General features: G+C 37.3%; 1 pseudogene across 1 annotated transcript; it reads left to right on the top strand.

Moving 5' to 3' along the window:
* The first annotated feature begins 11,518 nt into the window (after nucleotides 1-11,518).
* LOC111152857 lies at nucleotides 11,519-13,950 on the top strand (annotated as a pseudogene). Its single transcript, XR_002640959.1, has 3 exons — nucleotides 11,519-11,557; nucleotides 12,451-12,720; nucleotides 13,436-13,950. The product of XR_002640959.1 is annotated as a 60S ribosomal protein L7a pseudogene (transcript).
* Nucleotides 13,951-144,179: the final 130,229 nt, after the last annotated feature.

The raw sequence follows: 144,179 nt of genomic DNA, 5'->3' as shown, positions 1-144,179 counted from the left end.
CAAAAACTGTGGATTTTATTTCCTTTGGAGATCGGAAATCTTTGTGTGGCTTTCACACTTTTATAAGAATCACCTTACTAGTAATGTTTGAGTATCCCTCTAACAATTCGCTAATATTTATTCTTGGTTATATTCCTATAGTTTCTTCTTATAAAAGGTTTCTTTATGGACTGCCTTCATTCATCCAAAATGCATTTATTGAGAGTCTTCCCTGGACCAAACACAGTTCTGGGTAAAGGGGATATAGCTTTAAATAAAACATAGAAAAAATTCTGCATCATGAATGAGTATAATTTATAGGTCTGTTCTCCTTTAATGATTCATTTGAATTACTAATATTTAACTAACTTTATACTAAGTATTTTGACTTTTTGCTTTTAATATACTTAGTTTTCTCCAAACTTTATGAAATACAACTCCCCAAAGTTTTGGGAACTTATTTATGTTTTCTATCTTGTCTTCTTCCATCCCTTTCAGTAGCACCTTATCTAAAAAATTCCAAAGAAATGATCACTCATTTGTTGAAATCTCAAGAGTGAAGAATAACTAACAATCAATGGCTGTTATGCTACTTTCTGAGAACAGAATGTTGACTAGGAGAGCACATTTTAGAATCAAAGACTAATAAGTTGAAAAGAAAAGGTAGATAAATATTTTACCATGAAACATTAGCCATAAGAGTAATGGAGTGACTACATTAATATAAAACAAGACTTCAAAACAAGAAATATGATAGGATGAAAGAAATCTATTTCATAATAATAGAAAGGGCAATATATCAGGAAGGAATAGCCATTATAAGTGTATGATTATATGAAAACAGATCTCTAAAATATATGATGTAAGAAATGACAAATTAAAAGGGGAAATGTATAATTCAACTTTACAACTGGAAATTTAATATTCTGTTGTCAAGAAATGGCATAACAACTAGACAGAAAATCAGTAAGGATATAGAACCCTTGAACAGTATTATCAACCCACTTGACCAAATTCTTATATATAGAATATATATGGAACATTCTACCCTACAGAAAACAGAACACATTTGTTTTGTGCACATAGAACATTCTCTATTATAGACAATATGTGAAGACACAAAATAAGCTTAAATACATTTGAAAGTCTGAAATCATACAACGTAGGTTCTCTGACCACAACTGAATCAAATTAGAAGTTGGCAACAGAAAGAAAATTGGAAATACATAAAATATGTAGAAATTAAACAACCCTTCTAAATAGTTTCTAGGCTGTGCTCGCTTCGGCAACACATATACTAAATAGCTTCTAGGCTAAAGAAGAAATCAAAAAGAAAGAGAAAGTAAAATATAACAACTGAAAATAAAAGATAAAAATGTATTGGATATTAACTGTTCCTTGGTAATTCTGAGCTTTTATTTAGTGACTTAATGTTTTTCACTACTTTTGGAGAACAGATGAACATTACCTATTCACCATGAATAGCTCTACACTGTGGTCATGAATTGTGTATACTTTCATAACACTGTATATTTCCTGTCAACAAGTGTATCTCTTAGGATACACTTCTAAACACCTTCAGGTGGTTTTCAGATTAAATAAAGTCTTATGTTATGGCAACGAACTACATTTTCAGAACCTAAGTAGAAACCATGTAATTTCTCAAACGTGAATCAACAGTTTGCCCACACATAGTTTGTTGGTCTTAATGTAAAACCTTGGCTGGAAATAAAGTGCATACTGATTGATTTACAAAAAAAAAAAATGTATTGGATGAAGCTATAGCAGTGATTAGATGGAAAACGATAGCTTTGAATGTTTACATGAGAAAGGAAGATCTAAAATCCATAATCCTGGTTCCATTCTAAGAACCCAAGAAAAGAATAAATCTAACCCAAAGTAGCAGAAAGGAAATAAATAAATATCAGACCAGAAAGGAATGAAACAGAAAATGTAAAAGCTAGGGAAAAGTAAAAAATAAAACCAAAAGCTAATGTTTTTAAAAAATCTACAAAATTGATAAACTGCAGATGGGAATATAAATTAGTATATTCGCCCACCATTCATGGCTCACCACCCATCTAATCTTGATTGCCTTCCAAAGGCCCCACCTCTTAATACTATCATGTTGAGGAGTAGGATTTCAGTGTATTAAGTTTGGGAGGACACACACATCCCACATATAGCGTGTACCAAGCTGAACACAAACATACACTACAATTCAACAATTATACTCCTACATATATGTTCAACAATAATAAGTAGTTGTGTCAAAAAATATAGAAATATATTCATAACAATTTTGTTTATAACTAAAAACTGGAAAAACCTATCCACAGTAAGTTGGAGAAATATAAATAAACATTCTGGAGAATGTAAATAAACACACACACACACACTCAGACTACTACCCAGCAATGAAAAAGAATAAATAGGTATCACACAATAGCTTAAATGAATCTAAAAGACATAAAGTTGAACAAAAGAAGCCATGCACAAGACAGTATATAACGTATGATTTATTTTTTTATTTTTTTATGTAAGTTTTATTTTATTTTATTTTTTATAAACATATAATATATTTTTATCCCCAGGGGTACAGGTCTGTGAATCGCCAGGTTTACACACTTCACAGCACTCACCATAGCACATACCCTCCCCAATGTCCATAATCCCACCCCCCCCAACCCCACTCCCCCCATCAACCCTCAGTTTCTTTTGTGAGATTAAGAGTCACTTATGGTTTGTCTCCCTCCCAATCCCATCTTGTTTCATTTACTCTTCTCCTACCGCCTTAGCCCCCCATGTTGCATCTCCTCTCCCTCATATCAGGGAGATCATATGATAGTTGTCTTTCTCTGATTGACTTATTTCGATAAGCATGATACCCTCTAGTTCCATCCACGTCGTCGCAAATGGCAAGATTTCATTTCTTTTGATGGCTGCATAGTATTCCATTGTGTATATATACCACATCTTCTTTATCCATTCGTCTGTTGATGGACATCTAGGTTCTTTCCATAGTTTGGCTATTGTAGACATTGCTGCTATAAACATTCGGGTGCACGTGCCCCTTCGGATCACTACGTTTGTATCTTTAGGGTAAATACCCAGCAGTACAATTGCTGGGTCATAGGGTAGTTCTATTTTCAACATTTTGAGGAACCTCCATGCTGTTTTCCAGAGTGGTTGCACCAGCTTGCATTCCCACCAACAGTGTAGGAGGGTTCCCCTTTCTCCGCATCCTCGCCAGCATCTGTCATTTCCTGACTTGTTAATTTTAGCCATTCTGACTGGTGTGAGGTGATATCTCATTGTGGTTTTGATTTGTATTTCCCTGATGCCGAGTGATATGGAGCACTTTTTCATGTGTCTGTTGGCCATCTGGATGTCTTCTTTGCAGAAATGTCTGTTCATGTCCTCTGCCCATTTCTTGATTGGATTATTTGTTCTTTGGGTGTTGAGTTTGCTAAGTTCTTTATAGATTTTGGACACTAGCCCTTTATCTGATATGTCGTTTGCAAATATCTTCTCCCATTCTGTCAGTTGTCTTTTGGTTTTGTTAACTGTTTCCTTTGCTGTGCAAAAGCTTTTGATCTTGATAAAATCCCAATAGTTCATTTTTGCCCTTGCTTCCCTTGCCTTTGGCGATGTTCCTAGGAAGATGTTGCTGCGGCTGAGGTCGAAGAGGTTGCTGCCTGTGTTCTCCTCAAGGATTTTGATGGATTCCTTTCTCACATTGAGGTCCTTCATCCATTTTGAGTCTATTTTCGTGTGTGGTGTAAGGAAATGATCCAATTTCATTTTTCTGCATGTGGCTGTCCAATTTTCCCAACACCATTTATTGAAGAGGCTGTCATCTGTCCATTGGACATTCTTTCCTGCTTTGTCGAAGATTAGTTGACCATAGAGTTGAGGGTCTATTTCTGGGCTCTCTATTCTGTTCCATTGATCTATGTGTCTGTTTTTGTGCCAGTACCATGCTGTCTTGATGATGACAGCTTTGTCATAGAGCTTAAAGTCCGGAATTGTGATGCCACCAACTTTGGCTTTCTTTTTCAATATTCCTTTGGCTATTCGAGGTCTTTTCTGGTTCCATATAAATTTTAGGATTATTTGTTCCATTTCTTTGAAAAAAATGGATGGTACTTTGATAGGAATTGCATTAAATGTGTAGACTGCTTTAGGTAGCATAGACATTTTCACAATATTTATTCTTCCAATCCAGGAGCATGGAACATTTTTCCATTTCTTTGTGTCTTCCTCAATTTCTTTCATGAGTACTTTATGGTATTCTGGGTATAGATTCTTAGTCTCTTTGGTTAGGTTTATTCCTAGGTATCTTATAGTTTTGGGTGCAATTGTAAATGGGATTGACTCCTTAATTTCTCTTTCTTCTGTCTTGTTGTTGGTGTAGAGAAATGCAACTGATTTCTGTGCATTGATTTTATATCCTGACACTTTACTGAATTCCTGTACAAGTTCTAGCAGTTTTGGAGTGGAGTCTTTTGGGTTTTCCACATATAGTATCATATCATCTGCAAAGAGTGATAGTTTGACTTCTTCTTTGCTGATTTGGATGCCTTTAATTTCCTTTTGTTGCCTGATTGCTGAGGCTAGGACTTCTAGTACTATGTTGAATAGCAGTGGTGATAACGGACATCCCTGCCGTGTTCCTGACCTTAGCGGAAAAGCTTTCAGTTTTTCTCCATTGAGAATGATATTTGCGGTGGGTTTTTCATAGATGGCTTTGATAATATTGAGGTATGTGCCCTCTATCCCTACACTTTGAAGAGTTTTGATCAGGAAGGGATGCTGTACTTTGTCAAGTGCTTTTTCAGCATCTATGGAGAGTATCATATGGTTCTTGTTCTTTCTTTTATTAATGTGTTGTATCACATTGATTGATTTGCGGATGTTGAACCAACCTTGCAGCCCTGGAATAAATCCCACTTGGTCGTGGTGAATAATCCTTTTAATGTACTGTTGAATCCTATTGGCTAGTATTTTGGTGAGAATTTTTGCATCTGTGTTCATCAAGGATATTGGTCTGTAGTTCTCTTTTTTGATGGGATCCTTGTCTGGTTTTGGGATCAAGGTGATGCTGGCCTCATAAAATGAGTTTGGAAGTTTTCCTTCCATTTCTATTTTTTGGAACAGTTTCAGGAGAATAGGAATTAGTTCTTCTTTAAATGTTTGGTAGAATTCCCCCGGGAAGCCATCTGGCCCTGGGCTTTTGTTTGTTTGGAGATTTTTGATGACTGTTTCAATCTCCTTACTGGTTATGGGTCTGTTCAGGCTTTCTATTTCTTCCTGGTTCAGTTGTGGTAGTTTATATGTCTCTAGGAATGCATCCATTTCTTCCAGATTGTCCAATTTGTTGGCGTAGAGTTGCTCATAGTATGTTCTTATAATTGTCTGTATTTCTTTGGTGTTCGTTGTGATCTCTCCTCTTTCATTCATGATTGTATTTATTTGGGTCCTTTCTCTTTTCTTTTTGATAAGTCTGGCCAGGGGTTTATCGATCTTATTAATTCTCTCAAAGAACCAGCTCCTAGTTTCGTTGATTTGTTCTATTGTTTTTTGGTTTCTATTTCATTGATTTCTGCTCTGATCTTTATGATTTCTCTTCTCCTGCTGGGTTTAGGGTTTCTTTCTTGTTCTTTCTCTAGCTCTTTTAGGTGTAGGGTTAGGTTGTGTACCTGAGACCTTTCTTGTTTCTTGAGAAAGGCTTGTACCGCTATATATTTTCCTCTCAGGACTGCCTTTGCTGTGTCCCACAGATTTTGAACCGTTGTGTTTTCATTATCATTTGTTTCCATGAATTTTTCAATTCTTCTTTCATTTCCTAGTTGACCCATTCATTCTTTAGAAGGATGCTGTTTAGTCTCCATGTATTTGGGTTCTTTCCAAATTTCCTCTTGTGATTGAGTTCTAGCTTCAGAGCATTGTGGTCTGAAAATATGCAGGGAATGATTCCTATCTTTTGATAATGGTTGAGACCTGATTTAGGACCCAGGATGTGACCTATTCTGGAGAATGTTCCATGTGCACTAGAGAAGAATGTGTATTCTGTTGCTTTGGGATGAAATGTTCTGAATATATCTGTGATGTCCATCTGGTCCAGTGTGTCACTTAAGGCCTTTATTTCCTTGTTGATCTTTTGCTTGGATGATCTGTCCATTTCAGTGAGGGGAGTGTTAAAGTCCCCTACGATTATTGTATTATTGTCAATGTGTTTCTTTGATTTTGTTATTAATTGTTTTATATAGTTGGCTGCTCCCACGTTAGGGGCATAGATATTTAAAATTGTTAGATCTTCTTGTTGGACAGACCCTTTGAGTATGATATAGTGTCCTTCCTCATCTCTTATTATAGTCTTTGGCTTAAAATCTAATTGATCTGATATAAGGATTGCCCCTCCTGCTTTCTTCTGATGTCCATTAGCATGGTAAATTCTTTTCCACCCCCTCACTTTAAATCTGGAGGTGGCTTCGGGTTTAAGATGAGTTTCTTGTAGGCAACATATAGATGGGTTTTGTTTTTTTATCCATTCTGATACCCTGTGTCTTTTGATTGGGGCATTTAGCCCATTAACATTCAGGGTAAGTATTGAGAGATATGAATTTAGTACCATTGTATTGCCTGTAAGGTGACTGTTATTGTATATTGTCTCTGTTTCTTTCTGATCTACTACTTTTAGGGTCTCTCTTTGCTTAGAGGACCCCTTTCAATATTTCCTGTAGAGCTGGTTTGGTATTTGCAAATTCTTTCAGTTTTTGTTTGTCCTGGAAGCTTTTAATCTATCTCTCCTTCTATTTTCAATGATAGCCTAGCTGGATATAGTATTCTTGGCTGCATGTTTTTCTCGTTTAGTGCTCTGAATATATCATGCCAGCTCTTTCTGGCCTGCCAGGTCTCTGTGGATAAGTCTGTTGCCAATCTAATATTTTTACCATTGTACCTTACAGACTTCTATTCCCGGGCTGCTTTCAGGATCTTCTCTTTGTCACTAAGACTTGTAAATTTGACTATTAGGTGACGGGGTGTGGACCTATTCTTATTGATTTTGAGGGGGGTTCTCTGAACCTCCTGGATTTTGATGCTTGTTCCCTTTGCCATAGTGGGGAAATTCTCCCTAATAATTCTCTCCAATATACCTTCTGCTCCCCTCTCTGTTTCCTCTTCTTCTGGAATCCCAATTATTCTAATGTTGTTTTGTCTTATGGTGTCACTTATCTCTCGAATTCTCCCCTCGTGGTCCAGTAGCTGTTTGTCCCTCTTTTGCTCAGCTTCTTTATTCTCTGTCATTTGGTCTTCTATATCACTAATTCTTTCTTCTGCCTCATTTATCCTAGCAGTGAGAGCCTCCATTTTTGATTGCACCTCATTAATAGCTTTTTTGATTTCAACTTGGTTAGATTTTAGTTCTTTTATTTCCCCAGAAAGGGCTTTTATATCTCCCGAGAGGGTTTCTCTAATATCTTCTATGTCTTTTTCGAGCCAGCTAGAACCTTGAGAATCGTCATTCTGAACTCTAGATCTGACATATTACCAATGTCTGTATTGATTAGGTCCCTAGCCTTTGGTACTGCCTCTTGTTCTTTTTTTTTGTGGTGAATTTTTCCGCCTTGTCATTTTGTCCAGATAAGAGTATATGAAGGAGCAAGTAAAATACTAAAAGGGTGGCAACAACCCCAGGAAAATATGCTTTAGCCAAATCAGAAGAGATCCCAAATCGTGAGGGGGGAGAAAGTGGATAAAAAGAGGTTCAGAAGGAAAAAAAAAAAAAAAGAAAAAGAAACAATAAAAAAGAAAACCAATAAAGAAAAAATATAAAAAGGAAAAAATATATATATATATATATTAGATAAACTAGTTAAAAAAACGTTAAAAAAGAAAAGGGTAAAAGTTAAAAAAAATTTAGCAGAAGAAGAAAAAAAAATTGAAAAAGAAAAAAAAAATTAAATTAACTGCAAAGCTAAAGAATCATGGGGAGAAAGCCAGGAGTTCCATGCTTTGCTTTCTCCTCCTCTGGAATTCCGCTGCTCTCCTTGGTATTGAAACTGCACTCCTGGTAGGTGAACTTGGTCCTGGCTGGGTTTCTTGTTGATCTTCTGGGGGAGGGGCCTGTTGTAGTGATTCTCAAGTGTCTTTGCCCCAGGCGGAGTTGCACCGCCCTTACCCGGGCCGGTCTGAGTAATCCGCTCGGGTTTGCTTTTGGGAGCTTTTGTTCCCTGAGCACTTTCCGTAGAGTTCTGGAGGACTGGAATGAAGATGGCGGCCTCCCGGTCCCCGGCCCAGAGGAGCCGAGAGCCCGGGGCCCCACTCCTCAGTGCGCCCTCAGAGAACAGGGCCCAATTACTCCCGTCACCCTGCCTCCGGCCGCGCTCCGAGCTGACTGAGCTTGCGACCGGTTCGAGGTAACCCTGAGCTTAGAGCTCACTCCTTGGCTCTGTCTCTGTAGCCGGCTTCCCTGTTCTAATACCTGTAAGCTCTGCAACACTCAGACACCCCCGATCCTTCTGTGACCCTGCGGGACCTGAGGCCACGCTGACCCTGCGTGGGCTTCACCCCAGTTAAGCCTCTTGAGGGATGTCCCTCAGCGGAACAGACTTTTAAAAGTCCTGATTTTGTGCTCCGTTGCTCTGCCGCTTGCCGGGAGCCGGCCCCTCCCCCCGCGGTCTATCTTCCCGTCGCTTTGGATTCACTTCTCCGCCAGTCCTACCTTGCAGAAAGTGGTTGATTTTCTGTTTCTAGAGTTGCTGTTCTTCTTCTCTTCGATCTCCCATTGGATTTGTAATCTTTAGATAAGCTATCTAGTTTGCAATCTTTAGATAAGCTATCTAGCTGATCTCCCGCTACCTGAAGTAGTCTCAGCCTGCTACTTCTCCGCCATCTTGACTCCCTTATGATTTATTTAACCTGAAGTTTTCAAACAGAAAAATCTAATCTATGGGTACAGTAGTCAGAATAATATTTAACTTTCCACGGAGAGATTGTCTGAGAAGAGGTAAGAGGAAAACATGCATTCTGAAAACTTGCTGTTTTCTGTATTTTAACTGGGAAATGATCACACAGGTGTATACATTTCACATACCCATGTTTATCATTTACTGAAAATTCATTCACCATCATAGTTAAAATTTGGCACTTTACTGTATGCAATTATATGCCCATAATTAACAAAAATTATATCTCTTAGATTATAGTAAAGAATAAGTCTGAATAAAAAAGAAGACAAAAATAGCAGACATTGATTAAAAATTAAATTACTAATACAACATTAAATTCAGTGAAAATTGTAGCTAAGATATGATCTCAAAATAAGTAATGCATGAATATAATATATAATATAATAAATAAACATGTGAGATTTATAAATATAATAATACTTAGTGAAAAATTAAGGACTTCAAACAGCTAATATTTAAATATTTCTGCCAGACCATTTTATTTTTTTTTATTTTTTTAAAGATTTTATTTATTTGACAGAGAGAGAGAAATCACAAATAGGCAGAGCGGCAGGCAGAGAGGCAGGCAGAGAGAGAGAGAGCAAGCAGGCTCCCCGCAGAGCAGAGAGCCCGACGCAGGGCTGGAAACCAGGACCCTGGAATCATGACCCGAGCCAAAGGCAGAGGCTTTAACCCACTGAGCCACCTGGGCACCCCTCCACCAGACCATTTTAGAGGGAAATTGATGAACTCAATAAAACTTAGCTGCCCCCCTCCCCTTCAGAAGGGTAAACAGTGTATACAACAGAATTAGAAAAATAAATCCAGGGGCGCCTGGGTGGCTCAGTGGGTTAAAGCCTCTGCCTTTGGCTCAGGTCATAATCCCAGGTCCTGGGATTGAGCCCGGGCTTTCTGCTCAGCAGGGAGCCTGCTTCCTCCTGTCTCACTGCCTGCTTCTCTGCCTACTTGTGATCTCTGTCTGTCAAATAAAAATAAAATCTTTAAAAAAGAGAGAGAGAAAGAAATCCATAACATTTGTCTGAAGAGCAATTCAGCTCATTGTGAACCCAAACCTATGAATATGCTTACAATAATACAATAAATTCAAATGGAAAATTTTATTGTAAAATATGTCCAAGTTTTTCACTACTACATGACATATATTATCATCCAAACTGTGACTAAGACTAAAATGTTTTAAGCTCTCTCTCTTTTTTTTTTTTTTAAAGATTTCATTTATTTATTTATTTGTCAGCAAGAGAGAATGCAAGCGCACAAGCAGCGGAGTGGCAGGCAGAGGCAGAGAGAGAAGCAGGCTCCCTGTCGAGGAAGGAGCCAGATGCGGGACTCATTCCCAGGACTGGGATCATGACCTGAGCCAAATGCAGTGGCTTAACTGACAGAGCCACCCAGGCGTCCCAAGCTCTTTCTTAATTTAACCAAACTGAGTAACAAAGGAAAAAGTAAATGAAACTTATTCCAAATTGGTTTGAGTTCACAATACATTAAAGTCCCATTAAGGGAGCTATAAATGGATGGTAATTTATTCAGTATTTGATCCATTTGACATAATTACCCACTTATGATTTTTCACATTATCCTTCCTGTGAAAGCAGGACTATCACAATTTTAAAGTCTTAAGCAAATATAAAACGGATTTTTAGGATAAAATTGTAATGATACATAGGTAAGACTTATTAAACATTATGCAACCTCAGCATTACATGCCTATTATTTCATAGGCATTGTTATTTTATTATTATTTCATATCATATTCATCACAAGTCTATAAGATAGTATTCTTATTATCCCCATTTAAAAGATGAGAAAACTGAGGCATAGAAAGGTTAAGTTGCCCAAGGTCATCAGCTAGAAGTGATAAAGAATTGAATTGTCTAATCTCAAATGAAATTTTATAACATAGCGTGGCCTAGAATTCAGTAATATACCAAGAGAAACACAGTGTATTCTAAATTAAAACGTGAAATAAATACAACATATGATTTAGTGGTGGCCTCACATTGCCAATTCTGTGGTAAGCCCCCCAAACAAAGCCACATATGTCCTTGTGATACCACAAACAAGCTGATTTAAGAATGATAAACTATTTACCTACCTTGTGCTCCATTTTGCTAGTGTTTCTTCTGGGAGCTAGTTGCCTGATTCAGAAAAAAAATGGGGGACAGGGGGACTTTAGATAAAATGGACCAGATAAAATGGTCATTACTAAATCTATTGCAAGTTACCCAAGGATTTTCTAAGCCTTAATATAATAAATTCAACATACATTATACAAATCTCAGGCACCCAATGGCAGGGCAGTAGTGCTTAGGCTTGCCACCATTTATTAATCCAATTCAGTTTTTCCTGGTGAATAAATGAAATGAGTTTTAAGACTGAACTCCAGTTTGATATAATGAAGTGAGCATGCACCTTGGAATTACAAAAGCTAAGTTTACATGTTTGCTCTGATAAATACTGTGTCATCTTGTATAATTCATCTTTTTGGGCCCAAGTTCCTCATTTACAACTGTAAACCTATATCTACCTAATAGGGTTGACAGAGTTGAAATGAGAGAGCCATCATGATGCTTAGCAGAGAGCCTGGCATAGCAGGTTTCGCAGTAAGTACTATCTAGGAGTCTTATTAATCACATTACTTCCAAAGAGCAGATTGAAATGCATATATTTATGTTTTTATAAATTTTATATTTTAACTTATTTTTCTGAAAAAGTTCTACACGCACAGAGTTTTACAATGACAAATAATTATAGGGTATACAGTGAAAAATAAGGCATTCTTTATTCCTTTTCCTTTGCCTGAAATTTCCCCTCAGGAGCATCAACAGTATAAACTTTCAGAGATATCAAATGAATATAAAAGAATATATGCAAATCTTCCTGTTCAGTACAAATGATACCTACTGCTCTACACCTTATTTTTTCACTTAATTTTATATCTTGAGGATCACCGATTATCAATGCTTTTGGGTTTTGACACAATCTAATAAAGAGCATGACACTTAATCACCAGACTTCTGAACCAATTGTGTTGGGACAAAAATTACCAGATGGAGAATACAAGAACCAGTTTTAAACTAATGAAGAACAAGAGGACTTAGCTTAATGTGAGAACCAAAAGGGCTTGCTAATAACCTCTTCCCCAGTAGAAACCGTGGAACACTTGACCTGAGAGAACGTTGAGCTCTAAGAGGAGACACAGCCCCCAGAGTCCCCCTCCCATTCTGAGTAGAGGTAAAAGAACTAAACCAGTTGCCTTTTCTTTTTTCCTTCTCGCTTAGGTTAGTCTATTTTATTTCCTTCTGTTGACAAGGCTGTAATGAATATCTTTGATCGTAGATACATTCTTAAAAATGAAAATAAAGTATTTGCTTGTTAAATTCTCGTAGGTATTACCAAGTCACTCAGTATGAGAAAAGTATTAAAATGCATGTATTAAAAAGACACTCATTTCATCTTCATTAAGTCACTAAAATGTGGCGCTTGTGCCCTGCAGGTCACAGGATGGGATTGGAAACCATTCACCTCTACTATCAATTCAGTACTTCCTATTCCTTATGGAAAAGTGCTTTCAGCTCAAGAAAGTGGCGGTACTCTTTGGCACTTCCAAGTTGGTAGCCAAAGGGACATCATAAGTCTTCTGAGATTTAAGTTCCCAGGCCTGTCGACTTTCAGGCAACTCAGTAACCCAGCACCCAAAAATCTTTTGTGTAAGAGCAGCATCTCGCATATAGACCCAAACAGCAGGATCCTAAATCTGGCAGATGTAACCAGAAGGAGAATGAAGGCTTTAAGAACAGCAATAAGTAAAACACACTAATTATTCCTCTGCAGCAACAATTGTAGAAATTCTGTTTGGTGAAAGTTTGATGAGTCTTTGGTTTCTTTTCAAAATACAAAGCATATTTTTAAGTAAAAATTCAAAAGGAAAAACGTTCGAATGAGTTTGTCAAACACGTGAAGCATGAGGTATATTAGTTTTGGCTTGGAAAATAATGGTTCTCATAACATTACCAAAAAGGTGGTATTTGGGAATAGAATGAATATAGGAAATATGGTAGATTATTTTGTATAAATGAAATGTACTGTAAAAATGAAATGTACTATAAAGTGCATACCTTTCTAGTCCTAAGCTATTTCTTGAAAATGTAACTATCAGACATCATAATCAATGATACTAACTTTTCTTTAATACTACAAATTCTACATACAAGTAAACTAGAAACAAAACAAAAGCAAACAATATTTGGAAAACAGAGGCAGTTATAATATGAAAAAAATGAGTTTGAATGTTTAAATGGGACTTCAGTAAGAAAATGGTTCATTCTGGAATTCCCACTTACACTGGGGAGATCTGGAATTAAAGTTTCTCTAATTACTATTTCTTACCATTGATTCCTAGGTTTAGACAATACTACAGCACTCTGTTATTCTTGCATTTCATTTTCTATTAAGTAGATCTAACCACATAATCTAACCAGAAGAAAGCTGCTGGCAAAGGGGATGTCCCCACCAAGAGGCACCCGGTGCTGCCAGCCGGGGTGAACACAGTCACCACGCTGGTGGAGAACAAGAAGGCCCAGCTGGTCATGATCGCGCACGACGTGGACCCCATTGAGCTGGTGGTGTTCCTGCCCTCCCTGTGTCGCAAGATGGGGGTTCCTACTGCATCATCAAGGGGAAGGCCAGGCTGGGGCGTCTGGTCCACAGGAAGACCTGAACCACGGTAGCCTTCACGCAGGTCAACTCGGAAGACAAAGGGGCTCTGGCGAAGCTGGTGGAAGCCATCAGGACCAATTACAAAGACAGATACAACGAGATCTGCCGCCACTGGGGAGTCAACGTCCTGGGTCCAAAGTCAGTGGCTCGCATCGCCAAGCTGGAAAAGGCAAAGGCTAAAGAACTGGCCACCAAACGGGGCTGAGCGGACTCGGCTTGATTTTCTGTACATAAAAGTAATAAAGTTGTCTTTCGGCCACTAAAAAAAAAAAAAAAAAAAAATTTGGAATTACAAATTCTATTTGTTCATTCAATTGTATATTCATACACTCATGAAATATATATCCCTGGGGCTCCAACTAAGTACAAGGAAAGTACTAAGTTTTAGGGATGAAACGAAGAGCTTGACTAGCCACAGCCCCTTCAGTTATGGAGGTTACCATCTACTAGAAGAGAGACATGTGCTAGAAGTCACAGAAGTAAATGCATAAATGTAATCTTCATTTAAACTATGAAGAAAAATTATGAAAGGATAAGAAAAGATGTAACATTGTGGCCTATTAGGAAGTTTCATTTGAGCCAGAACCTGAAAGACAAGTGAATTTTAACCTGATGAAGAATGTCCAAGGCCAAAGGAATGGCACTGAGACCCAGAAGATCATCAAGGCTGAGCACAGAGAGCAGGAGGGGAGATAAGTGTGGAATAACACCAGAGTGGTCATGGAGGGCAGACTAATAGCCTTGTATGCTATATCATGGGTTTTGTTCTTCATAACAGCAAAGGAAAATTTTAAGAGGATTGTGAGCAGGGAGATGACATGATTGCACTTTAAAACCTTGGGTAGAGAATTCTGAAGTGGGAATTTGAGTGAGGCAAAGGAGACTGTTGGGACCAGATTGTCACATGTCACAGTAACTCAGGAGAGTTATACCAGTAGTTTGAAAAGGAGGGCTGCAAGTACAGATGGAAAGAACGGCACATACCTGAGAGATATTTTGAGATAAAATTGATAGGACTTGTTTAGTGACTAACTGTGTGGGGTAGGAGAGAATGTCAAGGCTGCCTGGGTGTAAAATTGGATGGATGGTACCTAGAAGACATAGCCAAAGGATAGGTTTAGAGTTTTGATATCGTGCTTGTCACCTTTGAAGTGCTCTTTAGACATTTCTCTGATGTGTATGATTTACTAATTACTAGTAATTCCTTTAAAGTTAAGATGTTAAGAGCTTCTAGATCCATCACGTAATTTTTCAGTACTCGAGCCTGGCTGTACACCACAGAACATCAAGAGCCCATGTGAAAAGAAGACTCTGAGGTCAAATATCTATAGACTCATGGCAACAGCAGCAGTGGTGGGACTCCTCCGCTGATAAGACCTGGTAGTTTGAGAGAAAAGAGACAGATGGAGCTGAATAAGAAATGAAACAAGAGAAAGAGTTGGCCTAAATTATATGTGTAGATCACAATGTAACACCTTGGTCAAATGTACATTTTGATCCAAATTTTCCATAAAGTTATGCCTGTGTTACCACAAATTTTGCGTTAGCATAGGAACATTTTGAAAATAAGACTGTTTCTGTTCTGCTTTTACTCTGAATGACTTTGTGTTCGAAAACATTGAAATAGATATACAAAGACTTTTATAACATAGCTTTAGAAGCCATCAGCACTTTAATAATCTAATACCTTCAATTAATGCATAAAGACTTTTAGAAACTTCCTTGCTATGAACAAGTTAAACAGATCAATGATATAATAGGAGAATGCAATTTGTATTCTATTGGAAATGCATTTTATTCTAAGAGCCCAAAATGTAAAAATATTTTCTCTTGTCCTCCTTTTTCAATGCAAAAATTGACTACTCTTAAGAGAAAAAAAAAAAAAGAATACCTCATATAAATTAAAAGATCATGCAGTTAAAATAAAAAGTAAACTTTCAGTAAATTTTCCAAGGGCAACTTTAATGAAAAGGTTGCTAATTATAATTTGAATAGGAATTTAAACTGCAGAATGGTATATTCAAAAATTAAAAATAGCTGACACTGTAGAAAAGCACCAAAATCTCATGGCAAAATAAACTAAAGTCTTAATTCTTGCTCCTGCAAAGTCCATGACAGGCCAGGCAACCCTCTTCAATATAAATCCAATGTCACATAGAGTATGCAGTCTCCCGGTTCTCACGGTGTGGGAGATAGAGGTAGAGGCAGCTCACCAACTCATAAATGCCTTGGCTCAGAAGAGATTTGCATCATTGCACTTCCATTTCATTTTCCAGAATTAGTTAAATAAACCTAACATAATCGAAAGGGGGACTGAGAAATGTAGGAAATTTGTAGGTATTTGGTAAGTACTAGTCATCTGATCTTTGACATGGTTATTTTCCCTGGTATATTCAAGTGTCTTCAGCTTTCTGTCTGGAGTAGTTTTTGTTTTACAATCATTGCACCTACAGAATCATTTTATATAGTATAGCAAAATATTTATGGTTCTCCACCCCGAATCTGTTTATTGGAAGTGATAGCTTGGCTAAGATACCATCAGCTTTCAGTCGTATCCATGATGGTGACTATAGGAACCTGGAATTGATAGGTTTACCACAGTATCTGACAAAAAAATATTTGTCAAGAAGTTAGGGAGCACCTGGTTGACTCAGTCAATAGAACCTCAACTCTTGATATCAGGGTTGTGAAATTAAGTCCTACACTGGGTGTTGAGATTACTTAAAAATAAAATCTTAAAAAACAAGACAATTAGGTAATTGTTAAGCTCTTCCCAAAACATTTGTTCTGGGGACAGACCTCTCTTCTTTCTAAAGAAAATGTAATTTTTTTCTGGGATATCAATTCTATGCATTCCACCTCTAATAATGGCCAAATTAGCTCTTGCTAGACTGATCCTCCTCAGACAACAACTAAACATGCTGGAATACTTATAAAAACAACTATGGAAGTTCTTTGGAAAGCAAAGAACAGGAGCAAGAAGGAGAGGGGAAGGAAGGAGAAGGCTGCAGCAAATTTTAGAGGGGAATTACAACTAGGAGGAAGGAAGCAGCATTGGGTGTATTTTCCATTTTTGTTTTAGGGCTTCTACTCTGAAGGGCCCTCACAATCTGTGCCAGGAAACATGGTTAAAAATGTAATGGAAAATCCAGGGGCACCTGGATAATTCAAGTTGGTTAAGTGTCCACCTTCGGCTCAGGTCATGATCTCGGAGTCCTGGGATTGAGCTCTGCATTGGGCTCCCTTCTGAGTGAGGAGCCTGCCTCTCGCTCTGCTCCCTACCCCTCTTGTACTCTCTCTCTCTAGCTCTTTCTGTCTCTCAAATAAATAAATAATCTTAAAAAAAAAAAAAGGAAGAAAATCCACTATATTTCTTGGCTGAAGAACCAGAAGACAAGATTTGGGCAACCACAATCACTAGATAATGAGAGGCAAATCCCCAAAAGAAGACAGGCAGAGTGGGGCGGCTGGGTGGCTAAGTCAATTCAGCATTCTACTCTAGATTTCAGCTCAGGTCATGATCTCAGGGTCATGAGATCTAGCCCCTGTCTGGTTCCATGCTGTGTGTGGAGTCCGCTTAATATTTTCTCTCCCTCTCCCTTTGCATCTCCCCCACCACTCATGTGCTCTCCCTTTCTCTCTTAAAAAAAAAAGAAGAAGAAGAAATCTACTATATTTCTTGGTTAAAGAACCAGAAGACAAGACTTGGGGCAGCCAGAATCACTGGAAAATGAAGGCAAATCTCCCGAAAGAAGACAGGCAGAGAGAGGGAGCCTCAAAGTCTATATTGAAACTCTGCCTAAGTCCCTAGCTGATACCTACACCATGTATGTGTCAGTGTCCAATCACTATGGTCAAGGCTAGAAGAAGTGCACAAAGATGTATGCTGCTGCCCAGGAGTGAGTTCGTTATTTGAAACAGACCAAATGAATTGCTTAAACAAACAACAAAAAACTACACTGATTTGGAGAGATATAACAGAATCCAATATCGTCACATATAGCATTTACGGTTCAAGTTAATCAACCTATCAAGTGTAGGAAAACACAATTCATCCTCAAGGGAAAAAAAAAATTAACAGACACTGATCCCAGGCCATCCAAATGTTATTATGAGGAGACAGGGGGTTAAAGGCAGATATTAAAACTGTGCCCAAGGATGTAAAATAAATTATGTCTCCAAAGAACTAAAGATTAGAAATCCAAACAGAAAAATAGGAAACCTAAAGAAACTAATAAAATTGATAGAACTGAAAAATATAATGCCAAAAATAAAATTATTCAAATAATGAATCTAATAGCAGAATGGAGATGACAGAGGAAAGACTATGTAAACCTGAAAATCTATCAATAGAAATTATGCAATCTGATAGAGAAAAATATTTTAAAAATAAGGAGATGCTCAATAATTGGTAGGACAATATCAACATGTCTAACATAAGTACAATTGGAGTCTCCATAGGGAAGTGGTGAAAGAACAAAGCAAAAGATACCATTGAAGAAATAATAGCTCAAAATTCCCCAAATTTGGTGAATAAGAATTTTCATATTTGAAAATTTCAGTAAATGTCAATACAAAGAATAACATTCCTAGTTACATGACAAACTTTTGAAAAGCAATGATAAAGAGAACATCTTGAAATCTATGAGAGAAAAATCACATGTTAAATATAGAGGAACAATTATTATTCAGATGGCTGAAGAATTCTCATGAAAACAATAGAGAACAAAGAGAACAGAAGAACATCTTTAAAGTGATGAAAGTGAAGTTATCAACCCAGAGCTCTATACCTTAATGACAATAGCCTTTAAAAATGAAGAAGGAAAAAAGTTTCTGTTAAAAGAAAACATTTTTTTTCTTCAGCACATAGTTACTCTATGAAATAAAATAGATATATTGAAAAATGGATGGGAAAAATTATACCATAAAAACAATAAGATTAAGGAGGTCAGAGTATGTATATTAAAATCAGATAAAGTGAAAAATATCAAGACAAAGATAATTATCATAGATAAAGAGAAATAATTCATAATAGTAAGAGTTCATTAATAAGAAAAACATAATTTCAAATGGGTTTATACCTAACAAAAGAAATGAAAAGTTCATGAAGTTAAAATTGATGGAAATTAAAGAGAAAAATAAATAAAACTATATTAATGATTATAGATTTTAGTAGCCCTCTCAAAAATTGGTGAAGGAACTATGCCAAAAAGAAATCAGTAAAGGCATAGAAGATCTGAACAGTGTCGATGTTGTTGATAAATTGATATTTATTGAACTCTATACCAAGTAACAACAGAATGCTCATTCTTTACAAGTACTTATGGTATTTTCATTAAGACAGACCACATGTTGGATGGAACTAGAGGGTATTATGCTTAGCGAAATAAGTCAATCTGAGAAAGACAACTATCATATGATCTCCCTGATATGAGGAAGTGGAGATGCAACGTGGGGGATTTGGGGGGTAGGAAAAGAATAAATGAAACAAGATGGGATCGGGAGGGAGACAAACCATAAGAGACTCTTAGTGTCAGAAAACAAACTGAGGGTGGCTGGGGGGAGGGGGGGAGGGAGAGGGTGGTGGGGTTATGGACATTAGGGAGGGTATGTGCTATGGTGAATGCTGTGAAGTGTGTAAACCTGGCAATTCACAGACCTGTACCCCTGGGGCTAATAATATATGTTTATTAAAAAATTAAAAAGTTAAAAAAAAAAAGATAAACCACATGTTAGGCTAAAGAAAAGTCTCCATAGACTAAAAGAGGATGAAAATCCTGCACAATATGTTCATTGGTCATAGTGGAATAAAATTAGAATCAATAAAATTAAAATCTCTAGAAAACTTCAAATATTTGTAAATTAAGCTTCTACATAATTCATGGGAAAAAATCATAAGAGATGTTTAAAATTTTTTAAGCAAATGAAAATGAAAATACAACATATCAAAAAATTTTCCTCTTGATAAAGTAGAACTCAGAGAGAAATCTGCAGCTTTAAATTATTAGGAAAAAGGACTAAGGTATATTAATGACCAATGTAAATGGAAGGAAATAATAAAATGTAGAAATTAGTCAAATAGAAAATAAACAATAAACAAATTAACAGAATTGATTATCTTAAAAGATCAATCAATTTAGTCAACTTTTAACTGGATGGATTAAGAAAAAAGAAAGAATAAACACGAATTATCAATATCAGAAAAGAAAATAGAGTCATCACTCAAATCCTCTCTCTATATTAAAAGACATTTAAGAAAATATCATGGACAACTTTAAGCTACCAATTTTGATAACTTAGATAAAATGTACAAATTCCTAGAAAAATATAGTTAACCAAAATTGACACAAAATAAATAAGAAAATCTGAATAACTTTACTACCATTAAAGATAATTAATTTATTCTTATCACAAATCTTCCCACAAAGAAAGCATCAGGCCCATTTAGTTCTATTGGTGATTTCCATCAAATGTTTATGAAGGAGGGGCACCTGGGTGGCTCAGTGGGTTAAATAAAGCCTCTGCCTTCTGCTCAGGTCATGATCCCAGGGTCCTGGGATCGAGCCCCGCATTGGGCTTTCTGCTCTGCGGGGAGCCTGCTTCCTCCTCTCTCTCTGCCTGCCTCTCTGCCTACTTGTGATCTCTGTCTGTCAAATAAATAAATAAAATCTTTAAAAAAAATGTTTATGAAGGAAATCTCACCCTTCATACTCCTTCAGAAAATGAAGGAGGTAAGAACTCTCATCTCATTTTATGAATCCTGCATAACCTTACCACCAAAACTTGATAAAGAAAGTAATTATTAATATAGTAATTCTCATGAAAATAGGTGCAAAAATCCATAACAGAATATTAGGAAATTAAATCCAGAATTTATAGAACATAAAAATTATTACTAATATCTGTGGCCTCTGCAGTTTATTTATTTATTCACCAAGTATTTACTAAAAATGGGAATTGAAACAAGAAGCTTGCCATAGAGCACCTGGGTGGCTCAGTCAGTTAAGTGCCTGCATTTGGCTCAGGTCATGATCCCAGGATGAGCCCCACATCAGGATCCCTGCTCAGCAGTGAGCCTGCTTCTCCCTCTCCCTTTGCTTCTCTTTCTCTCCCTCTGCTGCTCTCTCTCTGTCAAATAAATAAATAAAATCTTAAAAGAAGAAGCAGCAGCAGCAGCTTGCTATACAGAGGAATACCTGGAGTTCAAGTTCGTTCAGTTACAGGTCTGAAATGTCATAAGCACCATTTCTTCCTTGACCTGACTCATTTGCATATAAAAACAACAGCATTTTTTTTTAAGATTTTATTTATTTATTTGACAGAGAGAGATCACAAGTAGACAGAGAGGCAGGCAGAGAGAAGGAGGGAAGCAGGCTCCCTGCCAAGCAGAGAGCCCGATGCGGGACTCGATCCCAGGACCCTGAGATCATGACCTGAGCCGAAGGCAGCGGCTTAACCCACTGAGCCACCCAGGCGCCCCACAACAGCATTTTTTAACTGTATGTTGTGATCTGGCAGAAACTTCCATTTTCTTCTTCTGCCCCAATCCACAAGCACTTTGGTTGTAACCAGGACTTCATTTTGAGGGTAGGCTTCCTTCTTTAGGAAGAGAATAAATAATCTTGTGACATGTGCCACCAACAGGGATTTTTAGAGGTAAATTCAAAGTTTTGTTATGCTCAAGGACTTGAAAATTGAGCCTCTTCTGACAGAAATATTTTACGCCATCTGATGTGTTTTCAGGATAGACTAATTAAAGATACACTCACCCGTACTTCATGTGCTAACTGGCAAATACCTTGCCATACAAAATGAATGAGTAACTTTTGTCTTCTATCATATGTATAAATTGAATTAAAAACTAGATGATAAATAGCTCCAAAATACTTCCTCTTTATTAATATTTTCCTATATAAAATCCAGGCTAATGTAAACAAAAACAGATAATCATAATTATAATGGAAAGCAAAGTTGTATTTTTTTTTTCCCAACTCAGAACTGCTGTTGATGAAGTATTCCAAAGGTGATGATAATTGTGCCCTACATTATTGGACCAGTCCGCCCCATGATGCTCTATAATTCTTTTAAATAAAAACCATACCTGAATGACATAATTTATGTTAAACTATTATATTTTCAAATTTGCTTCTTTCCTGCTTTTTATTTTGCCTTGTTCTATTAAAGATGTGCATATTACTTTGTTCCCAGAAAGGCAGCTTTCATCAAAGTGGGAAGTGACCTGAAAGGAAAAATCCCCAGTCTCCTTCCTAGATATTTGAAAACTGTCCATTACTCATGGACCTCAGATTAATAAAATCTGATCCAAAAAGTTCTGACTTGAGACAGGGACTGTATCTAAATTAAGTGATGGGGGGCGCCTGGGTGGCTCAGTGGGTTAAGGCCTCTGCCTTCGGCTCGGGTCATGATCCCAGGGTCCTGGGATCGAGCCCCGCATCGGGCTCTCTGCTCTCTGCAGGGAGCCTGCTTCCTCCTCTCTCTCTCTCTGCCTGCCTCTCTGTCTGCTTGTGATCTCTGTCTGCCAAAAAAATGGATGAAATCTTTAAAAAAAAAAATAAATAAATAAATTAATTAATTAATTAATTAAGTGATGGTCCAGTAACTCAAAAGAGATGTAACTGATCCAGTGAAAGGAGTTTGGGAGTCTGAGAGCTGAACTTTCCAGAAGTTGTACAAGTCTTCAACATATTTCTTCACGGTTGTATTCTGGCATCCTTCTCAGTATAGTAGGTATGATAGTTAGCATAGGACATAAAAACGTTTCCTGTCTATTTTGCCTCAATGCCCAGTTAAACCAGAAGAGTTATATTTCCTTTGGCCTACCTCTAGGATTCAACCCCAGGACTTCTGCCCTTAGAGATCCTCATTTTTATCTCCCCTGCCTTTACCCATCTATCAACAAGTCCCATCTCTGGTCATATACATATTCTCTTCCTTGTCCACTGAAAATTTCTCTACTTGTTCCTTTCTTTGATTCCTAAATATTGGAGGTAGATTCCTAGGCAATTAATAATCATAAGGCTGTACCCATGATGATGATATCCTACCTGAGGGATGTCAGCTTTATACTGTGTTATCCAGCCCTGTGTAACAACACTTCAGACAACACTATTCAGCACATGTGAACTTAGCTTTATTAGATGGAAGGAGGAAAAAAAAAAAAAGCAACTCTCCCTGTAAAGAAATAGTGGCATCTGAAGACTTGTTTAGCAGGGCTGTCTATTGCAAAGCATTATCAATGGCTAGGCATTCCTATTCATAAAGATAAGATTTGCAGTGCTCTTTTTGAAATCATTTCTCTCTGTGTTGAGTGTGGTCATTAGTCACACTTGAGAAGGCAAGTGCTCTCTTTATCTAGCTGTGGCAGTAGACCTTCTGTCTGACCCAACCTCTCAGTTTCATTAAACTACAGATTTCACTCAACCTATTTAAGATTGAATTTTTAAGTTGAAAAAGAAATACAAAGTGGTAGAAAGTGAAGACCATGTTTAAACAAAATGATGATAGTACAAACAAAGCACAATAAATTCTGGTATGAACTCTGGGAATAACCTTTTAGAGAGTCACAGATGATGTTCACTTTAAATGCAGTTTGAAATTGAGGAAGAATTTTCTTGCACAACTGAACTAAAATTCTGCACAATTTAAACACGCTCCATGCCTGGAGAGTAAGCAGAAAAACACATTGCATTTCAAATATAAATTTACTGAATGTTTACTTTGTGAGCATCAACAAAATTGAATTAAGTCATTGGGTGCACACCATGGCATTAAGCATTTGACAAGGATAATTCATCAACAAAACTTCCCTTCTCCCGGGGGAACTTAGATTCATTCCACTATGAACAATGCTGAATTGATGTGCATGCTTAAAAATCTTTAGTCTTTATTTTTTTATTTGGAAAAGGCAACAAAACCCATAATACTCCTTCCATTTATTCTAGCATTTACATCTGGATGGATGGAAAACAATATGACCTCCACCATATTTTACTACTTTGAAACTGTTTAGTCTAACACAGACATTTTATCATGGCACGCCTCTGCTTCTTCCTCTCCAAGTAAGCCCACTGGCATGTTTCCAAGCCCCTTGGTGTCAGAATCAGTTTCTCATAATCTGTCCTTGCCTCACCTCTCTAAGCAAGAATTGCACTTGACCTTCTCACCCCTACAATGCAACCAAAGAAAATGTTTTATACCCCTGTGTTCCTTGCAGTTTCCTGCCACTTGGGATCTACCCATGTTGCTTCTTCTGCCAAGACTGCTTCTCCTCTCACTATTTCTTCCCAACCAGTACAGCCTCATAATGCAAAACTGAACACAGCTGAAGCATTTCCTTGTACTTCCTTTCAGGTGAGATGTGCTCCTTTGGGTTGGTCTGTGTATTCAATATATATGCTCATTATTACGTTAGTAATACTTATTTTTTAATTTGTATTTGCATTTGTTTAAAATCCTGTTGCCCTTGTTAGAATGTTAGCACATTGTATGCCAGATATATATCAGCTGTTAATAAATTTTTCATGAATTCAACAGCCATCTTGGAGCTGGGGAAGTTAGAGATGAATCATTAATTTTGTCAACAAAAAGGCATTTTAAAAGCTTAACTTGTGTTTTTAAAAGTATTTATTGAATATCTTGTATGCATGCAAAAAGAGCTTAGAATTTTAATTAGGGAAGTGACATAATCAGTTTTATATTTTTCAAGGGCAATCACATTTCCCATCCTAATTATCTCCCAGACACTATACCAGTTGCTAGGGATAGAAAGGTGACTGAGATGTGATGTGCTCTATTAAAGCATGGTGATGATAGTACAATAGGGGTTTTAGACCTCTAAGCAGTTAATTAAAATATAATATGATGTGGAATAAATAAGTCACAGGAATACAAGGTATAGCAAATATAGTCAGTGTTATTGTAATAGTATTGTGCGGTGACAGAGAGTAGCTACACTTGTGATAATCATAGCATAACATAAAACTTGTTGAATCACAACATTGCATATCTGAAACTAATGTAATGTTTTATGTCAACTATACCTTGATTAAAAAGAGAAATATAATATGATAAATGCCTTAGACAAGGTGTGCATCACTTAGCTTATTCTGTGTAAAAACTACCCCAAAATCTAGTGTTTCAAATGATCTTTTATTACCTCATGATTCTATAGATTGCCTGGGTGGTTCCAACTTATCTCCTCAGAAGTGTCCCATGTGTTAGGAAGATAACTGACCATGACACAGTATTTCAATAGAACCTCACGCCAAGGTGTAGTGATTGGTGGGGACATGTAGAGTGACAAGGGTGAGTATGCCAAGTTTCACTAATTAAATAGGCTGGCTACACTTCCTTACACAGAGGAAGCAGAGATCCAAGATTAGGACAAGGAAGGGCCCCATTACTCTTAAGAGTACTTGTTTAGATCAAGTTTGCTAATGTTACATCCACTAATGGAAGTCACATGACAAGCCCCAAAGCAATGTGAGAGGACACTATCAAGAGGCACTGGGAGTATAATAGAAATTTAACCTGCCATTTTGTAAGCAATCTCTTTTCCATGACTCTTAGCTCTTGGCTCTTGGTTCCTCTGAGATATTCTCCTTTTCTGTAAAAAGTAAATGTTCCGGGTTGGCAGTTGAGTAGTTTTCTAAGACTGCTTCCAATAGAAATTTGAGAGTCCAGAGGACTCTTTTTTATTTGAAGTGACTTAGTTTCTGTCTAAGAAATCTTAAATGGATACAACTTCCTTCAAAAATGTGTGTGCTTTTTATACATCTTTTAACAAAAGTCATTTCCACAGTTATTTTCAAATACAGGCCTTTTTTTACTTTGGGCTGTTTATAAGGCAATGTTATTTAGAACCTTTGAAGTGCTTTTGTCTAACTGAGAAAGTCCACTAGATATTACCATAAGTGTTTTTTAGAGTCCTAACAATGATTTTACAGTCATATCTTTGATTTGATCTTGATACAGAAGCCACGTTTTACTGCAAGTGTTCTGAATTTTCAAAACACCCTTAGGTTTTAATTTACACTGGGACTCTTACTGGGTGGAGAGACTGCAAATGAGAAATAGTTAATCTAGTGCATCCTGGGTCCCCCATGTTTTACATAAATTCTTCCTGCAAGCTGATCAGTTCTTTCTTTAGCTCATCGTTCTTTTCTTATGAATTATCACAGACAACTAAAAGAAGCCAATAGAAATGTTAAAGTCCTTCTGAAAATTATCTTGCCAATGCCCACATTTTTTATCTTCCAGATTACGCCGGGCAATAGTTTTGTGAGTTGTTTCATAAGATCATCTCATACATGTCACAATCTTTCCATTCTCCACTAGCAGTTTGCTTGCCAATCTTCCAGACTTCACAAAATGTCTTATGGCTTCTGGCACAGAATGGTCTCCAAAGCCACTGTCTCATGTTTATTGTTGTTGTTGTTGTTATGGAAACATCCCAAGTCTAAATATCATTTTCTTTATCAGTTAATGTTTGCTGGAAAAAAAAAAATCGCTCCAAACATAGTCACTTGAAACAGCAACCATTTCTTTAGTTCACTATTTTGTAGTTTGTAGGTCATTCTAGTGGTTCTTTGATCTGGGCTGGCAATCTGTGACACCCTGAAAATAAGCTGATCTCTACTGAGTTCTCTAAGCATTGCATTCAGCTGGCATGGTGGCTGGGGGGTGTATTACCAAAGATGGCCTTTCACACTGGCATTTAACTGGAGCATAGTTTTCCACACATAACAGAGTTCCAAGAGCAGGAAGAGGGTGAGCTCCAGTGTGCGAGTACTTCCAATGTAATCTCTTTCAAGTTAGCTTACTCCTTTACTCAACAGGTTACATAGACAAGCTCAGAGTCAGTGTGGAAAGACACTGGCAAAGGGTATCGACATAGGATAATAAATTATGGTAGCTATTTTTATAAAAATCTACCATAAACCATAAGAAGACTGTAAATGAAGAGAAAGGAGAAATTGACTAGCTATTAGAGTAAGACCAAATCCAAGCCACATAGGGTTTCAGAGCACAAATTCTAAAATTTAAATTTAGCAAAACAGCGAGCTAGCACAATAGTCTGGAGTCAACATGGTTTTAAAAACACTCAATCTAACTGGCCATGAACCATAACTCTCATGGACAATGTGAGACGGAGACACACCTAGTCAGATAGCAACTCCCTATACAGTCTAACTTCAGTCTGACACATCCCAAGTCCTATCATTAATTCACCCTAGATATAGCAGAGTTCATTCCCATGGGTCACCTTTCTCAGAGGTATTTTATTGGTTAGCCATTCTTAAAGTCCTAAACACCTCTGATTTCCTGGGTTTCTTCCACTCATGAAGTCTCTAAATGCAGGATTTCTCCCTTCTCTTCTATGGGATTCTTCTGAAGAGACTGACACCCTTATACTATCAAGTCTTTGGTTACCTTTCAAGATTTAGCCTTGATGTCAAAAGTGCTTTGGTCTGGTTTAAGGAGAATCCCTCCATTCCTCCATGAAAATTTCAGTCAGAACAATTATAAACACCAACCTAGGATCTACTACTACCTTTACCTGTATTCAGCCAACAAGAACCAGTTTTGAAGATGTTTACACAAGTATGTATTCACACATTACCCACTATATGAGAGGTAGAGAATTGGGCTCAATAACAAGTTTGGTGATAAGGTTTGGAAGGAATGGGTTTGGAGAACACTGGAAAGTAGTCTGGCTGAGAAGAGAAATTGACTTGTGAATGAAATAATTGTTAAACATTTAAACACAAGAGCCTAATATGCTCAAGTGGTGTAGTTATTTTCAAAATCATAAGGGAAGCAGCAACTCTCCAAGATATCAATTTGATCGAGTCTTAATTTTCATTGAATAAATAATGAAAATAAATCAAAATGACAATTATTTTATTATATCCAGCTCAAGAGAAAAGACCCAGAGGCAAGAGCCAGAAGGAATGTGCAAGAAACTACTAAAAAAGAGTAAAACAGTAAAGAAAATAAAGAAAAAGAAGATATATTCACTATCATTCAGCATTTTTTTATAGATCTTGGTATGTAGTAAGGGATAGTAATGACTTCCTTTTTTTAAGATTTATTTATTTATTATGAGAGAGAGAGAATGAACATTAGTGAAGGGAGGGGCAGAGGCAAAGAATCTTTCAAGCAGACTTTCCGCTAAGCCAGGGCTCCATCCCAAAACCTCGAAGATGATGACCTAAGCCAAAACCAAGAGTTGGACACTCAACTGAATGAGCCACCCAGGTGTCCCCACAGTAATGACTTCTTAATTAAATATTCAATTTAGGATTTAGGGGTCATTTAGCTCCCATGGCACATGTTGTTGTCCACTACACTGGATTCTGAAGTCCTCCACCCTATTTGTCTCCCAGTTTACATGGCAAAAAATAAATCAGGAAACCAGGACTATGCCATGGCTACCCTCTGCTCCACCCAGAGAAATAAAGTCTACTCCAACTATTGCAGTTTTGTGGACAGTGTGAGCCAGGAGAAGCTGTAGTCCAGATTGGTACAGCTCTCCTTGGGAAGTGTTTATGAAGTCATTTTAACAATATAGCCTGAGCATATCAAACCCTGGCACTGTAGACATCAACCTAATATATCTAGTGTGACGGCTTAGTATACATAGTGATTTCAATGTCAATGCCACCTTATGTCTCTGTTAGAAATTAGATGGCTTCTCCTGGGTAAACTAAGAGTTCAGGTCTTAGAAAAAATAAGGTAAAAATAGCATTTAGTATCTTCCTTATGTGTATTTGGTGGGGAGAGCAGAAAGTGTTGCAGAATATTTATTTTTTTATGTATTAAAAGATTATACTTGTGTTAATATTATTTGTCTTTTTTATTAACATATGATGTATTATTTGTTTCAGGATTACAGGTCTATGAATATCTGAATGTAATAATTATTTTTGGTTTGCATCATCTACCATGCCTCTGACACTGTTTCAGATTCTGGACTTACAAAGACAAATAATCTGTCTTCACATAGTTTATGTTCCAAGAGGGGGAGACATGTACCTAAGCCAATACTCATATCACAAGTAATGGTTTCTAGAATAAAGAATGAACTGAGTGGTGCAAGAGAATTGAGGAAGAAATGATCTACTCTACCTACATTGGGGAGTTAGGGGAAGTTTCATAGATGAGATGAAATTTCAGATGATTCTTAAAATTGTGAATGTGTTATTTAGCTGTGGTCAGCAGTGAAAAAATTACATGCAAAAATAAATGATATTAGCAAAATAAAATTTAAAAACTGAGGTGAAAGAGGAGATGCTGGGCAGTATGGCTAAGGTCAATATAAATTTCAAGGATCAGTTAGCCTAAGTATTTTTTAAATTACTTTTATTACTTTACTTTTTTAATTGTTTTTAATTTTAATTCCAGTATTGTTAATATATAGTATGATATTAATTTCAGGTGTATAATATACAATTCAACAATTCCATACATCACCTGGTCCTCATCAAGATGAGTGTGCTCTTTAATCGCCTTCACTTATTTCACCTATCCCCACAGCCCCTTTCCTCCGGTAGCCATCAGTTTTTTCTCTATAGTTAAGAGTCTGTCTCTTTATTTGTCTCTCTCTTTTTTACCCCTTGCTCATTTGTTTTGTTTTTTAAATTCCACATAAGAGTGAAATCATATGATATTTGCCTTTCTCTGGTTGCCTTATGTTGCTTATCATTATATACTCTAGCTCCATCCATGTTATTGCAAAAGGAGAAATTTCATTCTTTTTTATGGCTAAATAATATTCCATTGTGTGTGTGTGTGGGACACACACACACACATTTTTTTATCCATTTATTTATTAATGGAAACTTAGGTTGCTTCCATAATTTGGCTATTGTAAATAAAGCTGCAGTAAAAATAGGAGTGCATGTATATCCCTGAATTAGTATTTTTGTATTTTAGGGGTAAATAAAATACTAAGCACTGTGATTACTGGATTATAGGGTAGCTCTATTTTTAACTTTTTGAGGAAATTCCATACTGTTTTCCACAGTGGCTGCACCAATTTTCATTCCCCCCAACAGTGTACAAGGAAACAAAAGTTAACGTGATTAGTAAACTTCTTTGGATGATAATTTGTGTGGCTTTGTCTTGCCATCTCCTTGCAAAGTTTAATTATTAATAAATCATTATTATTTGTAATCACAAGACCTTTTTAAAGACTTTTTTGATAACACAATATATGGTATTTTCTTCTAATTGTTAGGATTTTGTTTGTTCTAACTTAACAAATCTCTACTGGAAATGCATCTGAACTTTTCTTATCTGAGGTATAGCAGAGCTAAGAAAAAAAAGGGAAAAAATGCATTTGCACTAAAATTACTTCCAAAAAATTAGCAAGCATAGAAAATAAATAAAAATCTTGCTCTTTGGAATTTCCACTTTGCGTATTAAAACATACAGAGTTCCCAATCCTCATTGAAGATGGCACAGTACTTAATGTGCTGTCAAATGGATTAAAATGTAAATCTTAGCTGAAAAAGTCTAAGAATGGTGCTGCAATCAACATAGATAATGATGAGCTGGGTTGTTTTGGTTGTTTTTTTTGTTTGTTTGTTTTTTGTTTTTTTAGTTTATAATTGAAAACATTATAAGTACACTGTGAGCTCTTTGATTCAGAATCTCCAATATTCTTAAGATATAATCATCAATGTTGAACTAAAGCATACAAATAAATAACTGAATAGTAAGTGTTTCTGAGGTATCTTTTATAATAAATACCTTGAATGGAGAGGCTTCAGAAAGGACCAATATGACAGTAATAAAATCTAGGCAAGATGAATGTGCTCTTTAATCCCCTTCACTGATTTCACCTATCCCCTGTGCTTAGAGGTGAGAGGACAAGGATAAGTGCTGGTGTGTTTCTTTGCAGAAATATCTATAATTTTTAATCAACTTTTTCACTCAGAACACACATCTGATTACTTATTTTAGTTTCTTTAAGATTTATTTTTCTATTGCTTAATTTATTTTTTATTATTTTTATTAACATATGTAATGTGTTATTTGCCCCAGGGGTACAGGTCTGTGAATCATCAGGCTTACACATTTCACAGCACTCACCATATCACATACCCTCCCCAAAGTCCATAATCCAACCACCGTCTCCATAGCCCCCTCCCCCCAGCAACCCTCAGTTTGTTTTGTGAGATTAAGAGTCTCACAAAATTATTGGGAGGGTTTGTCTCACTCCCAATCCCATCTGGTTTCATTTTTTCCTTCCCTACCACCAAAACCCCCACACTGCCTCTCAAATTCCTCATATCAAGGAGATCATATGATAATCATCTTTCTCTGATTGACTCATTTCGCTCAGCATAATACGTTCTAGTTCTATCCACGTTGTTGCAAATGGCAAGATTTCATTTCTTTTGGTGGCTGCATAGTATTCCATTGTATATATACACCACTTCTTCTTTATCTATTCACCCATTGGTGGACATCTGGGTTCGTTCCATAGTTTGGCTTTGTGGACATTGCTGCTTTAAACATTTGGGTGCACATGACCCTTCAGATCACTACATTTGTATCTTTAGGGTATACACCCAGTAGAACAATTGCTGGGTTGTAGGGTAGTTCTATTTTCAACATATTGAGGAAACTCCATGCTGTTTTCCAGAGTGGTTGCACCAGCTTGCATTCCCACCAAAGGTGTAGGAGGGTTCCCCTTTCTCTGCATCCTCACCAACATCTGTCGTTTCCTGACTGGTTAATTTCAGTCATTTCTGACTAATGTGTGGTGGTATCTCATTGTGGTTTTGATTTGTATTTCCCTGATGCTGAGTGACATGGAGCACTTTTTCATGTGTCTGTTGGCCATCTGGATGTCTTCTTTGCAGAAATGTCTGTTCATGTCTTCTGCGCATATCTTGATTGGATTATTTGTTCTTTGGGTGTTGAGTTTGCTAAGTTCTTTATAGATTTGGACACTAGCCCTTTATCTGATATGTTGTTTGCAAATATCTTCTCTCATTCTGTCAGTTGTCTTTTGGTTTTGTTAACTCTTTCCTTTGCTGTGCAAAAGCTTTTGATCTTGATGAAGTCCCAATAATTCATTTTTGCCCTTGCTTCCCTTACCTTTGGTGATGTTTCTAGGAAGAAGTTGCTGCAGCTGAGGTCAAAGAGGTTGCTGCCTGTGTTCTCCTCAAGGATTTTAATGGATTCCTGTCTCACATTGAGGTCTTTCATCCATTTTGAGTCTATTTTTGTGTGTGGTGTAAGGAAATGGTCCAGTTTAATTCTTCTACACGTGGCTGTTCAATTTTCCCAACACCATTGGTTGAAGAGACTTTTTTCCACTGGACATTCCTTCCTGCTTTGGCAAAGATTGGTTGACCGTAGAGTTCAGGGACTATTTCTGGGCTCTCTATTCTGTTCCATTGATCATGTGGGTTTTTTTTTTGTGTATGTGTGTGCCAGTACCATACTGTCTTGAGGATGACAGTTTTGTAATAGAGCTTCAAGTCTGAAATTGTGATGCCACCAAGTTTGGCTTTCTTTTTCAACATTCCTCTGATTATTTGGGGTCTTTTCTGGTTCCATATAAATTTTAGGATTATTTGTTCCATTTCTTTGAAAAAAATTGATGGGATTTTGATAGGGATTGCACTAAACATGAAGATTTCTTTAGGTAGCATAGACATTTTCACAATATTTGTTCTTCTAATCCATGAGCATGGAACATTTCTCCATTTCTTTGTGTCTTCCTCAATTTCTTTCATGTGTACTTTATAGTTTTCTGAGCACATACTCTTTGCCTCTTTGATTAGGTCTATTCCTAGGTATCTTATGGTTTTGGGTGCAATTGTAACTGGGATGGACTCCTTAATTTCTCTTTCTTCTGTCTTGCTGCTGGTGTATAGAAATCCAACTGATTTCTGTGCTTTGATTTTATATCCTGACACTTTTCTGAAGTCTTCTATGAGTTCTAGCAGTTTTGGAGTGGAGTATGTTGGGTTTTCCACATAAAGTATCATATCATCTGCAAAGAGTGAGAGTTTGACTTTTTCATCCCCCATTCAAATGCATTTTATTTCTTTTTGTTGTCTAATTGTTGAGGCTAGGATTTCTAATACTATGTTGAATAGCAGTGGTGATAGTGGACATCACTGCCGTGTTCCTGACCTTAGGGGAAAAGCTCTCAGTTTTTCCCCATTGAGAATGATATTCTCTGTGGGTTTCTTATAGATGGCTTTGATGATATTGAGGTATGTACTCTCTATCCTACACTTTGAAGAGTTTTGATCAAAAAAGGATGCTGTACTTTTTCAAATGCTTTTTCAGCATCTATTGAGAGTATCATGTGGTTCTTGTTCTTTCTTTTATTAATGTGTTGTATCACAATGATTGATTTGCAGATGTTAAACCAACCTTGCAGCCCAGAAATAAATCCCACTTGGTCGTGGTGAATAATCCTTTTAATGTACTATTGGATCCTATTGGCTAGTGTTTTGGTGAGAAATTTTGCATCTGTTATCATCAAGGATATTGGTCTGTAATTATTCTTTTTGATGGGGTCTTTGTCTGGTTTTGGAATCAAGGTAATGCTGGCCTCATAAAATGAGTTTGGAAGTTATTACAGGCATATAGGAAAGAATTATTCTTTAAATGCTTGGTAAAATTCCCCTGGGATGCCGTCTAGCCCTGGGCTCTTGTTTGTTGGAAGATTTTTTTTTTTAAAGATTTTTATTTATTTGGCAGACAGATCACAAGTAGGCAGAGAGGCAGGCAGAGAGAGAGAGAGGAGGAGGAGGCAGGCTCCCTGCTGAGCAGAGAGCCCGATGTGAGGCTCGATCCCAGGACCCTGGGATCATGACCTGAGCCGAAGGCAGAGGCTTTAACCACTGAGCCACCCAGGCGCCCCTGTTGGAAGATTTTTGATGACCACTTCAATCCCCTTACTGGTTATGGGTCTGCTCAGGTTTTCTATTTCTACCTGGTTCAGTTGTGGTAGTTTATATGTCTCTAGGAATACATCTATTTCTTTCAGATTGTCAAATTTGCTGGCATATAGTTGCTCATAATATGTTCTTATAACTGTTTGTATTTCTTTGGTGTTGGTTATGATCTTTCCTCTTACATTCATGATTTTATTAATTTGGGTCCTTTCTCTTTTCTTTTTGATAAGTCTGGCCAGGGGTTTATCAATCTTATTAATTCTTTCAAAGAACCAGCTCCTAGTTTCGTTGATTTGTTCTATTCTTTTGGTTTCTAGTTCATTGTTTTCTGCTCTGATCTTTATTATTTCTTTTCTCCTAGTGGGTTTAGGCTTTCTTTGTTGTTCTTTCTCTAGCTCCTTTAGGTGTAGGATTAGGTTGTGTATTTGAGACCTTTCTTGTTTCTTGAGAAAGGCTTGTACTGCTATATATTTTCCTCTCAGGACTGTCTTTGCTGTGTCTCACAGATTTTGAACCATTGTGTTTTCATTATCATTTGTTTTCATGAAATTTTTTCAATTCTTCTTTAATTTCCTGGTTAACCCATTCATTCTTTAGAAGGATGCTCTTTAGCCTCTATGTACTTGGGTTCTTTCCAACTTTCCTCTTGTGATTGAGTTCTAGCTTCAGAGCATTGTGGTTTGAAAATATGCATGGAATGATCCCAATATTTTGGTACTGATTGAGACCTGATTTATGACCCAGGATGTGATCTATTCTGGAGAATGATCCATGTGCACTAGAGAAGAATGTGCATTCTATTGCTTTGGGATGGTATGTTCCGAATATATCTGTGATGTCCATCTGGTCCAGTGTGTCATTTAAGGCCTTTATTTTCTTGTTGATCTTTTGCTTAGATAATCTGTCCATTTCAGTGAGGGGCATGTTAAGGTCCCCTACTATTATTGAATTATTGTCAATGTGTTTTTTTTTTAATTTTGTTATTCATTAGTTTATATAGTTGCCTGCTCCCATGTTAGGGGCATAGATATTCAAAATTGTTATATCTTCTTGTTGGACAGACCCTTTGAGTATGCTATAGTGTCCTTCCTAATCTCTTATTATAGTGTTTGGCTTACAATCTAATTTATCTTGTATAAGGATTGCCACTCCAGCTTTCTTTCTCCCCCCTGCCCAGCTTTCTTTTGATGTCCATTAGCATGGTACATTGTTTTCCATCCCCTCACTTTAAATCTGGAGGTGTCTTTGGGTCTAAAATTAGTTTCTTTTAGACAGCATATTGATGGGTTTTGTTTTTTTATCCATTCTTATACCCTTTGTCTTTTGATTGGGGCGTTTAGCCCATTTACATTCAGGATAACTATTGAAATATATGAATTATTGTTATTGTATTGCCTGTAAGGACTGTTACTGTATATTGTCTCTGTTCCTTTCTGGTCTAATACGTTTAGGCTCTCTCTTTGCTTAGAAGACCCCTTTCAATATTTCCTGTAGGACAGGTTTGGTGTTTGCAAATTCTTTTAATTTTTGCTTGTCCTGGAAACTTTTTGTCTCTCCTTCTATTTTCAATGATAGCCTAGCTGGATATAGTATTCTTGGCTGCATGTTTTTCTCATTTAGTGCTCTGAATATATCATACCAGTTCTTTCTGGCCTGCCAGGTCTCTGTGGATAAGTCTGCTACCAATCTAATATTTCTACCATTGTATGTTACAGACTTCTTGTCCCCACCTGGTTTCAGGATTTTCTCTTTGTCACTAAGACTTGTAACTTTTACTATTAGATGATGGGGTGTGGACCTATTTTTACTGATTTTGAGGGGGGTTCTCTGCATCTCCTTGATTTTGATGCTTGTTCCTTTTGCCATATTAGGGAAATTCTCTACTATAATTTGTTCCACTATACCTTCTGCCCCCCTCTCTCTTCTTTTTCTGGAATCCTAATTATTCTAATATTGTTTTATCTTATGGTATAGGTCATCTCTTGAATTCTCTGCTCATGGTCCAGTAATTGTTTGTCTCTGTTTTGCTCAGTTTCTTTATTCTCCATTATTTGCTCTTCTATATCACTAATTCTCTCTTCTGCCTCATTTATCCTAGCAGTAAGAGCCTCCATATTTGATTGCACCTCATTTAAAGCTTTTTTAATTTCAACTTGTTTAGATTTTAGTCCTTTTATTTCTCCAGAAAGGGATTTTATTACTCCAGAAAGAGTTTCTCTAATCTCTTCCATGCCTTTTTTTAGCCCAGGAAGCACTTTGAGAATCGTCATTCTGAACTCTAGTTCTGACGTATTACCAATGTCCATATTGATTAGGTCCCTAGTTGTTGTTACTGCCTTTTGTTCTTTTTTTTTTTTGTGTGTGGTGAGTTTTTCCATCTTTTCATTTTATCCAGATAAGAATATATGAATGAGAGAATAAAATACTAAAAGGCTGGCAAAGACCCCAGAAAAATGTACACTAACTAAATCAGAAGACACCCCAAACTGGAAGGAAAAGAGTGGGGATAAAAAGAAATTTTAAAGAAATCATATATATATATATATATATATATATATATATATATATATATATATATTAAAGAAATTTAAAAAAAAATTTAAAATTTTTAAATTTCTTTTACCCCCAAATACATACATATATATATATGTGTGTGTGTGTGTGTGTTTGTGTATTAGACTGGTGAATAGAACAGAGCAACCCACTTGATTTTGGATGTATTCTGGTCTCTTAGAAGAAACTACCTCCCAAAATTTTAAAGAAAGAAAGGAAAACTTATAGATATACAAAAATAAGGTTAAGCACAAAAAGGGATGGAATATGACTGTAAGGATGAAAATTTAAAAATATCTAAAAAAGGAATTGAGAAGATAATTAGGTTGGAAAAAGAAAAAAAATGGAGGGGAGAATGTGCTCAGGCTGGAGACTAGAACAAAGCCATGTGCTAGATTTGGGGTGTATTTTGATCTATCAAAAGAAATTGTATCCCAAAATTAAAGAATAAAAAAACCTATATGTATAAAAAAAATAAAGTTAAATACAATGAAGGGATTAAATATGGCTATAACAATGAAAGTTTAAAAGGATTTTTTTTAAGATTTTATTTATTTATTTGACAGACAGAGATCACAAGTAGGCAGAGAGGCAGGCAGACAGAGAAAGGAGGAAGCAGGCTCCCTGATGAGCAGAGAGCCCAATGCGGGGCTCGATCCCAGGACCCTGAGATTATGACCTGAGCTGAAGGCAGGGGCTTTAACCCACTGAGCCACCCAGGCGCCCCAAAGGATTTTTTTTAAGAAAGGTATTGTTAAGATAAACTAGTCAGAAAACTTTAAAAGAGGAAAGAGGATAAGTTAAAAAAAATAGAATAAGAAAAAAATAAAATTAAAAAAATTTAACTTTGCAAGACTAAAGGATCATGGGGAAAAAGCCATGAAATCTATGAGTTGCTTTCCCCTAACTCTGTAGTTCTGCTATTATCCTTGATCGGTGAGCTTGGTCTTAGCTGGATATTCTTGCTGATCTTCTGGGAGAGGGGCCTGTTTAAGTGATTCTCAAATGTCTTTGCTGGAGGCTGAATTGCACCACCCTTGCCAGGGGCCAGGCTAAGTAATCTGCTCGGGTTTGTTCTCAGTAACTTTTGTTTCCTGAACACTTTCCATACAGGTTTGGAGGACTGGAATGAAGATGGCAGCCTCCCAGTCTCCTGCCTGGAAGATCAGAGAGCTCAGGGCCCCACTCTTCAGTGCACCCTCAGAGAAAAGCAGTCGATGACTCTGGTCTCCCTGGTCTCGGGGTGTGGTCTGTGCTCTCCTGGCCTGTGAACTAGCATTTCTGTCTCTTGTGCATGGCCCTATTTGGAGTCTCCAAACCCAGCAGATTCCTGCCACACATTCCTGTGCCACTCCTGGAGGAGAAAGGAGGAGGTCGGTCTCCAGATCTGTCACTTGTGGGATCCCTGCTCAAAGAACAGTGGTGTGACCATGCCTTGGATCACAATTTAAGGTAACCCTGATCTGAAAGCCCACTCCTTGGCTCTGTCTCTATAATCGGCTTCCCTGCTCCAATACCTGGGAGCTCTGCCACAGTCAGACACCCACGATCTTTCTGTAACCCTGTGGGGCCTGAGACCACACTGTCCCAATGAGGGCTCCACCCCTGCTTAGCCTCTGGTGTAATGTCCCTCAGTGGATCAGACTTTGAAAAGTTCCTATTTTGTGCTCCATTGCTTCACCACTTGCCAGGAGCCGGCCCCTCCCCCTGCAGTCTATCTTCCTGTGGTTTCGGATTCATTTCTCCATATGTCCTACCTTCCAGAAAGTGGTCTATTTTCTCTTCCTAGAATTTCTGCTTTTCTTCTCTTCCATCTCCTATTGAGTTTGTAGGTGTTTGGAATGGTTTGATGACTATCTAGCTGAACTCCTGGGACCTGATATCATTTTAGTCTGCTATTCTTCTGCCACTTTGGCCTCAGCTCTCTCTCTATTGCTTTAAAAACAAAAATTGTTAGGGACTCCTGGGTGGCGCAGTTGGTGAAGCATGTGCCTTCAGCTCAGATCATGACCCCAGGATCCTGGGATAGAGTCCCCACATGTTGGACCCCTTGCTTAGCTGGGAGTCTGCTTCTCCCTCTCCCTGTGCTGATCTCCCTGCTTGTGCTCCCTCTTACTCTCTCTATCTCTGTCAAATAAGCAAATTCAATCTTTTTTAAAAATTGTTCAAAATAATGATCATTTCTAGAATCTCACATAAGTTAAATTGTTTTTAAATTTAAAGGTACCAAATGAGAGAAAAATAAAAATTTATTTGATGCACAAATATAAGTTTTATAGGTGTTGTCTGTACTTGGCACAATAAATATGCCCAAAAAAATGACAACAAAGTCATTAATTCAACAAATATCTGTTTTGTATATGAGAATAAAAAGATGAATAATATGGTCTCACATCTACTATTGTAGAAGGTTACATGGGAAAATCAAAGTTCTGAATAGACCAAGGGAAATAGGAAAGGACAAAAAAGGAGAATGGCAAGAGATAGCAGGAAATTTTTACAAAAGGCAATGCGGCTTTGTGGCATGAGCAGTCTTTGGAGGCTTCATGAACCACTACTTCCCCATCTGTAAATAGAAGAGCTATTGAAAAGAATTTAGTATGATATAGAGCTAAAATAACTATAATAGTGCCTATTATGGAAAAAGTAGGCAAGAAGTAGTTCTTTATATTTGTGGGTAGATTAGGTAGATCTTACTGACTCAATGATATGAGAGGGATGCAGAGTGGGAGGAAAGGCCAGGGAGAAACCCAGGAGGACACCATGTTTCTGAGTGGATAAGCAGATTCACGGCATTGTGGGATGCCAAGAACCAAGATAAGAATTTAGTCAGGAGCAAGGTTTGAGATAGAGGATATGATGGGTGACTAGATAACATGGGTGAAAATGTCTGAAAGGAGGGAAAGAAGTATACAAGTTGTTTGAAATAAATTTGAACCTTAGATATCTATGGAGATATTTGAGAAACTGAATATCTGAAACAAAGAGCATGGAATGTTTATTATATGAAGACCTGGCATGGGCACCAGAGCTTTGAATTTGTTTTTATTATAATCATCAACATCAGGATTAATGATATTTACTTTATATTTCTTTAGTAAACAGACTTAGAAATTCAGCTTTATGATGATACAATAGCAAATAATTATAACTTTAGATTAAATGCATAGTAATTGGCATGTAAACACTCTCCAATCTTCTTGACTCTCTAGGCAAGTATAATGGTTAATCTAAAGTTTTATCTTCCCTAAACACCAGTACAAATCACATTTTTATTATGTTATATCTTAGTAAGTTTTTCTCACTGACTGTTAGTTGAAACTGATGTGCACCTGTGTGTATAAATAAAACTGCATTAGGCAACTAATTGAGCCATCCACTTACAATATCTAATTTAGTCATCCAACAACCCTATAATGTAGAATTTTAGAGATGAAAGTGATTGAAGCTTGGAGATATTAGGAAATTTCTCAAGTATTAATACTATTAACAACAATAATTTCATATATCAGCATCTCATGTAACAGTTAAATTAAGAATAAAATGTATTTAACCTTTAATTGAAATCAATCTATGGGGTATTTGGATCTCATCCACTGATCCTGGATGGTACAGAGGTCTAGCAGCCAATTCTCCTTGTTCTGGAAGGGTTCCCGAGGTTATACACTGAACCCATGAACCAATTTGTAAACCCAGCAGGTCTCAGATATAAGCTGTATAAAACCATTAAAGAATTAGATAGTTCTTTCCAAATTCCCTCTCTTTCCTGCTGCTTACCAAGTCATGAAATTCCTTATTCGTCATGAAAATGCCCTGGGCTGAAAGGAGTTTCTTATCTTTGGAAATCCTGACATAAGAATTGTGTTTCTTTACTAAAAATGTCAAAAGATTTTTATGGAACAAAAATCCATGGGAGGATCTAGTTAACATCAGGTTGCATAATATTTGCATTATTACCTCATAGTATTACAAATAAGAGCGGAAAACTCTCAAATCAACCTATATCAAGGAAGAAGACAGGTGAATAAAAAACAAAAAAAATACGAATAAGAAAGGAAAAATTAAAAGGAGAGTTGAAGAAGTGAGGGAAATCCAAAGGATAAAGGGAGAGAGAAGGGCATTTTGGGGCTATTTAAGAGCAGGAAAAGAGGGGTGGGATGTGGAATGAGGAAGAGAGGAGATAGAGGATGGATGGATAGATAGATGTATAGATAGATGCATAGAAGGATGATAGGTACAGTTTTTCGTACCCCAGGGGTTACTGGTTTGTAAATCATCAGCCTTATACACGTCATAGCATTCACCATATCACGTACCCTCCCCAATGTCAACAACCCAACGACCCTCTCCGTACCCCCCTCCCTCTAGAAACCTTCAGTTTGTTTTGTGAGATCAAGAGTCTCTTATGGTTTGTCTCCCTCCTGATCCCTAGTTCCATTTTTTAAACCATGTTTATCACAGCAAATTTATTTTTCTCACCAAGCTTGTGATAACTAACCCACTGATACTCATCTCACAGATCTAGCTCTAACATATCCAGTAAGTAAAAACAGAGGGAGATCTGCCTACTACTGGAGGACAGAACGATTTACTAAGGAGAAGAAAATTTTCTTTATACCTTTTCTCTGAGGTCTATCACTTTCATTTGTTTGTAATGAGCTCACATGCTATGATGTGCAGAGCTGGGTTTATGGTCATACAGATGAGTTTCGATTCCAGATCTGCCACACAGTGTGTGACTTTGAGTAAGTTAATTATTTCTCAGAGTTTCAGTTTCTGAAAGAAAGATAAAGCAAGCCGTATTCCAACATTGACGAGTACATGAGATAAAAAAAATGAATGAAATGAATGAGTAAAGGAACAGAGCTAACATTATGCTCTCAACTTAAAGGTGCTCAATAAATGTTATGTTCTTCCATTTTAAGAATAACCTTATTCTCATCTTAAGACTACAATTAAGATATTTCTTATTCATAACTATGAATTATGTAGAACATGTAAACAAATGACTAATATCCAAAATTTCATGTTTATCACCTGCTTCATTTTCAACTCAAACCACTCTTCCCAGGAATCTCTCAAACTCGGAGCTTCATTGTTTCCTTTTGATACTTAAGTTTCTCTTGTAAAACAGTATCTTGCTTTTGTCAACATTTTTAAAGAAATTTTTCTTAATTTATTTATTTGAGAGAGAGAGAGAGAGCATGCACAAGGAGAGGGAGTGGCAGACATAGGGAGAAAGAAACACACTCCCCACTGAGCAGGGAACCCAATGTGGGGCTCGATTCCAGGACCCTGAGATCATGACCTGAGCCAAAGGCCGATGCTTAACCCACTGAGCCACCCAGATACCCTGCTTTTGTTGACTTTTGTCATTGTCTTCAAGTTATTTAAAGTTTCTTTGTTTTGCTTTTTGGACCAGATTCCTTATTTAAAGATGGAAATGTAAGGACTACCGAAGTGTTATCTGTCTGGACACAGAGCAGATAGACAAAAACAAATGCTACTTATCTCTGGTGACATAGACAGCTTTTCCATCACTTCCCGCCTTGCAGAGACCAGATGTGACAAACTGGCTTCACTGGCACTGAATAAACAGTTTTGAATAAGGATACCAATGTTTTTATGCTATGACATAGACTAAGAGAAGATTTTAATGTTTATTTAATCTACTACATAAGGTCATTATAATTTGAGAAAAATTGAAAACATTGGCTGTACCAAAGCAAAAAAGAAGAGAAGAAAACTCCCAAATTAGACCTACTGATATACTAAAATTGAACAAGCCAAGAGTCCATGATAACAATGATCAATTATTTTATAAAGTATGTGCTCACAACGATACTGAGTGCCTTCAAACATTCCATCATTGATTGCTCCTCATCACAACCCAGAGAACTGGATGACTATTATTCTCATCTTACAAATGAGAAAAATAAGATTAAGTACATTTTCAAATTCAACCCATGAGTAAGTGCCAAAGTTGAGATACATTGGTGTTTCCAATTCCAAAGCCTAATTTGTTTTTTCCATTATGCTTTGCTCTCTTTCAAAGTTCACATACATTTATTTACTTAGAGAAATATGGAATGTTTACAAGCACCTGACTATATAGACAGTACCCTAAAGTTAGTAGTGGAGGATCAGTAAACTTTCAGATACATCTCTGAAAACAAATGCCTCCAAACTAAAGCTAACAGAAGCTCAAGGTAAAAACTGAATCATTGTTTGCTATACCCTGAACATCGAATGGCTATGATTGTTCTATTTCTATGCAACCATTCTCAAGTCCTGGAGGACTGGTGACCTTGACTTACCTGAGTTCAGTTTAATAGCAGAATTGTACAAATTTCCCACATGCAAACATAGTCACTCTGACATTCTAAATGGAGCTGCCATCTATCAATTTGTTGGGTTCATCAGGGAGCCCTGTGTAAGACTTTATAGTGTGTACAGTATCACATTGAGGAAAGTAAGGCAGAGCAGACAGATTATCTGATGTATCATTCATCTGTTATACCTAAACATCACAGCAGAAACAGTATGGTTCATCCAAAGTCCTTGTCAGGTCGAACTAATTTCAGTGTGGAGGCTGTGCTACCTATGGTCACTCAGACCACAAACCTAGTGTAAGACAATTGCACTTCAGTGTCATTAAGGCACAGCTGGCTTAAGACTCAAGGATGGATGTTTCATAGCTTAAGATTCATTCTGTTAGCTTTAGTTTGGAGGCATACTAAAGGTGTGGTGTGGGGGGCTGCTTATTCTCATGTCCCATCTTTTAATTTTGGTGGCAGCCAAGAGAATATGGTTTCAAGACAATGAACAGATTAATAAAAACCTTACCCCTTACTTTCAAGTACCATGGCCAAAAGCTCCACTAGAAAATAAGGTTGAGAACACTAGGCCATGACAATTCAGTGTCCTCTGACATTAAAGGTCCACTTCCTTGAAGTGGCAGGTTTGGTGCTTGTTTCCTGTTTTCTCACTGTTCCAACAGTGATACCTCAGTTCAGGATAATAAGCTTTCCTTGTGAAGAGCACAGTTCTTCAGGCAAATTGGTCCTGGAGGACTCCAATTCCTTAAGGAGTTGTTTTTTTAATGGAACACAAGTTACATATCAATCTCAAGCTTGTAACTTCACAAAGAGTTCAGCGGTTTCCCATTTTACTTTCTGATTGAAAAATATGGCCTCTGGGTAGTTCCCCAAAGGCTGAAATGCCCCCTGGAAGAATTTTCTGCAATTATCCTGACTCTGAGTAGTATTGCTTGCAACTTCAGTTTCCATGCTGTTTTTATCTTTGTTTCTCTGCTTCACAAGATCTAAATGCTTCATGAATTTAGTAACTTCACTAAAATCGTAAAGTCAGGTTTACGATGAGAGTTATGGAGGGAAGATCTTTCACAGAATATGCAACAATTTGCTAACCTAACTAGCTGCTATATGGGTTTGCAAGGGCTGCCATAACAAAGTAACATAGACTGGGTGGTTTATACAACAGAAACATATTTCCTCACAAGTTCCAAAGACTAAAATCGAAGATCAGGATGTTGGCAGGGTTGGTTTCTTTTAGGCCTTTCTCCATGGCTTATCGATGTCTGTCTTCTCCCTTTCTTCACCTGGTCCTTCTTCTGTGTCTGTATGTGCACTAATCTCTCCCTTAAAAGGACACCAGTCATTAAATTAGGTCACCCCCCAGTACCCTCATTTAACCTTCATTACCTCTTTATAGACCCTGCTTGCAAATACATTCACAATCTGAGGTAGTAAGAGTTAAATTTTCAACATATGAATTTTGGGGAAGGAGGAGGAGGGAGACAAAGGTCAGCCCATAACAGTTGCATTTCATTTTTTCCCCCCACCCTCCATATGTGCCTGGATTATATTCTTCTGCTTTCTGAAAACTTCACTCCTGATGCAACTCCTGTCTCCCATAGACTACCCACTGGGGAGTATGATCCAGACCCCTGTCCTCAGCTTGCTTCATCTACTGTCTTTTCATACATATCTTTATTATACTCTCAATGTCTCCTCACACTCAACCTGAGCCAGAAGTGCTTTAAAAAAAAGTGACTACAAGTCTCCTTCCTTTCTTGCCTTCCAATATCATGAACAATGGGAGGAAGTTGCGATAAGCAAAAAAGGCAAGAAAACAAGCGATCCATTTGCCCTTGAGCAAGCTACAATTAAGATTGTGACTGGAGGTATCATGTTTATGTTCATGCTTACTATGAAATACTTTGTAAATGAAACAGAAATAAAGTCGTGTGTTTTAGAAAATGAAATGAGCTTTTCCTTTACTCTGCTTTCATACTTTTTAAAACCACAAATCTATTTCCATGTAAAAATATGACTAAATCAAAATAAAAGTGTTAGCATTCATTTTCCCCAACTAGTGACTTCATTTCTAAAGAAACCATTTTATTTCAGTAATTAGTGAATTAAATGATTAGGATTTAATTGAATTTTTAGGATGCTTCCAACTCCTAAGTTTTAGACCACTTAAATATCTAAAATTTAGCATTTGGCATTTAGATAATCAGGGCAATATGAAAAGCATAGTCTTTATCAGCACTGCTTTTTTTCAGGCAAGCCAAAGGTATCCATGGGAACATATTATATGTTGCAGTACAGAAAAAAAATTGTAGATCTGTCATAGCAATATTAATATTGATAAATTTTCCTGCTGGTTAGTCATCTTAATGACGGCATACTTTATGATTAATATTGCTCCTTTTCTCTGAAGAACCTCAAGGGTTTTCACAGTATCTCTATCCAGGCTCTTTAGTAGGTATTTAAATGATTCATGTTTCCCACTGACATTTGCATCATCCCTGGGTAAATTATTTGGAGTGAAATTAAGGAAAGTTTAAGCTGTAGGTAAGTAATAAGGCTCATGTGAGCACATAATGTTCACCTCACCTCCTCTGCATGAACCTTGTCATGATATGGTTGAAATATTCTTAATTTTATTAAAGTCAGTGTGTAGCAGAATGCAAGGGACATTAAATGGATCCTGCTTCTTGTTTGTCTAAAATGCCTCTGGGTTTTTGATAATTATGCTCTTGAGTTCTGGGACTCTGAGAGCAAACATGCATTCAAGAAGACAAAAGAATTTTAATAGGTGAGACTGAGCAAGCTTAAAGGAAGAGGATTTTCAAAATGAGAGAAAATGCTTAATGAAATAAGGTGGAAGAATTGGCAAATCTAGCAGTGTCTCTATTTTTAACGCTGTTCTCAGGCAAAAATCCCATCCAATTTCTGAAGGTTCCCATCTTTGGAGTTACAAAGCAGGCAGGGAAACTTGGGAGCACCTGTGCCAAAGGACTGGGATGTCTTCTGACCTTTCCATCATCACTGGATAAGAACGATAAGAATAAGAACGGCTCCTGCTCTTTCACATCACGTCTCTGAGTGCCTGAGACAATGCTCTTATCTTTTGTTATCTAAATCCTGTTTGTTTAAAGAAATAGAAGAGGGGTCTATAGGCTACACATTTCTGTGCCCCCAAGTTCATAGGTTAAATCCTAACACAATCTGTCAGTAACTGGAGGTGGGGACCTATGGGAGGTGATTAGATCATGAGGATAAAGCCCTCATGAATGGAGTTAATGCCCTTATAAAAGAAACCCCAGAGCTTTCCCTCCTCCCTTCTTCTGGGTGAGGACTCACCCAGAAGACCAGTGTCCATGAAGTAGGAAGCAGATTCTCACTAGACATCCAGACACCAAATCTCCGAGCACCTTGATCTTCAATTTCCCAGTCTCTAGAACTGTAAGCATTATAAGCAATATATTTCTGTTTTTCATAAGCCAGTTGTCTATTGAATTTTTGCTGTAACAGCCCAAAAAGACTAGGACGGTGTGAGAAAAAGAGCTGAATGCTTTTTGGCTACTTACTAAGTCCTTTGTAAGAATGGTCTCAGAATTCTCTGAGGTCATCACTGTTGGCTATTTGCATGTTAAGGATAAAGAAATGGAGGCTCAAGCATCATAAATAACTTTCCTGGGGCCAGTTAATTAATACATTTTACATAAATACTTTTAACTGACATCTCTATGACTCCAAAGCCCATGTTCACCCCATTCACCCTCTTCCTCTAGCTTGAGAGAATAAAGTATACTAAGAAAAACATAGGGTCGTGAAAGAGCTGGGATCCGGGGAAGTAGAAAATAAAGTGCATAAAGAACATAGACTATAATTTCAGAGTACTAACTCTTACAAAGGAAGCTGTGGAACCCTTAAACTGAGACCAAAAGAAGTGACTATCCACAAAATCCCTGTGACAGGACCATTAGCCCCTAGCCACAACATCACATTGTGCATGTGTGGCATGTATGTGTGAGCATGTTATGCATGTATATCATACATTTTATTTATTTTCATCAAAAATCAGAAATTTCACCAGAGTAATTTAAGGTCAGAACACCAAATAGTCATTTTGACTTATTTCAGAGAGCTTGATTTTCCAAGAAACTGGTTTCTATTCTACTCGAGAAACAAAATCCAATGTATCTTTAGAGTGCCACATGGATAATAGATCGCATCCAAGGAAAACCACTTTAGCCTTGTAGGTTCTGCATGTGGGTCTCCATGGAGATAATGCCTTCATGAGCTGTGACCCTAGCAAACTTATCCTTTAAAGAAAGAGATTAGGTGAATCCTTTTGGGATTAGGTGAAAGGAAAATACTTTTATTACCAGAAATAATTTTATTGATGGGGATTAAAAAACCAGGTAGAAAATTTTCTTTTGAAATAATTATAGTAAAAAGCAACAACTTGATAAATGCATGGGCTTCTATTCACGAGTATTGCGTATTATGCTCTTTTTCTTATATTATTATTTTTCCTTAACTAGTAAATCAAATCATGATCACAATGAAACCCGAAGAAGCTGTCTAAAAACTCTTAATTTTATTCATTTAGTATGCTTGCTTAATTTAGGATCATATGGAATGAGAGACACAGCATCACAAGAAGCAGTTTTGATAACATGGCTTATTACTGTGTCTGGGCTCTTGGGCTGGATCTAATGCAGCAAATTTATTTTTAAGGGGAATGCTCAGAATTTGGAGCATGTTCTTTTTTTAGTTAGGAAAAAATCATGTACTTTATTATAGAAAATAGAAAAGTATTAAGAAACAGAAAAAACTATCTACAATCCCAGAACCAAGAGACAACTTTATCACTACTAATATTTCAGTATATTTCCTTTCAAAATTCATTTCCAGGGACGCCTGGGTGATTCAGTCGTTTGGGATTCCAATGCTTGGTATCCAGTCAGGTCATGATCTGAGGGTTGTGGAACTGAGCCCACAGATGGGTGGTCTGGGATTCTCTCTGTCCTTCTTCCACCCCTCTCTACTCATGCACACACACACTCTCTCTCTCAGTCAAATAAAATAAAAAAATAAAAACAATTGAAAACTCATTTCCAAGACACACATTTAGCTAGTCAACATTCTGTCTTATAGCACTTTTGATTAATAGTATTTCCTAAATTTCTTGGATGAAGGCAGCAATACACTTCTGTACCAGCCCGGCAGAGTCCTCAGTGACTCTAGGGTTGTTTCTAGATCTGTGGTCCTCAGTACTTGCTGTCTGCCCTGTCCCTTCCCTGAAACCATTAGTACATCCAATCATCAGTGTTTTATAAATGTCCCCAATCCCCAAGTGATTGTAATATTCTAATGCATTGCCAGCATTGAGAATCAGGGCTCTAAATTTTGAAGCCTTCAAAGTTTTTCATCTTCAGCACTCTAAAAGAATTTTGCAAGTGTTACCTGACCCATTTGAATGTTGACCTCAAAATTTTTATTGTGAATGTAAATATTTACAAAAGATGTAATCTCTGGCACACTAGAAATACCAATATTTTAAAATAACTTTATTGTTTTATTCTTCTCAATGTATCCAGGGGAATCTAAAGAACACGGCAGTGTGATATTTATACTTTTAAATAATCCATTAAGGCTGTTTTAACAGTCAGAAATTCTATATCATTCCTTTTAATCCTTGACCTTGTGTTTCCATTCCTTTAAACTCTACACAATTTTATCTCAAGATAACACATTATTATGATTCTAAGTGTTTTGTTGACCACACTAACAACAAAATGTGTATGTAAGTTGAAATTTATTTTTTCTTCCTGGCCATGTGACCTCAAGGCTAATAGATTTTCTTCTAGACTGAGAAACCCCAAAGGAAGCAGGTGCTCATCTTGAAGAAGGCACAGTTTCAAATTCAGCAGATGATACGAGAATTTCTGTGGTGTGTGAGTAATCTCATGTCTCTGCTGCTTGCTCAAAAACCAGTTGTCATCTATTGGGAGCCTTCTGACTCTGGACAAATAAAACTAAACACAGCAGCTCTCTACCGTATTAGCAAGCACCATTTACCTGAGCAATTGTGCCTATAAGCACTTAGGAAAGACACACATTGCAGAGTCTCATGGAGGTTATTTTTGACTGTCAGAGACAAACCAATGATACAGAGAAAAATAATACTCGAAGATTAAGATGTGGAGTACATGGGGAAACTTCAGCACTCAAAAGGTACTTCTTGAACCAAAGGATTTCAAGTTGAGCTAAGCAAAAATGTTTCATTATATCACCCCACAGGGGCAGAGGGAAACTGCAAACAATTTGAAAATAACCTAGGTGGCCTGATTTTAAGGGTACCGCTGAGGATATCTTTAAATATATGTCCTGCCTGGCAATGATATGATCCTTGCAAAACTATAAAAGTAGGATACAAAAAGAAGTAAATCCTAAAAGCCCCCTTGAACACCCCCAAATGTATTCTATACAAATGGTCAAAGCATTGAGTTATGACTATATTTAGTTATTGTTATACATACACAGTAGTTATACATACACAGTAGTTGTTTATCCCAATATCCCACCAACACTTAACATTATCAAGCTTTCTAATTTTTGTCAATTCTATAGGCTTAAAGTAATTTAATCTCTTATTATTATTATAATTTCACATAACTAATTATTAATCATTTTGAGCATGCCAGTAATGTAATATTGTCCCTATCTAGGTCTTCATGTGTCATATATCAAGATTCAGGACAGATAACAAAACATCAAATAGAACAGATTGAAAAATAGTCTGTTTTATTAAGTGAATAAAGGTTTTCAAGATACTCTCCATTATTTTCATTCTGTTATTATTTACCCCCTAAGGTCTTCTCTCTTCTGCCACTTAAGGAAAAATAAACTCTCTTGTTTATTTTTCTCTTAGCTACTGTGATAGTTATTTTTATGTGTCAACTTGGTTGGATTGGGGAATGTCCAGGTATCTGGTAAAATATTATTTCTGGGTGTCTGTGATGGTGTTTCTGGGTGAGATTACCATTTGAATTGGTGGGATCATGAAAGTTGATTGCCTTCCCCAGTGTGGATGGGCATCATCCAACCTGCTAAGGGCCTGAATAGAACAAAAATGTGGAGGAAGGAGGCTTTTGCTGCTTTTTTCTGCCTCATTGCCTGAGCTGGAACATCTCATTTCATCTTTTCTTGCCCCCAGATTGGGATTTACATCATTAACTCCACTGGGTCTCAGACCTTCAGACTTAGACTGAATTATACCATTGGTTTTTCTAGTTCTCTAGTTTGCAGACTGTGGGATTTCTCAGCCTCTAGAACTGAATACCCAATTCTCCATAGTAAATCTCCTTTTATATTTTATTGGTTCTATTTCTTTCGTGAACCCCAACTAATACAGCTACCATTCTGAAGTTAATTCATTGCCGGATCTGTCTCCCTCCACCTGATTCTGTCTACAAAAAATGTAATAGTTGCTCCTTTCAGTATTTCAGAAGGTAGATTTCATCATATTGGCTCCTCTGGTCCTTAAATTTCTGCCCCATTATGCATGCCAAACTCAGCCTTGTAAAATGTGAACCTTCACTTTATATCCACAAAATGCTTCCCAGGTAATCCAACCCTAGCAACAAAACCTAGAACTAATGTTGGCACTTTTGTAACTACAATCTTTAGTCTGTTCTCCTCAGGGACCCTTCACAAAAAAAATCTGCTTACTGTAAATGAACAATAATTTGCTCATTACTGATGATATAAACACCATGTATATTCCTAATGTATCTGTCTTTTTACAGGTACCTTTTATGAGGATGGATACTGCTCTGGAAACCCCACAACTTGGTTCCATTTATTACCCAGGGTTGTCACAAATAATCACATGGTTGTTGATTTCTTCCTAGCTGGCTAAGTGTTATAGCAAACACTTCTGTGTCCCCTTATGTAAATACTCCAGGTAAGTGACCCATAGTTTGGGACCATTACTCACATCTCAAATTCTAAAACAGGTCATGATAATTCAGCAAGTCACTACCCCCTTCATCCTCACCCTCTTCTTATTTGCTTCTAGAACAGCTTTCAATACTGGACCAAAAGGGGTGAGACAGGGGATTTCAGTGGAGAGGTGATGGAAGAATAAGAAACATCTGGCTTAACCTTACACCCAGAAGGATAGCTCTCTTCAGAACAGGCAGTTTTTCCTCAATATTTTTATTTGTTATCCCAAGTTTCCAAAAATCTTTTCCCTAATTTAAACAATCCAAAGGAAATGGTTTTGAGGAATGTTGATTTACTTGTACTTGTCAAGACTCCTTCACTGGTGGTGCAGTGTCTCCATTTACATCAGGCAGAGGGAGGAAACATAATCCCTGGGGGTTTTATGGAAAGGAGGCAAATCAGCAAGTCAGGCATCTCAACCACCTCTGCTCCCACTCCTCTCCACCTCCAACTACACTTCACAGTTACAGTGCTGTGTGTCTTCAGGGTTGTGCTAATGGCCCTGAACAGTGAGTGGTAAGAACACCTCACGAACCAGTATTTCCTCCTGGAATCATTGTAGGTTTTTATTTTTGTTTGAGAACTGTTGGATTGCCCTCCACATGTCCAAACATTCAAATCTTTAAAAGCCTTCCATCTATATTCTGATTCCTAGCCAATCAGTTTTCATTTTTAAAATATTATCTGTATTTTAAAAATAGAAAACCATATAAATCTATTTCATTTATAATGTTTAATATTTTGGACTCTTTTTAATAAACAAAGTAAACATTTTATTTATTGATTTGTAAGTCACTTTTTGGTTGTTGGTTCTTTAATGGTGTTAGTTGTCTTAAAGGTATAATCTATTAATTTAACCTTGGTTGAGAGAAAAAGCTGAATTAAATTAAAAGCTAAATTAAATTCATTAAAGTATGAAACTTATTTATCTATGTTTAGACTCACAGAGAAGCTTGATAAAACAATGAGAAGAGCTTGGACACTGGATTCCAAATACATGGTTTCAAATCCCAGGAAGATCATTTGCTATGGCCTTGGGCTAGTTAATGAGATGTTCTGTACCTTATTTATTTATTTTTTTTTAAAGATTTTATTTATTTATTTGACAGACAGAGATCACAAGTAGGCAGAGAGGCAGGCAGAGAGAGAGGAAGGGAAGCAGGCTCCCCGCTGAGCAGAGAGCCCGATGCGGGACTCGATCCCAGGACCCTGAGATCATGACCTGAGCCGAAGGCAGCGGCTTAACCCACTGAGCCACCCAGGCGCCCCTCTGCACCTTATTTAAAAAGAAAAATGGAATATGATCCTAAACAATTAAAGGTGAAGCATTTTATTCCCATTGGTACAACTGATAAGGAGGACATGTAATCCAAAACATTTTACAGACAGATTCAGGCACAAAATATCTTTTTTTTTTTTTTTAAGAGATTGGCTGTTTTTTTCTGTTTTTTTTTTTTTCTTAAGATTTTATTTATTTATTTTACAGAGAGAGAGAGATAACACAAGTAGGCAGAGCAGCAGGCAGAGGTAGAGAGAGAAGCAGGCTCCCGGCTGAGCAAGGAGCCCAATGCAGGACTCAGTCCCAGGAACCTGGAATCATGACCTGAGCCAAAGGCAGACACTTAATTGACTGAGCCACCCAGGCACCAAGTCTGCACTTGGTGAATTTGTCATGACCCCAGATGGGGAGCACTGAGAGTGAAGACCTGGGAGAATAGTTTAAAACCAGACCTTCCCCCTTCTACCTCAGCATAGGGAGTGGAGAAGATTTTAATCTGAGGACAGATTGAAACGTCAATAGGCATCAGATTTTTAACACTTGGAAATGAGATCTGAGTAACCCCAAATCTCTGGTGTATTTGCAAGATTAACTTTCAGAGATAAGAAAACCCAACAGAGCCAGTTTTCAGGGCAGTAGAAGAACAATAATAAAGCTACTTCCTCATTGTCCAACATTGAGTCTAGCCAACCCAGTAAACAGTCCTGTCTGTAAAGTGCCTGGCATGTGGTCTGAGTTCAAGGTAGGCTAGTTCTTTCCCTGTCCTGTTTCCTCCTCTGTCTAGTTCTGGGTTCTTCACTAGTAGGTCCTCATCTATGAAATGCAGGGGTCACTGTGAGATCTCCATGAGACTCACATGTCGCTTCATTCATACACTTTCCAGTTTCCTGGGCTCCTTTATGTCCCTATGTCCCTTCTTAATGCATAGTTTCAAAAATAGGGAAAGAGGGCCCAGAAAGAATATGAACAGAAAAGAGATGAATTTAAGTTAGCCATATTCTAAACCTCACGCAGTTGGGTCAAATGTGTTTTTAACACTGCTCAGGTACCATAGGTTTTCAATGGAGTGTAGAAAAAAATATTTTTTGACAGTTATACCAAATTGAGGCTTTAATTCCTATGGGTTTTCTATTGCATGTTCTTCTATAAACTCACAAATGTATAAATGTTAGCATGATCGAGGTTTTTGAGCTAATTCAACAAGTCTTGCTAATTTTATCTAAGTGAAGAGGAACAGCAGGGTGCTTGAAAAAAATAAATAAAAATATATCGTTCACAATTTTAAAAGAAATGTCATATTATTAATCAATAAATGAAATGAAACTTACTTTGAAAAAATTCCTTAAAGGGAATGCTTTGTTGAGTACACGAGATTCCCAAATAATATATTAGTATTTTCTATAAAAGGTGAAAAGATCTTAAATGTGTTTGGAAAGTTCATTCTCCCATGAAATTTAATATTCTACCTCATGTCTTAATATTTTTTAGCAGATTTCTCTCCTTCATTAGTATGATATTAAAACTAAACTTTAATAGCTTCTAATAACCAGCCTTTATTCTAATTATCCTGAATTCCAAACCTGTAGAATTGAATGCAAAATCAAAAAATTAATACTCTTTTCTTTTGGTTATAATTTCCATCAACATCAGGAGATACTGGGTGAATTGAAATGTGGTGCAAGATGGGGATATGCACAGGATAATGCAGAAACCCATAGCACAACTGAGTGGAAGTCAGGGCTAGATACTGGGTTGAAAGCTTTAAAACCACCACTATAGTGGGTTGGGGTCATAACAGAAGGCTTTGAACCAAGCAGGCAATATCTGGGGCCCACAGCATGCACAGACACAGTAACATCCCTCCCTAGGTGAGACGAGCAGAACCACAGGGGCTACCAGGAGCCTGCTGGCAAGACCTCTGATAGTGGGAAGTTGGATAGCCAGACACTGAACTGGGACTCAAGGCAAGAACTCCACTCAGTCTTTGAGAGAAACAAAATGGTACAAAGCAGGTGTCTGAAGATTTGGGGAGGTTCCATCCAGAAATGTTACCACAATTAGCACACAAAATGAACACCAGATTAGCTTCAAGCGTGTTTATCCCAGATCATAGCATTAAATGAATCCCTTTGGCCTAAAATCAAAATGGTGCTAGTAGCTGGTGGTACACTAAAGCGGCAAGTGGGTTCAAGAAAGCAGGAACTTAATGTGGTATTTTGGTGTGTACTTTTAAATTTCTGTTAGATCGCTTCTTGGCCTTTTGGCTAAGATCAAGTGTAAATTTCTGTTAGATCCTTGAAAAAACTAGTCATCATTCTGACTCAGTGTTTCTGGCTCCAAGATGAAATTATCTTTGTGTACATTTCCTAGGGGAAAGTTGAGGGAATTTATGTAATTATGGCAACAGAGTATTTTACATCTATTTTTTAGATTGGAAAGTCTCAAAGTCAAAGCTTGGTGTAGACAAGGCTAAAATGGAAGCAATATACATGCATACATGCAATTGTGAAATATGTTATCCCTAGGAAGTGTCGCATTAAACTTTAACTGAATGAAAGAACCTATTCTTATCATCAGCAGAGCCCCCAGATTTTATACTTGTAACCATACAAACACACAAGGACACGCTCTATACAATTTCAGTCTTCTCCCTTTTCTGTACATAAAAATGTATATTGGTTTGAATAGAATCTATATATGAACGTACATCATGTAAGTATGTAATAGGAAAGAAACAACAAGGCTCTAAAATTAAATAAACAGAAAGAGAAGTGTTTACTTCGTCCAAAGCTCAATGCAATCACTTCTTAGCCTTTTACAGGAAAGAGGCCAGAATTCAATAGCAAGTTTTCTAAACAGTTTATTAAAGTAGAAGACAAAACTCTTCCTCCAATCAGAAAGAAAAATTGTGAGTGAAGAAAATATAAACTCTGACAAGAGCTGCCTGGGATACTTAATGGAGCATAAGTGTTCCTAAGATCTGGGGAGAAATAAAAGTCATCTCTACAGAACAAAAAATGGAATCATGCTCATTTCATTGAAATTCCTCTTCCTTTTCTACATGCCTTGTTGGGAGACCTGAACATCCCCAAGTTCAACTTTTCATTTCCATCATGCTCTACAGAAAAAACTCCAGTTATGATAAATTTCTTTTGTGCTCCATTACCCTTTGACTTTTCTTCATTTTTTTTTTCCTTTTTACTGGTATCCAGTCACATTTACCAGTTTTCTTTCCCAGTTTTCTGTTGTTTTTGACTTGTGTTGTATAGTAGAATACCACTTTCTTATTTTTCCCATTTATCCTTGCTCCCCTCTCTCTGTCTCTTCCTCCTTGCCTCTCTCAGTTAGAAGAGATGTTATATTAACTAGCCACACTTTCTTTTGGGTCAGTTTTCTTCACAGAAGCAATGGAATGCATTTGTTTTCCTTTGGGCAAGCCTCCACTTTTCAATGCAATGCATTTGAGATTTCTCCACCAGCTCCTTGTGAAATTTGATTTTTATTGTCTAGATATTTTTGTTAGAACCTTCACTTGAGATTGAGACTCTTTTCCATTGGCTTCTCAGAATAATATCCAATAATCTAATATGCTTGAGAACTGATACATCTCCAACCCCCCAATTTCCCTGCATTTCCAATCTGGGATCCGGCTCTTTCTCCCACTCCATATTCTTGGAAGATGCCTGAAACACCTGTTATGGGGCACCTGGATGGTTCAGTTGGTTAAGCATCTGCCTTTGGCTTAGGTCATGATCCCAGGGTCTTGGGATTGAGCACCACATCGGGCTCCCTGCTCATTGGAGAGCCTACTTCTCCCTCTCTCTCTGCCTGCTGCTCCTCCTATTTGTGCGCGCGCTCTCTCTCTGACAAATAAATAAAATAAAATCTTTTTAAAAATAAAAAATAAAACACCTGCTGCCCTAAGAGAAATCACTCACTCTCAGTTTCAACTATGTGAGTTAGTTTCAAATCTACACACCAGTCTCAGAATCACCAATAGGATTTTTAATCCCACATTTCCAGTTTTCTAAAAGGTTACTTTGAACTGTGTTCCACTAAAATTTCAGACTTAGCGTCTTCTGAACTGGGAGCTTTCAAATTTTTCTAAAACAGATCCCTTTCTAGACTATGTCTTAAGTGGAAACCCAGTATTTTATCAGATTGAAGTTAATACAATAGCAAATACTTACTGTGAAATCCTTAAATGTAGCAGTTGAGTCATTTTGCTACATACATATGTATGTAGATAAAAAGTTATGGATGATGATTGAGGTGTATTTCTATAGGTTGGTCTAAATTCAGAAAAAGAAATTGAAAAACAACAACCTTTCTTCAGTACTTTTGTGAGAATTCTTAATTTGAGCACAGAGACAAAACATGCTGCTTTATGAAAGAGGTAACACAGATGCTCCTATTCACGTCCTCAGTGTCCACCAGTGAGTTAACATTTTTTTATTATGCCTATGAGGGAGTGTGTTCTTTTAAATTAAAATTTGTTAATAGTTCATTTTTAAATTATGTTCTCTGACTTTCGGAAACCCTGAAACTCTTCTAAGGAACTATAATAATTCATAAAGCACATTTTAAAAGCCATTCTTCTTTTTCATAATGTGTTCATCATTTCTCATCAAAAACTATTTTCTCACCCTAATATTTGTATCCTTTTGGCAAAATGATTGCTACCCCTTATTTTTTTTTCACATGAAATCACAAATCATCTTATTGCTAATGTCAGTGTATTCGAATTTCATAATGTTCTTTCTTTTCTATGGCACTGCGATTGCTCTCGTCCGCACTCATATTCCCTCACATCTGGATGGTCAAAAATGGCCTTTCTATTCTCTACCATCTTCCAACATATCCTGCATTCTGCAACCTGACGAAAATACTGCTATTCTCGCATTGGTCCCTTACACACAAAATTTCAACAGCCCTCTGCTGTCCAGGAAATAAATGTCAAATAGTTCTGCTTAATGTCTATAATAATATTCATTATTTAAGTCCTTTACTCTTTACATCTCCAACATGAAACACAAATGAATACACACCTGCACACACACCCCTAACTGAAACACGTGCCCCCCTTACTCCCCATCTGTCAAATTCATATCTAAATCCATTCTGGGTCTTCCTTTATTGCTTCCCTAACTACTCAGAATAATTTTATTTTCTCCCATCTCTGATTTCTCTTGCCCTTGAGGTTGATACCATATTTTTTAGCTGATCATTATACACTGTTCGTTTTTTCTCATTATTTTATATATGTAAATCTCCTCCAAACTAGATGGCATGTCTTTTGAGAAAAAGAACCTCTTTTTTCATCTTTCCTCCCTCCCCACCCCATAAACACTCAGTGACTAAAAAAGGCTGGGCTTGAAGAGCAACTTCACAGAATCACATGACCATTATCATCCTTCAATCTTCTTATTAAATTCCTAATTCTTTTATTTTTAGCTCTCAAAGAACTTTTTTATTTTTCATTACCTCTGTGACTTTTTCCCGAATTGTGTACATATTCTGCATAACTCACTTGGCTATATTAAATTTAACTCAAGCCTTGGGTTGGGGAAGTACTTTCAACACTAGTAATTATCAGATTCCTTTATAAAATAGAGAGGATATAGCATCCTGAATCAGAAGACTATTTTAAAATTATACATGACCTTTTACTTAGACACACACATACACACACACACACACAGTGATGTGTGCCCCTAGGCTGGTCTTCTGCCCTATTCACATATTGAGAACCAATACCTGAAAGGGTACTAGTGTGCTATTGGCATATGTCTGGAATGTGTCGAAATGAAGAAAGAAACATGAAAGAACTTAAAATGAAAAGAAAAAAATATTTGACTACATTAACATTAAAAAATGTGATTCACCAAAAGTATCATAATTATAATTTAAATCAAATAACAATAAGATTTAGATTTCTTCTTACTCCCTCCCTTGAACCACCCCTGGAGAAACCACAGAGAACAAGAACCAAGGATCTGAAAAAATTATACAAAACCTGTGCCAGCTGCCAGCTTCAGACAGACTGATAGCATCTTGGACAGAAAGGACAGGGATAGTCTCAGAGGCAGCATTAGCATCTGGCTCAGAACATCCTGTCACAACTTTGAAAGAATACACAGGAGGAGATATATTTTTCTTCTCTTTACATTGCTTTGGACAATTATTGCCTGCCCCATAGCCACAGAAAGCCTAGACCTCCTGGTTTTGTGGAGATGGATGAATATAGAAGAGGATTCAAGGATAGTACAAAATCCCACTGGGACCAGGAGCTGGCATAAACTGGTGTGAGCAGACTGGATAACCCTAGGCCCATTATTTGCCTTCCCTCACTCCAAAGACCAGGGCTCACATCATTCCAAACAAATGACCCCTTCTAAAGTTGCCTCCATCTAACGGGATTTTAAAGACGAATCTTTGAGATTAAATGGTCTACCTAATGGCTCTGTATTACCTTGAACTGTGTGTACTGGCCTCCCCTCTTGCCCTTTCCTAAAAGTCAGAGAAGACAGACTCTTCCAGACTTTTGTTTTTTCCCTGCTACATATTACAAGTCAGAGCAGGAAGACATTCTAAGAGAACACAAACATACAAGCCAACATGACTAGGATCTTAGAAGAACAATCTTTTCAACAAAGAAACCAAAACCAACAATGAGTATCACATGAAACAGTTATTAAAATAGAAAAATAATTTTAGACAATAATGATAAATGCCCTCAAAAATGTTAAAATGAGTATTAGTAATATTTTGTAGGATGGAGTCACAAACAGGAAGCAGAAATATTAGAAAGAAAACAGTTACAATAGGTTAAGATAAGTAAGTAGTAGGATATAAATAGTTGAGAAAGTAATTAGTGAAGCTATAGATTATATTGAAGAAATATCCTTGAGGATAGCATGAAAGGCAAAAGGGAAATAAAATATAAAGGAAAAGCTAAGAGATGTGGAGGAGAGAAGCAGAACAACTGGCACATGGAAAATAGAAATATTATGAAAAGATAAAATAAACAGGAATTTTAATGATATATAAGGACATCAGATAGTTCTAAAAGCTTCCCACAAAGAAATAAGAACCAAATCTATGTGAGACTTCTTAACACTAACTTTAATTAGGTAATGGAGTAATATATTTTAAGTATTTAAAGAGATCAACTTTGAACCTAAAACTTTTAGATCAGCCAGATTAACATTTAACTATGAACAAACACACAGAAAGGCCAACTTCCCCAACATTCTTTGAGGCAGGGTGTGGCTCTGTGGTTTTATCTGGGCCAAGGGAAAATGACCTGAAGTATGACACTTCCTCATAAAATATGTGATCCTACTGTTCCCCATATTTTGGCAATATTGGTGATCAAGTCAGTTTGGGAGCTATGTATTGGAGGTAGCATTACCTCTATCAGCCCTGGTCCATGAATGACCACGTGGATCACACCACATCCCCTGGAGTTGATTGTTCTTTGTGTAAGGAAGAAAGTATTTTTTATTGTGTCACATTAGTGCTGTTTTGTGGATTATCTGTAACTGCAGCTTATGTTACTTTAATACAAGAATTTTATATTTTGTAAAGGAGTAACAGAAGAGGAAGATATAACAATCATAAACGTACATGCACCTAATGATATACTTCCAACATGCATAAAACAACAACCACAGAAGTGAGGAAAAAATAAACAAAACAATGGTACCTGGAGATTTCAGTCCATCCCACTCTAAAACTGAGGACCACACAGACCAAAAAACAAACAGAACTATAATCAGTAAGCTTGAACTACTTGGCATCATTGGGCCTTGTTAGATGTCTACAACTAACAAAAAATGCTCCTTCTTTTTAAGCACATGAAAAATATTTTATGACGTGAATGAAGCATTAGTCTAGTGAGAAAGTTTTAATCAAAATGTTGTGGATTGTGCTGGAGCAAGACAAAGCATCATGCAGTAAAATTAGAAACAAATAAAATTATACATTTAAAATTTAACATTTTCCTTATTTTCAATTTTGCTTTTACCTGTTTTAGGAATTCAGGTTATATAAGCCTTATAAAATGAGCAGAAAAGTTTTTCTTTTCTCCTTTTTCTGGAAATACTTGTATTTGAAAGAAAACTACTTCTTGACAGCTGGTGAACTCTTCTCAAAAAAGTGCCTAGAGAATAGGGAGAAGATGGTGTTTAGTGAATATTTTTAATTTCTTTCAGTTTTTTATTTTATTTTATTTTTTTATTTTTTATTAGCATATGATGTATTATTAGCCCCAGGGGTACAGGTCTGTGAATTGCCAGGTTTACACGCTTCACAACACTCACCATAGCACATACCTTCCCAAATGTCCATAACCCAACCACCCTTCCCCTACCCCCTTAGCCCCTCCCCCCGGCAACCCTCAGTTTGTTTTGTGAGATTAAGAGTCTCTTATTGTTTGTCTCCCTCCTGATCCTACCTTGTTCCATTTTTTTCCTTCCCTACCCCCCAAACTCCCCATGTTGCCTCTCAACGTCCTCATATTAGGGAGCTCATATGATAATTGTCTTTCTCTGGTTGACTTATTTCACTCAACATAATACCCTCTAGTTCCATCCATGTCATCAAAAATGGCAAGATTTCATTTCTTTTGATGGCTGCATAGTATTCCATTGTATGTATGTATGTATGTATGTGTATATATATCACATCTTCTTTATCCATTCATCCGTTGATGGACATCTAGGTTCTTTCCATAGTTTGGCTATTGTGGACATTGGTGATTTAAACATTCAGGTGCACGTGCCCCTTCGGATCACTACATTTGTACCTTTAGGGTAAACACCCAGTAGTGCGATTGCTGAGTCATAAGGTAGCTCTATTTTCAACTTTTGAGAAACCTCCATGCTGTTTTCCAGAGTGGTTGTACCAGCTTGCATTCCCACCAACTGTGTAGGAGGGTTCCCCCTTCTCTGCATACTCGCCAACATCTGTCATTTCCTGACTTGTTACTTTTAGCCATTTCTGACTAGTGTGGTAGGTGGTATCTCATTGTGCTTTTGATTTGTATTTCCTTGATGCCGAGTGATGTGGAGCACTTTTTCATGTGTCTGTTGGCCATCTGGATGTCTTCTTTGCAGAAATGCCTGTTCATGTCCTCTGCCCATTTCTTGATTGGATTATTTGTTCTTTGGGTGTTGAGTTTGATAAGTTCCTTATAGATTTTGGATACTAGCCCTTTATCTGATATGTCATTTCCAAATATCTTATCCCATTCTGTCAGTTGTCTTTTGGTTTTGTTGACTATTTCCTTTGCTGTGCAAAAGCTTTTGATCTTGATGAAGTCCCAATAGTTCATTTTTGCCCGTGCTTCCCTTACCTTTGGTGAAGTTTCTAGGAAGAAGTTGCTGCAGCTGAGGTCAAAGAGGTTGCTGCCTGTGTTCCTCTCAAGGATTTTGATGGATTCCTTTCTCACATTGAGAGCCTTCATCCATTTTGAGTCTATTTTCATGTGTGGTGTAAGGAAATGGTCCAGTTTCATTTTTCTGCATGTGGCTGTCCAATTTTCCCAAAACCATTTGTTGAAGAGACTGTCTTTTTTCCATTAGACATTCTTTCCTGCTTTGTCGAAGACTAGTTGACCGTAGAGTTGAGGGTCTATTTCTGGGCTTTCTATTTTGTTCCATTGATCTATGTGTCTGTTTGTGCCAGTACTATACTGTCTTGAGGATAACAGTTTTGTAATAGAGCTTGAAGTCTGGAATTGTGATGCCACCAACTTTGACTTACTTTTCCAACGTTCCTCTGGCTATTTGAGGTCTTTTCTGTTTCCATATAAATTTTAGGATCGTTTATTTCATTTCTTTGAAAAAAATGGATGGAATTTTGATAAGGATTGTATTAAATGTGAACATTCTTTTAGGTAGCATAGACATTTTCAAAATATTTGTTCTTCCAATCCATGAGCATGGAATATTTTTCCATTTCTTTGAGTCCTTTTCAGTTTCTTTCATGAGTACTTTATAGTTTTCTGCGCACAGATTCTTTGCCTCTCTGGTTAGGTCTATTCCTAGGTATCTTATGGTTTTGGGTGCAATTGTAAATGGGATTGACTCCTTAATTTCTCTTTCTTCTGTCTTGCTGCTGGTGTATAGAAATCCAACTGATTTCTGTGCATTGATTTTATATTCTGACACTTTACTGAATTCCTGTACAAGTTCTAGCAGTTTTGGAATGGAGTCATTTGGGTTTTCCACATAAAGTATCATATCATCTGCAAAGAGTGAGAGTTTGACTTCTTCTTTGCTGATTTGGATGCCTTTAATTTCTTTTTGTTGTATGACTGCTGAGACTAGGAGTTCTAGTACTATGTTGAATAGTAGTGGTGATAATGGACATCCCTGCCATGTTTCTCTTGATAATATTGAGGTATGTACCCTCTATCCCTACACTTTGAAGAGTCTTGATCAAGAAAGGATACTGTACTTCTTTTTCAAATGCTTTTTCAGCATCTATTGAGAATATCATATGGTTCTTATTTGTTCTTCTATTAATATATTGTATTACATTGATTGATTTGCAGATGTTGAACCAAACTTGCAGCCCTGGAATAAATCCTACCTGGTTGTGGTGAATAATCCTTTTAATGTACTGTTGGATCCTATTGGCTAGTATTTTGGTGAGAATTTTCGCATCTGTGTTCATCAAGGCTATTGGTCTATAATTATTCTTTTTTGATGGGGTCTTTGTCAGGTTTTGGAATCAAGGTAATGCTGGCCTCATAAAATGAGTTTGGAAGTTATCCTTCCATTTCTATTTTTTGGAACAGTTTCAGGAATAGGATTAATTCTTCTTTAAATGCTTGGTAAAATTCCCCTGGGAAGCCATCTGGCCCTAGTCTCTAATTTGTTCAGAGATTTTTGATGACTGCTTCAATCTCTTTACTGGTTATGGGTCTGCTCAGGTTTTCTGTTTCTACCTGGTTCAGTTGTGGTACTTTATGCCCCTAGGAAAGCATCCATTTCTTCCAAATTGCAATTCTTCCAAATTTGCTGGTGTATAGTTGCTCATAATATGTTCTTATAATTGTTTGTATTTCTTTGGTGTTGTTTGTGATCTCTCCTCTTTCATTCATGATTTTATTAATTTGGTTCCTTTCTCTTTTCTTTTGGATAAGTCTGACCAGGGTTTATCAATCTTATTAATTCTTTCAAAGAACCAGCTCCTAGTATAGTTGATTTGTTCTACTGTTCTTTTGGTTTCTATTTCATTGATTTCTGCTCTTATCTTTATGATTTCTCTTCTCCTGCTGGCTTTAGGCTTTCTTTGTTGTTCTTTCTCCAACTCCTTTATGTGTAGGGTTAGGTTGTGTATTTGAGACCTTTCTTGTTTCTTGGGAAAGGCTTGTATTGCTATATATTTTCCTCTCAGGACTGTCTTTGCTGTGTCCCACAGATTTTGAACCGTTGTGTTTTCATTATCATTTGTTTCCATGAATTTTTTCAATTTTTCTTTAATTTCCTGGTTGACCTATTCATTCTTTAGTAGGATGCTCTTTAGCCTCCATGTTTTTGGGTTTTTTCCAAATTTCCTCTTGTGATTGAGTTCTAGCTTCAGAGCATTGTGGTCTGAAAATATGCAGGGAATGATCCCAATCTTTTGGTACCAGTTGAGACCTAATTTGTGACTCAGGATGTGATCTATTCTGGAGAATGTTCCATGTACACTAAAGAAGAATGGGTATTCTGTTGCTTTGGAATGGAATGTTCTGAATATATCTGTGATGTCCATCTGGTCCAGTGTGTCATTTAAGGCCGTTATTTTCTTGTTGATCTGTCCATTTCAGTGAGGGGGGTGTTAAAGTCCCCTACTATTATTGTATTATTGTCAATGTGTTTCTTTGATTTTGTTATTCATTGGTTTATATAGTTGGCTGCTCCCATGTTAGGGGCACAGATATTTAAAATTGTTAGATCTTCTTGTTGGACAGACCCTTTGAGTATGCTATAGTGTCCTTCCTCATCTCTTATTATAGTCTTTGGCTTAAAATCTAATTTATCTTGTATAAGGATTGCCACCCTAGCATTCTTTTGACGTCCATTAGCATGGTACATTGTTTTCCACCACCACCCCCACTTTAAATCTGGAGGTGTCTTTGGGTCTAAAATGAGTTTTTGCTAGACAGCATATTGATGGGTTTTTTTTTTTTTTATCCATTCTGATACCCTGTGTCTTTTGATTGGAGCATTTAGCCCATTTATATTCAGGGTAACTGTTGAAATATATGAATTTAATGGTATTATATTGCCTGTAAGGTGACTGTTACTGTATGTTGTCTCTGTTCCTTTCTGGTCTACTTTTAGGCTCTCTCTTTGCTTAGAGGACCCCTTTCAATATTTCCTGTAGGACTGGTTTGGTGTTTGCAAACACCTGGAAACTTTTGTTTGTTTGTCCTGGAAACTTTTTTTATCTCTCCTTCTATTTTCAATGATAGCCTAGCTGGATATAGTATTCTTGGCTGCATGTTTTTCTCATTTAGTGCTCTGAATATATCATGCCAGTTCTTTCTGGCCTGCCAGGTCTCTGTGGATAAGTCTGCTACCAATCTAATATTTTTACCATTGTATGTTACAGGTTTCTTTCCCCAGCTGCTTTCAGGATTTTCTTTTTATTACTAAGACTTGTAAGTTTTACTATTAGGTGACAGGTTGTGGGCCTATTGTTATTGATTTTGAGGGGGATTCTCTGTGCCTCCTGGATTTTGATGCTTGTTCCCTTTGATATATTAGGGAAATTCTCTACAATAATTCTCTCCAATATACCTTCTGTCCCCCTCTCTTTCTTTTTCTTCTGGAATGCCAATTATTCTAACATTGTTTCATCTTATGGTATCACTTATCTCTCGAATTCTCCCCTCATGATCCAGTAGTTGTTTGTCTCTCTTTTGCTCAATTTCTTTATTCTCCATCATTTGGTCTTCTATAACACTAATTCTCTCTTCTGCCTCATTTATCCTGGTAGTAAGAGCCTCCATTTTTTATTGCACCTCATTAATACCTTTTTTTATTTCAGCTTGGTTAGATTTTAGTTCTTTTGTATCTCCAGAGAGGGCTTTTATTTCTCCAGACAGGTTTCTCTAATATCTTCCACGCCTTTTTTGAGCCCAGCTAGCTCAAGAATAGCTTGAGAATTGTTATTCTGAACTCTAGATCTGACATATTACCAATGTCCTTATTGATTATGTCCCTGGCCTTTGATACTGCCTCTTGTTCTTTTTTTGTGGTGAGTTTTCTGCCTTGTCATTTTATCCAGATAAGAATATATAAATGAGAGAATAAAATACTAAAAGAGTTGGGGGTGCCTGGGTGACTCAGCGGTTAAAGCCTCTGCCTTCGGCTCAGGTCATGATCCCAGGGTTCTGGGATCGAGCCCCGCATCGGGCTCTCTTCTCAGCAGGGAGCCTGCTTCCTCCTCTCTCTCTCTCTCTCTCTCTCTGCCTGCCTCTCTGCCTACTTGTGATCTCTGTCTGTCAAATAAGTAAATAAAATCTTTTTAAAAAATACTAAAAGGGTGACAAAGAACCCAGAAAACTCTGTGCTAACCAAATCAGAAGAGACCCCAAATTGTGGGGAGAAGAAAGGGGAAAAAAGAAGTTCAAAAATATTTAAAAAAAAAAAAGAAAGAAAATATATATATTAGACTGGTGAATAGAACAGAGGCACCCACTTAATTTTGGGAGTATTTTGGTCTCTTAGAAGAAATTACCTCCCAAAATTATAAAGAAAGAATACACACACACACACACACACACACACACACACATACACAAAATAAAGGTAAACACGATGAAGGGACACAATATGACTGTAAATATGAAAATTTTTTAAAAATCTGAAAAAGGAGTTGATAATATAAGTTGGTTGGGAAAAGAAAGATAAAGAAAGTGGAGAGAATTTGCTCAGGCTGGAGACTGGAACAAACCCTGTGCTAGATTTAGGGTATATTTTAATCTATTAGAAGAAGTTGTATACCAAAATTTTTTAGAAGAATAAACCCTATTATGTATACAAAAAATAAAGTTAGATACAATGAAGGATAAAATATGACTATAATAATGAAGGTTCAGGGGCACCTTGGTGGCTCAGTGCATTAAGCCTCTGCCTTCAGCTCAGGTCATGATCTCAGGGTCCTGGGATCAAGCCCTGCATTGGGCTCTCTGCTCAGTGGGGAGCCTGCTTCCCCCTCTCTCTCTGCCTGCCTCTCTGTCTACTTGTGATCTCTCTCTCTGTCAAATAAATAAATAAATTCTTTAAAAAAATAGTGAAGGTTCAAAAGATAAACTAGTTTAAAAAACGTTAAAAGAAGAATGAGTAAAAGTTAAAAAAAATCAGATTAAGAAAAAATAAAATTTAAGAAAATTAATTAACTTTGCAATTTTTAGTTAATTTAAACTAACTTAACTTTGCAAGACTAAAGGATCATGGGGAGAAAGCCATGAATTCGACACTTTGCTTTCTTCTCCTCTGGAATTCTGCTGTTCTCCTTGATCAGTGAGCTTAGTCTTGGCTGGATCTTCTTGCTGATCATCTGGGGGGAGGGTCCTGTTGTAATGATTCTTTTTTTTTTTTTAAGATTTTATTTATTTACCCAACAGATAGAGATCACAAGTAGGCAGAGAGGCAGGCAGAGAGAGAGAAGGAAGCAGGCTCCCTGCTGAGCAGAGAGCCCGATGCAGGGCTCGATCCCAGGACCCTGGGACCATGACCTGAGCCGAAGGCAGAGGCTTTAACCCACTGAGCCACCCAGGCACCCTGTTGTAGTGATTCTTAAGTATTGTTGCCCAAGGCAGAATTGATCCACCCTTGCCAGGGGCCGGGCCAAGTAATCTGCTTGGTTCGGCTCTCTGGAGCTTTTGTTCCCTGAATGCTTTCCATAGAGCTCTGGAGGATGGGAATGAAAATGGCGGCCTCCCCATCTCCAGCCCAGAGGAGCTGAGAGCTAGGGGCCCCACTCCTCCATGTGCCCTCAGAGAAAGGCACTCAATCACTTCCATCTCCCTGGCTTCCAGTCATGCTCCGACCTCACCTGGCCTGTGACTGAGCATCTCTGTCTCTGGCACACAGCCCTGCCTTGAGTCTCCAAACCCAGCAGATCCATGCTGCTCTACCAGGGAGATCTCTCCGGATCTGCCACTTGTGGGGTCCCTGCTCAAAGAGCAGTTGTCTGACTGTGCCACACATCACAGTTTAAGGTAACCCTGGGTTGATAGCTCACTCCTCTGCTACATCTCTATAGACAGCTTCCCTGTTCTAATACCTGTGAGCTCTGTGACACTCAGTCACCCCCAATCCTTCTGTGACCCTGCAGAACCTAAGACCACACTGTCCCTACGAGGGCTCCACCCTTGCTTAGCCTCTGGAGAAATGTCCCTCAGTGGAGCAGACTTCTAAAAGTTCCAATTTTGTGCTCAGTTGCTTCACCACTTGCCAGACCCTGCCCCTTCCCCCATGGTCTATCTTTCCATTGCTTTGGATTCACTTCTCCGCAAGTCTTACCTTTCAGAAAGTGGTCAATTTTCTGTTTCTAGAATTGCCGCTCTTCTTCTCCTCAATCTCCTGTTCGATTTGTACATGTTCAGAATGGTTTGATAAGCTATCTAGCTGATCTCCTGCTACCTGATGTCATCTCAGCCTGCTACTCCTCCACCATCTTGACTCCTGTCCCTTAATTTCTTTCAGTTTTATTGACTATTCTAATTTTATATTTACTCCTGAGTCTTAATACTAACATATATTTTTCTGGAAATGTATTTATTTAATCTAGATTTTAAAAATGAATTAGCATATAGTTTGTCCACAGTACATGTGCACTTACAGTTGTGTGTCTGCTTTTGTTTGAAATGTAATTGTTTGGGACTGAGTTAATGATATTCCCTTGGTTCTAGGTACCATGTCATTTCATGGTCATACCAGACCACTCTGTTTTACTTCTTTATATAATCACTTCATCTTTTTGCTTAAGTACCTACCCTACCAACTTGGACAACCATTCAAATGTGTTTATTAAATATATTGTTCTTTGTATGTTTTTTTAAAATGTATATTGTGTTGTGTGCATACATATTTTAATTTATTTTTTTAAAGATTTTATTTATTTATTTGACAGACAGAGATCACAAGCAGGCAGAGAGGCAGGCAGAGAGAGAGGAGGAAGCAGGCTCCCTGCTGAGCAGAGAGCCCGACGTGGGGCTCGATCCCAGGACCCTGGGATCACGACCCGAGCCAAAGGCAGACGCTTAACGACTGAGCCACCCAGGCGCCCCTTAATTAATTTTTTAATTTAATTTTATTTTTTCATTGTTCCAAGATTCATTGTTTATGCATCACACCCAGTGTTCCATGGAATACGTTTCATCCTTAATAACCACCACCAGGCTCACCTAAACCCCTCTTCCCCTCCACAACCCTCAGTTCATTTCTCAGAGTCCACAGTCTCTCATGGTTTATCTCCCCCTCTGATTGCTCCCAATTCACCCTTCCTTTCCTTCTCCTAATGTCCTCCATGTTATTCCTTATGCTCCACAAGTAAGTGAAACCATATGATAATTGACTCTCTGCTTGACTTATTTCACTCAGCATAATCTCCTCCAGTCCCATCCATGTTGATACAAAAGTTGGGTATTCATCCTTTCTGATGGAGGCATAATACTCCATTGTATATATGGAACGTATCTTCTTTATCCATTCATCCGTTGAAGGACATCTCAGCTCTTTCCACAGTTTGGTGATTGTGGCCATTGCTGCTATGAACATTGAGGTACAGATGGCCCATCCTTTCACTACATCTGTATCTTTGAAGTAATTACCCAGTAGTGCAATTGCAGGGTCATAGAGTAGCTCTATTTTTAATTTCTTAAGGAATCTCCACACTGTTTTCCAAAGTGGCTGCACCAACTTGCATTCCCACCAATAGTGTAAGAGAGTTCCCCTTTCTCCACATCCTCTCCAACACTACTTGTTTACCGTCTTGTTAATTTTGGCCAATCTAGTTGGTGTAAGGTGGTATCTCAATATGGTTTTGATTTGAATCTCCCTGATGGCTAATGATGATGAACATTTTTTCATGTGTCTGTTAGCCATTTATATGTCTTCTCTGGATAAGTGTCTGTTCATGTCTTCTGCCCATTTTTTGATGTGATTATCTGTTTTGTGATTGTGGAGTTTGAGGAGTTCTTTATAGATCTCGGATATCAGCCCTTTATCTGTGACATCTTTAAGTGATTTTTTTTAAAAAGCCATTGTTCCTCAAATAAAATATATTTGAGGTCAGAATATTATTTATATAATATTACTTATATAATTATTATATAATTATTTATATAATAATTACATACACACATTATAGCAATTGTGTAATTGTTATATAAGAGTTACAAATGGAAAATAATTCTGGAAATAAAAATACATTTTTGAACATAAAAAATTTAATCACAGTGATTAGAAAGTCAAAGCATCTAGATATAATAATCATCACCATAAAAGAATTATACATCTGCTTTTGTAGATAGAAAAATCTTCATATAGTTTCAATGTTTGATTGCTCCATTATTGAATTTTCTATACAAATGAATGTTAAATATAATAGTCTTTCTAATGACATTGAAGTCCTTCTGTACCTTTTCAATAATAATTTTGAGAAGCTATGACGAACAATTTTGCAAATTTAGGTATAAATGACAGCTTCAGAAATATTCAGTAGTTCTAACGAACTATTGCAGTAAATATGTAAAATACTTCAATGATATCCTTACTAAAATTTAAGATTTTATTTACTTATTTGTCAGAGAGAGAACACAAGCAGGCAGAGTGGCAGGAAGAGGCAGAGATAGAAGCAGGCTCCCTGCTGGACAAGGAGCCCGATGTGGGACTCAATTCCAGGACCCTGGGATCAGGACCTGAGCCAAAGGCAGCAGCTTAACCGAATGAGCCACCCAGGAGTCCCCTTACTAAAATTTAAGACGGTCTTAATTTTTTTTTAGTTACTTGATGTACATAAATTGATGTACATAAATAATATATTCTTTACTGTGTTTGGGAATTTTTGCTAATTTTTATATTATTGCACTACCTTATATTCATTATAATTCTATTATTTATTTATATCATCTAAACAATGAAAAGACCACAATAAATGCAACTTTAGATTATAAATGCAACTTAAAAAATTTTATCCAATATAGAAAAATAAATTGATTTTAAAATTCAGTTTTGGATTAATGTTAAACTAATCTTGGGATATACAGTTGAAGTGAATATTCTTCCTCTTATTTTTTTTCTGCATTTTCTCTTTGAAAGCTAGCTAAATACTTGGTGTTAATTTGTTTTAGAATCAATAATATATTTTAATGAATAATATTATTTGAAATAATTTCCTTTTTTTTTCAAGATTTTATTTATTTATTTATTTGTCAGAAAAAGAGAGAGAGAAAGCACACAAGCAGGCTGAGAGGGAGGCAGAGGCAGAGAGAGAGGCAATCTCCCTGCCGAGCAAGGAGCCCAATGCGGGACTCAATCCCAGGCCCCTGGGATCATGACCTGAGCCGAAGGCAGAGGCTTAGTCCACTGAGCCACCCAGGTGTTCCTTGAAATAATTTCTTATTCTTCTCAATATTTCCAAGGACAGTTTATATATTTGATTTTTTAGCATAAATTTGCTTATAATATTAATTTTACTGAAAATATCATGTCAAATTTGTATTAAGCCAAGAAATTTACAAGTGGACATTTTCTAAAGGATATTTTGTTTACATTTTAGAATTGATATCTTACTATCAACAACTTCTTTAAAAAGTGAACTAAGTATCCTACTAAATAACTTATAAGACCTTGGTGATATCATTTTGATTATTTGCATCATGTATTCTCTGGTGGTTTCACATCGTCAGGTGAATGCCTTTCAACAAATGCCAATGTTCCAAAAGGTAACAATAAGGAATATTAATGAAGTCAAGGATATTTTTTGCTAAAAGTTTAGAGAATGACTCAGCAAGATGGTAGACTAGGAGATCACAGCCCTTGTGCCCTTACACAAATAGTGATTTTATAACTACTCATGGGTGAAAATAGCTGTGGGAGAGCTCTGGAATATAATTAAGAAGAGTACAAAAACTGAGGATGGCCATGTAGAAAAGCATAGAAAGCATTTTACGTGAGTCATCTTATATCACAAGCTGGCATAGCTCAATATTAAACGTGATCTCCTCAACTGTAGGATCTCCTACATCCCATGGTGGATTAGGAGAAGAGGAGGATTCCAGCAACCTTCACCACTGAGGGCCCCAGTAGGGGTGACTATACTTAGATTCAACCCAAAAGACTTTCAGTCAAAAGCTGTCTCTAGAGACAAAGAAGGTAACTATATAATGACAAAAGGTCAACTCAATAGAAAGATACAATAATTATAAATATATATGCACTCAGCCTCAAACCACCTGTATACATAAGGCAAATATTGACAGATCTGAAGGGAGAGATTGACAGCAGTACAATAATAGTAGGATATGTCAATATGCTACTTTTAAAAATGTGTAGAACATACAGACAGAAAATCAGTAAAGAAACAACTGACTTAACATTATTATAGACCAAATGGACCTAACGGACACAAATAGAACTTTTCACCTGCTTGTCAACTTTTCACAACTTTTCAAGAACTTTTCACATTCTTCTCAAATGCACATGGAACATTCTCCAAGGTAGATCACATTTTAGATCACAGAACATATATTAAGAAATTTAAGATGGTCAAAACTAATCCAACCAGAATGGAATGAAACTTGACATCAATAAAAAGAAACAGAAAAATTCACAAACAAGTGGAAACTAAATAATATATATTATACTAGAAATTGTAAAATACTAATAAAGGAGATTTTTTAAAAAGCACAGCTCAAATAGAAAGACATCCTGTATTCATGGGTTGGAAGAATTAGTATTGTTAAAATGTCTGTACTACTCAAAGTGATCTGCAGATTCAATGCAATCCCTATCAAAACCCCAAAACCATTCTTTATAGAAAGAGAAAAAAACAATCTTGAAATTCATTTGGAACTACAAAAGACCCTGAGTAGCCAAAACAATCTGCAGTAAGAAGAACAAAGCTGAAGGAATCATACTTCCTGATTTGAAAATACATTACAAATCTACAGTAATCAAAACAGTAAGATGCTGGCATAAAAATAGGCATGTATACCAGCCAGAACAGAATAGAGAACCCAGAAATAAATCCACACACCCACAGTTAACTGATCTTTAACAAGGTGACAAGAAAACACAATGGAGAAAGGGTAGTCTTTTTAATAAATGAGTTTGGAAAAACTGGTTGTCCATGCATGTAAAAATTACGTTGGACCTTTGTTCTATACCATATACAAAAGTCAACTCAAAATGAGTTAAAAACTTAAACATAAGGTCTAGAATTGAAAACTACTAAAAGAAAACTTATAAAACTTCTTGGCATTTGGTCTGGGTGATTTTTTTTTTTGGGGGGGATATGATACAAAAAGCAGTCAACAAAAGCAACAGAAACAAAAATAGACAAGTGGGACTATGTAAAACTAAAAAGCTTCTGAGCTGCAAAAGAAATCCCAACAGAGTGAAAAGATAACCCACAAGATGGGAGAAAATACTTACAAACCACATAACTAACAAGAGCTTAATATCCAAAGTATATAAGGTATTCCTATAAATCAATAGCAAAAAACACACAAATAGCCCCATTAAAAAATGGGTTAAGGATCTAAATAAACATTTCTTTAAAGAAGAGATATAAATATCCAATAGGTACGTGAAATGTGCTCAACATCACTGATTATTAGGAAAATTAAGTCAAAACCACGGTGAGATATAACTTCACTACTGTTAGAATGGCTCGTATCAAAAAGACAAAATATAACATGTATTGAGAAAGATATGGAGAAAAGGGAACTATTGTATACTGTTGCTGGGAATGTAAATAGGTTCAGTCATCATGGAAGACATTATGGAGTTTTGAAAAAAATTAAAAATAGAACTACTTGATGATCTGGCAATCTTGCTTCTGGGTATAGATCCAAAGAAAATGAAATCAGTATCTTGAAGAGATATCTGCACTCCCATGTTCATTGCAGCAGTATTCACAATAGCCAAAATATGGAAACTACTTACATATCCATTAACAGATGAAAAGAATAAAGAAAATGTGTTCTGTATATACACAATGGAATATTCAGACTTTAAAAAAATGAAATTCTACCTTTTAGAAAGATATGGAGTTGGAGAACATTATGCTAGTGAAATATGCCAGGCACAGAAAGGTAAATACTGTATGATCTTACTTAAGACTTTATATATATAGTATGTAGTATATATACTATATATAAATGTATTTACATATAATTGGAGAAGTTTTAGGTTCACAGCAAAATTGAGAGGAAGATACAGAGATTTCCTACATACTCTCTGTTCCCCACATGCACAGCTTCCCCCATTATCAACATTCCCTACCAGAGTAGAACATTTGTTATAATTGATGAACCTGCATTGACAAATAAGTATATCAAAGCATCAAGTTGCATAATATACAGTCTTATTTGTTAATTATATCTCAGTAAATCTGGAAACAAAGAAGATGTTTTGTGTCTGTTGTGTTTACAAAAAAAAAAAAAAACACTTAAAGAATGCACCTACCAAGAAATGTAAAATGTCATAACAGTTTTTATAATAAATTTTCATTCTATTAGTTTTTTACAGTATGTTAACAGCATCATCATATTCCTGGTTCCTGAACTTTTTCCTGTATTTTTATCTAGGTGAGGTTTTATAGAACTTTACATAAATGCATGCGATCCTGCTTCAGTTGTGTTATATGTTAGGCAAAATTCTCCACAGTATCTCAGATGGAACCACTTGTATTTTGGAAGTTATGTCTAACTATTATCTTTCACATTACTTTGCTCAGGAGCCATATCTACAAAATTGAGTAGAATTTAGAATCTTTTACATTGTCAGAATAAATTTAATATATCATACCTGTGGTTATTTAAATTATTCATTTTTAGGGGATCCCCTGGGTGGCTCAGTTGGTTTAGTGTCTGTCTCTTAATTTCAGCTCAGGTCATGATAGTACGGTAATGGGATCCAGCCCCAAGCCCAGCTTGGCACTCAGCACAAGTCTGCTTGAGATTATCTCTCTCCCTTTCCCTCTGCATCTTTGCCCACTTGCATTTTCTAAATAAATAAATAAATTCTTTTTAAAAATTAAAAAGATTATTAAAATTTTTGTAATTTATTGCCTACAATTACATTATATTGTTTGTTGTTGATGTCTGTGCTCTGTACAAATGTTTTCCTATACCATCATCAAATTTTGGTACTGTTTTTGTCCAGTATTGGTGGGCATTCCTTTGTAATAAACAATTGCATAATCTCAGTGTTATACAAAGATAAGCATTTATTTTGCTCTAGTGCCTCTGGATTCACAGGGGTATGTGATCTAGCAATGCTCAGCTGGCTAGCTCTGCTATCCATGTGGCTCACTCATACATCTTCAGCTTGGCTATAGCTGAATAATGTAGGATGGGGTTGGTTTGGCTTGATTGAATGAAGTTGCTCTGTACCATATCCTCTTATCCTATTCTTGAAGCCAGCAGGCGAATCTAGGAATTCTTTTCCTGGTGAAGACAAATGTGCAAGAGAGCATGCCTAATCACAGAGTGCTTTTCAAATCTTCAGTCATGTGGAGCCCATGAACATTTCATTGATTGGAGGAAGTTCATGGTCTCATTTAAATTCAAGGGACTGGGAAATATACTCCACAAAGGGAGGTAGGGGTAGAAAGAGAAAATATTTTTGGACAATAATCTAGTCTACCACATGCCATTCTAAGAATATCCTTATTGATATAATCAAAATTTTATAGATGACTCACTGAATGTTAGACACTTTCACAAAACTGAATCAAACATCAGGCATTCTATAGCAGCATGTCAACATTGTGTCTCATTTTCATAGAGTCTACTCTGTGGGATCCAGAGTTATAGTAGTTAAATCAGAATTTCATTTTGAATACTTGATATCATTATTACACTTTACATTCTATTTATGTCTACTGAAAATATGTGTTAATTGTTGCCAATCCTTTCACCCATTCTCATTCTTCAGGTCGTTTTTTCCTATCCCCAAAGGGTCTTCATTAAAGAGCAAATACAAAACCCTTGAGAATTAAAAATGTTGACTTTTTTCCAACATTTAGAATAATTTATGTAAAATAAGTTACTGAAAACTTTCTGCATGCAATACCTTTTGAGATGTTATTATTTCCAACTTGTAATGGATAACTTTAAACAAGAATGTCTTCTAGTTGAATATTCTAATTACATTGTTATATATCTGGGACAGGAGAAAGTACATTTGGTATAAATAGGTCATCCATTTCTTTTCCTATCAGTTTTTCTTGAAATTCATTAGATACGGTTAATATGGAGGTACAGGGTAAATTTGTGTTTTACTCTATCAGTGGCATATCTGTGCTATAGTTTGCTGAAAGTAATAGCTCTGAATTATTTTTCTTTTTTTTGGCATTCCATCACATTTCTCCAAAATTTTGTTTAATGATACAGAATAATATTCTTATAGTACTATTCAAACAGCTCTACTTTTCTTTAATCTTGACATCTGTAGTGAAATAAAATTTAACAATGTAGTATTTTATCTTAAATTTTATATCACTTTAAAATAATATGCATCTAAGGTTATTTAAATTAGAAAGCAGCTATATTTTACATAGTGAAATAATCATAGCAACAAATAATGCTATACTATACTCACCAAACTGTTTCAAGAGTGATCTCTAGTATATCTACAGAAAACACTTTAAAAATATACCTTAGTTATTAAGTAGTGGATTGTATCATGCAAGTACTTATATATTGAATTTTAAAACTCAGCAATGTAACACAGCACCAAATAAAAGAGTATATAGGAACTACAATATTAAATATCAAATTTGGTCACTGTGCTAAGAATAATGGGAGCTTCCAAAAATTTTTAAGATATGGTGATTACTAACTTAAAATGCAATTTCTTTGCTTGGAAGCACAGATTATTTTAGATATTAGATCAACAATGTTTATCAAATATGTATATATAAATGATATTAGAATGTATACATATATAATATTAGAATAAGACACTATTTCCTTCTGCCTAAAAATTATTATAACATACTGATTTGTTAGGAAAAAAACATTTTGTTGCCATTTTAATTTTTGGAGTTAAAAAGCAATAATAAAATCTTTTAACCTGAAAACATTAACAATGTGCACATTGTGAATTGCAACTTCTAACCTGACACTTTGAGTTCACATTCTAAATAGAGCATAAAGAGGCGATAAAAAATAAATTAAAAAAAGTATCAGTAATATTATTAATTCACTAACACCATAAGAAAATAAGACTGAGTATGTAGAGTTTTATGTATGGCTTTATATGCTCAGTCAAGGGAAAACTCTAAAATGGTGATGTTTAAGCTAAGATCTGAAGTCCTAAGAAGACACAGGAAGAAAGAACTCGTTGGTACACAAGTTCTTAAATGAGAATTATTTCCAATGTTTCAGAAACAGAAATAAGGTCAACGAAACAGAAGCATAGTAAAAGAAGGGGAGAATTATGGGAGAAAGAAGGGTACAAGATGAAGTTCTTCATCAGGTAGGGCCTTAAATACCAGATTGAGCCCACTGATTCTCTTCTAAATCTGATGGGACATCACTGGAGAATTATAAGCTGGAGTATTCCGGCCTTACATATATGTTGAAAGATCACTTTGGTTGCTCCGGTGGTTGTTAGATGAGGACGCAGGAACAGTGAAAGCAAGAGAGATTAATGTAGTTGTTCAGATAAGGAATGACTGAGTCTTAAGATACTAATATTGGAGAGATAGGGAAGAAGGAAGGGATTTGGGATTATTTTAAGCCAGAGTGAGAAGACTGGTATATATATTGATGTGGAAAAAGGGAAAAAAATGATTCCTAAGATTGGGGCATGAACAACTGGGTAGTTTGTGTGCTATTTACTAAGACTGGGATTTATTTGGAAATATGAAGAATAACGAATTCTATTTGGACATTTTATGTTTGAAGTATCTTGGAAACAAATATGTACGGATATTTTGAGTAGGCAGTTGTATACATGCCTAAGAAATTTATGGGAAATATCAGAGATAGATAAAATTTGGAGCCATTGGCATACAAGAAATATTTGAGGCGACTGGCCTCTATGAGTGTTTAGATGTGCAAGAAAGGAACAAGGATATTGGCAGATCTGAGACACGGCAAAATTAGAGGTTGAACAGAGGATGATTAACATAGGAAATTGAAAAAGAATAGTCAGGTTGGTGGAAAACAAGGAAGGTGGAGAAACACAAAAAGGAAGCTTTTGAAGTAGTCAGTGATCCGTCCTGATGAATGCTGGTGAATGGATTAGTATAATGAGAACTGGAATGGGGCCCTTGGATCTGGCAGCAGGAAAGTTTATCTGCCCCTTTGGTGTGAGCAGTATCAATGGAGTGATAAGAACAGAAATTCAGCGCAAGTGTTCTACAGCTAGAGCTGGATTCTATGGCATAACCTCATTCTTGTAGCAGATACATTTAATGTTTGGGTTAAAAGAGAATAGTACTGGGGAACCTGGGTGGCTCAGTGGGTTAAGCCTCTGCCTTCGGCTCAGGTCATGATCTCAGGGTCCTGAGATCGAGCCCCACATCAGGCTCTCTGCTCAGCAGGGAGCCTGCTTCCCCCTCTCTCTCTGCCTGCCTCTCTGCCTACTTGTGATCTCTCTCTCTCTCTGTGTCAAATAAATAAATAAAATCTTTAAAAAAAGAGAGGGAGAGAATAGTACTATGGTGATTAGAAAGAAGATATTGGGGAAGAACCACTTTGCCATGGGCCACTACAGAAAGTTCCTTCTTATGTCCCACCTGGGAAAAGTTATAACTACCGCATTATGAAATCCATAAACCAATGAGTATTCTTGGCCATTTTCCACCATATATTGCTATATGTTATAGCTGTAAGTAGAGATAATAGTTGAGCCTAGGTTCTGATTATTTTCTGGGCATTAGAAGCCTTACAGGGCAGACCGAAATCTTCTATTAGTGCATACTTAGGTTCTTCTTAGGGTTGACATTGGCTCATGCCCGGTAATACTTCCCAAAATGAAACCAGGTATAAGCTAATGAGTATTGTTCTTTTAAAATTAAACCAGGGGTGCCTGGGTGGCTCAGTGGGTTAAAGCCTCTGCCTTTGGCTCAGGTCATGATGCCAGGGTCCTGGGATTGGCCCCACATCGGGCTCTCTGCTCCATGGGGAGCCTGCTTCCTCCTCTCTCCCTGCCTACCTCCCTGCCTACTTGTGATCTCTGCCAAGTAAATAAATAAAATTTTAAAATTAAACCAAAGGCAATCAAATATCGAGATGCCCAGGGATTCTCTCTTTCTAGAGACACATTGTCAATGATCTCTGTTCCACTGAATGCCTTCCAACCTTCTTTCTCTCTGCCGACCAACATTCTCTACTGTCCTTGTATATACACAATTATGGCCAACTTAACCAGGTGTGGACACTTGCTAGATCCAATTTGTCTCATTTCTAAGTTACTAAAAGATAGGTTCTGGCTTGTCCAGCTTAAGTCAGCCCTCTCTGGCTAAGGGGGCTGGGCAATGTAGCGAGGACTCACTCAGAAAGGATCATGAAGTCTCATTCCATGGCCACGACAGGCAAATAGAGTATTTCCCCCTATTGAATGCAGGATATGTTACAAGACCCCCAGTAGATGTCTGAAACTACAGAGTACTGAACCCTATATATACTATTTTTTTCCTATCCAGAGAACATATGTTAAATTTTTAAATTAGGCATAGTAAGAGATTAACAATAATAACTAATAATAAAATAAAACAATTATAACAATATACTGTAATAAAAGTTAAGTGAATGCGCTCTCTCTATGAAAATATCTTACTATACTATACTTATTCTTCTGGTGACAATATGCAATGATAAAATGCTTTGTGATGAGATGAGGTGAGGTGCATGACTGTGGGCATTGGGATGTAGGATCATCTGCTTCCAGACTGCAGTTGACCCTGGTAACCAAAACCATAGAAAACAAAATCTCGGGTAAAGAAGGACTACTGTATCTCACGAATGAGTCCTAACTGCTCCATCTCCTATGGAGGGCTGTTTCCATGCCCTGCATTATGGGGCAGTCACCCCATTCTACACAAATGAAAGCCTTTTAAGCATTAACATGGGCTTTTCATCTGGTCATCGAGCTCTTTTAGTTCACACAAACTGCCATTGTTTTTTAAGTTTTTGGAAAGGATTAATATGAGTTGGGATATAAATGGGGTTTAATTCATGCTGGGAACCCAAAATTCCCAAAGATCCAGAACACTGTAATGAAAAGAGGACTTTTGTATTTAAAATTACAACACATTCATGGTACATATATGTTCAATGTATTCCCAGAGATGCTCAGTAGGAATTCTTTTTTTTTTTTTTTTATTTACATTGGAGACCTTTTTGTTTGATACAAATACTTAAAGTTTTGCATGAAAAACTTAAAAACTGGGCGCCTGGGTGGCTCAGTGGGTTAAGCCACTGCCTTCGGCTCAGGTCATGATCTCAGGGTCCTGGGATCGAGTCCCGCATCAGGCTCTCTGCTCGGCAGGGAACCTGCTTCCTCCTCTCTCTCTGCCTGCCTCTCCATCTACTTGTGATCTCTCTCTGTCAAATAAATAAATAAAATCTTAAAAAAAAAAAACTTAAAAACTATCTAGTTTTTAGGATAAAAATATTCTAAATAGTCTCCTTCCATACAACCTGAATTGGGAAACTGAATAGGGGAAGGAAGGAGTCCATGAAGGAGAAAAACAAGGGAAAACAGGATTGTTTTACTCCCAGCAATACCATACAGAGTAGCATTTTTATTTCATAAGCACAATTTTAGCCACATCAGGTTCCACACTCAGTGGGAAGTCTGCTTCAGATTATCTCCCCCTCTCCCTCCCTCTCCCACTCATGCTCTCTCTCCCTCTAAAACAAATAAACAAATCTTTCTCTTTTTTTAAAGGAAATAATAGTGATGCCACGCTGTTCCGTTTTCTAAGTGGTAACTAAAAGATTGTGGTTTCTTCCACTAAACAGAAACAAAGCAGAAAATGGGAGCTACCAGCAGCAGCGATCCAGAGTGGCATCTTGATTTCTTCCTTTTTGATTTATTTTCCCTAGAACTGGTTCTTAAAATGAACCTTGAATTGTCCTTCTCCTGGCAGAAGTCACTTGGGTTTTCACAGTATTTTCAAGTTTAGCTTATGAGACTTTAGCATGAAAGCCCCTAGGCTTTTCTATATTCTATAGCTATTCTATAGCTATATTCTATAGCTATTCTATCTATATTCTATAGCTATTCTATAGCTATATTCTATAGCTATTCTATAGCTATATTCTATAGCTATTCTATAGCTATAGAATGCATTAAGCATGAGTGAAATGCTTAACTAATGACTAACTTACATTAATGGGAGAGCTCTTTCTCTACTAAGGAGAAAAACATTTATTTCTTGTCCTTAGCTTTAGTCATCTTCATTGCTGAAACAACCCAAATCGTTCCTACTTGAAAATAATTTTCAAAGGCATGGGAGAATATGTGTTGCCAAGGAGACTGCTGACATGCAGAGGAAGGAAGGGTTTGTGGTTCTCTGTGACCATGCAGCTATGATTTCTCCTGCCTCCAGCTCTTGACCTGCAGGAACTTACAAAAGCTTCTCCAAGAGACTGGGGTCACACAAAGACATTAATAAATCCCTCATGATCCTCAGATCAGATTTCATGCCTAGTTCATCTCAGTCCAGCAACTTGGACATAGATCTTGAATAACTTTCTTAGTGCAACATGAAATCTCCCAGAATGAGCAAGCAGAGGGCACAGTTGTACAATCTCATTTCATAGTGAAAGACCATTTACTCACAGCTATGATTCAGTTGGGAAAGAATGTGAAAACAGTATGTTGATTTATACTGAGTTGAAGAACTTCAAAAGACATAAACTTCAGTGTATCCTGAAAAATCATTGGCGATCCTCCATTAACATCAAAAATTTTTAACAGAGTTTAATGTTATAAGTACATTTGTACTTTTCCTTTTTAAAAATAATTGCATTTTAATGCCACTTAATAAACTCATCTTTTATTATTTCCATGATTAGAAAACCTGAAATTCCTAGAGCAATTGAAAATCCCTAGTATTCTACACACTGGCAATGTCTACACATTAAAAGAGGAAGCATTTGCCCAGGGTCTGCTCACCAGGTGACAAATGTGAGAAAGAGGTGAAAAGAAGTTCTCTCAGGTGTAGTAAAGTTCAGGCGGGATGTTTACCTGAGGTGGCCAAAAGGAGCATACTTGTAGGCAAATCCAAAATCACAAAGCTGGGTGCTGAGGTGGCTCAGTTGATTGAGCATCTGCCTTCAGCTCAGGTCATGATCCCAGGGTCCTGGGATCAAGTCCCACATGGGGCTTCTTGCTCAGGTGTGAGCCTGCTTCTCCTTCTCCCTCTGCCTGCTGCTCTCTCTGTTTGTGCACATGCCCTCTCTCTCTCTATCAAATAAATAAATAAAAGAATAAAATAAAATAAAATCACAAACATAAAAAGAAACCAAAGAACATGGTCAAGTAAGCTGTTCAGTTTTCAGACCAATAACAAAGGCAAAACTAAATGGAGAGAGATTAGTTGAAAGCAAGAATGCCTAAAGCTTGCTTAATGCTTTAATGCCTAAAGCAATGCTCAACTGAAATTATGTGCAAGAATGACTACCAACCAACATGTCCACATGTTGCTGGATGTGTCATGCAAGGCAGGAGGGGAGCTTCCTACTGCTGCTCAATCAGATAAAAATGAAGAGTGAGTTGCTTTAATATTTAGTGTGAGTCACAGAAGAGTTCTTTTTCTCTCATTTTTATTTATGTTTGCTGACTCTATGAAAGAAATGTCACTATACTCTGTGCAACTGTGTTCTGATTTGGTCAAAGGTGTATCAAATACCAAGGTCAATTAAAATCTTGGGAATCTACAAAGGGACATGTGCACCCCAATGTTTATAGCAGCAATGTCCACAATAGCTAAACTATGGAAAGAGCCCAGATGTATGTCCATCAACAGATTGATGGATAAAGAAGATGTGACACACACACACACACACACACACACACACACACACACACACCCATACTGGAATATTATACAGATGTCAAAAAATGAAATCTTGCCATTTGCACGACATGGATGGAACTAGAGGGTATTACGCTAAGCGGAATAAGTCAGTCAGAGAAAGACAATCATCATATGATCTCGCTGATATGAGAAATTTGAGAAACAAGACAGAGGATCGTAGGAGAAGGGAAGGAAAAATGAAATAAAATGAAGCCAGAGTTGGAGACAAACCTTAAGAGACCCTTAATCTCAGGAAACAAACTGAGGGTTGCTGGAGGGGAGTGGGGTGGGAAGGATGGGGTGGCTGGGTGATGGACATAGGGGAGACTATGTGCTATGGTGAGTGCTGTGAATTGTGTAAGACTGATGAATCACAGACCTGTACCCCCAAACAAATAATACATTGTATATTAATTAAAAAAAAAAAACTTGGGATTCTAGAATGAACCTAATTCAGAGTAGAAAGCAAGTCTTTCAGTATTTGGTATATCTGTAGAGCCCAGTGCACTTCTCTTTAAGTTATTGTGGAAGTAACACAGGTATCTGCCTCAATAAACTCATTCAACATATTAATAATAAATTTAAGTAACACTTTGTAATTATAAAACAGTTTGCTCTGAGCTTCTTTTTACATTACACCAGAATGTAACATTACTATATATATTTAACAGAACTTCTCTTTTCTTGTAAAAAAAAATGGTCTCTAACAAAAATCCAAAACCTACCAGACCAAGTCATCAACTTCCAAGCTAGTTATGGTATACCCTCCTTCCTGGAAGCTTCTTGTCCTAGAGGAACTCTGTGCGTTATTGCTCTGAGAGACACAGAAATACCTTCCACACAGGTTCTGCACATGCTCACAAATATATTCTAGCTAAAAAAACAAACAAACAAACAAACAAACAAACAAAAAAACTGTCATTACCAACTCTATGTGTCCGTAAGAGTCTCAGAGGCATTATACTGAATCCTCTTTAAGGACCACTTCCTATGCTTTAAAACAAACAAACAAACAAACAAACAAAAACTGTTAAAGTGCTAAACAGAAAAACTATTGAGATCTGTCTCAAATTTGAGAAACTAATTAAATGAATAAACAAATGAATGAAAAACATGTGTTGAAAAATACTTACAGTTTGGCTGATGGTTTTTCTAACAGTCCCTCAGTCACTGGGATTGTGTTTAACAGATATGTAAGTGTCATAATAAATCTTTCCTAATACAAGGACTTTCCTAATACAAGGACTGAGACAAGGACTTTCCTAATACCAGGTCTGAGACAAGTGTCTCTCAACTCAATCAAGGTAAGACAAACCACCACAGAAAGTCAAACATCCCTCACTTAAAGGCATTCTCAGGATACTGGGAAAGGTGTACTCACTATGAAAAACTGCATATACTTAATCTGCAGATTCTATGAGGAAAATATACATTCTAGAAAATCCCAGCTATTGCTCAAAGTACTAGCACTCATTTTTCCCTTCATTTTACTCACTCATAGGCAATGTAGCGCAAATGGGCACAGGTGGGTGTCCTCCCAGAGACATGATTATACCCTCTGCAGAGCTGCTGTCTGCTCACTTTGTGTAGTTTCATTATTTACCCTTAAAGACATAGGGCTTCCAGGAAAGTACTCTTTTGTCTAGCCTTCATAGTTATTACTACTACTACCTTCTCCGTGCCGTGACCACCACGTTCATTCTCTCGCTTACTGCTCCCCCAGGCATTCAGTGTGCTTCCCATGCCAACCTTGGGGACCAAAACCTGACCAGGACTACCTCTGCCACTCTCCCATGAATCTTCTCACCATATCCAGATTTGTAGATTTTTGCCACATAGACACAGAAAGAAGAGGATTGCCTTATAAAGAGATCACACGTTTAGCCCTTCCGATTATTTTCAGTTTTGTGCTCTATATTGAATGCTTTTCACCTGCAAAATTCTAATTTGTCATTTAAGATACAAATAAAATGTCATCTGTTTTCTCCTGAGTTAAGTTAATGGATCCATGATGGTGTTTCCTTAGCTCTTAGCGTGTACCTCCGTAACATGTGAGAACATGTCCCTCTATAAAATGCATTAACACGAACCGCTGACATTGTGACTGTGTATGTCTATGATATATGTTAGTCTGTACCTCCAGAGCATGTGTTAATGTGTACCTCTATGTTTTAGTCCATTGCAGCTACCATAACAAAGATATCATGGACTAGGTGGTTTATAAACACCGTAAATTTTTTTTCTCATAGTCTGTTTGCTGGGAAGTCCATGATCTCGGTGCTGGCAGATTGGGTATCTGGTGAGGGCTCTCCTCCTGGGTCATCAGTGGTTATACTATGTCTTCCTATGGCAAAAGGGGGTGGGAGATGCCTCTGAGGTTTCTTTTAGAAAGGCATTGATCCTATTAATGAGGGTTCCACCCTCATAAACCAAGCATCTCCTAAAGGATTACATATAATAGGAGGAGGGACAAAAATAGCATGCATTAAAAAAGATCTCCGGGTGCCTTCAGCTCAGGTCATGATCTCAGGGTCCTGGGATTCAGCCCCATGTCCAGCTCCCTGCTGGGTGCAGAGTCTGCTTGTCCTTCTCTTTCCCCCTCTGCTCCTCCCTCTGCTTGCACTCCCTCTAAATAAATAAATAAATAAATAAATAAAATATAATAAATAATAATAGATAAATAATAAAAATCTTTTTAAAAAATTATATAAAATATATCTCCATAACATTAATAAAATAATAAATAAAATCTTAAAAATTATATAAAATATATCTCCATAACATTTATGAATATGTACTCTTAGAGCTGGATGAGTCTACATCATTTATTCTTATACTGACTGATTATTTACTTGACTGTACTTTATGCCACTAAGAAAAAAGCTCTTATTGACCATAAGCCACCAAATCATGCTACCTTAACCAATACACAGCTCTTTCCTTCAGCTTGTTTGTTGGGCATCTCGTATGTTTTAGGCACTGAAGATACTACTATGAACAAGACGTGTAAACAGCCTACCCTCATAAAGCTTACATTGTAGAGAACAGAGATCTAAAATATAAGTAGACAAATTAACAAGTGGTGATAAGTCCTACAAAGAAATTATTCAAGCACTGAAATAGCAATTACTGGGAATTCTAATTTATGTGGGCAGTCAGGGGAAGCCTGTGAGGGAACATGTAGACAGAAATCTAAAGGTCAAGAACAGGCTAGTTCCTTCCTTCCTTTGTTGAACTGCTTGTGACAGTCGCCGCTGGCACAGTGCCCAGGACATGATGGGTGCTCAGAGACTGATCAAAGAAAACTTAAAACATTGATTTCATGCAAAAAAAAAAAAATGCCTTTGTGTAATAAATGGATGAGTGGATTAATGAGTGCTGTATTTGGCGAAAGCTCTTAAACTTAAAATAATTACATGTAAATTGGTCTAAATTAAACATACTATACTTCATTTTACTCAAATTTGTATTTAATTAGGTAATTAACATGTTCTGATCATTTCATAACACATAGACTGCTGATTACAGTTGATAAATGAGCATTGTATTATGAATGTTTAATATTTTGCTCATAACAAAGAGAATTCCACATTTTGTAAAATAACTTACAGTCACAAAATGCTTCCATTTTCCTGCTATGTTTTGACACTATATCTTTATAACCTTTTTTTGTTTTTAAGCTTCACAATGCCTAAAATCTCCCACTTGTAACCACAAGTCATTTCTCAATTTTCAGCCAATTATCTGTGAAAAGATGTTCCTGCACTGGTAAATTCCATTTCCTTCTTGATTTTAAAAGACAAGGTAATTAAAAATACCAATATCTATATTCTGGTAGGTCAAATATGATCTGAAAGCTGAATTCTTAATTAAAATGTGTCTGTTTAGAGAATTACCATTATGTGAAGGATCATGAGCATTACACCTGCATTCAGAATCCATTATTAAAAAATACAAAATTTATTTTATTTTATTTTATTTTTAAATTTTTTTAATTAACATATAATATATTATTTGCCCCAGGGGTACAGGTCTGTGAATCATCAGGCTTATACACTTCACAGCACTCACCATAGCACATACCCTCCCCAATGTCCATAACCCAACCACCCTCTAGATACCCTTCTTCCCTCTAGCAACCATCAGTTTGTTTTGTGAGATTAAGAGTCTCTTATGCAGGGGCCTCTGGGTGGCTCAGTGGGTTAAAGCCTCTGCCTTCAGCTCAGGCCGTGATCCCAGGGTCCTGGGATTGAGCCCTGCATAGGGCTCTCTGCTCAGCAGGGAGCCTGCTTCTGCCTGCCTCTCTGCCTACTTGTGATCTCTGTCTGTTGAATAAATAAATGAATTCTTAAAAAAAAAAAAAAAGAGTCTCTTATGGTTTCTCTCCCTCCCGATCCCATCTTGTTTCCAAAAAATACCAAATTTTTTGTCTTGTCTTGAACACTCTACCTCGCAAAAAAGAAACACATGACATTAACATAAGACACATAGGACAAACATACTTTTTCTTTGAGGTTTAAGTGAAGAATACAATAAGTCTTAGCTGCTTCTTTCTCCACTTCTTTGATGAGTTAGACTTCCCAAGGGAATTTAATTTTTGTTTCTACATGGACCACACAGAGAAATTAATTCTGGTTAAAATAATAATAACAATAATAAAGAGTAAAATGTCATGTCTCTGGGTAAGTTTCTTAGTAATAGCACTGGTCAATTAATAGTGTATTTTTAATACAAGTCTCCCTTCAGCATAAGCCCCAGAGTGACTACTGAAAGCAGGATAAGGGCCAACCTCAAAACGTGGCCTTGGAATGGCTGTAACATTTCTAACACCATCCCTCCAGATGGACAAGACATATTCATAATGGGCCCAAAAGTCAAGGGGTCTGGGAATAAATGGTTTTGGCCTTTGCATGGCCAAAGTACGAACAAAGTAAGAATAAAAATGGAATGAGTAAAATCCAATTTACTCAATATACTGTAAGGAATCACATATACTCTGTGTTTCTTCTAATTGTTTTGGGGTGTGTGTGTGTGTGTGTTTAAATGTTATGTTTAAACCTAGAGATGAAGATATTTACTAGAGGAAAAATCATTGTCTTTTAATCAAGAGGTTGGGAAAAGGAAATTTGGACAGACTTTGGAAGGAACTGGTAGAAATTTGGAAGGAAGAAAAGAAGTTAGAAGGAATAACCAGGGAAAATGTCAATCAAAAATTCTGTAAAAATCATTATTTTTTTAAAAACAACTTGCATAATTGAACCATAAACTCCTGTTGAAAGCAACTATATCAGCAGTTATTAAAATCAACCTGAAACAACAGGTGCTGACAAGAATGCGCAGAAAGGGGAACCCTCTTACAATGTTGGTGAGAATGCAAACTGGCGCAGCCACTCTGGAAAACAGTATGGAGTTTCTTCAGGAAGTTAAAAATAGAACTGTCCTAGGATCCAGCAATTTCACTATGAGGTATTTACCCAAAGGATACAAAAATACTGATTCAAAGAACACATGCTACCCCAATATTTATAGCAACATTATCTACAATAGCCAAATTAAGGAAAGAGCCCAAATGTCCATCAACTGATGAATGGATAAAGAAGATGTGGTATGTATACACAATGGAATATGACCCAGCCATCAAAAAGAATAAAATCTTGCCATTTGCAACAACATGGATGGAACTAGAGAGTATTATGCTAAGTAAAATAAGTCAGAGAAAGACAAATACCATGATTTCACTCATATGTATAACTTAAGAAACAAAATAAACAAACATGGGTCGGGGTGGGAAAGAAAGAGACAAACCAAGAAACAGACTCTTAGCTATACGAAACAAACTGATGGTTACCAGAGAGGAGGTGGGCCAGGATGGGGAGGGAGGGATGTGTGAAATATGTGATGGGGATTAAGGAGGGCGCTTGTGACGAGCACCAGTGTTGTATGTAAGTGATGAATCACTAAATTCTGCAACTGAAACTAATATTACACTGTATGTTAACTAAATGGAATTTAAATAAAAACTTGGAAAGAAAAAAATTAAAATTAAAAAAAGGTCAATCTGAACCTTGAGTAAAGGTTCTTAAAAACCAAACCCCAACTTTCCTCATTAATTACTATTCTTGATACTATCAATTACAGCAAGAAAGAAAATATATTATCCTGCATATGTTTTATTATGTGAAGACATTTATAACATTGCTTTTCTTTTATTTCTCTGAATCTAGAAAAAGTCTTGGATACTCGGAAAGGTGACTTTGAAAACTTTTCCTTTTAATAAGTATTTTAAATCTTTGGCGTTCATTACAAAATTGCCTCCTAAGAATGCAATATGGCACGTATAGCAAATGGAATGTAACATTTGGCAAGGTTTGGAATTTATTGCTGTCAGGAACCTGGTTTAGAAGTTAGATATATAGATTTTGTAATAAAAATGATAAGACCAAGCTTTAAAAGTCTAAACTGTCCATTAAAATTTTAATAAAACACAAGTATGGGGGCATCTGGGTGGCTCAGTCGTTAAGCGGCTGCCTTTGGCTCAGGTCATGATCCCAGTGTCCTGGGATCAATGCAAACATCACATCACATCGGGCTCTCTGCTCAGTGGGAGGCCTGCTTCTCTCTCACTCCCCCTGCTTGTGTTCCCTCTCTGCTATCTCTCTCTCTCTGCCAAAAAAATTAATAAAATCTTAAAAAAAAAAAAAGAAGGAAGGAAAAAGTAACCAAGTGCAGTGTACTCATTGCTCACATAAAGATGACTCCTTCAGAGAATTGTGTATGCTTCACAGATATTTGGCTTTTCTCCGTTAATCATCTTCCTATCTAACTGGGATCAAGCTCACAAAATAACCTTTGTGTTGTTTGTCACATTAGATTTTTTTTGGTAAATTATTTGGGTTAGAAAGAGCTATGGTCATGGAAACATGTAAGAGCACTGGTGAAAGACAGTAGTTCACCTTTCCTGTTAATTCAGCTAACGATTTAAAATTCCTCCCAAAATAATAGAAATACAATCTTCCCCACCTTCCTGGGGTTAGAGATGCTCAGTGCTAGTGTTGACATTGCTGTGAAGCAAGCCCTTTTCCCCCTTTGCACAAGCAGATCGCTTGACCATCTTCCCTATTTCTTATGGTTGTTGTGCTGTGTGACTGGATTGTAGCCCAGGGAATGAGAGCTGAAGTGATTTGTGCCTCTTCAGACCTGGCCTGTAAAACCTCCAAATGTGGCACTCCTTTCTCTTTCCCCTCTGCAAAGATTTTGGAAGCCAAATAAAGAAGATCATGGAGGGGCGCCTGGGTGGCTCAGTGGGTTAAGCCTCTGCCTTCGGCTCAGGTCATGATCCCAGGGTCCTGGGATCGAGCCCCGCATCGGGCTCTCTGCTCAGTGGGGAGCCTGCTTCCTCCTCTCTCTCTGCCTGCCTCTCTGCCTACTTGTGATCTCTCTGTCCAATAAATAAATAAAATCTTTAAAAAAAAAAAAAGAAGATCATGGAGCTACAATGTGGAAGGGCCTACTTTGAACATCATGAGCAGAGAAGTAAACTTGTATTGGATCAATGGATGAGATTTGGTGGTTTGCCTGTAATTGCAGTGGTCACTACCTTAATTTACAAATACTTATAAACAGAAGTTTTTAAAAATTATGACTTGGGAGGTACCTGGGTGTCTCTGTTGGTTAAGCAGTTGCCTTCAGCTCAGGTCATGATCCCAGGGTCCTGGTATCAGCCCCATGTCGGGTTCCCTGCTCAGCAGGAAGCCTACTTCTCCTTCTCCCTCTGTCTGCCCCTCTCCCTGCTTGTGCCCTCTCTCTCTAAAAATAAATAAATAAAATCTTTTCAAAATTTTTTAAAAAATAAAATCTTTGAGAAAAATTATGACTTGGAAAAAAGGAGGAGGCAGTAGACAGCGATGGATCAAAGATAATTACCAGAAAAAATTTTGGAAAATTTTTCTGTGATAAATATAGATGATTCGGTAAATGAAAAACATGTAATATTTACATTTAGGCCTCCAAAGCTGAATTTTGACCCCTGGGTTCGAGCACTGAGGAGACAGGAAACAATAGAGTATCTCACCTGTGCCTTGGTGGGTGTCCCCAGGGTGCACCCAGAGGAGAGGAGAGCTATCAACACAAACAAGCCTTGAGGCCTGCAAGAACTTGGCAGAGAAGAAACACCGGCTTACTCAATGTTTCATACTGCTATTGGAGCTCTCCTTTCACCAACAGGAAAAAAAAAAAAAAAAAAGAAAACCGTAACCAACAAAGTAGAAGAAAAAAACAGTTTAAAATCCATAGCTTCTGATCGCTACTTTAATTTAAAAAAAAAAAAATTCCCCACTCTACTCTTCATGTAAATGCCATGTGACAAAAAGCAATCAAAAGTGTTTTGTGGTCAAATAGCTGAGAAACAAGCTGAGTTAAATACCTTCTTTACACAGAACTTCTCAAATCCTTTGACTTTCGGCTCTACATTCCAAATATCCAAGAGGAGCCTGGCATATGCAGTTTTCCAAATTGATTTGATCATAGGCCTTTGATTGGGGAGCATGTCACCATGCACAGATGATAGGAAAAAAGAAATAAAGGACATAAAAGCACATGAAGAAAAGATGCAGGCACATGTCGTCCTGGTCTTGCCAGTAAATTGATAACTTTAACATTATTTCTGCTATAGACTGTGTAGAATTTCACCCAGCTATATTTATCCTTGTGCTGTCCCATACTGTAATACAAGACAACTAATCATGCCAATCAAAAGACCCCTCTTTTTATTGGGACATTAGCTTCAAACCACATTTCAGTATTTTCAGGATGAGTCAGAAGGAACCACAATAACCAGCTTTGTAGCTATTTCTTTGGAGAGAGTTTCTTCTCATCCATCTGTCTGTCTTAATATATGCCGTTGTATAGGTTATTATTTAGTTACCATTTATGCTGCTTATGGAATAGCCTTTTTTTTTTTTAAGATTTTATTTATTTATTTGACAGAGATCACAATCAGGCAGAGAGGCAGGCAGAGAGAGGGAGGGAAGCAGGCTCCCCGCTGAACAGGGGATCCCAGGACCCTGAGATCTGAGCCGAAGGCAGAGGCTTAACCCACTGAGCCACTCAGACGCCGCTTATGGAATAGTCTAAACTGGATACCGTAATCTGGGAAATGACCTTGGATAACAGAGCTGAGCCAAACAGCAATTTCCTCAGTCTCACACTGAAGCAAGGAGAAAGCGTTGCTGTCTCGTGTCAAAAATGAATTTGAGAAATGAAGGGGCTATAGAAGTGTAACCTTTTGAGTTAATATTCTGGATTTCCAGTGCTTCTATCTGATGACAGGAAGACTCCGCAGACAGAAATGCAACATCAACATTTCTACTGTAATTTGTAGGTGGGTGTGGAAGAAGTAATTGTGGAAAATCAGCTAACCAACCAAAAACAAACAAGGTTATTCAATGGACAGAACTCCACTCTGTGCCTTATTCTCTAAGCAAAACATTTGTAAATAACAATCATACTAGAATTCCTCCAGGAAGATGGCAGTTTGTCCATTTTCAATGCTGAGCATAAAAAGCAGATCTCTTCTTTGGCCAATTTTCTTATTTCCTGAGAGAGAAAGTAAAATAAATAATGTGCCTACAAAGTCAGCCTGAAGAAATACATTTATATTCTTTTGGCCTTGCTTCTGATTTTTTGTTTCAGGCTGTTTTTCAGAGAGAGTTTTTCCTTCCTGCCAAATAGCTTCTCTCTCACATGCGCTTTTTTTTTTTTTTTAATTTTTTATGTTTTTTTGAGGTGGCACTTTTCTATTTAGAGAGTTGTCTTGGCCTCTGTGACCTGAAGTTGTACTGTTAGGATGCAGTTCACTTCAAAATATTGTGTGGACTTAGAAACTGAAAGGCATGGAAAAAACAAGGAGTATTAGGTACAGATTTGTCTGCACGGTTTCATTTTGTTAGATTCTGTCATCTTTATACCTAGTTTTTGAATGCCTCAGAATATATGCACTTCACATGTGAAAAGTTTTGTATGGTAAGAATCTCATAATATTACTATTAGAAAACCAGGGGACATTGGGTTTGATATCCCCATGAATAGCAGAGAGAATGGGACCCCACGAGTTATAACCTCAAAGACCTAGCCCTTGCTTCCCAGGATGTTGTTTGCAAGGACAGGTTCATGGCTTTGGTTACTCTTGTTCATGACCACAAGACAAAGACAAAGACAGAGACAGAGAAGGAAAAATAGGTAAATTTTGCTCTTTACATTTTAAAGATGAGAAAACTTACAAAAAGTTGAGTTTTAAAATCACGTCTCTCTAGCTTGAAATTTGTGTTTGTGGCCATCAAAGTGTCATATATAAATGTCATTGGTTAAATGACGTAGTCCTATTGATCCATAAGCAATGTTCCCAGCTTTGCCCTCAGGATTTTTGGATCTATATACCCAAGATGACTTGCTGATGAAAAACAGAGTTGCTGTGTTTTTACCGAGTTTAACTTGTCTCCCCCACTTTGATGATATCACCATTCCCTGTTGAAATCGCCCTGCTTGAATCATCTGTTAATTCAGATCATCTCTTCTTGAGGATTTCTTAAGTTATCTACATGATATTTTTGTTGAGATTCAGAGATTCTCAATATCTTCCCTCCCTTTGTCCTTTTCCTCTCTGCTGTTCTTCCTCTTGTCCTACTGTCTTTATTTCCCTTTCAGCCACCGGACTTTCTTGGAGAAGAAAAACGTTATCAGATTGAGACTATTTCTCTTGGAAAATTTAGGTTTCTATGCACACTTGTTTTATGGTCCTTATGAAAACTCTCACTCACCCATGTTTCTCTCTCTTTGTTTTGGTGAGATTTGTTGACTTTTTTGCAGTTGTGAACTTGTGTTGTTTTCTAGTGTCATCTCTCTTCTACATTTTATTTTTAAAGATTTACTTATTTATTTGTAAGAGAGAACACAAGCAGGGGGAACAATAGGCAGAGGGAGAAGCAGACCTCTCGCTGATGCAGGACTTAATCCTAGGCTGCTGGGGTCATGACCTGAGGTGAAGACAGACACTTAACCAACTGAACCACCTAGATGTCCCTCTCTCTTCTACATTTTTAATAAATACAAAAAAAAAAAAAGTTCTCTCCTCTCTCTCTCTTTTTTTTTAGTCTAAAGAGATTACATGACACCCTCTGAAGTTAACCGAAGAACCCGTGACCTAGTGCACTGAGACGGAAGAATTTCTGTATTTAAACCCATTGCTCCTATAAGTACACTATGGAGATTCATGAGTGCAATTATGATCACCATTGCAGAGGTTACAAGTGGCAAAAAGCACATGGCCGGGGCCCTCAAGAGGCTTAAAATCCATGGAAAGACTTCATAACGGAGGTCTGCTAAAATTCCCTTGGTATAGATAAGTAAAGATGCAATGTTTCCAAGCAGGAAAATCCCAATTTGAGGAGTAAAGTCCAAGTTATTCTGAGATGGGACTAAGAATTGGCTTCTTTGTATATTAAAGCTCAGCTTCTTACTCAACTAGTTTTCCCAAAATACTAGAGAAGAGCTCAACTTGGCTCAATCTGTGCTAGGTTTCTACTTCTGGATCAATCAACCATGCCCATGGACTGCAACCATATTTTACTGTTACAAAATTTCTGGAACATGGGGCGCCTGGGTGGCTCAGTGGGTTAAAGCCTCTGCCTTAGGCTCAGGTCATGATCTCAGGATCCTGGGATCAAGCCCCGCATGGGGCTCTCTGCTCAGCGGGGAGCTTGCTTCTCCCCCTGTCCCCTCTGCCTGCCTGCCTCTCTGCCTACTTGTGATCTCTCTCTGTCAAATAAATAAATAAAATCTTAAAAAAAAATAAATTAAAAAAAATTTCTGGAACAATCAGGTAGGAGTCAGATGGGCTTTTTTCAAAACTTTGTGCTGCCCTAGAGCTCTGGAGATTTCTAAATAGTTTTAAGTTCACAATGGAGAGAAAGAAAGATAACCAAGTAATGTGTGTCACTCTAACTTTCTCCAGCCATTGATGTGCTTGGAATATTGGATTGGCTGTTGCTAAAACAGGGCTTGAAAAACTCGGTTCCAAAATTGTCTAAGGAAACACACCACAAAAGCATAATAATGTTGAAAGACCAGCATCCTAAATGAGGTGGGTGTTCCCAATGCCAAGTAAATGCAATTAGCTAATGTGATTTGTGCCACCTGAATGGCAAACTGTCCAGTGACCATTAATTCTTATTTATGGGGTAAGTAGTTAATATGAGGCACTGTGCCAAGCTCCAACAGTGAGCACTAATTGTTTTCTCAGTTCTCTGTGGCGGTGCTCCTCGATCCCTAATAGTCATCAGATGCAGGCTTTTAAAAAAATGTATCTAAAAAATGGACATAATGATAATATCTATCTCAAACAGGTTTGTGAGAATTAGTCAATTCATGTAAAATACTTAAAATATTGACAGACACACATTTTGTGTTTAAAATATCTTCTATTATTATTATTGTTATTATTAATGATACTCATAAATCAGAAATAGTAACATTTTAAAAACGATTTTATTTATTTATATGAGAGAAAGAGGAAGAGCAGGGAGAAGAGGAAGGAAGGAAGAGGGGCATAGGAAAAGGGAGAAGCAGACTCCGGACTGAGTGTGGAGCCCATCATGGGGCTCAATCCCAGGACTCCAAGATCATGACCTGAACCAAAGTCAGATGCTTAACTGACTGAGCCACCCAGGCATCCCAGAAATAGTAATTTTATTAAGTAGATTTAAAATTTGAATTGGACAATTGAATTGGACAAAGAACTGGAAATTCTGTTCTAATTACTGGTATCTAAAATAAAATATTTATACATTTTCTAGAAAACATCAAACAGTTACAATTGTGTGAGGACTTAAGAGATCAAGATCAAGAAAAAAGTGACAATCAGGGGTGTGCCTGATATTCAGCACATTTCTCCTCGAGGTACTTGTTATTTCCAACACATAGTTCAGGAGCTAAATAGAAATTGGTGAAAGAAAAACTGAACAGAACCTTCAAAACCCTCATGGGTTGGCTAATGGGAAATTGAAGAGCAGATCCACTAAAGGGGAAGTAAATTTGCTGGATAAAATACAACATATCAGCTAGCTTTGAATTTCAGATAAAAACAATTTTTTAAATATAAATATGTCTCATAATATTAAAAATTAAAAATTAATTGGAAAGTCTTTTTATCTTATTTATTTATTGTTTTGTTCATTGTTATGAACTCTGGCAGTCCCAGAAAGAAGGACTATGCTAAACAACCAAGGTTTTTAGCTGGGACTCCAGAAAATCTATGCTCTTGGAGTAGTAATGAAGTAAAAACAAGGTAGACCTCACAAGGAGCTTCAAATCAGCTCAAAAGTTAAATCCATTAAAGTAATATACACTTGCCTTCCAGAAGGAGAAATAAATTCTTGCTGGAGAAAGTTAAAATCTTCTAGACCCTAAATTATCTCTATAATTTTCCATTATTTAATTAAATATTACAGAAACAACAGAGGTTAACAATTTAACCAAAGAGACATGTATGTGAGCACGCCCCCATGCACAAGTGAAAGAGAAAGAGATTTATTATGAGGAATTGGCTCATCTGATTACAGAAGCTGAGACATCCCAAAATCCACCTTCCAGCAAATTGGAGACCCAGGAAAGCCAGGGGTATAATTCTGTCCAAGTTTATACATAGACCTGAGTACCAGGCAGGCTTATGGTTTAAATCCCAATTTGGGGGCACCTGGGTGACTCAGTCAGTTGAGCATCTGACTCTTGGTTTCAGTTCAGGTCATGATCTCATGGTTGTGAGATAGAGTCCTGACTTAGGCTCCATGCTCAGCAGTGAATCTGCTTGAAAGATTCTCTCTCTCTGCCCCTCCCCTTACTCTCCCTTCCCACTCCCCTTCTTTAAAAATAATAAATAAATCCTTAAAAAAAAATCCCCAAAATCTGAAGGCCAGAGAAGATGAAATGAGATGACCCAACTCAAACTGGTAGGTAGAGAAGCCAGGCAATTTCCTCCCACCATCCCTTTTTGTTCGATTCAGGCCCTCAGTGGATTAGATGAAGCCCATGTACACACTGGGGACAGCAATCTTCTTTACTGAGTCCACTGATTCAAATGCTAATCTCAACCACACACTTACAGACACACCCAGAAATAACATGTAATCTAGGCAGCCCATGGTCAGTCAGATTGACACACAAAATTAATATCACATATATGGACCATACCTACCAGTTCCACTTCTGGTTATATGTCTAACAGAGTGGTATACACATGTGCTCCAAAAGATGTATAAAAGTTACCTTGCAGTATAATTTATAAGAGCCAAATGTTGGAAACAACGCAACAGTCTATCAACAGTAGACTGCATAAAGTGTGGTGTGGGATGTGCGTATGTGTGTACTAGCACAATGGTTATATGCAATAATATAGATATATCTCAAAAATATACTTCTAATTCAGAGACCAGACATAAAAGAATACAAACTGTCTGATTCCATTTACATCATGTTCAAAAAATACCAACTCTTCTGATGCTAGAAATCAACATATTGACTGCCTTTGAGAGGAGGGAGGGATACTTATTAGAAGGAAGTATAAAGGAGGTTTCCAGAATCTTATTTCTCAATCTGTTTAATGAGTACACAGGCATTTTTATTGCACACAACATGTTATATATGTGTCCATACACATGTGGATGTAAAAAATTATATTTTTATAAAAGATGAAGTTTTAAAAATATAGCAGAGAACTGGAATATGGAAAGTAAATAAGCATAAAAGCTAATGAAGAAAATAATAAATCCATTAGCATAAAGGACAATAAAAAATAATAATAGGGACACGTGTGTGGCTTAGTTTGTTGAGTCCGACTTTTGATTCCAGCTAAGGTCATGATCACAGAATCAACCCCAGTGCTGGGGTCCATGCTGGGCATGGAGCCTGCTTAAGATTCTCTCTCCTTCTCCCTCTGCCCTTTCCCACCCTCCCTCTCAAAATAATAATAGTAAATGGCAGCTGAAATCAGGTCAAACCCTTGCTGTAAGTTCTAAGCTATATAGATGGCCTTAATAGGAGCATGAAGAGTGAGACCAGTTTGGGGTGCACCAACCGAGTGCTGGGAATGGAGCTGGAAGGAACCTTTTCTGAGTACAGGCACTCAGACTCCTAGCAAAGGTGCACATTTACAAAGAAAAACGAGGCTCTACAAAGAAGACCTGCAGCCATAAACTAAAGGTCTGGCAAGCCCAGCAGTCTGACCACTAGCTTATCAGTCACAACCACAGACCAAGATAACATGGCTGAGTGTAGTTCTGCAAATATGAAGGACATGCAGGTATAACCACACGTCCATGGACAGTTTATTTACAGCATCACCCCCTTCCTCCTATGGTTAAGTGATAAGAATGGTTCAGAGAAGTTTCGTGTTCTTTGGGAAAATTGATTATTCTATGGTTAAATCATATTTGTGTTGGAAAACCTTCCTCAGAATTGTATTTTCCCAGCCTTTCACAGTCTTTCTACAATACTGTTTATTTTTTCCTCTACTGTCTCTCCATATCTAGAAACTAGTTTTTTCCATCAATCAAGTTGACAAATTTTGTAAATGTTTAACTAGATGCTGGCCATGGGTATCGTGCGTGCACTGAGTTAAGAAAAATGGCTTTTATTTAATTCAGTTTAACAGACATCGATAATATGCTTACCATATATTAGATAAAACTGAGTTTTAGATAAGGGGTTAGCCCTGAAGAATTTCTTTAATTTATTTACATTGCCACTCAGAATCTCCCTGGGACTTCAATGATTTTTATATTTGTGTAGTTCTACCTGCTTCCACTTTTAATAAACCGACCTTTCACATCAGCACAGAGCCCATTTTAAGTGCAATAATCACAACAAAAGGCAATCTAAACCTTTAAAACTTCTGCTTCAAGCAGTTATATTTTTTATCATTTTAAAAAAAGTGAACAGGTTAGGCTGCCATAATGTATCAACAGGTCATGATGCTCACAGAAGAAACAAGATCTGTGGGTCACAGACAAAGGACTCCACTACTTATGGCATAACAGGAGGCAGGAGCATCAGCATAATTAGATTTTCCCCTTGTACTAAGTCTCACAGAAGGGGCAGGAATGGACCCAAATACATGGCTTCACACAGAGTGGTTTGCATTAAAGAAAAGGAGACTTAACTTTCTGTAATCAACAATATGTATACTTGTCCTTTGCTCTACAGAGATTTTTCTCTTTTTCTTCTGTAGTAAGCATACTCTTTCTTTGCTTTGGAAAAAATATTGTTTTTTTTCCAAAGAAAAGGCTGTTTTCTAGACAAACACTAAAAGGTAATTCTCAATAAGAGGGCAGGTAGTACCTCTGTCATAAGACACGGAAACATGAGAGACCCGTGGAGAATGGTCTCCCAAACGTACAGAAAAAAAATGAGTGGAAAAGTAACATTCTATAGATGTGGGCTAAAACTCCTTTCAATTCTCCAGATAATAATTAGAACTGGAAGATAAACTCCATGGGTGAATAGAAGGGATTATTTTTGTTTTTGAGAGTTTGATTGGGTGACTCCATAAATAATATACACACTAAGCAATTCATGCATGAAATAGAACCTCCTCTGGGATGATGATAAAAGTTGGTGACAGTTTGGTTTGCTCTGTTACCACTTCTCACCATCCTTTCCCCTCTCCTCCACAAGAGGTGGTGGAGCAAACCACGCCAAGCTTCAGGTATCAACAAAGATTGTGGTGTGAGAGCAAATCAGGGTTTGCCAGAACAAAGCATTTTTCCCCCAGGATATGAAGATAATATATCTTCACATATATTATATATAACTTCATATATATATAAAATCTTCATATACATTGATTATTCATCAATGTAATCCCCAAAACCTCTGGGGTTAAACTCACACACACACATACACATGCACACACACACACACACACCCCTATTGTCAGATGCTCTATTTTTAGCCTTTGTAAATGTGTTGTGTTACCAAAGCTGATCTAGAATCAAGCTCTCAGATGCTCATGGCCTCGTGGGAAGTGCAGTATCATCCTCCAGCAAGACCACCCCTCTAATGAACAAAATGATGTCAAAAGGGGAGCCTTGGAGGTCTGACCCAACATGTTACACCTCATTTCTGTTCCTTAAACACTTTGTGACATTGGAGTGCCATATGAGGTCCTCAGGTCTCGGCTTCCTTGTCTGAAGGATGGCATTCATACTACTTAGCTCAAAGACACAAAGACTAAAGGAGACAAGCGACTTTACAGCAGAGACCTATGGAGAAGAGAGTCTGAATTTCCATTTGCTTGGCTCTGTCATTCTGCTATGTCACAGGTGTCAAGCACCTGCAGGCTGTCCTCTGGGGCCACACGGGTATGGGGGTGGAACCCAATAGACCGTTTCCTGTCTCATCTCTTGCTCTTCCTTTCTCTGTCCAGGTTCTCTTCCATCCACGTGGCCTCGGTGTTTCCAAGCAGAAGCGTTTCATCCAGCTTGGCAGCAGCAGCCATCTTCCATGACTGTGCAACCTCCAGCTCCAGCACCAAGCCATAATTTTATTTTTCCTCTCCACGGGCCTTCTGAATAAATCCTTGCCGAACTTCTTCATAGAGCAATGGCCCAGATTAAGTCATTGATGTGAATCTCCATTTTAATTATGTTATTCACAGAAACATTAAGTTCTTTTCAGAGTGCAGAGGGCTCATTCTTTAAAAAAAAAAAAAAAAATAGGATACCCTGGGTTATGTGAAAAGGCTATAAATGAGGCCAATTAGAGGCTGCTTGATCTGTTTCCTCTGGCACCAGGAGATCTGGCCTGAAGCTGCTTTTTTAAAAAGCCCTGCATTGCTCAGGGTGTTTTCTTCCATTTCCCCAAAAGCATTTTATGTCATGTAAAATGTGTTCTCCATTCACAGAAAATGTATTTAATTCACTGATATTCGAGTGTGTGTGTGTCAGAAAAAAAGAGACTGAACAAGGGAGACAGAGACTCAAAAGATAACTCAGAACAAAGATTAAAAATAAAAATAAATGTCCTAAGTGGGCTCTGAACCCACAAAAGGGACATTTGCTGTAGCACAAAACAGATTAGAGGTGAACTTAAAAGGATTCAGCTCAACCCCTTCTTTCTACACTTGAAGAAATCAAGGGCCCAGCGCACAGAAGGAATAAAGGGTAGAGCTGGGAAGAGAATAGAATGAAGGACAGCCAGGTCAGTATGCTTTCCATTGTAGTGTAGGCAAAAGCAAAAGTCAGACAAGCGAGGTGTGGAACACTAAGTGTTATCAGTTACAAAAATGTTTGATTTTATTCCAAAAATATTAGATCAGAGAGTCAGGACTCTCTGAACCCTGAGCTGTTATTACTCATGCCTCTGTCCTAGGGAACTCTGGGGATTGGAAGACTATTCATCTGGGGAAGCAAATATTTATTTGCAAGTGAGCCAATATTACAGACTGTCATAATAGGGCTTTTTGGTGAAAGCTGAGTTGGAGTACGTGACTCAGACATGAGCCTAAGTAGGGCTCTTATATTCTTCTAAAAGTCAGCCTTTTTAAGTATGCCAACAAGGCCCAGGCTAATATGGCATGAAGAGCCAGGAACCAAGGAACAGGAATCCTCTTGGATTCTGTATTCGGAAGAGAGAGAAAGGGAGAGAGCAGCCTGGATGGGTCTCCCTTGAAGAGCAGAGGAAGAGAAGGTCGCACGCAAGTACTAACCACGGAACCACAGTAACCCACCCACCCCAGCCAATTACATAGGATCCAATCTGTGTTCCCAGCTCTGCCTGGTTTAATTGTTGATTAGCCCTCCCTTGGGAGAAACCAGTAAGGCGTGGGCAGGAGAGAGGCAGCAGAGCTGAGAGAATGAGAACGTTCTCTTCCTGAGAGCTGCTAGAGTAGCAGATCACATGTGGGATACAAGATTCCTAGGACAGGGCCAAGCATCATCTTAATTTAAAGAGGTAATCCCGAATACACTAGATTACCAGGAAGCGGTAACGCCATCAACACCTTCATTATTCACAAACATAAGAATATACTGTGATTAGAACCAAACTCTTAATTACATTATCTGAGTTAATGATAAGGTGCTCCTTTAAATACTACTTTAAATTATTTTAAATTACATCAACCTGATGATTAATGAATCCAGCCAAGGCAGAAAATATAAAACCTAAATTAAAAAAAAAAAAAATCCCTGGAAAAAAGAATGTCCTCAACTCGCCCCAGAAATCTATCTCAAGGTTTCTATTCTAACAGTGAAAAAGACAGAGATAGAGCCGGTTGAAGGGCCATTAGAGTAGAAAGATGGTAAGACTCCAAGTTCCGGGCCTCGAGCTCAGCATTTTTCCCTTGATACGTCAGGACCTCTGAATGCAGGAGTAAAAGCACAGGCATTTTTCATTGTTCAAATCATCGGTGTTAAGGTCTGCTGCAAATATGCAGGCTCTGGTCTGCCCAGAGGCAGAAAAACAAATTAATGATCAACCGGTCACAGATATGACCTTTAGTTTATGAGCTTGTCACTACATTTCAAAACAGCTCTCCTTCAACATGATCCTCAGAGCTTTCTTTGCTACCATTTCAAAAGAAGGGTCCCTTAACCAAACAAATGTTAAATGAGCACATTCAGGAGCTATGAAATCCCACAGCTACTGGAAAGTCATTAAAAACGCTTTCCAAAAAGCTCTAAATTCCAGTAGCCCTGTTAAGGAGACATCTGCCAGCCATCCTAATAGTGCATTCAGAAAAAGTCCTCCACCACCCTCCATTCAGTACAAGTTGAAATCAAAATCAAACCGTTTCTCCTTTTCCCTCTAGAACTGTAGAGGACAAACATAAAAGATGGACCCCCCACCTGAATAAAGAGTGGTATTACAATTTGAAGTGAGCTGTCAAGACGTATAGATGTTTCAGTCTGTTCATCTAAGCAACAGCTGTTGCCACAGCCCGGCTTCTCAAGGGTTTGCTGAGCCATCGGCCTGGGCTGGAGATGACATGGTCCCCGGCTGAGTATTCGCCAAACCAACTTTTCTCACAGATATCAAATATTCATGTTTTAGATAGAATTTTCTTAAATGTCATTTATTTGAAATGGGGAGTAGTTACTCCTCAGACACCAGTAGGAGAGATGGCAATCCTCAAACTGCAGTAGCAAACTCTCAACATTAGGAATTGGTCTGAAAAGACAGATGTTTCCTTCCCTGATTGCTTATCAATCCATGAGCCTCCAGGAATAACCTAGAAGCTGGGACTCTCCTGTGGTTTAATCTGTTATTGTTGGCATTCCACCACCTTACATTAATATGAATCATTGACGTTCACTGAGATTTTTGAGATCCATTGTCTGAGTTGGAATCTCACCACAAGGCTGCAGAGAAGGCAGAGACAATACAATTTTTTTTTCTTTTATATATTAAGATGTTCTGGCCTACAGAGGTCAAATGCCCCTAATCTTCCAGACACTAGTAGCAGAGTTAGAGCTCAAACTCAAGATGGTCCAAATCCAATTTAGTGCTTGTTTGAACCACCACATTGTGTCATCCCTCCTTTCTAAAGTACCTGCAGCCTAGTCATGGCCTCAAGAAGCCATGGGTAAAGTAACTGGCACCCTCTCCTTCTGCCCTCTGCCTTGGCTGGTGACAGCCAGGTGGCATCAACACACTAACCTGGGGACGGGGGGTGGTTATAAGGCTCTAGAGCCAAACTTTCAAGTCTGAATCCTGGCTTTTTCAAGTGTTGGTTATGCAATTTGAGACCTAATAATCACTGTACTCTATGCCTCAGTTTCTTCTTTTGTAGTATGGAAATAAAAATCATATCAATCTCACGGGTCTTTGGAAGGAGTTAAACAAAGTAATCCCACAAAAAAGCATTTAGAACATTGACCCCTACAAAGTAAGTAATTAATACATGTTAGCTATCATTTTCCCTAATTCTTAAGTTGAGAGGCACATGGCACCAGGTTAGTCCAAGAGGAGTGGGCTTGGGTACCTCTGTCATCCCATAATCCCTCTCCCTTACAGACTGTCTCTCCTAGGACACCCTTACGCACCTCACCATCATTAAGCTACTTATCTTAACCGTATTTTACTTTCTTGCCACTCAGATTTTCACAGTTGGATTTCAATGGCTCAGAGCCCACAGGACAGATGGTAACTTCATAATTTAACTCATATCTATGGAATAGTAGGTGTTCATTAACTTACCTTTCCCAGAGACCATGTCTGCATTTTGACAGCAGTCCTCTGAAGGCACAATAGACAAGCTACTAGCTCACACACTTCCCACAGAGCATGATTCATCTGAGTCCACCACAAACCTGAATCAGAACTTCTAGGGGCGGATTCTGGTTTGGGTTTTTTGTTTTGTTTTGTTTTTAACAAGTGTGTTGAGATCTAATCCACTACTGCTCTATTCACCGTTTCAAAGTATACAATTCAGTGGTGTTGATTCACAGAATTGTGCCATCATCACAGTAGTCTTTCATCACCCCCAGAAGAAATCCCTTATCTATTGGTAGTCCCTCCACATTTTCTCCTCCTTTCAGCCCAGCAACCACTGATCTCCTTTTTGCCTCTATAGAGGTATCTAGTTCTCAACATTTCATGCGAGTGGGTATGTATAATACATGGCTCTTTGTAACTAGCCTCTTTCACTTAATACAAGGCTTTAAAGATTTAGCCATCTTATCTCATGTATTAATACTTTATTCCTTTTTATTGCTAAATAATATTCCATTATATGACTCTATACTACCTTTCATTTATCCATTACTCAGTAGATGAACATTTGGGGTTAGAGGTCTCTTCTTTTTCTAGATTCTTGAGGTGGAGAGTTAAGTTATTGACTTGAGAACTTTATTCTTTTTTAATATAGGCATCTGCAGCTACAGATGTGCTCTAAGTAATGTTTTAACTGCATCTAATAAATTTTGGTACATGTTTTCATTCATCACGAAGTAGTTTTTAATTGCCATTATGACTTCTTCTTTGACCCATTGATTATTTAGGAATGTGTTGTTCAAATTCCATACACTTGCAAATTTTCCAAATTTCCTTCTGTTACTATTTCTAATTTTATTCCATTGTGGTTGGAAAACATTTTTTGGATGATTCCGATGGCTTACGGTCTGAAGGGAAATGAACATGATTTTCCCTGGCAATGTAACACCTACAAATAATAATTTTTAAATGAACAAAATGTATTGAAATGTTTGACAAAGGTAAATAAATATGATGGGCTTATTCATGAGGCAAAAGGATCTTTTACTGCAATTGTTACATAGATGAAATACAAAGAGACCCAAACCAGAATTTGTGCTTTCTTTCTGTCAAAACTGCAGGTTTTTGTGCCCAGATAGCAGCGGTTCTTTTATTACTAAAATATTCTGTTATCCTCTGTGTTTTCAACATATCCTTGCATCATTTTTATAAAATTTCCTACTAATCACTGTAATTTATTTTTTTAAATGTATTTCCTGGAGTTATTTCTTGCTTTCAAATCCTTGTTACTTATGGTCAAACCTTGACTCCTCTAAAAATCTTTATGGATTTTGCTACTATCTAATTCAGACCCCAAATTCAAATTAAAACGAAAAGCAAAGATTTTTTATTTTTAGCACAAAATGTCTTTGATTTTCCTAAATGGTTATTAGTAGCACAAACCATTCATTATTTTCATTTTATAAAAACAATACAAAAGAATAATTAGGTTTTCTCCATCTCTCCAAATTTTATTTATCTCAACACTATTGTGAGCCTTTTTTATTTATGAAATTTAGGATCAAAAATAATCTGAAAAATTAAGAATTCAGCCTTCCTAGTTTAACTCTAAGTAAACTATGGTAAACGTGTTTCAATGATTGCGTACTATTCAGACATAAAAAACTCATACTCATATTCAAGACTGATGAAGTATTTGTCTATAAAAAGATTTGTTTTCCAGTAAGTTACTCTTCTCAGTCAAAGCCAACCATAATCATAAAAAAAAAAAAAAACTAAAGGTCTAAAAGTTTTGTTAATGTTCTCAGTTTTTATAACATCCTCTTATTCTCCAAAAAGTCATTGAGAACAAACGAATTGCATGCTGTAACTCAGCAAAGAGTCTCAGTCTCCTCTGTTCTCATAGCTATTTTTGTTATGATAAATTAGCCAGTGCTATTTGGTCCTATCATCCATACATACCAACTGCCCTCCCAAGAAACCATCTAATTATTTTCTACATGATTTTTGACCAAAAGATTGGGTATTTTGAAAATAGCATGGGAGAACACACTTGCTGGAGATGACGTAGCAAGGGATTGATCCTTGCATAAATTCCTCTGGGCAAAAACATGATCTTTTCTCTGACTCTAAAAATGATGAAGATGACACTATTTGAAGCCATAAGGTGAAATTCTCAGAGAATCTCCAAGAGTGAAGAGTTCACAGATTTTAAGACCTAGTAAACTGCTAGCTCTAAATTTTCAGAACAAGGGATTACTACCAGAGGGAAACTACTTCTGCCCAAGACCACTGAAATAAGATGCCCCCTGCTGAATGGTGGAAGCCATTAACTACAATGCACTTCTTTGCATTTTTTTTCTTTTTGTCTTCTTAACCATTTCTCTCCATTCTGCTGGTTTAAATTCTAAGCCCTTATTTAACAACTCTGCTCTGTAATCACGTACTGCTAACACCATACATCTGATAATCACAAAATATAGGATTAAGGCATAAGCACCATAGCACCATGGTTGAATAGGGCAAGATTATGTATGTTACCTAAAGCCTTCCTCTATCCTTCAGTGTAGGCTGATTATTTGAGTCTTCTATATCTGAGTTTCTTTCCGCTTGTTCTGTCCATTACTGATAGAAAAGTATTGACATTTCTAATCACAGTTGTTCATTTTTCTACTTCTCCCTTCAATTTTTTCCTCGTGTATATAGATGCTTTGTTTTAGGTACAAGTGAACTTAAGATTATTATGTCTTCTTGGTAAAGTGTCATTATAAAATGTCTTTTATCCCTGGTAATATTTATATTTACTGTTCTAAAGTTGACTATATCTGATATTAATATTGTCACTTCCACTTTCTTATAAATAGTATTCGTAGGGCATACCTTTTCTCACCTTTTTAGTTTTAGTCAATGTCTTTATATTTAAAGTATGTCTTATAGATACCATTTAGCTGGGTTGTGTTTTTTATCCAATCTGACAATCTTCCTTTTACTTGAGGTATTTAGCCAATTTACATTTTAATGTGATTATCATTTTTTTGAGTATAAATCTATCTGGGATAACTAATTTGATATGTCAACCTGGTTAGGCCATGATGGCCAGATATCTGGTCTAGACATTAGTCCAGCATATGCACTGTACATGAATCTAGATGTCTCTGTGAAGGTATTTTTTAAATGAGATTAGCATTTAAATCAGTACATTTTGAGTAAAGCAGAAATCTCTCTATAATGTGAATAGGCCTCACCCAATCAATTGAAGGGGTAGGAGAAAAAACCTGAAGTCTCCTGAAGAAGAGGGAATTCTGCCCCCAAACTGCCTTTGGACTCAAGCTACATTAGCAACTCTGAATCTTTAGACTGCCAGCCTGCTCTGCACCCTTTGGACTTATCAGCCCCCATAATCATGTGAGTCAGTTCCTTAAAATGAAGCATCTTTCTCCTCTAGTTGTTTCATGTCTTCTTTGTGTCTTCTTTACTCTTTTTTTTTTTTAATTTTTAAAATTAGTTGCATATTTTTTATTATACTGTTGGGTCCATGGTCAATGGAGGGAGACTGATACAAAGTGAAGGTCAAGCAAAGCTTTATTTCACGCCTAGCATTGAGAATCAAACTGACCAGCCAGGGCCGTCTCTTGCAAAGAGGCGACCCCTCCCTGCTTTACAAACTAACTTTTATAGAGCAAAGGCCATGTGGTTGGACCTGGCCACACACAGGTGGCCAATGAAATTGTAACACACAGAGAAAGCTGCACAGTCATGCTAGGTCCCACACGGGTGGCCAATTGAATTACAATTCACCCCATAGTAGCTATTTGAACTAGCCTATCACCTTGGTGAGAATTGGGGCCCACACTCCTTGGTAGCTAGGGAGACAGTATGCAAGCTTTACTGATTGGACGTCTCCACCTGACCGGACTCATCCCTGCATTCGGGCTGTTATCTCCACCTGACCTGACCCACCCTTGTATTTGGGCTTTGTTACCTGGGACTGGTTTCCCAGACTTGCTTTTAAGTAAGTTCCCCTGGGGGTGGGGCAGGGTCAATTTAAGTTTTACTGCATAAACAACAAAATGGCTGTTCAACCGAGGTGGGGCCACTCTGGCTAAATAGGCCCTTACAATACCACTTTATTACAGTTACTACTTATTCATTCTACCTCTTTATTTTTTTCCCTTTTAATGATTGATCTGTGTTACAGTATAAAGACTTAACTTATCATAGTCTTTTCCATTAGTTTTAAACTGATAATGTACAATGCCTTTACAGTGTTGTGCTTTCATTCCCTCGTTCTACTATTATAGCCATACATTTTATTTGTATATATGTATGTATATTATGAACTATTATTATTTTTGCACTGAGTAGTTATTTCTTTTAAAATATTTTAAACTTCTAATTTTTAAAAATTAATTTTTTATTATTTAAAAAATTTTTTTATTTAAAATTTTTTATTATTTAAAAATGTATCATTATATTTCCCCATGATTTCCATTGAAATACATTTCTTTGGTAGAGGTGCCTCGTTAATACAGTAGGTAGCACATCAGTCTCATTTCTTTGATAGAAGCAAGGTTTTAACTCATCCTAAAGAATATTCTTTAACATAGTGCAAATCGGCTGAGAATAAATCCATTTAATATGTGCTAGTCTGAAAATGTCTTTAATTCACTTTGAATTTTGCTCCAAATAGAAGACAAATGGCATATGGTTATAAGTATGTTGTATATCTACTAATTTACTAGACATAGCTGACAGCCTCTTCCCCCTTCACGATTGATATCTAAGGAATCTACCTTAAATATCAAAATACTCCAAACACTTCTTCTATCCTACAAATTCTCTCCCTCCAGCTACCCACTTGTTATGGACTGAATTGTATCTCCCTCAAATTCATATGTTGAAGCTCTAACCTCCAACATGACTGTACTTGGAGATAGGACATTTAAGGATTAAGATTAAATGAGATCATAAGGGTGGGGCCCTAATCCTTACAAGACCATGAAGAGACATCATCAATCTCTTTCCCCTCTCTCCAAGTGTGAGGAGAAAAGGCCATGTGAAGACACAAGTGGGAAGAAGACCACCCACAAACCAGGAAGAGGGGTCTTCAACAGTACTGGTACCTTGATCTTGGACTTCCAGCTTTCAGAACTGTAAGAAAATTAATTTCTGTTGTTTAAGTCACCCAGTGAGTGGTTATTTTCTTAGGGCAGACTGAGAAGACAAATATACCACCCCACCCCCAAAAAATAATAATAATAGCAATACATTTCACCCTTCCTTTTGGTTAAACACTGAACTTTGCATTTTTTTATTTAGTCCTCACCAAACATCTAAAAGTTGGTATTATTTTATGATGAGCAAACTGAAGTTCAGACTGCTTAAGAGATCTGACCACAATAACACAACCAATGAAGCCAGGATTCAAATATTGAGCTTCTCATTTAGTTAAAAGTCTGTGCTTCTCTCTCTCTCTCTCTCTCTCTCTCTCTCTCTTTTTTTTTTTAATTCTAGTGATTAAAAGCGTGAAATTCTGGAGTCAGACTTTGTGGTTTCAAATTCTAGCACCAATTCTTACTCGTTAGCCTTGAATAAGTTACTTTGACTCTCTGTAGCTCTGTTTTCCCATCTATAAAATGAGAAAATAGATTCTACCTATAAGATTACCATAAGAACTAAGTGAAAGAATAAGAACAGTGCCTGGCAAATAATAAGTGTTATATGTTTGCTATATTTTTTTAATATTATTACTATTATTATGTCATATTATCATTCTGAGATGCTTTACCACACATAATCTAATTTTCTCAATAGCCCACTAAAATAGGGAAGACAGATATTTTTACTGTCATTATCGTACAAATTCAGCCCAAAGAAGATACATTTTGCTGAAGGGCTCAGAATTCAAACATAAGTCACTGTTGCCCATTTCTGTTGCTCTACATTGCATTTTAAGAGTAATAAAATTGAAAAGCATAGCAGCAAATGCTCTTAATTAATCCTGCTGTTCTGGTGCCTGGGTGGCTTAGTCACCTTTGGCACAGATCATGATCCTGGGGTCCTGGGATCCAGCCCCAAGTCAGGCTCCTTGTTCAGTGGGGAATCTGCTTCTCCATCTTCCTTTGTCGTTCCCCCTACTTATGCTTTCTGTCAAATAAGTAAATAAAATCTTTTAAAAAAAATTAATTCTGTGGTTCTGTCATCTTGATTTTTTGAATATGCTTTTGTTTAATAAAATGTCTAGATAGGTCTTTTTATTTCTTTTACTATTTTAAAGGGTTAATTTCATTGTCTTCTGACATAAAATTTCTTGTGAGAAGTCTGCAGTTATTTGTATTCTGTAGCTTTTAAACATTTCTCTTTTTTTCTCTGGCTGGTTTTAAGATGTTCTCTTTATTATTCATTTTCAACAATGTGATTGCAGTGCACATTTTTGTGATTATTCTTTGCTTATCCTATTTAAGGCTCATTAAGATTCTTTGAATTGTGTTATAGTTTCCATCAAATTTGGAAAGGTTTGAATGATTATGTTTTCAAATATGTTTTTCCAGCCCTTTAGACTTCTTGACTATGGCTCATTGAAGCTGTATTTTTAAATTTTTACATCTTTATTGTCTGCATTCATTTTTGATACATTATATTGTTATATCTTCAAGTATGTTGTCTTTGCTGCTATAGCCTCTAAATGTGTGATTAAGCCATCTAAATATTTTCATTTTAGATAGAGCATTTTTTATCACTAGAGTTATAGTTGAATCTTCTATATATCTTTCATATCTCCTCTCATCATGTTGTTTTTCCTTTAAATTCTCAAGTGCATAGAGTGTATTTATAATGGCTGCTTGGAAGTCTTTGCTAATTTCATCATCTGTCACTTAAATACCATTTCTATTGAAAAAAAAATTTTTATTGATCATATTTCCTTAGGTCTTTGCATATCCAGAAATTTTTGTTTGTATGGTAGACACTATTTTTTTACATTTTTGAATGCTTGATAAAATTATATTTCCTTAAAAAGTGTTGGGCTTTATTCTAGCAGGCAATTAAGTTATTTAAATATACTTTTGCTCTTTTGAGGCTTGTTATTAATCACATTTTAGAATGGCACCAGAGTAATCTTTTCTCTAGAACTGGTTTAGCCCATGACTAAGGCATGACCATCTGGAGTCTTTACTGAATTCCCTATATATCCAGTCAAGTTTCTCTATTCAGCATAGTAGAAACTTAATTTTCAATCATGCATAAACTGAAAATAGAATAACTCACATTTCCTCAGTAATTATTCCTTTCTTAGGATTTTTTCACTTGGTTTTATGCCCTATGCATGTGCAAAATGTTATCAGTCCAAAGATATAATAGGATGTCTGTGTATATTTCTTGAGCTTTTTTTCTGCATAGTGTATCCTCTATAGCACACATCCCTTAAAAATGTAGCTGCCTCAAAGTCTTTGAATTCCTATTTTGTCTCTTCAACTCAGCAAGGCTATTGATTTACTCTTTGTGTTACTGGCCAATAATTTCTTCCAAGAAAAAATCTGAGAGAATAAAGTGATAAGGTTAATCTCCCCCTCCCCCTTTCCTGAGATCAAAGTCTTGAACTGGCATTTGTTTCATGTTTGAAAAGAGTTTTACTTATGGTGCCCCATTTCTTAGTCATTTATGATAGTAAGATGAGTGAAGACCCTTATACTCCATGATAACCAGAAGTAAAATTCCAAATAACTTTAAAGACAGGATTTATATACCCACGTATATATTTCAGAGCCTCAGATTTCCTCCTCATCTCAAGGAAGACAACAATAAAATATTTTCTGAGTCAGCACAAATCTGACTCACGATTTAGTTTGATATATGATACTTTAAGTGTGAATCTAAACACCATATGTGTTAATTCTACAATGGTTTAGAAAAAAAAAAATCTTTCACATCTTTCAATATCCACCGTTAAATCCTGGCTCAGCTGTTTTACATGCTAATCTTTACTCCTTTGAAGGATTTTAATACCAAATCAAAAAGAGTGGTAGGGAGTGGCTTTCTCCATACACATCAATTCTGAACAATATCAGCTTCTCTAAAATTACATGGAACCTAGGATCTCTGAAGAAATCCTTTATTTCACTGCAGGTGACACCTCTCTGGTTTTATGTTAAGTTTTCTTTGCTCAGTAATTTCTTTTCGCAAAATCAAAGAAGGGCCACTATCAAATCAATACAGCAAAATATTCAAGAACCAAGATGGATGCAAGGTAATGTGATCTTTTTACATTCAGTACAGCTGCTTAAAAATGCTGAGTGATGTGGCATTTCATGTTCTCTGAGTCTAACTCATATTGCTTTTTATATCCCACCAATCTGCCAGCCTGCCATGAACCTGACTCTCCCCCAGAATTTGACTGTTCTTCACTAGGACAAAAAGGAGATATCTAGAAATAAAGAATTGTCAGGTAGTCCACTATGCATACCTTAGGAAGGTAAACAGCCAGGGTAAATATCTTGGACAGAATTCTCAAGAGAGGACAAAAATCCAGAAAGAAAGAAAAAGAAATGGCACTATTAGCAAATAGTAACACTAAAGTAAGGAGGAATATCAGAAAGGATATGAAGAACTAAAGGGAGGACATAAAAGGAAATTATACATTTATATACTTAGAATGTGTTAATAGATGAAAAAATTCAATATTAAAAGCTGTCAATTTTTACCATTATTAATTTATAAATTCCATTCATTCATAACTTGAATGCAAACAATGTTTTCATGAACTTGAAACCAGGATTTAAAATAGTATGTGGCATAATAATTGCTTAAGGATATCCAAGATAAATCTTTTTTTTAAAGACTTTGTTTATTTGAGAAAGAGAGAGAGAGCAAGAGAGTGACAGAAGGAGAGGGAGAAGCCAGCTCCCCACTGAGCAAGGAGCCCAATGAGGGACTCAATCCGAGGTTTCTGGGCCCATGACCTGAACTGAAGGCTGACACTTAACCAACTGAGCCACCCAGTTGTCCCATTCAAGATAAATCGAAAGTAAATGTGCAAAGGCAAGAGATCTGCCCTAACAGATAATATTCATTATAATTATATGAGAATTATAATTATGTGACATTAATACAGGGGTAAACAAATAAATCAATCTATTTCTATTCTATAGAAAAGGCAAGGGAAAGGTGTGTCTATACCACTTGATGTATAATAGTACTAGTGTTACCTATCAGTGGGCCTTTCCATCTTTTGATGATTTTTATATTAAATACCTTTAGAACACTCAACTTTCTGTAAGGAATAAAATAATAGATCCTTATAACACACTACACAAAAATAAATGCTAAATGAGGGCCATGTAGGTCAGTTTCCCCAGGAAACAACTCTTAAATTTGTGTGCAAAAGGCTGAATGGGGAGGGCTCATGGGAGTGAGAGAAAAAGAATCAGACAGAGAAGCTAAACTTTAACTCACTTTGGCTAATGGCATAGGGGCTCTGGACCTATGAAGGCTCTTCAGAGACATCCTGAACTACAAAACAGACTGCCCCTGTTGGGGGCAGGATGAGGAGGAACATATGGGGGAGCAGCACCTTTTGGCTGAGGACAATTCCTATGGAGGGATCCAGCTACGAAATCTCATCAGAACCAAGAGATCTTTTGGGTACAGGCCTACTGCTCTACTTCCTTTGCTATAAAGTTAGTCTCTTCATTTGAAGCAACTGTATGCAGAATCCTTATGGTTGAAATAGTCTATAAGTCTTTAGATAATGGTGCGTGAGGTCCTATAAGCAGGAAAGGTAAAACAAGTCAATTCCCTTTAAGATGAATTACTACCCCTTCAGGGTGGAAAAGATCTGATATAATCAACCCATTACCAAAGCTAGTTGGTTTCCTAGAAAGATGAAACTCATCATACTGAGAACTCATCTTTTGTTGATTTCCAGTGTTGACAGGTTGGACACTTGATAACAGCAATAGTTAAATCAGCCTGAGTGAGAGAGAGTCCATATTTTGGGTCCTATGTGTATTATCTATCCCTATCATAATGGTAATTCCAGTTTTTTATCTATTGTGCTAGTTCTAAGGTATGCCCTAACAAAAAAGTGGTTAATGTCAACTGACTATATCACTCTGTCTACTTGGTTGTTTAGTGACTATTACATAAGGGATATGGTCTGGTGGTAATAACCATATGATGTAAATATAACACTCTCATTCATTACAATTGTTTCCATCTTTCTTCTGAAGCTTGAGCCCCTTGACCCATAGTTATTTTAGGATCATAAAATCTCCTTTGCTATCAAGGATCCCAGTCTTACCATCAGCCATGGTCGAAAGAGGACGGTGCCAGTGGGCTTCTCAGTATTACTTTGGTCCCACCTCTAAGTGCATTCTTTATTGCTTTAATAAACATAATGTACTTTGGACCCTACTATAGAATGTAGTTGCCAATGGGTTTCCCAGGCACATGCGTTGTTTTTCCAGCCATGTATAGTACATTCTCCTTAACATGTTCATTTCTCTTTCTTTTTATCTTGTCTCCCTCTCTCTGCAATGTTTCTGGCATTTCTGCTTCACCTGATGTAGTATTTTACTTTTTCCAAGTTTTTAAGAGTCTTCTCGTTATCTGAAACTGTGCTCCCCTCTTGCTGGGTACTGAGCCAAAAGACACAACCAAGCCAAAGAATAGGAAAAGGACAGACTTTACTTGCAACAAGTAAAGGAGAACACCAGGGTCTTTCCCAAAGAGTGTCTCCCTGAAGGACAAAATTGGGAAAGTTTTAAGCTAGGGGTTCATGCATATTCATGAGGGAGCTGGTACAACGGGGAATATAGCACAGAATCAGGCAAAGGTCATTTTAAGGCGGCTGAGTCCCAGTCAAAGTCAGGAGGGCTGGCAGGGTCAGCATCATCGATTCTCTGGCACCTGTTGGTACAGTCTCAGAATTCTCAAAGGCGTTTAGATCCTGCAGAGATAACTCATGAATATCCACCTTGTCAATCTTCAATTTTGGATATGATTAGGTATCTCCTGGCCTGATAGCAGCTCTTTGTTATTACATTCTTCACAAGATGGCAGGGTGGTGGGGGAGGCAAAATGACTTTTCTTATGTTGAGAAAGCTATGTCCTCATTTTACTGGGGACCCTTCTTTCTACTTGTAATCTAAACAGCCTATTAGCACTGACTCCTGAGGCTCTTGTCAGAGTATTTTTATCAGGAATAACGGTCCCATATCAAAGGCTCCCTTATCCAACTCTGTACTCCATCTCCTTATCTAGAACTCTCAGGATGTTATAGTCCAAGACACACTCACCCAACTCCTGTTAAAATATACTGGGTAGGTCCTGTAGTTTGTCTGAGGTATAGTCCTATTCTCCCCTTAGCAGTCGCAGTTACTTCCCTGGCTAGGTCCTGCTTGGACTTCACCCTAGCAACTGCTGATGTTCAAAGGGTGGGGAGCCAGGGAGATCTTGAGAAGAACAACTGTTGTCACCAGTGAAGAGGCCTCTGCATCACCTTAATATAAACAAGGAGCACTAGACTCTCAGCAAGGAGTGGGCCACTTATTCTTGCTTAAAACATTTAGGAGAATCTGGGGATTCAAGATTTTTTGAGTGCCTTAACTCAAATCTTAGACTCCCACTCCTTCATTGCTGCCCTGAACTTAGTGTTCCGAACTTCCCAGGGCTGAAAATTCAGTTTTCTTTAGAGCTTCACGATCATTAAACCAGGGGTTTGGGCACCTGGGTGGCTCGGTTGGTTAAGCATCTGTCTTCAACTCAAGTCATGATCCCAGGGTTCTAGGATCGGGTCCCATATTGGGCTCCCTGCTCAGTGGGGAGCCTGCTACTCTCTCTCTCTGACAAATAAATAAATAAAATCTTTAAAAACAAAAACAAAACAAAAAAAAACAGGGGATTTATCTTTAGCTTTTTTCTGTCTTCCAACTGCAAAAGCTGAGAATCTCTTTATATATGGCCCAGGACATCCTCTGGCTATCACAAAGCCTTCACTGGTGATTAAAGGTCTTCAGCTTTTCTTTGTCTTTTTCTAATTTATCAATAGCCCCAAGCACCAGCCATCTGTTGTGATTTTTTTTAATGTTTCTTAAGTAGAGCCTGGGGGGGTGTGAGATGATGAGACATGTCAACAAAAGACCACAAAGAAAAATGAAATAGAGAAGTTTATCATTCACAGGTCCTAGAAGAGGTACTGGGCACAGAGGAGGTCAAGGCAGGGTGCAGGCAGAAAGAACATGGTGTCAAGGTCTGCGCACATGGCTCTTTTAAGGTCTGCCAGTGGAGTGCTTTGGAGTTCCTGGACTAAAAGTGGATTAGCAATTCAAACCAAAACCAGCAGGAGTTTAGGAGTAAAAGTAGGAAGGCCCTATGTGGGGGGGGGGGGGGTGCTTACCACAGGAATAGTTGACAGGAGTCATATCACAAATTTACATTTACTTGTGACTCTGGGCTATTAGCTAGGGCTTGAGCTCATAGCAGAAGCTGGTGTCAGTTCAAGTTCAAGGCCCCTGCAGGCTGCTTGACCAACACAAAATAGAAGCCAGGGCAGCAGTATTATGGGAGTAGTTTAACTCAACACCATTCAAGTCCCAAATCCTTGTAATTCCTTACTACTTCTCCTAAACCTCTCAATCACTTGAGATGTTGTACCCACCAGTGTATTTTCTTCCAGCCTCAGTCCCCCCTCCCCCCAGTGAAAGTTTTAGAAGTCACTGGGCTACTGCTTGGCAATGTTTATCATTATTTCATCTATGGTGTTAAAAAAAAAGTCATCATTACCAGCCAGGTGATGGAAGATTCAGCTCCAAAATCCGTTTTTAAATCTGTTTTGTAGGACCACTTCTTGTGCCCATTATCACAAGTCAGGTTTCCTAGAACACAGACTCTGAGATGTAGATTAGCATGGTTTATGGGTGACTAATTTGCATAAAGGAGGGAAGGAAGCAAACTTGGGCAGGAGAGAGGTTAAATTGTGATTCATTGCCACAGAGGACTCATCAGTCCCACAAAGAGCTTGGAAGTGGGACTGGCCCTCTAGAGAAATCCCAAACTGAGGCCAGGAGCCAGACTTTTGTCCTTCCACACAAACTCAGTAATTGAATACAGGGCTATCTCTGAAGAGGTAGCAGAATCTTGAGCAAAACACGTTTTTGTTAATTTGAGGGACAGATTATACTATGTGCTGTTGGAAGACAGTACTTGGAATAGACTCTGGGCTCTGTACCACAACATCTACTATAGCTCTAAATGTATAAACCAAATCTTGAATGATAAATGATAGACAGGTGGATAGATGGATGGATGGATAGATTGATAGATAGATATGAATATCTTTGTGACATAGGAGTATTCAAAAAAATTCTTAAGGCATTGAAACTTCCAATTATTAAAAAAAGATAAGTAACCAGGCAATATCAAAATTTAAAACCTGGACACAGTTCAGGACAGTGTAGGCAAAGATAACAAGGAACAGACTCGGAGAAGATACATGCCAAGTGTATTATCAAGGCTTCATATCCAGAATATATAAGAAATTGATATAAATCATTTAGCAGACAAACAACATGAAGGTAAAAACAGGCAAAGTATATGAAAGCTAATTTATAAAGCAGTGAAATGGTCAAGAAATAAATGAAAAAAATGCTTAACTTCACTAGTATAGAGAGAAATCAAATTAAAGAAATAAACCCCCATTTTGCAATATTCAGGGCTCCGAAGTTCAAAAGACAATGCCTAGTGTGGGCAAAGTTGTAAGGAAATGGCTTCATATGCTATGTGTGTTAGTCTGTATGTTTTGGGGAAAATATAAACGGGCACTTTGAGGAATAATTTATCAATGTACATAACAGTGAAAGTGTGCATGACAAAAATGGTAGCCATTCCATTTCTGAGCCCAGGGAAACTTGCACATGAATACCAGGAGAAGTGAATGGAGAATTTTCATAGCAATATTGTCAACAATAGAAACAAATAATGAGACATAGCCAAATGGTCATCAATAAAGGAATATATAGATGAAATGTGATTAAGTTACATGATGGAATGCTCACAGTAGTTCATGTCTAAAGACCAGGTTCATACACATCAACAGTTCTATCTTAACAACATGTCCATCTCATCCAATCAGAAGAAAATCCCAGAACTCTGTGTGCTCCAAATGAGCCCCCATCCCAGCCTTTCACTTCTAAGCAACTCTAAACCTCACTGCCCCTATTTCCCTTGATGTCCTCAGGGCTCCTCTCATTCTGCCCAGACTGCCTCAGTCTATCCTTCTGCATTCTCCCTTCTTATTTTTTTGTCCATAATATTCTCATTGTCCAACATATTTTACTTCTTTATTTATTTGTCCTTTCCCAATTAACACATAAACTTCACTTAGGCAGGTTAATTTCTTATCATTTTGTTAATCTCTAGCACTAACATCTAGAATAGTGCCCAGAACATTGAACACAAAATACATATTCCTTGAGTGACCACGTAATGCAAAATGTAAAAAGGGGGTGTAAAAGTGAATGAAAAATATATACAGCTCCTGTAAAACTTAAAATACTTTCAAAACAGTACTCCATAAAAATGGTTAAGAGACTTTAAAATGGGCTTGAAAAGCATTTTATAAATTCCCAAAAGTGATTATCTTTGAGAAGAAAGTGATTTTAAGGGGTCTGAGGAAGGAAAACAGAATTTTAGCTTTATTTCTAATGGGTGTATTTTTACTTTAAAAAGTCAAAAGTAAATATGGCAAATTTAACTTTAAGATTCTGTGTTACTTCCCTGTATATTTAAATTATAACAAAAGGAACCTACATGAAAAAGTGACAATCTGCAATGTCACCATCATTATACGTTTGATTTTAATATTACAAATTTCAGAAGCCACGGGTGGTATATAACATTTCACCAGGGCAGAACTTCCAACTGACATCAGCCTTACAACCAGGTGTCTGTCTGATGCTTTGATTGATTCTGTTTAAACTAATAGGCACATAAGAGACTCTTAATCTCACAAAACAAACTGAGGGTTGCTGGGGGGAGGAGGACTGTGGAGAGGGTGGTTGGGTTATGGACATTAGGGATGGTATGTGATATGGTGAGTTCTGTGAAGTGTATATGCCTGATGATTCACAGACCTGTACCCCTGGGGCAAATAATACATTATATGCCATCAAAAACTAATTAATAAAAAATAAACTTTTAGGCAATATTCTTTAATTCAGTCAACTATAAAATAAAAAGTAAGCTTGGTGTCTACCAGAGACACCCTTGATCACCGGTCTTTGTGGGCAGGCTGAGAATTAGGAAGTGGCCACACTAAATGCTGGGCAGGTTTCTCAACAATATTGGGGTTGGAGAGTGTTGGAGAGGGAGTAGGGTGGGGCAGGGCTCAGCTGAGGGAGGCCTACAGTGCTTGTGGGAGTTCCAGATGAGAGAAGACATACTGCTTTAGAGCTATCCTGCTGACTCTGAAATGCTCCTCAACATTTCCCACCAAACCTTGCTCCTTAACCCTTTCAGGGTACACAGCTGTGATGATGCTATGTGCCATGCCTCGGTTTGCTTCCTCTGACAGAGAGTCGAAGTCCAGTCTGAAATACAATCAGCTTTCTGCAGCTAACTCTCCATAAAATGAATCTACCCAGAACTCTGTGGCCCTTTGGACTGGCCCCATCTCAGGAACAATTATCATTCATCACCGTAGCAAGCAGATGTTGTGGTTTAAGGATTCAACAACTATTCCCCACAAACGACTCCTTTAAATAATTTTCTGCATATGGACCCTGCATGTGTGAAATATATGCCCATCAAATATACATTTCAAGAAAAAATCATTTTGTAATTTTTGTTGACCAAAGGATAAAATAGAAATACATAAAAGTATATGAAATGAGGGGCGCCTGGGTGGCCCAGTCAGTTAAGCATCTGCCTTCAGCTCAGGTCATGATCCCAGGGTCCTAGGATTGAGCCCCACATCTGGCTCTCTGCTTGGCAGGGAGCTTGCTTTTCCCTCTCACTCTGCCTTCTGCTCCCCCTGCTTTTGTGCTCTCTCTCTCTGTCAAATAAATTAATAAAATCTTTAAAAAAAATCCTTAAAAAAAGTACATGAGATGAACAAGAGCTCACAAATGCTTTATTAGCCCAAAGCTCAGAACCCTGATCTTTTAGTTAGATTATTAGCCCTAATGGAAACAAATGTATGATTTTCATCAGGATTTTCAATACTCTGAACATAGCTCCATCAAGAATCTTACTGACCTATAAAGCTTCATGATCTGGACTCTGTTACCAGAGTGTGGCTAAAATCAAATCTGGGAAGGGAAAGTTTATTATCTTTTATTTCACTTATTTCCTCCCACTGTTAAATTTTTAAAGTCATAGAAATCAATTGTTCCTTTACTTCTTAGAGCATTACAGCTTCTTCACATTATGAAGTCACCTCCAAGGGACCTGGAAAAAATCATGTACCTTGAATAGTACATCAAAAGATTTACATAACTCTGCAGAGGGGATGGAGTGGTGAGAGAATATTATCCAGACTCCTATCGATCTCGTGTTTTTATTCTTCTGGAGCAAGTGATTAACCTCAGACAGATAGCCCAGCATTATGACTTCCCTGCACATAGATAAACTCTGGAAATAAAAACCAAAACAATAATGAGAGGTCAAACTTTTGAACTGCTTTGAACCACATAAAAACAAATTTAATAAATGTTACACATGAATAACCATTAGAGCTGATTCACATCTGCTTCTCTCTGACACCTCACACCTCAGTCAGGATCCTCATTTATCTGTAGAATTGTTCCACAGAATGACTTCTAAAACTGTTTCACAAATAATCCAAGCATTATGACCTAACTTGATAATCAAGCTACTATCAACATTGGAGAGTGGATGTCATCAACTAGGTGACTATTCTTACCAGAAGCCTTCTACTTCAGGAAAGGAGACTAAGCACATATTTGTATATTCAACAAACAATAATCAGACAAGCTTGAAAAATGCTATGTGTTGTTTTCCCTCATTACACAGGTAGCTGAAATGTGATTTTTTAAAAATGACATGGATAAGTAAGTGATCTCCAGCAATATAATTAATCAAAATGAAGTATATAAGAATTGATGGCCTTTTTTGCTAGACTCAGAAGTAATAATAAATATTTCAAGTAAGCTGAGAGCTCATGATGACTTTCTCTTGCCCCCCAGTTTATAAAAGAAACTAATCAGGTTATTCCTTTATGGAATTTATAATGCAGCTAAAGACCAGATTTCATAGAAATGCTGTTGACCAAAATAAAATAGTGATCTTCTGACAGTAATATATTTAGTTGAAATCATGTCACAGTCATGGTTGTAAATTTTTATTGATCTTCAGCTGCATTCCACTCTGCTGTACTTCTGAGCAATGTTCCATGCTTGCAGGTTGGCAAAGTGATGCAGAAGATGCAGAATGTAATAAAGAACTCTTTAGTTCATCATGGGATGAGACATACATGTGTCTGGACCAGATAAAGTGACCACAAGCCTAATGGGAAAATGACAGAAAAACTAACAGAGTTTTCAAACCATTTGAACATGACTTTGCTATTTTGCTTTTGTAAATTTGTGAAAGAATAAGAAGATCCATTTATTAGCATGGAAATCCATTTAATTCAGCTTCATATATCATTCTATGCAGCAACACCCATTTGGGGATTAGCAGAAAGAGGCACAGCACAGGATCAGCCCTATAGAAAAGCCATGATTTGAAAGAATTGTAGCAATTAATGAGTGAGATAAACAATATTATATTGTTGACCAGATATGGTCCTGCCCTCAAAGCATTTCCCGCCTATTTTTTAGAGGCAAGCAGACATTAGTCAAATCATCATACTGTATAATATATATATATATATATATATATATATATATATATATTTATATATACATATGTATGTGTGTATATACGTATATATACATATATATATACATATACATACACCAATAATACAGCCCCCCAACCTCCTCCTGACAGATTGTCTCTCCTCTGCTGTCCTGCCCACTGCTCCCTTGCAGTACATTCAATAAACTTCTGGGGTGCCTGGGTGGTTCAGTCAGTTAAGCATTTACCTTCAGCTCAGGTCATGATCCCAGAATCCTGGGATCAGGCCCCACAATGGGCTCTCCATTGAGTGAGGAGTCTGCTTGACTCCCTCTCCCACTGCCCTTCACCTGACTCATGATTTTTTTTTCTCTTTCTCTCTCAAATTAATAAATAAAATCTTAAAAATGAGTAAATGAACAAACTTCTATCTCCTCTGTTCTGCCTTGGGTGATTTCTTTCACCATCCACACCGCTGGCCTCCCGCTGATCAGGCCATTCCACATAAACCACTATTGAGGAACTTCTGAGGATTTTGCTTATTTGATAACAAATAAGGAGAGAAACTTCAAGCCTTGCATCGTATTTCTTCTTAATGAATCAAAGAAGCAAATGACCTAGAAATAATATTTCTTCCTGTCCAGCTAAGGTTAGCCTCCTCTGGAGGGCTGTGCTGAGCCTGCATTAAGGGTACCCCTTCTCAGAATTGGAGGATATGCCCACAACAGGCTTTTACAAGTGCTTACAGAAGATGTTTCCCTTCCTTATGTTCAAAGAGACTGTTCTTAGGGGCACCTGGGTGGCTCAATGGGTTAAAGCCACTGCCTTTGGCTCAGGTCGTGACCCCAGGGTCCTAGGATCAAGCCCCACATTGGGCTCTCTGCTCAGCAGGGAGCCTGCTTCCCCCTCTTTCTCTGCCTGCCTTTCTGCCTACTTGTGATCTCTGTCTGTCAAGTAAATAAAATATTTAAAAAGAGAGAGAGAGAGACTTTTCTTGGAAGCTAGAGCTTCCAAGTGTTAAGTGGAAATAAAAAAAAAGAGGAAAAATCCCTGAAAAGAGGCTAAAATCAGTACTCTTATTATTGTTGGTCATGATGTGTGATGATACCCCTGAGCGTCACAGAACCAGTGAAGATCCTAATGGTGACCGTGTGTTAACTGGCTAACTAACTGTCTCCTCTACTAGAAGACAGCTGCTCTGAGGAAGTGAGGACTGGAAGTGCCTTGGCCTAGAAGAGGAAAAAAGTCGAGTGTGCTAACACCTAAATTCTCCTCAGAGGGGCACCTGGGTGGCTCAGTTGTTAAACGTCTGCCTTCGGCTCAGGTCATGATCCTGGGGTCCTAGGATTGAGCCCCCACATCAGGCTCCCTGCTCTACAGGAAGCCTGCTTCTCCCTCTCCCTCTCTCCCTGCTTGTGTGCCCTCTCTCACTCTATCTCTGTCAAATAAATGAATAAAGTCTTAAAATAAATAAGTTAATTAATTAATTAATTCTTCTCAGAATAATCCAGAATCTGAGCATAACTGCCACCACCAGAAGCTGACAGAAATCTCGGCAGTTGGACTATGGAAGAAGGAGGCCAACTCCATATGAGGGGAAAAGGGGGCTTCTGCAGTCCCTGCTCAGCTTCCAAAGTTAGAAGGATGTTTTCTATGAATATTCCAGGGGCTCTACAAATGTATTTCAAATCTGAGGGCCTCATATCTCAGGTAATTCCTCCCAAACAGACTGCTCGGAAGCCTCTGAGAAACCAAGTGTGTCTTCCCCTTCCATAACATGGCTTCCCATCCTCCCAGCTGCTGCTGTGTTTCCAGGCTTCTAGCCTCCCATACCAGTTGCCCTTGGCTTCCCATCATTCACCTCTAGTAGAAATCAGGCAAACAGTTTAGTTTTCTTCATGGAAGTCAGTACATCCATAGATGAAGGCAGAATCGCCATAGCAACTGGGTCACTAGAGTGATTTCAGACTCCTCCCAGTTCACATGCTGCACACCTGCTCCCTTTTGGCTTCCCTCCACACTCACTAAACATATTTTTTTTAAATTTATTTTTTATTTTATTTTTTTAAAGATTTTATTTATTTATTTGACAGAGAGAAAGATCACAAGTAGGCAGAGAGGCAGGCAGGGGGGTAGGGGAGCAGAATCCCTGCAGAGCAGAGAGCCCGATGCTGGGCTTGATCCCAGGACCCTGAGATCATGACTTGAGCCAAAGGCAGAGGCCTAACCCACTGAGCTACCCAGGTGCCCCAACATATTTTTTTTTTAAAGATTTTATTTATTTATTTATTTATTTATTTGAGAGAAAGAGAGAGATGGGACAAGTGAGAGGGAGAGGGAGAGAGAATCTGAAGCAGACTCTTCCACGCTGAGCACAGAGCCCCATGTAGGGCTCAGTCCCATGACCAGGACATCATGACCTGAGCCAAAATCAAAAGTCGGAGGTTTATCCCACCGAGCCAACCAGGGGCCCCTCAGCATGTTATTTTTATCAGCTAGACTGTGTGTTTCCTGAGGGTGGGAATCATATTATTTGTTTGCATAGCTCCTGGCACTTTGTAAGACACTTAAAAAATAATTTTCTCATTCAATCCTATTTCAGCATTTTTCTGGAAGCATTTTCTGGAAGAGTGGTTAACATTTGCTTTAAAAAGAAGTTCTAGAAATCAATATGTAAAAGGACAGGGGAAGGAGAATTTCATGATTATCTTATACTTTCTGTATTGTTAGAATTTTTTTGCCACATAAATATATAACTTTTTTATAACAAGATGTCACTTCTAGTTTTATTTATTTGGTGCATTCCACCTATATGTTCTAAGATGCAAGGAAAAAATAACAGCTTCTGAGGGTTTCAGTCAGAAAAGTTAGTGACTAAAATCTTTGGCGTGAGAGAAAAATGCTTTTCTAGAGGATCAACACACCCTTCCCTTTCCCAAGCCACATACTTCTGATTAATCACATCCTTTTCTGTTGGGTGGAGAGACCACTATAATTTCTTAACCCAGCACACCTGACAGTTCTTATGAATTGACCAGAATTAACGTAGGATATGAAACCCATACACCATCCTCTGGTTGGATAATGTTCTGTTTGAATTACACCTTGACACTAATGAATTGAAGTTACAAAGGAGAAATAGGTCCAAAGGAGGACAGAAGGAAAAAACAGGCAGTGTGCGACACAGTGGAACGTGATGGAATCAAACCATAGTAAGGTTATAAGCAGTCTCCAGATAAAAACTATCCATAGAAAAAGAAACTTTTTTTTTTCAAAGATGATGACTTCAGCTTGTCTGGATGGCTGTCTCCATGCATTGGGGTACTCCTAAGGGCAAGCCCTTGTCACCAAAGCAGAATGCTGCCTACAGTCATCAGATCCGCACAATGCCATTTCTGTAAAAAGACTCTGTCCTAAACGGCCAGCATGTCATAGTTTCTATTGTCATTTCTCAAACTATGTGTAATAGTCTCAACAGAGACACCATATGGTGTTAATAATAAAAGATAATCTCTTCAATATGTTCTGTTAATCCCATGAGGACCAAAGGCAGAGAAATGCTTTGGAAGAAAAATGGCTACTCCCGGGGGCCTCAGCTCTTTTTTGGAAGTAAAGCAATTCAGTCAGCCACTGAAATAAGGCACTCCAAAATCTGCTGGAAGTACTAGAGGAAAACCACACTGCAATCCAAGTCCAGTTTGAAGAAAAATAGAGAATTCCTCTGAGAGGTTGCAAATACATGACCTGCTCCACCCAACTGATGTAACTGAGCCAGTCGAGGGGAGGTTCTTGTATGCTCTTCAGTGTACTGATCACCTGCTACAGGACCTGAACAGTTCTGGATATTGAGGGAGAAAAATCCCCAATATATTCAAGTTGATCAATTCAAATATTCATCTATTAAGCACCTACTCTGTGTTAGACACTGCACTAAATGCTAGTCAAGGCCCTTGAACCCAAAATGTTTGCACCCCCAGAGCCAAAGTACTTACACACACAGTAAATAATTAGAGAACAATAATAAAAGAGCAGAGGGCTAAGTGTCAGGGCAAAGGAAGCCTGAGTCAGAAGAGAGTAAGGTGAAATGTGAAACAAGTAGTTAGAGAATCTTCATGGACAAGGTAAATCTTAAAGATGGTGTATTAATCAGGGTTCTCCAGAGAAGCAGAACTAGTTCACAATAGATAGACAGACATATTTATATATTACAGATGCATATTATATATATTTATAAACATGTATTTTTATATTTAATACAAATTTATTCATTTATATATAAATAGGAAGAGGCTATGAGGAATTGGCTCACACAATTATGGAGCCTGAGAAGTTCCATGGTCTTCTGTCTGCAAGCCAGAGACCCAGGAAAGCCAGTGGTATCAGTCAGTCAGAATTCAAAAACCTTCAGAACCAGTGGAGCTGATGATGTAAATCCCAGCCCGAGAGATGGACAAAATGAGATGACCTGTCCTAGCTCAAACAATGAGGCCAGAGAAAGGGGGCAAATTCCTCCTTCTTCTGCCTTTTATTCTATTCAGGACCTCAAAGGATTGAATGATGCCCAGCCACAACAGGGAGAGCTCTCTGTTCTGCTGAAGTCACTGATTCAAATGCTAATCTCACCCAGAAACACCCTCACAGACCTGCCCAGAAATAATGTCTAATCTGGGCACCTCATGGCCAGTGAGGTTGGCTCATATAATGGACCATCACACATAGTGTGATGGAAAAGAGAAGCGGTGCATTTCAGCTAGAGAATTGGCTTGAGCAGGACATGGAAATAAACACAGACAAGGATTGGGGACTTGGGGAAGGAACGAGCCTGATCAAAGCTTCTGAAGGGGAGTGTGGGGAGCTAAAGGGAAGGAGGAAGAACTGAGCTGTGTTATTAAATTGCTTGATAATAAAGCAGCTCCCATGAAAACTGTGATGTTGGAAACCAACACAACTCAAAGATGAGGATGATTTAGCAATTCTTTGCTCCATCGACGCTGCTGAGTATCAGCTGCTGGCTTGGGTCAATCACTGCAGCGTGTCAGAGAATCCTTACAGGAGCCACTGAACTCAGTTCCCTATTTTCAAATTAAACCCATGTCACCCAGAGAAATTAAATAATTTTCCCAAAGTCACACAATTAATGGACAGGTCTGTGTAGCACTGAAACCCATGTTTTTGGTACCCTGAATCCTCTAGGTACAACAGAGCTAACCTAAATACGCTTGTCCAAACGGCATTAAGGAGATTCATCCTCATTGAGTAAGTCCACAGTGGAAACCAACATGTTGTCTGTAAATATCAGTTGGGGCCACCCAATTTGAGATCCCCTCCTTAACAGTACCTACCTTATTCATTCACTCCACAATGAAGAGGTGCTTGTTATGTGTCAGGCACTGTATAGACTCTGGGACAGAGCCATGACCAATAGCAGCACTCTCACCCTCTTCATACACCTTCCGTGTGGAATAAATGAATGCTGGGGGAAAATATAGAAAACATTTCTTGACATGGAATTTAATGAATGATGTCCAAAATTGTATCATGTTACCCTGAAGTAAAAACGCTACTGTAAACATATATAAATATAGACAACCATAAATAAAACATGGCTACAGATATAATAGGGTCCTCTATTAAATAATAGTGAAAATTTCTAAGATATTATTAAAATGTGGGCTTCACTAACAGAAATATCACTGGCCTTTTCTTGTCTGGGCTTCTTGTATTCTTCATCTTTTAACAACCTACTCTTCAGTGTTGGGATCAGTCCCTTCCTTTGGCTAGGACGTAAATCCAAATCTCAAAGACCCCTCAGTCTCAGGTTACAATTTCATAAGGGGGAAACTTTATGACAACAGACATTTCACTGAACTCAGTTCTCTGTTCCAGCCACTGCCCAGGTGATTTCTGTGTGAAGTTCAAGATGAGGCGACTCCTTCACCCTTCCCTGGGTAACCTGCTAAGTGCCTGGTGGCAGCTTTCTTTTCATATGCCTTCTCCTCTTTGCCTCAGTGAGTGTTGTTGGGGAGAGGGGAACAGATCCTTTTATTTTCACTTTACCTTTTGATGAAAAAAAGAATGTCTTTTTTGACTGACTATTACTCAGATAGCTTGCTCCATTACATTAAAAAGCCATAATTCTACTTGTTTTCCCCCCAGGATTTGTCATCTGTCTCTCCCCACACTACTCCTCCCACATGATCTATAAAATAGGATTCTGGCTCCTTGGAAATGTGAAGACTTCAAATGAATAGAGTCAGCAATCTATTCCATTCATCCAACTAAAGTAAAAAGGACTACTGCAATAAGTCATGTTCAATATTGATTTCACTTATTTTTTCTATAAATTAAATTCTTGTAATTCTGTAGCTTAAAAATAGACAACAGATACTTTTCATATAAAAGCTTGGAAATAATTTCATGCCTAGTAAGGTATCTTTTTAAAACTTTTTTAAAGATTTACTTATTTATCTGAGAGAGAGAGAAAGAGAGAGCAGGAGAGGGGGAGGGGAGAGAATCCTCAAGCCAACTCCCAAGGAGCATGGAGCCCTTGCAGGGCTCAGTTCCAGGACTCTGAGATCATGAACTGAGTCAAAATAAAGAGTGGGCCACTCAACTGACTGAGCCACCTAGGTGCCCCGCAAGGCATCTTTTTAAAAATGAAAAACAAACTAAATGACTTTTAACAAGACCCAATCTTAACTTATATTGCAAGTCATTTTTTTTCACTGTATTGATTAACAGCAAACATTTTGTTTGTTCAGCACTGTGCAAGCTGGAATGTGAAAATTTCCTCATAAAATGTGAAGTTCTTACATTTTTGCCATATGTCTTACCTATGGTTCACGCTCAGTTAGTATTTAAAATATATAGCATTCATTATTAATAAATAATTTTGTAATAATAATTTATTATTACATAATTACATATACAATTATTATGTATGTAATTACATATACATACACAATTACATATACAATTATTATTAATAAACATATAGGCAGAAATAGTACAAAAGTTCTATGGGACATTTGGAAACAGACAAAAATGAAAACTCAACACCCAAAGTTATGCACCTCCCCCCCAGCTCTCTCACCATCATGGTCTTTCAAAGAAAGAAGAGATAAGAAATGCCCCTGGGGTAGAAAAGGTAACACCAAGAGCTGCTGAGACCAGCATGCATTTCAAGGTTCAAAGCCTATGTTAGCTTAAGTACAGACCTTAATTTGCTTCAGGTATAAAATTGTCTTGTTATGCTTCAGATTTTGAGCCACCAGTAACTACTTTATAAGTTGAGAGGGTTAAATTTGAAGGACGCACTTGAAAATATTACTTATGAAACCTCTTACTCTTTTTTTTTTTCAACTCCTGTAAATTCCATTTCCATTTAAATGGAAACAGAAGCAGACAAATTGCTTTCATGATGCTCTTCCTATTTGTGTTTCTATGGAAATGGATTCTTGATTAGGAAGGGGAAAGCTAAAATCAAACGTTGTAAGCAGGCAGAGCATAACAGAGGGTGTTTTTTGGAGTCTTTGACCAGATTTCATCCAATCCAAGGTAACATAATATTAAACTAGCCCAAACTTACAGAAATAAACCCTCACATCCTCACCTTACCTCTCCAGATTTTTCTGGCCTCTTAGATTTTTCTGACCACATCTTAACCAATATCAAACACAACACCCCCACAGCCTTGACTTATAGGTCCTAACACATGGCACACTGTCTTTTGTTGGATCTGGCTTTTGAATATTTCTCTCTTAACTAACTCCCAAATATGATGCCCACTCTAAAGTATGTGGCCAAGAGCAATGGACATTCGGGGATATTACTGGGAGAATAAAGTCTAAAAAGAAAAAAAATAAGTAAAAAGTGAAGCTGAATTCCAAAGACTAAATAATAATTTAGTATCACATTCACCTTTACATTCCATTTCTTAACAACTCACATTTAAATTAAAAATAGGTCAGATTTACATTGTCCCTATTCTGTGAAGAATTGCCGTAAAAAAATCAACTACTAAAAGCTCTCATTACACAAACCATGCCTGTCAGCTGCTATCAATTTCCACACCCTTTTGACATCTACATGGCTAAGATTTGGCAAAAGTGCTAATATAGTCTCTTTTATGACAGGAATTTTGCAACCATGGCAGCACAGGAGCAAATTACACTTATTTTCTGCAAATGTGCAATGCTACGGAAATGTACCTGATATATATTCATGAAACAAAACTAGAAAAATCTTGTTCTAAAGTAAGTCCCCATAATTAGGTAAAATACTAAACAACAATTCAACCCAAACAGAATAACTTACAAAAAAATCTATTATGAAATTTGATTGCAACTTTAGTGTTATTCTCTTAGCTGTTTGACATGAAAGGTATGTGGCACATCATATAGGAACTCATCACCTCTAAACCTCAGGATCAGCATAAGAATGAATTTGTGCCTTGGTGAAGATTACCTAAAATCTCTAAAATCTCTCTGATTTCCTCAGTTCCAAACATATTACTAGTATTCCATGCAGAAATTAAAAGGCTATCAATTTAGGAGGAATTGAGTAATTAGTCACACAGAACTTAGAATTTCTTTTAAGTGTATCATGAATAGAAAGCAATAATATTATGATGTCCTTCACTGTGATAATTGAGGGAGAAAAAAAAGGAAAGAGAAAGAGAAATTCCTGTCATAAAAGGGAGAGGGAGAACAAGAAGGGAAAAGAGGAGAGAGAAAGAGAGGAAAGGTAACAAGGAGAAGAAAAGCATGAAAAGCTAAAGGGGACAAAAGAAAGGAAAGAAAGTGAGAAATTTGGAGATCATTGACCTAATAATTATTTCAGAATGGGAAAAAAAAAAAAAAAAGGAGAAGTAACCAGATATTAACACTGATCAATTCTCCTCTCATGTACTCACCAAAAGAATAATGTTATTTAACATTGCTGAAGAGTCAGATGCAAATAAGTGCAAAGTGACAGACAAAAAAAAGCTAGAAGAGAGGAGAGGAGAAAAACTCTAATACTATATTAGTGTCTCTTCAAGAGAGACTGGTTGCTTATGTTTCTGCTGATGGGCAAACAAAAGGCCTATATACCAGGCCTGCTGAAATAAGGTTTTCTTGAATAATGGGCATAGAATAAGATGAATGTTATGGGTAAAAAAAAAAAAAAAAAAAGTAAGAAGAAAAATCAATATAGTTGTATAATATATGCCACAAATATATAATCACATTAACATTTGGGACTATTTATCTAGATTGAAAATTTCAGATTATTTGTTAAAACAAAATTGTAGTTGACCCTTGAGCAAGAAGGGGTTAGGGACACTGACCTTCACACAGTTGAAAATCTACATTTAAGTGTATAACTTTTAACTCCCCAGAAACATGCTTACTAATAGCCTATTTCTGACTGAAAGCCTTACTGATAACATAAACAGTCAATTAACACATATTTTGTATACCATATTTATTGTATACTGTATTCTTACAATAAAATAAGCTAAAGAAAAGAAAATATTAAGAAAATCATAAGGAAGAGGGGCAATTGGGTGACACAGTTGCTTAAGTGTCTGACTCTTGATTTCAGCTCAGGTCCTAAGATTGAGCCCTGCTTCTGGCTCCCCACTCAGTGCTGAGTGTGTTTGAGATTCTCTCTCCCCCTTCCTATGCCCTCCCCAACTCACATGCCCTCTAAATTTTATATATGTGTGTGTGTGTGTGTATAAATACAAAATCTTTTTAAAAAGAGAGAATCATAAGGAAGAGAAAAGACATTTACTGTACTGTACTGTATTTATTTAAAAAAAAAAGTTCTGGGTATAAGTAGATCCACCCAGTTCAAACCTGAGTTATTCAAAGGTCAACTATATAACAAAATATATATGATGCCCATTCATCTTGTGCCTTAGCCATCAGGGGAAATGAATACTCAGCAGACCCAAAGAGCAATAGTTAACTCGGAAAAACTCTTTTGAAGTCCATTATACAACTTTCCTGAAGGGGCAACACTTTCTTAATCTTACCATTTTTTTTAAGTTTCTCAATATGAGTAAGATAATATAGTCATTATTAGTCACTGACCAGATGTGTCAGGGAAACAAATGACAGGTTACCAAAAACAAGCAAAGAAACAAAAATCTGAAATTTTGGAGAATAATACTACATTGAAAGCTACCCCAAAGATGTCATTATACAAAACCAAAGATTATTTCCATTTGGAAACACATAATACAACCCCCTTTAATCCAATTTCAATATAGAAGGATGGTAAAACTGGTAGCTTCCTCTGAAGCATTGCAATCCATATCTTTCCTGAACTCTTTCCCACAGGATCTCGTGTTAACCTCTTAATTCCTTCTGTAACTGGTCTACCAGGACACAATGACATCTTCTCAAAACAAACAAACAGAAACAAAAAGCTGTTGTAATGCAATGTATCCTATTTCTTTATTCCCTTTCTCTAAGAGGTCTAGAAGAGGTGGTGGCAACCACAGTAGACAAAGAGAGAATGGAGTGAGATGCATGGTTTTGCAGTTAGGTATAAGGATGACCAATGGGTTCAGGCTGAAACTGCAGTTGAGGATTCTACTATAGACTTAGAAGGAATGGAAGAACCAGAGGATCTAAATGAAAACACTTTGAGGAAAAAGGCAGCAAAAATATGGTAAGGAGTGCCCTGGAAAGTGTTTTCTTTATCTTAATTAAGTGTCACTTTGAGATAGGGAAAAGAAAACACGCGGTGATTGTTACCTTGTTAGGAACAGGTGCTAAAAGAATGACTGCAGTTCAGTGACTAAGTTTAACGAAATAATTACTGTGAAGCAAGAACTAAAATTTCTGTTCATTGACCCTAACAAGGTAATTATTTGAAGAAAATGCATCTTGATCATTCCCTTTACTAGTAAATGGAGAAATGACTCAGAATCAGCAATTGTTTTACTCAGCCATGCTAATCAATATAAAAGGTAACTCAGGTAAACCAAAGAGAGAAAGGGAGACAAGAGTCAGAGGTAAGGGTGTGATGGGAAAGGGATGAGAGGAAAACAGGCCTTATAGGTCTTGCCTTCAATAAACTACAGTCAACTTAAAAATGACCAACTCCACAGATGTGTGATAACTTGAAGAAGTAGCTCCAAATGAACCTAATTTTGTGAATTGGACCTAAAAGTTTGATATTGGAACACCGATTTCAGGTAATGCAGAGGTTTTCAAGCTTTCTTGGTTCACAATGCCCTTAGTATCTCAGTAATTTCTGAAACCCTCCCCAGCTAGGCCAAAAGAAATATCTAAGAGTTAGATCCAAACAACTTAATAAATTTCTGGGTCCTAAAGCTTAACAGCTATTTAAAATCTAATACAAATAATTTGAAAGGTAAAAGTAGTATCTTTATTTCAATTTAATCTATCATTATGAGATTAATGAGTCTGGTGGGTACTATTCAACTTCTCCACACTTGGAATCACAATGGACACTAACATCCACATTTTTTTTCACATTAATTTTCATGCATGTGGCACTTGCTTTTTATCACAGAAACCACTAAATCACAGCTCCACAAAGATATAGTGTCATTGAAAGGAATATAGCATAATCTAACATGGAACTGTGAACTACCTTAAGCTAGTGGTTCATGTGGTATCTATAGATGCTCCTATATTTCCTTCCAAAATTTACAATATCTTGTCATGTTCCTATGAACAATCTGTGGTGCTCCATGGTACCATGGGACAGTTTGAGAACCATGGCAAAAAATAATTTTTAGACATATATGAGAAAAATCAATTGAAGAAACAGTATTTTATACCTAAGAAACAGCATAAATAAAGATTTAGAAGGTTAAAAATTCATGTTATGTTTGAAGAATGTCAAGTAATTAACAAAAAGAACAAAGATGTATTTGATACCTACTCTGTGCCAGATGCCGTTTAGCAATGGAGATACTAAGTGAACAGGGCTGATTTATCACTGCCTTCTTGGAAAAAAAGATATAAATAAATAAACAAGTAAATGTGGAATAAAGGCAATGCTGGAAGAAAAAAGAGGGAGTGAGGGAGAAGGGAAGGAGCTGGGATGGAGGGAGTCAGGGAGGAGGGCAGAGTGAAGGAAGGAAGGAGGGAGGGAGGGAGGGAGGGAAGAAGAGAAGAAGGAAGGAAGGAAAGCAGGCATCCAAATTGAAAAGGAAGTAAAATTGTCTTTATTTAAAATAAAATGATCTTATATATAGAAAACCTTCAGGGCTTCATTAAAAAAAAAATGTTAGAATAAATGAATTCAGTAAAGGTGCACAATACAAAATCAATATAAAAAAATCCAGTTGAGTTTCTAAACACTAACAACAAACCACCTGAAAAAAAATTAGGAACACAATCTTATCCACAATAGCACCAAAAATGAATAAAATATTCAAGAATAAACTTAAAGAGATAAAAGTCTTATATACTGAAAACTACAAAATATTAATCAATGAAATTAAACAAGTCATAAATAAATGGAAAGACATTCCATGTTCATGGATTGGAAGATGTAATACTGTTAAAATGGCCATACTACCTAAACAATCCACAGATTCAGTGCAATCCCTATCAAAATCCCAAAGGTATTTTTTTACAGAAAGAGAAAAAAAAAATCCTAAAATTCATATGAACCACAAATATCATAAATAGAATACCATTCCACCTTTAAAAAGAAAGAAATTCTATGATATATGACAACATGGATAAACCTTGAGTATATTATGTTAAGTGAAATAAGCCAATCATAGAAAGGCAAATACTGCATGATTCCATTTACATGAGATATCTAAAATAGTCAAATTCATAAGATCAAAGAGTAGAATTGTAGCTGCCAGGAACTGGGGGGGGGAGGGTGAAGTGGGGAGTTATTAATCAGTGGCCATAAACTTTCAATCAAACAAAATAAATAAGTCCTGGAAATCTATGTACAACACCGTAGTCAACAATAACTTATTATACAATTAAAAAAATGAGTTAAGAAGGTAAATGTCATTTCAATATTTTTTCAATAAAATAAGATTTTTTAAAATAAGCAAGATACAATCTTTGATATAAATTGATATACTTATATGAGAAGCATGGTTTTACTTTTAACATCCCTGTTCTTAATAGTCACCACCCATGCCACTAGAAACTTTCCATTCTCTAACTTTCTCCAAAGGTAAAACTTGTGTTGTATTCCTTGGCTTCTCTCTCTTTCCTATCTTTTCTGATGGACATCATTTCCAAATTCCTTCCATTTCATATGCAGAGAGGTTTAGTTCTTTTCTGTTTCAGGGCCTTGTGAATCATTCCCTTGGAGACTGATCTCCCCCAGACACAAGAAGCCTATCATTACATTAACCTAAACAAACAGTTTCATCCCTACAATGAATTCTGGGGTCAGCTGTTGAAATCTTACCTTTCAACTTACCTTGGTGTGTATAGGTGAGTTTAAATAGGTGTGTACATGGTGTATGCACGTGTGTGTATCACAGAGAGAGAGGGAGGGAGGGAGAGAGAAGAGAGGGAGAGGGACAGAGGAGAGACCTAATTGTAGTTGGACTAGAGAACATAAAAAGCAGTCTTGAGAGAGAAGCCAGTTTAATTCTAGATATGTTAAGTCTGATGTGCCTGTGGCCTAGGAGGTAGAAATGAACAACAGACGGCTGAAAATTTAAGGCCTGGAATTTATTCTAAGTGCATTGTTAAATGCAGTTAGAGCAACCATGTCATATACGAGAGAATTTTAGCGGTTAGAATTATTTTGTCAGTATGAAAATAGTGATTTGTGTTCTCTATTTTTTATAATCTTACCATCACTTTCCCAAGGAAAACAATGTGAAACGTAAATTCTAAAACTGACCGTCCTACCATTCTGCAGTGTCTAAAATTTGAAAACCATCCTGTAACAGGTGTGACCAATGAAATGTTATCTTCCTCTTCCCTGTTCACAGAGGCCAGCATCCTTCTGACAGCAGGGTTCCCTCTAGGCAGCCTGCAGCTCTAGTGCACCTGCCGGCTCCTTGCCACTCCTGAAGGTTGTTCCTCACCAATATTTATATGCCATGAGTTCACCAAACTAATATTTCGGTTGGTCAGATCACCGACACTGATCGAAAGACTTCAAAATTTCTCCTGTTTGTGGAAGGCACATTCCTGCCCAGCCTCACCAAGAATGAAAGTGCTCCGACCGAACTTCCACGTCCTGGGGAAGCACTCCGGAAAGAACTTCCACCTGTCTCTGCACCCTGTTATTTACACTGCGATAAAAGCATGTGAGTTCAGGTGAGTTCCACTATGCAGGGCAGATAGAGAAAATAGACAACTACTGGTGAAATAATAAAAGCACAACTTCTTTAGGACTCATTTCCATATTCTTCCTTATGAACTATCGCTATTCCTTATTCTCAATTTGGGCATTTCCAGCTGGAATCTGCATTTTAGAAGGAAAGTAAAAAGACTCTGTTCTTGTGCACACTACCTGCTTGTCCCTGCACTGTGACAGGTTTTTCCGTGAGTGATAAGTGCGTGAGCTCAGCCCGCTCTGGATCAACAATCTAATGGCTCACGCGGTGCCCCGATGCATCAGTTAGTACAAGGGTGAGCAGCCCAGCTGTCAGCAGTCACAGAACCTTCGGAAGGTTGTTCCTCCCTATGATTTCTAGGCTGTAGGATAATTAGCCTGCCTCCAAAACTAATCCATTTCATTTTCTTAGTTCAAAAAATTTCATATTTCCTCTCTCCTTTCAGGATTACTCTCATAATTTCGGAGAGTAAAAGCAGATAAATGTTCCATCCAACCAAATCCTGCCCATTTCTCTGGGCCAGTAACCCCTCCCTTTTGGTGCCCCAGGTCCCACTCCCCTCATCAGTTTATTGCTTCTCCACTCTCAGCAGCACCAACTAGCTACATGGCCCCCTGTAGTTGATCACAGCGGTAAGAATAATTTCTTCTGTGACTAGTGTAATTGAGGAATCTCACCACATTGGAGTATATGTTTAAGATTTTATTCTTTCTACCTTTCAACTTCCTGCCCAAGTACCAAACTCAAATAGATATCTCAGTCTGCTTCTATAACTTTTCACTTTTTTTAGTACTGACTATTGCAGTTTAGTTACTGAGACTTAATATTGATCATTCTAAAACTTTAATCTCATATCTGAATTAATTTGACTTCAAATCCCCTCCTCCTTCACCTCACCTATGGAGGATTGAATCTGGAGTGGAGTGGGAAGGAGTATACAAATGATCTGCTCAGGGGCCTGGAGGGCTCAGTCAGTTAAACGTCTGCCTTCAGCTCAGGTCATGATCCCAGGATCCTGAGACAGAGCCCCACATTGGGCTCCCTCCTCAGCAAGGGGTCTGCTTCTCCCTCTGCCCCTCCCCCTGCTTGTGATCTCTGTGTCTCTCTCTCTCTCAAATAAATAAATAAAATCTTAAAAAAAAAAAAAAGAATGATCTGCTCTTTCCAACTCCTTTCTTTCTCATGTGTATTACTCTGGTATTGGGGAAGGGAGGAGGAAAAACCGTTTTCTTTCATGGTCAGTTGACTGTTTTTCTTTATTGGTCATGAATAACCTTATGTCAGTGAGGGTTAGCAGTTCTCATTCTGGTGATAATTACCACTGACCAGGATCATCATCTCCAGACTTCTGTAGATAAATGGAAGCCCCCCCAAATCGTGCCAACTTAGTGTGCAATCCCATAGAATCAGTGGACCCTTGCAAGATTCACTACATTTTCAGGCTGTCCCTACCAACAAGCTGTCCCATGCCACATTCCTCTAGTATTTGAACCACATTGCCTCACCTTGTGTTGGTCCCTGTGAACCTACAGCTTGGTCTCATCCATTCCTTATTAACCCAATTCTGGGGCTATAGGAGCAGGTAGGCTCTGTAATCTGCATCATTTGAGACTAGGAATTTGAAAGGGTAATTTCGGCCTGACCATGCTGTTTTTTCTACAATTCTGGGGCCACGTGAATGAGTCAACAAACCTGCTAGCTAAGGGGACATCCAACTTTATAATATAAAATTTTTGGAAAAAGACTAATGCCCCCCCAGAGGAAGTTCAGATCTTTACCTTTTATGAATATGTTACTCTTCTGGACAAAAGAGACTTAGCAGATGTGATGATGTTAAAGATTTTGAGATGAGAAGTTTATCCTGAACCATCAGAGTAGATCCAGTGTAATCACAAGGACTCCTGCAAGGTGGAGGCAAGAAGGTCAAAGCTGTGAGAGGAGATGAGGCAATGAAAGCAGGGGCCAGAGTTATACACTCTGAGGATGGAAGAAGGAGAGGAACTCAAGAAAGGAAAGCAGCCTCTACATTCTGGAGAGGTAAGGAATGGAAAAGAAAAGGAGGAGATAGATTCTCCTCTAAATACTCAAGGAGGAATATAGTTCTGCTGACCTCTTAATTTTAGTCTCTAAGATCTGTTTTGGACTTCTGACCTCTGGAACTATGCATTTGTATTGTTTTAAGACACAGAGTTGGGGGTAATTTGTTACAGCAGCAATAGGAAACTCATACAGACATCAATAGCACCTTCTTTCTACACCCACAAAATTAACAACTCATCTTAAGTTGTCTGCCAACCAAGGATCTCCCTAACCAGGGGTGTAAGAGGGACAGTTAGCTTTTCTTTAAGAATACTTCCCTCGGGGTGCCTGGGTGGCTCAGTGGGTTAAAGCCTCTGCTTTTGGCTCAGGTCATGATCCCAGGGTCCTCAGATCAAGCCCCACATCAGGCTCTCTGCTCAGTGGGGAGCCTGCTTCCTCCTCTCTCTCTCTCTCCCTGCCTCTCTGCCTACTTGTGATCTCTGTCAAATAAATAAATAAAATCTTTAAAAAAAAAAAAAAAAGAACACTTCCCTCCTCACAAAAGATGCTCTCCCCTAATTCCCAAGCACCTTCTTATATCCTTGGTCAGAGCCTCGTTAGCACCTAGTGCAGAGATGACATCTCAGTCAAGATCTGGTTCTTTCTCAAGCTGAATTTTGAAAGTTCCTAACTTTGTTCCTAACAGGGCCCTAATTCAATTGTATTCTCTGTTTCTCAACAGGTACCACATAGCATCCTCTTAGACTCTTTCCACTTAAACCCACAACTCAGGCATTTTTTTAAAGAGGGTAAGACATATCATCACATTTATTTGTCACCAAAACTAGTGGTAGGCTGACTTTAAAGCAAAATCTAGAAATGATCAAGCTTAGTGAGGAAGATATGTCAAAAGCCAAGACAGGTGGAAAGCTAGACCTTTTGTACTGGTCGGCCAAGTTGTGAGTACAAACAAAAAGGTCTTGAAAGAAACTGAAGGTGCTATTCCAGTAAACACATGAATGTTAAGAAAACAAAACAGCCTTATTGCTGATAGAGAGAAAGTTAGAGTCATCTGGATAGATCAAAGCACCCACAACATTCCCTTAAACTAAGACCTAATCCAGAGCAAGGCCCTAACTCTTCATTTCTGTGAAGATTGAGAGAGGCCAGGAAGCTGCAGAAGAAAAGTTTGAAGCTGAGAAAGGATGGTTCAGGAGGTTTAAAGAAAGAAGCCATCTCCATAACAGAAGAGTGCAAAGTGAAGCAGCACGTGCTAATGGAGAAGCTGCAGCAAGTTCTCCAGAAGATCCACCTGAGATCATTCATGAAGGTGGCTACACTGAACAACAGATTACCACTGTAGATGAAACAACCTTCTATTAGAAGATGACACCATCTAGGACTTTAATCGCTAGAAAGGTGAAGTCAGTGCCTGGCTTCAAAGCTTCAAAGAACGGGCTGACTCTCTTGTTAGGGGAAAATAACAGTTAGTGACTTTAAGTTGAAGCCTGTTTATTGACCATTCCCAAAATCCTAGGGCTCTTAGAATTACGCTAAAATCTATTCTGCCTGTGCTCTATAAATGAGACAAGAAAGTCCAGATAACTGCATGTCTGTCTCCAACATGGTTTATTGTATATTCTAAGCTGTTGAGACTTACTGCTAAGAAAAAAAGACCTTTTTCAAAATATTACTGTTTACAATGCCCCTGGTCACCCAAGGGCTCTGATGGGTACGGAAAATGAAATTAATGTTGTTCTCATGCCTGCTAACATAAGATCCATTCTGCAGCCCATGGACCAGGAGTAATTTCAACATTCAAGTCTTATTATTTAAGAAATACATTCCATAAGGCTATAGCTGCCAAAGATAGTGACCTCTGTGATGGATCTGGGCAAAGAAAATTGAAAACCCTCAGGAAAAGATTCACCATTCTAGATGCCATTAAGAACACTTATGATTCACAGGTAGAGATCAAAATGTCATTATTAACAGGAGTTTGAAAAATATTGATTCTATCCCTCCTGGATAACTTTGAGGAGTTCAAGACTTCAGTGGAGGAAGTAACTGCAGATGTGGCAGAAGTAGCAAGAAAATTAAAATCAGAAATGGACCCTGAAGATGTGACTGAATTGTTATAGTCTCATGGTACAATTTTAACAGAAGAGGAGTTGCTTCTCACAGATGAGCAAAGAAAGTGATTTCTCGAGGTGGAATCTATCCCTAATGAAGATACTGTTAATATCGTTGAAATAACAGCAAAGGATTTAGAATATTCCATAAGCTTCTTTGATAAAGCAGTAGCAGGACTTGAGAGGACTGACTCCAGTTTTGAAAGAAGTTCTGGAAGTAAAATGCTATCAAATAGCATTACGTGCTACAGAGAAATTGTCCGTGAAAGGAAGAGTCAATCAATATGGAAAACTTTATCACTGTCTCATTTTAAGAAATTGCCACAGCCACCCTGACCTTCAGCAGCCACCACCCTTATCCATCAGCAGCCATCAACATTGAGATGAGACCCTTCACCAGCGAAAAGGATAGGATACATTTAAAGCTCAGATGGTGGTTAGCATTTGTTAGTAATAAAGTATTTTTTAATTAAGGTAAGTACATTATTATCTTTTAGACAGAATGCCATTGCATACTTAATAGAGTATAGTGTACGAAACTTTTATATGCCTTGGGAAACGAAAAAATGCATTTTACTTGCTTTATCGTGATATTCACTTTATTGCAGTGGTCTGGAAGCAAAACTACAGTATCTCTGAGGTATGTCTATACCAAGTAAATTCCAATAGTACTCTTGTGCCAGGAGGCCCATTGTATGATATACATGTTCATTTCACATGTGTGTACTTGTCTCCCCCACAAACTGTTGGAAACTTACAGACCACAAAAATTATACCCTGAACTATTCTTATACCCTCCTTAGTATGTGAGGGCTTAATAAAGTAGGGATTCTATGCAAATTTTTAACTGAATGAAATCCAAAGAAATTCCAGCCAGAAACAATGAAAATACAATGACGTTTCCCTGAGGTGATAGTCTCTCTCTTGCAAGACACAAAGATACATTACTGATATATTTTAATTTAAGCTCATAATTTTCCTTTGCTTTATTATCTCCACTTTACAGATATTAAGCCCAGAAATAAATTAAATCTTGCCTAATAAAAGGTTGTTTTTGTATTGTATATTCTTCACATATAATTTAAATCAGTCAAGCAATAGAGAAAATATTGGAACTCTCAAATGAAGAGTACATGAATTTAGATTTATTATCACAGCACTTAGGGGCCACTTTCCTATGAAGATTAGATTTTAAGAGCTTTGTCATGCACTTTAACATTCACAATTAGATGCCTATCTGACCTCCAGTGTTTCTGGCTGTTAAATCTGAGGGCTTCCTATTCAACCATAAAAAAAGAATGAGATCTTGCCATTTGCAACAACACTGAGGGACCTAGAGGGCATCATGCTAAGTGAAATAAGTCAGGCAGAGAAAGACAAATACCATATGATTCCACTTCTATGTGGAATCTAAAAGCAAAACAAATGAACAAACAAAACAAAACAGAACCAGACTCGTAGACACAGGAAACAAACTGGTGTTTGCCAGAGGGTGGAGGGACTGGGGACAGGCCAAATAGATGAAAGGGATTCAGAGTTATAAACTTCCGGTTATAAAATATGGTTGACTCTTGAACAATATGGGAGTTAGGAGCTCTGATCCCCCCATGTAGTCAAAAATCTGCTGAAATTTTTGAGTCCCCTTAAACTTAACTACCCACAACCTACTGCTGACCAGAAGGCTTACTGATAACATAAACAGTCAATTAACACGTACTTTGTATGTTATATGTATTATATATTGTATTCTTATAATAAAAGAAGCTAAAGAAAAGAAAATGTTAGGGGCACCCGGGTGGATCAGTCAGTTAAGCATCTGCCTTTAGCTCAGGTCATGATCCAGGGTCTGGGGTCAAGCCTCGCATCAGGCTTTCTGCTAAGCAGGGAACCTGCTCCTCCCTCTCCCTCTTCCTGGTGTTGCCCCTGCTTGTGTTCTCTCTCTCTCTCTTCCTCTTTCTCTCTGTCAAATAACAAATAAAAAAAATCTTAAATAAAAGAAAATGCTATTAAGAAAATCACAAGGAACAGAAAATACATTTACAGCACTGTACTTTATTTATTAAAAAAAAAAATCCATGTATTCATGGACTTGTGCAGTCCAAACCTGCATTGTTCAAAGGTCAACAGTAAATAAGTCTTATACATCTTAGGGAATAGAGTCAATAATATAATTATTTTGTATGGTGATAGATGGTAACCAGATTTATTGTGGGGATCATTTTGTAATGTATAGAAAGATTGAACCACTAAGATATACACCTGAATCTAATGCGATTTGTTTGTCTATTTATATGTTAATAAAAAATTAATAATTAGATAGGTATAGATGCCCTCTAAGATATTTTCTGCCTATACCCTTCATTTAGTTATCCACTTGAAAGTCCTTAATAAATAGTTACAACTGCAAAAAAAAAAAAAAGTCAAAGACAAATACCTTATGGCTGCTAAATAAACAGGAATAAAAATGAGCTGCAGTCTAACTATTTACTAGAAGTAGAACCCTAAACTCACAATCAGTCAATATTTATCGGAAGCTTAGTTGCAAGGAATATTTACAGAGGGTTTCCTGAAAGATATATAATAGAGTCCAACTCATTCTTTACTGAAGCCATCTTTTTTATTGTAGTAAAATCTTAGATGTTTAGATAAAGAGATGAAAATGAGTATAGGATATCATATTATATAGTATGTTACTACATTATACTTTATTAGATGAATAAATGTTTTTATTTTGTTTCATTTGCCTAATAAAATAAAAGCTCCTACTATTGTTAACTGATAAATTCTAGAGAGCAGCTGCAAAAGCTACTCTTGTAATGGACCTGAATTACTGAACTTTCACAGAACCAAGTAAGTGACCCTTCGTGGGAATAAAAAGTCTAATCGGCCCATCACCAACAGGTGGCATAAAGAATCACTTGCACATGTGTCACTTTGGGCTAAGTAAATACACAAGAGGCTCTTTCAGTCTCTTTTACTTAAAAATAGGAAATTGCTATCTCATACCTTGAAGCATTGTTTCAAATTATTTCCAGTTATCTTGTCATTCCTGTTGCCTGTCTCATGCTGTATGTCGCAAAGTCAAGTGTGATCTCAAAAAAGTGTATGTAACAAGAGAATTGATACTCTTTTAATACTTAACTAGGAAATAAATGTTTTTATGTTGATAAAACAATTTTTAAAAGAGCTTCTATAACAATATTTGAAATAATATATTTGAAGAGTTGATTGGAGGAAGATTTTAAGAGCAACAACATTCATGGGTTCATTGAATCCATGTAAACATAATAATACCTACAACGTGCCAAACACCCTAACAGCCAATCTGGCAGGGTTTTGCTTTTCCCAGATTTCATTGCTTTCTATTATACTTCTTGGTCTTTTGTCTTTGTTCTATAACTTTTTATCTTGTTGACTCATTTTTAATCTAATGGGCTTGCTTATTTTGAGAAGTTTCAACTTTTTATTGAAGGAGAACATACATACAGAAACATATACAACTCAGAAGAGTACATATTTATGAATTTTCAAAAAGTGGATAAATCCAAGATGCCGGCACCCAATCATGCAATAAAATCTCACCAACACCTCCAGGGCCCACCTCACACCCCTTCCATTCACCAGCCTTTCTCCCTCCCAGCCTCAACAAGAACAGATTAGTTTGGCCTATTTTTGTAGTTTATTTGTAAATGGATCCACATTGTATGTACTCTTTTGCTTCATTTGCTCAACACTCTATTGGGGAAATTCATCCAGCAGTGTTCTGGCAAAGTTTCAATAACTGGCTGATCGCAGGCTCCCAGCATGAAGTCACTGATCAGAGTCGGGAAGTGAGTTGGTTCAAGCCAACTTCTACCCAATACTGAATTAATTCATCCATATTGTTGCAGATTCATTCTCATGATTATAATGCCCCCAACGTTCTGATATTGAATTATATGTGCAAATGTATGTTATTCTCAAAAAGACTGAGATCTAAGAACTCCACACAGGAAGTGATTAGATAGATGTCTTTTTCTCATTGTATTTTTCTTATATATAAATGAAAGCAGATCCTAGAACATTTGGGAGGTTTATTTTCCAGGTATTTATAACCCAAATCCAACTGTGTAATGATCATAGGTCCTACCTCTCACTGGGCCATAAAATGCGGTCTCATATTAAACAATTAATTAAATATTTAATGTTTTAAAAAGTACCTATTGAAGAGCTCTGACTCACCAATTTCTTTATAATGGTGAGTGCTTTATATCCATTTTTGCTGGATCTAGAATGAAGTCTACCCCATTTTTTAAGGGGAAAATTTTATTTCCTACAGATTATATCATTATTAGACATTATAACTCTAAATAAGAACAAATTTATTTCTACTGGAAAAAATGTGTTTTTGAAACAATTTATTCATGATCTTGCACAATGTTCTTTTTATGAAAGACTACTGAAGAAGTTTCTTTCTGGATTGTACTAATTGTGTCTGCCTCTTTTGGCACTGACCACCAAAATCTTTGGGACAAATCAGTGGACCACTTCTAGCAAAGTATCG

The sequence above is a fragment of the Enhydra lutris genome, unplaced genomic scaffold (assembly GCF_002288905.1).
Source record: "Enhydra lutris kenyoni isolate GAN:26980312 unplaced genomic scaffold, ASM228890v2 scaffoldscaffold3, whole genome shotgun sequence".
NCBI lineage: Eukaryota > Metazoa > Chordata > Mammalia > Carnivora > Mustelidae > Enhydra > Enhydra lutris.
Note: the sequence above shows the minus strand (reverse complement) of the source record. Positions and strands in the feature narration are given on the sequence as shown.